This window comes from Paroedura picta, chromosome 2 (assembly GCF_049243985.1).
Source record: "Paroedura picta isolate Pp20150507F chromosome 2, Ppicta_v3.0, whole genome shotgun sequence".
In the NCBI taxonomy this organism is placed as follows: domain Eukaryota; kingdom Metazoa; phylum Chordata; class Lepidosauria; order Squamata; family Gekkonidae; genus Paroedura; species Paroedura picta.
Genome location: NC_135370.1, coordinates 102,293,184 through 102,437,362, shown reverse-complemented (window position 1 = coordinate 102,437,362; position 144,179 = coordinate 102,293,184). Strand labels below are relative to the sequence as shown.

Genomic DNA, 144,179 nt, shown 5'->3' with positions numbered 1-144,179 from the left:
TTCAGGTGTTTCCAATACTTGGCAACCCCATGGCACAGCCACCATGATTCTCAGTCCTGCACCTACTCATGCACACCTGAGCATGCCAGTCCCAAGCCCGGGAAAATGGGAAGGGTTAAGGAAAGAACTGACAATCTATGACGGAGAGGCTGATTCTGTGAAGGCAAAGGGGTGGCAGGTTACAGTAGATGAGCAATTGGGATGTGAGTGTCCTGCATAGTGCAGAGGGTTGGACTAGATGACCCAGGAGGTCCCTTCCAACTCTTTTATTCTATGATTCTATGATACCTTTTTAAAAAATTGCCAAGATTCGGGTCTATGAACAGGGATTAAGCCATGACCGATTCTTGCTATATTCCACTTAATGATACAGTGCTGTAAAATAGGCATAATCCATACATTACTGAAACCCATGGCCTCAAGAACATCTGGAGAAAAATCATACACAATTGCACAAACCCCAGAAGGAAACATACATATAAGTTGTGTGGAAATAAAAATAGGCTTCTTTTCCCACTAGCACGGGTATATTTGATAGATTTTTTTGTTTCAAATAATTATAAAGACCCCTTGTGTGATAGTTGGCTCATTATTTGTCACATGGGGTTCTGTGTTCCTAATGAACTGTTAAAAAGCCATTAATTAGTTATGCAAATGAGACAGAGGGAAAGCACTATAGAATTAATGGTACTCAGGAATTATTCAGCTCTGCTTTTTCTTAAATCCAAACTACAGTACATGGCAAAATTTCTAAAAGCACATATCATACAGACAAAAGTAGTTAATCCAGATTTTACCAAATGCCAGCAGTTTGCTTTGTTGCCAGAAACAAAAGTCTACTATAAAAAAACTAAAATGCACTTTCTGAGGAACTCTAGTCTTGTAGTAGAACACACAAGAACGGCAAATTCTGTAGTCTTGTACTCCCAAAGGTCAGTCTGTCCTTTCAGCCAAGACCAAGAGACAGAAGTGCACATTGCCCCCAAGTCTACTCAGCCTCTACAGGCCCTTCACAGCCTGGAACCCACATATCTGAAGCAGTGTCTCTCCCTGTATATTCCTATGCTCCAGCTATGGTTTTCAGGTTACCACCAGGCCCAACTGTCCATTATACAAATCTAGGTGATCATCTACCTTATCAGAGGTAGAGGGGACAAGAACAGCCTTGCGGCTACCTATGGTTGCCAGATCTGGGTTGGGGTATACTTGGAAACTTTGGGGGCAGAGCCAGGATTGGTGGGATTTGGGGGAAGGAGGGATCTCAGTGGACAATAATGCTATGGTGTCTATCCTCCAAAGTAGCCATTTTCTCTAGGGGAACTGATATCTTTAGTTTGGAAATGAGCTATAATTGCAGGAGATCCCCATGTCCTACATGACATCAGGTTGGTTCCCCTATCCTCAACAGTCAACCTGCAACAAGCCTCTTTCTTCCAGCCTTCCATTGAGCAATGTGCCCTCTTTCTTTCTTCTTCCCCCGCATAAGGCAGCTGGCCCATGGCCAGGGAGCAGTGGTCTTTTCAAGTGCCATTTTTACCTCTCAGTAGTCTGACATGTTGGGAGGTATAGTATGATGGCAAGCCAAAACCCTGGCCTCAGGGAAGGAAATGTGAGTGGGGGCAGCTTCCCTAGAAAGTGGGGGATTAGAAGGCCAGCCTCCCCACAAAGAAGGAGAGCAAGTAGCAGTTTACAGTGCAACAAAGTAATTCATTTAAGGTAATCAACCTCCTTGGGCCTGCTTTCTTTGCCTCTTTCAGAGAGCACTGTTGTTAAGGTGGCCTGGCTGGCAGGATGAGGTCAGTGCTTTTTTAGTGGTTGCTTCTACTTCATGGAATGAGTTCTCAAAGCAAGCGAGGGGGTACTGTTCTTGGAAATCTTAAGGAGTGATTGTAAAGCTCTTATTGGAGTGTAAGTTGCACACATTTTATTAGGTTAGGGGGACTGGGGTTTTAAATGATGAATTGTGAACTGCTTTCAGCCAAGAGAAAAGGAAGGATATAAATATTTAAATAAATAAACTATTAAGTTCCGCAACACTTAGTAGGCTGGAATTCACATTTATGGTACGGATTAAGCTGGTCTGAAGAAGAGGCTTGATGACAGAAATGTCCTACCATAAGCCTACCATTCAGTAACATATGGTTGCCAGGCGCATAACTGGAACCTGTGGGAGACTTCGGGGGCAGTGCATGGGGGCAGTGCATGTAATCTTTAGGGCCAGGGATTATAAACAAATTGGGTTTAACAGAGAGCAATGCTTTCTGGGTGACATAATGGAAGAGGAGGTCTCTCAGGAATGCAGGGCCCAGACTGTATAGGTCCTTAAAGGTCCCCATGTGGAACCGAGATGACTGAGAGGGGATCTGATCGCCATCTTCAAGTATTTGAAAGGCTGCCATATAGAGGATGGAGCAGAGTTGTTCTCTCTTGCCCTGGAGGGACAGACCAGAACCAATGGGATGAAATTAATTAAAAAGAAATTATGTCTAAACATCCAGAAGTTCCTGACAGTTAGAGCAGTTCCTCAGTGTAATAGGCTTCCTCGGAAGGTGGTGGGTTCTCCATCTTTGGAAATTTTTAAACAGAGACTTGATAGCCATCTGATGGAGAGGCTGATTCTGTGAAGGTTCAAGGGAGTGGCAGGTTGCAGTGGATGAGAAATAGTGTTGTGAGTGTCCTGCATTATGTAGTGGGTTGGACTAGATGACCCAGTAGGTACCTTCCAACTCTATTATTCTATGATTCGAAAAGAAGAAGAAGAAGAAGAAGAAGAAGAAGAAGAAGAAGAAGAAGAAGAAGAAGAAGAAGAAGAAGATTTGGTTCTTATATGTCGGACAATTCAGTCAGAACAGCTGTATCAGTGTTGTGGCGAGCCCAAGATCACCCAGCTGGTTGCATGTGGTGGAGCAGGGAATCAAATGCGGTTTGCCAAATTAGAAGATTTTGCTCTTAACCACTACACTATGCTGGCCCTTGTTTAAGTGCAAGAACACAGCACATTGTAACAGGGAGAACTACATGCAACCAGGCTACCAAAGGCCTCTTTGGATCACATGATAAAGATTCATTCTGCCCCTCACCATACTATCCAGACACAATCCATGCAAAATATCATGTAAACACAAGTCACATGGTAATCCTGAACTCAAGAAGAAGAAGAGCTTGTTTTTTTTACTTCCCAAAGGAGTTTCAAAGAGGCTTAGAAACACCTACCATTTCTCTCCCCAGAATAGACATCCTGTGAGGCAGGTAGGGCTCTAAGGGAACTGTGATTGACCCAAAGTCACCCAGCTGCCTGCATGTGGAGGAGTAGGGAATCAAACCTGTTCTCCAGAGTACAGGCTATGGCTCTTAATCACTACACAATGCAGACTTCAAGGCCTCTGACAATTTTGTCAACCTTATCCATTGCCTCTCCTTAACCTTGCCTGGCTACCTGTGTACCTATGATGTTGCTACTGATTGATGCTTTCATAGGAACATCTTTACCATAAGCCAATATATTAAAGGAAAAGGACCAAGTAGGTGACCCTGTCCGGGCCCGGACTCCAACCTGCCAGGTGGTGTCTGGGTTAGCGGGCCAATCCGGAAGCGCCTAGCAAAGCTGCAGGAGCCACCTGCACTACCCGCACATCATCGCAAGCCTTCAGTCAGGAGGCCACGCACCCGGGTAAGCTGCAGCCTTGCCAGGGGGGGGAGCCGGAAGGCTTCCCCGTGGCCCTCAGAGTACACCCAGGACCTCGCAGAAGTGCCTGGTGTACTCTGCAGGCCGTGGGGAAATGGCCAAGGTGGTGTGGCCCAGGAAGGCTTCCCCGTGCCCCACGGAGCACACCTGGTGCCTCATGGAGGCGCTGGTGAGGTCTGTGAGCCGTGGGGAAGCCACAGCCTCACAGGAGGGGCCTGGGGAGGGCTTGGACCACTGAGCATACCCCGCACCCCATGGAGGTGCCGTGTGTGCTCTGCAGGCCGCAGGGAGGCGGCTGCGGGGGGGGGGGGCTTTCAAAGCTTGTTCTTACGAATGGGCTTTGAAGCTAGTAGAATAATAGAGTTGGATCATCTAGTCCAACCCCCTGCACTATGCAGGACACTCACAACTCTATCGCTCATCCATTGTAACCTGCCACCCCCTTGAGCCTTCACAGAATCAGCCTATGCAGTTTCTGGGGAACCATCCATACATAGAACTAGGATTGGCTGGAAAATGATACCTTTGCTATAGACTCCGTGAGTAAAGATAGGAGGCTGATTATAGCCCTTTTTTATCATTATGCTTGGGGTTATCCTACTCTGTGTACTGGAACTATGTGCTACCTGTAATCCTTCCCACTAAATGCATTTGCCATTTTCTCTGAATCATGTACGTGACATGTACCAAAGCTGCAAATATGCACGGTAAATGGTAACAGCACCTATCAAGAGGATTGCACATATATTGATGTGTAGAGTTAGACACCCCACACATAAAGCCTGGCAAGAGCTCATCTTGCAGTGTTTTGGAGCTTCCGTAAGACTATATGATTGGTCTAGCATAAGGTAAATGTGAAGTCCCAGACTCCTAAATACACATATTAACAAATCTTCAGTAGGAGCTTGCTGAGGAAAAAAAAAATCCATGTTTGATGAGAAATAGATTATTTGTGGTTAAATATCTGCCCTTGCTTTTATGGGCAACTTTTTGGAGGTCTGTTTAAGTTTTAAACATAGTCCAGACCACCAAAACATATAATGGTCCTTCCAAATGGAATTGTTCAGCTATTTAATTAAACTACTTCAAGAGGGTGGTACCAGAAGTCCTAGGAATATGTATAGTTCTAACACTTCTATTACAGAGGATACCTGCTTTTCTGTACTTGTAGATTTGTATGCATTACTTAGAGCCGTTCCGCATTCGTCCAAAATAGCACAATGGTTACTAATTGAAATCGCTACAGTTTTGCCATTATGCACAACGTCGTTGACAATCTGCAACACTCCTGAAACCGATCCGCAAAAAGCGCTTCATTGTAGCGCTTTCAGGGAAATCCCAAAAAGTGGATTCACCCTCCGGAAAGCGCTACACTCCTGCAACCAATCTGCAACACTAGCGGGAAAGTTCTGTGCGTTACCATTGTTGCGGTTTCTGCAAAGTCCCTCCCCCTGGCTCTCTCCTCTGATCTTCCGGTGAAGCGATTGCCATTTTTTTTCTCTGAGCGAGCGGTGATCAATGCACCAGTGAGCCTTCGTTTACCCAGCGAGGCTTCCCTGGCTGCAGCCCCTCTGTTTAAAGTCACCAAGCACAAGCATCGCAGAGGCCCGTTTGCTGGTTTATTTTCCACACTGTTTTTGGCCGAAAATCACGCCCGTGAGGGGGGGGGATTTTTTTTTCACTCGGGGGGAGCGTGGCAACGATGAAACGGCAGCTCAAACATCACCTGCTAGCTGGATGGGTCTCTCCGTTACAACGAATTAACGCATATTCGTTGCAACGTGTGTGTGTTGTTTTTTTTTTAACTTCCTTAAAGGGAAAGGTGCTGTTTGGGAGCATGCTAACGGCCGCCCATTGGCTGCTTGACGGCCAGGGGCGGGACACAGCTCAGCAATAGCGCTTCCTTTCTAGCGATTTTTGCCGAGACCGGAACCCTGTGGGAAACAATAGAAACGCAACTGGATTCCACTACAAAGGCAGGTATGCGTTACGCCGAATTCCACTATTTACAATGGCGATTTTTCGTTCAGCAAACAATTTGCTACATGGATCCCGGTGCGGAATGGCCCTCAGTGATAAAAATAGCATAAGAATTCAATTATCTCTCCAACCAGAACTCAGTTGTTCTTTTAAAAATCAGTAATATTCAAGCAACCCCCACCCCCCAAATAATCTTGAACTACAATGGTGTTAAAAGACAACTGGATCAACTGAAATGCCTGCTAATAACCATCTGTTGAAACTGAGCACCACAGGAGATTTGGTAACTGTGAATCAATATAACTTTTATAAATGCAACTTTTATATACCTTCAAAAATCCCTTATTTTCAAGGGCAAATGACAAAATATAGGATGAAGGAACTGCTTAAGGGTTCTGTCACACAAATGTTAATATAATGCTCACATCAGCAGCACTGTGGGCTTTTTACTTTCAAGTGTGTATTCCTATGAGAATACCTATTTTTTCTCTCTCTCTTCTGCACTCAGACGAGAGTTCTATTGAGTTATTTTGCTGAGTCTTTATGCACTGTGGCATCTGAAAAGAAGCTCTCTTTCCTCTTAACCAGAATCCTTTAAAAAGAACTCAGAGGGGGGAAACAGCACTCTCACACATGCACGCTGTCTGGGGCTGGGACCATGGATCTGGATGGCCCCAGATTCTGCAGTGATCCCAGGGCTGGCCCAACTTCTAGATTCACCAGCACCTCGAGAGCCAGTGGCTTCGGTCAAGGCCAAATGGGACAGCACACTAATAACAGGTGGTGCTGACTGCAGCCTCAGGAGAGGGATTTGCCACAGCACTGGCCATGGCACTACAGCATAGTCCCTTACATCAAAAGGAATACCTGGAGACAGATGGGGCAGTAAAAAGAATGGGGGAACTGTAAGGTTGCTGAGTTGGGGAGGGGGGAATATTCCCAGAACTTGTGGGGAAATGCTTGCTAGCCCATTCTCTGTGTGCGCGTGCATACACAAACCACCGCTTCTGCACTATGATCTCTTTAATTTCAAAAAGAATTCTACCTGTACCATTACCTTTTCCTGTCAATAATTTCCTCCCAACGAACCTAGTTTAGTGATAAATTCATATTGTTACACTTTTTCTGCTTGTAACATACACACATGATGGGATAAAGTAAGCAATAGTGGAGCTTGTACACCAGTGAGGGGGGTTGAACCACCAATGTTCTGTAGAGATGGGTACCTGAAAGTAAATACAGATTGAAGAATCTCTATCCTATTTCAATAAACACACACAACATGAAACTGATCAATCAGACAAGACTAACCACAATGCACACAAAAAAGGCAATTTCGGCACAACACATCTGTTTTTTCCTATTGATATGCAGAATATATACTTCATGGTGCCTAAGAGAAAAAATGGAAGAAATAAAAAGGTGCAGAAGGTACACATAGCATTTAAAGTTAAGCCCTACCGATACGAATTAAGTTAAAATTGAAAGTAAGCTTGTATGAATAATTAGCCTTTACATTATCTTTATATTTATTATATGTATTTTTATCAATCAGCACCATCTTCTAAAGACCAAGGAAGATGACAATTTAGTTGAAATATGTTTGGTCTGCATGATTTTAAAAACTGTGTTGTATAAGACATTTTATACTTTAACATATATGTGTGTTTATTAAAACAATGTTTTACCACAATTATATATGTTCTTTCTCAACTTTTTTGGAGGGCGGTGGTTACTGCTACAATTGAAATTGCCAGGTTTTTGTTGTTGTTGTTCTTTTAATCATACTTTGATTAAAGTCTAGGATGACCATCTGATGCCAGGTAAAATTTCATTACGGACTAGACTGGGATTAGAGCAGGCATTCTTCTTAGTAGTTCTTGGCTTACCCAAAACTTCCAAAGTTGTGATCTCATGGCACATTTGTGCATTCAAACAAACCTCAACCCCCTTAAACATTCCTAATGTCACCCCATCAGTATTTGATCAGAATCATTAGACAAAGATATCTTTCTCTGTGTGTGTATGTCTGTGTTTGTGTGTGTTAAATGCTGTCAAGTCACTTCCAGCTTATGATGACCCTGTGAAGTAATAACCTTCAAACCATCCTTTTGTTAACCACATTTCTCCAGTCTCACCAACTGAGGCCACAGAAGAGCTAAATAAGCCTCCTTTTGGAAGAAGCAGAATCCTCATCTCCTGCTCTAATAATTACAAGATAAATTTGTTCACAGGAAAACAACATCCCACACTTTTAAATCCAAATCCAACTTTGCCTTTTCTTTGAAACAGGTCACTAGTAAATTTATTTGTGGCTACCTGATGCCCCCTTGTGGAAAAGAGAGGCAAGCATTGTGACTAGCTTGCCAGTCAGTTGGCCTCACAAATGCTATTGTCAGCCCCCAACAAATCCTCCTTATTACATCATGAATTTTGATAAGCCCATTAGCCAGCCAAGCAACCAGGAGGAGAATGCCTTTCTCACTTGATGACTACACAATGAGGAGTAATATATTTTAATTTAAACACCATAAACCTATTGAATGCTTAATTAACTTTAACCGTCTTTAGGGGAATGAAGCCAATTTGAGGGGGTCAAAAGGAGTTGTTTCAATATCAAACAGTTTTACATAGTCAATCCATTCATTCAGCCTACAGCTACTGATTAACACACAAAATTAACATGTTAGTAAAAATTCATATTCCAGCCCCTGGGGAAATTAAGATGCACATGCACAGAGCATGATTAGCACAACTATTGTTTCCCCCCAACAATATAATTTAATGGGGTTTTAGAATTACAGAAAGAGAACCTCAGTGCTGGTTTGAGTTGATTATTTGCTGCAAAGCTTTGAAATATATTTTTAAAGCAAGAGAAAACATTGCAAGCCAAGAGGAAAAAACAAGAAGTCCCAATTTTTAAGGGATTTGGGCTGAGTGAGAAAGCAAATAGTAGGACTCCCAGGCATCATGCATCATGGTCTCACAAGGCATGTAATATTCCCTCTCCTAGGACCAGTCTGGCTTTCTTCTTGCTCTTGGCAGCTTCCTCAGCTATCTTCCTCTTTATGACATCACAGAATTATTTTTCATTTGTATTGTAGGAGGCAACTCACATCCCATTAAAATCAGTGTAAAAACTCTTGTGTATTGTAATGGCTTAAAACTGTGCTCACAGAGAATTATCCATCTTAATGTGCAAAATGCTACCCCAATGGTGCTCCATCAACATTAACAGCAAGCAGACTGGGAAATGAAGCAAGCAGATAAAGAGGAGAAACTGAAGAGGGGCATTTATTGCAGATTTTTAGACTACAATCCAGCAAGGTGAACTAGGTGACAGGAGGCAAAAGTTGTCCCCATGTTCAAGAAAGGGGAAAAGGAGGACCCAGGTAACTAGACCCACCAGCTTGACATCTATAGCTGGCAAAATTTTAGAATGAATCGTCAACCAGTCAGTCTTTGAGCAGCTAGAGCAGATGGCTGTGATTACTGTCAGCACGGTTTTGTCAAGAACAAGTCATGTCAGACTAACCTGGGCAGAGTCTGCACTTACTTTGTTTATTCCATTGTCAATCCTGTTGAATTCAGATCACTTTGAACTTGGATCTTCCTCTCCCCCCCATTGAAACAGGAATGTGTTCTGCACGTGGTTAGGGTAGTTCAGAAGGGGGGGAGCCAAGGCTCTTTCTTTCTTTTCTTGAAGTGAGGGGAGAGGAGCCAAGCAGGGAGCCTCTTTCTTTTCTTGGAGGGGTGGGGGAGAAGATCGAAAAGGGTAGAGGAGGGAGAAAAAATCCAGGACTGACAGAAGTTGAGAGAAATTAGGGGCTTCTCCTTTAAGGCAAATTTGTCACATGACCACCTGTGGCCAATCACGGGTCCTCTACCATGGAGGAGAGCCCAGATTCAAAACAGCCTTTAAATATTGAGCATTAAAAGCACTCTAAGATATTGCACAATAAAGGTAGGGTCACTCTGGATCAATCCTTCTTGCTGCAGAAGGAAAATTTAAATTGCCCAAAATCCAAACGGAAATCGCATTCTGTGTAGAGGGCAAGGACTGAATCGATCTGGGGTTGGAATAAAAGCTCCATGCAGTTTACACCGTGATCTCTTTTTTGGGAAAGACCCTTGCAAGATCAGGGGAATGCCGTGGGTATAGTTTATCTTGTTTTCAGTAAAGCTTTTGATAAAGTTCCAAATGGTATTCTTGCTGACAAGTTGGTAAAATGCAATATAGATCCTATTATTGTTAGGTGGATCAATAACTGGTTGACAGATCACACCCAAAGGGTAATTGTTAATAGTTTGTCAACTTGTTGGAGCAGAGTAGCAAATAGAGTGCTTCAGGGATCTGTCCTGGACCCTGCATTGTTCAACATATTTATGAACTAGCAAAAAAGCCCATTGCAAAAAAATACATACATACATACACACACAATAGGCTCTAGCACCCCCCCCCCCCCCGTGATCTCCACAAACTCTAAAATTGTGTTGGTCAGTTTCTCAGAAAAAAAACAGACTATGAGAAGGACTACTGAAAGTTATTCATCTGCAAACAGAACCCAAATCTGAATATCTGCTAGATGAGAGTCTTGTGGATCTTTCATAAAACCATCTAAGACCTCACATCCTTTATACGCAAATGGTTGCAGCATAATTTCCACAGTAATAGTCTTGAGAAAAATGAGCACCTGGAATGAGGGCAGGATGCTTCATTTTTTTACGATGTAAAATGAACAAAGAATTTCCAGAGGGGAAAAAATATAACCAAACCCATAGAAACAGGTAAGCTCTCTTTTAGCATGTAGTGGGCAGCCTATGGGAGAACTACTCTGACTGTTAAACCAGCAGGGTGTAAACTAGACAATCATAGATGAGGATAAAGAGACTGCAGAGGAAGAAAGTGATTTCTTCCTATTGGCATTCACCACAGGAAGAAAAACAACAACCTTAATGTTAGTCTTCGGGGTGACCAAAGATGAACATGCTCTAGAAATATCAAACATCTCCTTCACTGTCTGAGTGTGACAAACCGCAACTAAAACTGTGAACACCAAAGAGTTGATCAATAGGCCACCCCCTTGGAATGCTCACTGTGGTCATCCAGTGGCTGAAGTAATAAACAGGCTGTGACTTTTTTGTTCCAAGTCCTGCTCGGCAGTTAAGTGTTTGCTCTCCAAACCTTGCAATCAAGTGTTTAGTCCTGAAACAAGAGAAGTAGTGAATGTGGTCACCTATGATGATAAGCCAAGCATAATAGTGATTATGTAGATTCTGAATAAATATTGACCATTGATGTGACTGGATGTGAACACAACAAGTGCCATTTCCCTGATTTAAATAATAACCCAGAAGCTTCTATCCATCTCACAAATGAAAACCTCTAACGACCTTTCACTTCCTGGCTACCTTTCGGCTCCTCCTCCATTGCTGCCTCCCCATTTTAAACAGTGAAGTTGGTCTGGATATAAAGTCAATGAGGCAAAGATATGTGGCTTGATGTATGAATATCCTCCATTGACACCATCTATTTCCATTTCCTTTTTGAGGTAAAATACCTAGTTCAAGCTAGAAAATCGAATGACACAAAATTTCCTCTTTTTCTGCTGATCTTTTAAGTGTATTGTTCACACATTTGTTCTGTGAGAAGGCATGAATTTACCAGAACCTCTGGGAATTTAACTGCAGTGTAGTTTAATTTGATTTGCTAGAGTTTTGTTACTATAATGAGTTAGAATATTTAAGAAATGCACTGTATAATAAACCATAGCATTGATCTTTGTGTTAAGTACTACAGTAAGTTCCATCTGTAGTTAAGTACTACTGTAAATTCCATCTTCTCACATATAAAGGAAATGTAGACAACAATAAGTGTTAGGGATCAAATCAAGACAGTCACCCATTTGTGTACATTAGAATTCAAATCAGCTATATCCCAAGCAATGTACTGAGTTTATGAAATGCACTGATCCTCTTGTTTTGAAGCACACAGCATACGTTATCAAACTGGACCCCAAAAGGGGGAAATCAGCTTTAAAAGAGTTCCAAAAAGGAATTACACAAGACCTTGTAAGTTTGCATATACTTGGGTGAATCTCGGTAGAGGTACTGCAAAATAAAATTATGAAGACAGCAAGTAAAAGCTTTATTGTATACAAAATAAAATTTAAGAGTAAAAATGTAAAGAACCTATACCAGGCATCTATACTAGGCATCTAAGAACTGTTTCACTGAGCAATTTTGCATGCGCACACCCATGCACACATGCCAACAAGAGGGTATAATAAAAGAAGGGAGGAAATTGGGATGTTTTAGGGAAGGGACATACAACCTTAAATCTGGAGCTTTAGGTCTGGAGAGGTCCAGGGATAGAGATGACTGGGGTCCAAAGAGCAGAGCATCAAGGAGGAAAAGGGGAGAAAGCCTGCTGGGGTTCTCAGAGGGGAATCAGAGTTCTGATAACCAGAAATCTGGAGGACCAGGGATCTGAGGACCAATTTGTTGGTGCCTGGGGTCTTTCTTTTATTGATAGGGGTGGGGTTTTGGCTATCCTGACTTTGGATTGGATCTAAATACTTCAGTATAGTCTAGGACATTTTAATCTAAACTAAGCTATGTTATCTCAATGTATCTTTGTGTGCTGGAGTCTTGGCTTTGGATTGGATCAAGGTAAAGTGAATCTCATTGGCTGGTTTAAAATTAACTGTTGTCAGATTTTGGCAAGAAAAACTGGGAAAATACCTTGATTAGGCTACCATGAGCCAAATATGCATATGCACAAAGAGTCTGGATGAGGTGACATTACATATTTTAATTTTGTTGAGGTGAGCCAGATCTGTATGGACACAAAGGTTTGGGTGAGGCAAGATAGTTCTTGAAAGAGGATGGAGGGTAAATTAAACTTGAATGCCCTTCTTGATTGAGTAGAAAAAAGGAAATGGGGTATTGGTAATGAAACAGCAACTGCCTTGGGCTGGGCAGACACCTCTTGGGTATGTCAGGATATTGGGTTCTGTTTCCAGTGTTGAAAACTCTTGGGGCCATTCCGCACCGGGATCAATGTTGCAAATTGTTTGTGGAATGAAAAATCACCATTTTAAATAGTGGAATTCGTCGTTATGCATACCTGCCTTTGTAGTGGACTCCAGTTGCGTTTCTATCGTTTCCCACAGGGTTCCGGGTCTCTGCAAAAATCGCTAGCCAGGAAGCACTATTGCTGAGCTGTGTCCCACCCCTGGCCATCAAGCAGCCAATGGGCGGCCGTTATCATGCTCCCAAACAGCACCTTTCCCTTTAAGGAAGGTTTTAAAAAAAAAAAACACACACACCCGTTGCAACGAATATGCATTGATTCGTTGCAACGGAGAGACCCATCCAGCTAGCAGGTGGTGTTTGAGCTGCCGTTTCATCGTTGCCATGCTCCCCCCGAGTGAACCCCCCCCCTCACGGGCGCGATTTTCGGCCGAAAACAGTGTGAAAAATAAAGGGAAAATAAACCAGCAAACAGGCCTTTGTGTTGCTTGTGCTTGGTGACTTTAAACAGAGGGACTGCAGCTGGGGAAGCCTCACTGGGTAAACGAAGGCCTGCCGGTGCGTTGATCCCCGCTCGCTCGGAGAAAAAAAATGGCGATCCCTTCGACAGAAGATCAGAGGATAGAGCTAGGGGGCGGGACTTTGCAGAAACCGCAACAATGGTAACACAGAGAACTTTCCCGCTAGTGTTGCAGATTGGTTGCAGGAGTGTAGCGCTTTCCGGAGGGTGAATCCACTTTTTGGGATTTCCCTGAAAGCGCTACAACGAAACGCTTTTTGCGGATCAGTTTCAGGATTGTTGCAGATTGTCAACGACGTTGTGCATAATGGCAAAACTGTAGCGATTTCAATTAGTAACCATTGTGCTATTTTGGACGAATGCAGAACAGCCCTTGATATTGAGAATTACATGCCACTGAGCTTTCCAGGCTAAACCTGTGGTTGCAAGAAGGATCTTTTGAGTCTTACTTTTGGGAGAGATACTTCCAGGGAAATAAAAAAACAGGTTCATGAATTTTATGTGATTTACTTAGCACAAGCACTTTCTCTTTAAATCACATTCAGAATTTCCAGGCCATACTCCAAGACACAAAGATAAAACGTAGCCTAGTTTAACCTAAAATATCCTAGCCGATACTGAAGCATTAATTTTACTTAAAACAGCATAAAGCAAAAGCAGCATGGAGCATGAAAAGCAAAATAAGAACATAGCAAGTGGCCCAAAGATAACTGGGTGGGAAAAAAAGGTTTTCCTCCAGATGCATACCTGAAAAACAGGAAACGAGAAGGTTTATTCAAGTGAGAAGTTATATCATCAACCATCTGGTTTCTTTTTTATGGAAAATAAACTTTATTTTATTTCCCCCTTCTGGGGAAAATCAGGGTTTTCCTTTAGAACTCTTTTCTAAAGTTTCAAATATATCTCAGCTGGCAAAGGTTTCTCTCTCTGGCCTGGTTCCTGATGCTCAGGAAAGCCAGCATCTGAATCCTGATAATCATTAGCCAGCTTGGTGCAGTGGTTAAGAGCAGCAGCTTTTAATCTGGTGAGCCAGGTTTGATTCCCCAGACAAAGCCAGCTGGGTGGCCTTGGGCTAGTCAAAGTCCTTTTAGAGCTTTTCTCACAGAGCAGTTTCTCTCAGAGGTCTCTCAGCCTCACCTACCTCACAGGGTGTCTGTTGTGGGGAGAGGAAGGGAAGGTGATTGTAAGCTGCTTTGAGACTCCTTCTGTTCTCACTTCCCATCCTGTCTGATTTCTGTTAAGAAAACTAAGTTGCAATTAAATTATTATGACAGCTTAGGTGGAGTTCCTATTCTTCCCACATTTCTCTGTCCATCTCATCAAGATGCTTGTTGAAATCTTTAAGGTGTATTAGAGATGTATGTAGATAAAACTACCATTCTAATTATTCCCAATCTCAAAAACCCCACTACTTCCCCTGTTTTGGCGGTGATTCGTCTTGATGGCATATCTCAAAGTGGTTTGCTTGCAAAAGCTCTAAACTTCTAACTTTGGTCTTGATCTTGGGTTGTAGCCAACATCTGTACTGGTTATGGCTGGATGAAACAGCAGAAAATTTCATTCCATTTCCCTTCCAAAAATGGCTTTTAGCAAGACAATGGCTTTTATCAAGACAATAACTTTAGATCTGTCTAGTTGGTTTTAGGCCTAACTTAGTCTAACAGACTGTAATTAAGCAGTTTCTAATTCCAGCACATCTCTTCTCTTTTTACCTGGGATTTTTCAGTACCATGGCTGAACCCAGATGCCTTTATGAGACTCCCCAAGTTGCAGATTATCAAACTTCACAGGCCCTCCTCACCTTTTTGCTGTCTCACGTTTGTCTGCCACCTTTTCATGCTTCTCACACTCCACATCTGCTCCTGGAAGTGGCGGAAGAGAGCAACACGCCTTATACGCACCGTGCTTCCGCCAGTCAATCAATTCAGGCAACCAATCCCTTTTCTCCATATTTTGATGCAGTTTTAAGGTCTCACAATGCTGCTAATTTATTTTTAATCTATACTTATCCATTGCAATGCCTATGTATAGAATCATAGCTGCATAGTGCCTTTTGAACGCCACCCCTTATGGGATCATGAGTCATTTGAAAATTAATATAGTTCTTGATTTTGGGGGAAGAAAACTTTCAAGAGGCATTGTGTTACAATACCAAAAAAAAAATATTTCTAACATCACCTACACATGTGTCCACCTATTCGTTGCTGCAGACATGTCATCATTTTTTCACTTGAAAATGGAGGATGTAGCGAGCTTTCAACTGGCCAGAAGCTGGATGTGTATGATGTTATGCTGAGCGGCTGGAATACAACGCCTACATTAGGTAAACATTTCACTGTATTTATGGTGTGCAGAAGTCCCCTGACTCTGCCTACAGATACTGAATTGATCTGTAATCTGATTCAGGCTGGGGTGTGGGTAGAATGCTCTGCTGTACTTATGGATGTGTGTCTGTCTGACACTATAGAATTAGTTTCCATCTAGATGTAGAACACAAAGACTGCAATTCTAAACCCACTAGTAAGGAAGCCTAAAGTTGCCAACTCTGAACTGGAAAATAACTTGAAATTTGGGTGCAGAGCCTGGGACAGTGGAGTTTGGGGAGGGAAGAGACCTCTTTGGGGTATAATACTATAGAATCTGCCCTTCAAAGGAACCATTTTCTCCAAAAGAACTAATATCTGTGATCTGCAGACCAATTGTAATACCAGGAGATCTATAGGTACTACCTGTAGCCATCAGAAAGGCCAAAGCTGGGAATGAGCTGAGGCTGTTCAGAGAAACCCACTATAACAACAACAAAAAAAAAGCTTTTTCAGATATGTGAGGAACAAATGTCAGATAAACAAGGCAATAGGTCCATTGTTGGGTGAAGATGGGGAGCCTCTGACAGAGGATAGAGAGAATGCAGAAAGGCTCACTACCTATTTTGTCTCTGTGTTTTCCCAGGAGACTATGGACACATCTAGGGATGGTAGTAGGCAAAGTATAGTGTCTGGAAGGCAGGTTGACATAGACAGAGAGGTTGTTGAGAGGCACCTGGCTGCACTGTATGTGTTCAAATCCCCTGAACCAGATGGTGTGCACCTAAAAGTATTCAAATAACTTTCTGGAGAGCTTGCAGAACCCTTGTCCATCATCTTTAGGACCTCTTGGAGGACTGGAAATGTGCCAGAAGACTGGAGGAGAGCAAATGTTATCCCAGTCTTTAAAGAAGGGAGGAGAGGTGACCTGGGAAACTACAGCTCAGTGATCTGACCTTAATTTCAGGGAAGATAATGAAGCAGATTTTAAAGGGGGCAATCTGCAAACATCTGAAGGACAATTTGTTGATCCAGGGAAGTCATAGAATCATAGAATCATAGAGTTGGAAGGGGCCATACAGGCCATCTAGTCCAACCCCCTGCTCAACGCAGGATTAGCCCAAAGCATCCTAAAGCATCCAAGAAAAGTGTGTATCCAACCTTTGCTTGAAGACTGCCAGTGAGGGGGAGCTCACCACCTCCTTAGGCAGCCTATTCCACTGCTGAACTACTCTGACTATGAAAAACTTTTTCCTGATATCTAGCCTATATCGTTGTACTTGAAGTTTAAACCCATTACTGCGTGTCCTCTCCTCTGCAGCCAGCAGAAACAGCATCCTGCCCTCCTCCAAGTGACAACCTTTCAAATACTTAAAGAGGGCTATCATGTCCCCTCTCAACCTCCTTTTCTCCAGGCTGAACATTCCCAAGTCCCTCAACCTATCTTCATAGGGCTTGGTACCTTGGCCCCAGATCATCTTCGTTGCTCTCCCCTGTACCCTTTCAATTTTATCTACGTCCTTCTTGAAGTGAGGCCTCCAGAACTGCACACAGTACTCCAGGTGGGGTCTGACCAGTGCCGTATACAATGGGACTATGACATCTTGTGATTTTGATGTGATGCCTCTGTTGATACAGCCCAAAATGGCATTTGCCTTTTTTACCGCTGCATCACACTGCCTGCTCATGTTTACTTTACAATCCACAAGTACCCCAAGGTCTCGTTCACACACAATGCTACCTAGAAGCGTATCCCCCATCCAGTAAGCATGCTTTTCATTTTTCTGACCCAGATGCAGAACTTTACACTTATCTTTATTAAATTGCATCTTGTTCTCATTTGCACATTTTTCCATTGTGTTCAGATCTCGTTGAACTCTGTCTCTATCTTCCGGAGTATTTGCCAGTCCTCCCAATTTGGTGTCATCTGCAAACTTGATGAGTAGTCCCTCCACCCCCTCATCTAGATCATTAATAAATATGTTAAAAAGTACCAGGCCGAGCACCGAGCCCTGAGGTACCCCGCTACTCACCTCTCTCCAGTCTGATGAAACACCATTGACAACAACTCTTTGAGTGCGGTTCTCTAACCAATTCCCTATCCACCTAACTATCTGAAAATCCAGATTGCAGTCCTTCAACTTATCCATCAGAACATCATGGGGAACCTTGTCAAAAGCTTTACTAAAATCCAAGTAAATGACATTAACCGAATTTCCACGATCCAACAAACCTGTTACTTGGTCAAAAAAGGAAACTAGGTTGGTCTGGCAGGACCTGTTGGAGACAAATCCATGCTGACTTCATTGGATCACCAAATTGTCCTCCAGATGTTTGCAGATCGCTCCCTTTAATATCTGCTCCATTATCTTCCCCACAACAGAGGTCAGACTCACTGGTCTGTAGTTTCCCGGGTCATCCTTCCTCCCTTTTTTGAAGAACGGAATAAAGTTTGCTCTTTTCCAGTCCTCCGGGACATCTCCAGTCCTTAAAGAGGTTCCAAAGATGATGGACAAGGGCTGTGCAAGTTCTCTGGAAAGTTCTTTGAGTACTCTCGGGTGCATTTCATCCGGACCAGGGGATTTGAACTCATCCAGTGCAGCTAAATGCCTTTCGACAACCTCTCTATCCATGTTAACCTGCCACCCAGACACTATCCTTTGGCTACAGCCATCTCTAGATGTGCCTAAACACTTTGACCTGTGGGAAAAAACAGATGTAAAATAGGCACTAAGCCTTTCTGCTTTCTCTGCATCTTTCGTTAGAGTTTGTCCATCCGCACCCAACAGTGGGCCTATTGCCTCCTTTACTTTACGTTTGCTCCTCACATAACTGAAAAATCTTTTCTTGTTACAATGGGCTTCCCTGGCCAATCTTAGCTCACTCTCAGCTTTGGCCTTTCTGATGATTGATCTACAGTGCCTAGTAACTTGTAGGTACTCTTCTTTAGAGCTCTGTCCTTCCCTCCATTTCCTGAACATTTTCTTTTTCTTTCTTAGTTCCTCTTGAAGTTCTCTGTCCATCCAAATAGGCTTCTTAGAGCTCCTGCAGTGTTTTCGTCTTTCTGGGATAGTCATTGATTGAGCATGCAATAGCTCTTGTTTGAGTAGCACCCACCCTTCACATGCTCCCTCGTCCATGGTATGACACTCATCATGTCTCTGAGTTTATTAAAGTTTGCCCTACAAAAATCCAACATCCGCGTCTGGCTACAAGCTTCCTTGGCTCCCCATCTCAAAAGGAATTCTATGAGGACATGGTCACTTCCCCCTAGGGTCCACACCTCCTTCACCTCATCCACCAACTCTTGCCTGTTGGTCAGTATTAAGTCGAGTATGGCTGAACCTCTTGTGGGTTCATCTACCATTTGATAAATGAAATTGTCAGCCAGGCAGGTCAGAAAGTTGCATGACTTGAGGACGCTTTGCAGAGTTTGTTTCCCAGCACACATCTGGGAAATTGAAGTCACCCATGATGACAAGGTCCTGCCGCTTGGATATTTTCTCAAGCTGTTCACAAAGTGCAGCATCCACATCCTCTCGTTGGTCAGGCGGTCGGTAGCAGACACCAACCACCACACTGTTTGTTTTCCCCTCGCTTATTTTCACCCAGATGCTTTCCACTGTAGATATACTCTCCTTCACTAGAATTTCCTGACAGGTAAGCCCTTTCCTCACATACAGTGCCACTCCTCCACCTCTTCGATCTATTCTGTTTTTTTCTGAACCGTTCATATCCATCCACTATTACATTCCAGTCATGAGAATCATTCCACCAAGTTTCTGTGATGCCTACTAGATCATACCTTTCCAACAGCATGAGAATTTCCAGCTCTTCCTTCTTATTCCCCATGCTTCGGGCGTTAGTATAAAGACATCTGAATCCTTTTACTTTTGGTTCCCTATGAGCTGGCCTTGCCGGTTGGGCTGCCTCCGATCGTTTTCCTTCCATACACTCCCTATGTTGATCATCTCCTTCCCCTAGTGGCTTTAGTTTAAAGCTCTCCTGATGAATCTCCCCAGGTTCCTGCCAAACACATTCTTCCCCAGTTTCGATAAGTGCAGTCCATCAGGTGCTAGTAGGCCTTCCTCAAGAAAGCCTATCCCATGGTCCCAGAAACCAAACCTCTCCTGCCGGCACCAACTACGCAGCCAGTGATTCACCTCCATTATCTTCCTCTCCTGATGCATTCCTCTTCCCTTGACAGGCAAGATTGAAGAGAATACCACTTGTGCCCCCATTTGCTTGAGCTTCCTCCCCAGATCTTGATAGTCTTTTTTAATAGGAGCGATGGTATTCAGGGACATGTCATTCGTTCCCTCATGGACCATCACAAATGGGTAGCAATCCGTAGATTTGAGGAGTTTGGGCAGCCTTTCTGAAACATCTTTAATTTTTGCCCTTGGCAAGCAACACACCTCTCAGGTTAGGGGGTCAGGCCCAGCCACATGGCGATCCATTCCTCTTAGCAGGGAGTCTCCAATTACCAGTACTCTCCTTTTTTTTTCTTCTTCTCAACTCCATTTCCTTCTGTCTCCGTGGCCTCTTCCCTTTGTCTTAGAGTTTGTTTTGGGACCTCTTCCCTTATTGACCCTTGTACCTCCTCTGCAAGGGCCTGAAATCTATTCTGGAGCTCCAAAGGCCCCGAGAACTGTCTCGCCCTTCACCGTTCAGTCTTTTTCCGAACTGCCTGCAGAGGCTCCCTATTGTGGTCAATCTCCTTATCCTCTTCAGGACTGGTTGTATTCTCTTTATTCCAAGTTGCAGAGCTCTGGACTATGAACTCCTCCCCTTTCTTACTTTGGGTCAGAGTAATAATTCTATTTTCTAGTCCCCTAATCTTTTCCTCCAAAAGTCTTACCAGCTTACACTTGGGGCAGCTGTAGTCCATCTTGTCTTCTGGGAGGAAGGCAATCATGTCACACTCACTGCAGATGATGGGATGAGTGTCCTGGAGGTCCATTGTAATGTCTAGGCAGTGGAAGTACTAGGGAAATATAATCTATTGATATAATTTACTGATTCTAATTGCTCGGCCAAGAACCCCAGGCCAAGAGCCACAGGCCAAGAGCCCTTTGTCTCTCGCCCTTCGGCTTGCGCCAAAGGCTCGCGCCTCTGGTGAGGAGCAGCCCTTTTTAATCCTCCCAACAATTACCCAGCAATCACCTCACCCAGGCAGAACAATAGCCTCACCTGGTCAGCAGCAACTCTTCCCAGTAGCTCTCTCCACGTGCTCTCAGTTGTCTGAGCTCAGTATAGTATAGTCCTGTCAGACCAACCTGGTTTCCTTCTTTGACTGAGTAACAGATTTATTAGATCATGGAAACTCAGTGGATTTTGTTTACCTAGATTACAGTAAGGCTTTTTACAAGAATCCCCATGATGTTCTGATGGGTAAACTGGAGGACTGTAGACTGGATTTTCAGATGGTTAGGTAGACAGGGAACTGGTTAGAAAACCACACCCAAAGAGTGGTTGTCAATGGTATTTTATCAGAGTGGAGGGAGGTGAGCAGCATAGTACCACAGAGCTGGGTATTAGGTACAGTACTTTTCAATGTTTTTATCAATGATCTGGATGAGTGAGGTAGGGGGACTCCTCATTAAATTTGCTGATGACATCCAATTGGGAGAAGTAGCAAACACCACAGAAGACTGAGAGTTCAATGAGATCTAAACACACTGGGGAAACAGGCAAATGAGAACAATATGCAATTCAATAAGAAGTGTAGAGTTTTACATCTGGGTCATTAAAATAAGAAGCATGCATATTGAATGGGAGCACACACACTGGGTAGCAGTGTGTGAATGTAATCTTGGGGTACTTGTGGACTGCAAGCTAAATATGAGCAGGCAGTTCGATGTCTGACAGTGAGATATCAGGAAAAAATTTTCACAGTCAGAGTAGTTCAGCAGTGGAATAGGCTGCCTAAGGAGGTGGTGAACTCCCCCTCACTGGCAGTCTTCAAGCAAAGGTTGGATACACACTTTTCTTGGATGCTTTAGGATGCTTTGGGCTGATCCTGCATTGAGCGGGGGGTTGGACTAGATGGCCTGTATGGCCCCTTCCAACTCTATGATTCTATGATTCTGTGTGAAGATAAAGAAGGCAAATGCAGTCTTTGGTCATATCAACAGAGGCATCACATCAAAATCACAAGATGTCATTGTCCCACTGTATATCACATTGGTCAGACTCCACCTACAGTATTGTGTGCAGTTCTGCAGGCTTCACTTCAAAAAGTATGTGGACATCCTTTTCGGCCCTATGAGGAAAGGTTGAGGGACTTGGAATGTTCAGCCTGGGGAAGAGGAGACCGAGAGGCCTTTCCAACTGGATGATTCTGTTATTCCACCTGGGTGTTGGCACCCCTAAAGTAAGCCTCATTGAGTTCTGAATCAAAAAAGTGCTTCGGATTGCACTTCAGATCTCTTCTCCTCTGTCCCATTATACTTCTCCACCTCTTTCTCTTTCCTTTCTAACATCCAGTCTATTGAAAAATTCTGAACAGCCTGAAAACTTGCATACCATGCTGTTACTTTGGTTGGTTGTAATCCTTATCTATTGTTGTTCCTCTATATATTTCTGAAAGAGCCTAGGGGGTGCGATGTGTCCGGCTGTCCAAGTTGGAATAGGGCCAATCAGTGTGCAGCCAGCTTTGCCCTGATTGGCCCTGCCCCTGCGGCTCCCGCCCTCCGGCCCTAGACTCTAGCCTCTTTGCTCTCAGACGCCCCAGTGTCTGGAGCCAGCAGCAGGTGAGAGGGCCCTGGGCAAAGGGTCATGATGGAGGGCTTGCTAATGAGGGCCTCTTGGCCTGCTAGGCTGGGCCTGCTGCTGACTGCCTGCTAAGCAGCTCTGTCTCGGCCCTGCTAATGAGCTGCCCAGCCCCTGCCACCCCACTTTATTTGGCTGCGAGCTACAGCCCAAAGCCACCTTAAGCTGCCTGGCCAGGGGCCAGGGGAGGTGACCCTTTCAGGGCCCGTTCTTAGGAATGGGCTATGAAGCTAGTAATATTAATAAAATGTATTGTGTGAATTTGACCTTGTTTTTGAATAATTTGTTTGCTGAATTTAATTTGTATGCTTTTTGAGGGCAGAGTCCTGACCTTATATTTTTCTGCTAGTATTTATGCTACAAAACACCATATATGTTTATGGTGCAATAGTAATAACAGTTTGACATCTGCCTACGAGATGGTAGTCTTTAAACAAATGTAAAAGCAAATGTAAAAGGGGAAAAAATGCTCCATCTGCAAAAGTTTTTGTTTGTTTCTTTGGTGAGAACATTGCATTCCTATGCAGCGTGTTCTAGTCTAAGTCCACTGAAATTAATAGGCTTAGACTGGAGTACCTCTTTATGCACTGTCAGAAAGAATTCCCTTTTCCCCATACTAACTTTGACTTGTCAAGCCAGTTGTGTGCTTATTTACTCGGCAGTAGAGTGAGTCAAGTAGGCTTCGTTCTCAAGCTTACATAGAATTGCAAGTTACAGCTTTTTATTAACAAAGCTAATTACTGGTATGCATATAAAAGATACTAAGGACAAAGTTGTGTTCAGTAACCTATTTGAGTAGCATGATGTAGTGGCTGGAGGTCTGGGTACAGACAGAAGTGGCTGGAAGCGATGGCAAGGCCACACCATTTTCCCCTTAAGAGAATCAAGCATAATAGCATGCAACCTACTGATCCAAAGTAAGAGACTCTTCCTAAGTTCACATACTTGTAATCTGTTACTGTCCTTGAGTGTTCTTAATATTGCGAGTGGTGAGGTCGGGGACAAAATCAGAGTGAGTTTTCTCTGGGTCTCTCCCCTTCTGCCCCACCATCTCCACTGGGCATCGACCAACACTGTGGGTTGGGGCTCTGGACTATCAAATATTCTCATTAAAGATCCCATTCAGATGCAAAGAACATTTTTATCCATTTAAAGCAGAGTGTACTAGACTTCTGTTGAAATTGGATCAAGACTTCCCCAGCAACAAAAGGTTTTCTGGGAAAAGGTGACTGCAGAAAAGAATGATTGTTTTGAAATCTGTGTTTCCACATAGAAGAAATTGTTATTATCCTGGTGAGAAAGGATGCCACCCTTCATATTTAACTCTTCTGCAAGTTTTTAATTCTTTGTCCTATTATTTTCATCAGGATGGGATTTGGCCATATCTAGGGAATTTGTCATTTAAAATATCAGCTGCCAAAACAAAGAAGATCAGCCGAGTAGAAGCACCTGGCTTCCTGGCACTTTCTTCCTGCAATTCTGGAGTGGTGCCTGGGTCAGCATTTTCCCCATATTTCCTTTTTTTCAGACTTGGAGATACCCATGCAAATGCATTCATATTTCACCCTGCAGCTCCCCATCTGAATCCTGGCATTGAAGAAAAGATTGTAAGGTTAGCCCTAACTGAAATTCAGTGTTCTTTCTTTCTGTCTCTTGCAGGCACACCCTCACACTATCTCTTTCATACGCATACAGTGTTAGCATCCATAAACATTTTGAAGAATTAAACAGCATCCATGGTGTGAGTGCCCTTACAGTTAAGTATAGTATATCACTGGCACCGTTCTAGATGGAAGGTAACCTTGCCATGGACATCATGCTCTTGTAACTTCCAGAGTAGATTACTGCAGCATGGGGCTCATCTTGACAGCTGTTGGGAAACATCACAATATGACACTAGGGCAGCCAACTCTGGGTTGGTACATTTTGGAGATTGTACGGTGCTGCCTAGGGAGAGTTGGGTTTCGGCACAGGAGGGACATCAGAATCATTTAATGCTAGTTCACTTTCAAAATTGCCATAATCTTAAAGAGAACTGATTTCATAACCAATCCTTTCCTGCAGGTTGGTAACTGTGCATCTCACCCAGCCCTTACCTGGAGACTGGTAACCATGGATGGCACCCAGATTACTAACAGAAATATGCCACTCTGATTACATAGTGTAAATGTGTCCTGATCACCAATATTTATTAATTTAGAAAATGTCTCTGCTGCAGAGTACCTGATCAAGACAGTTTACAGAAACAGAACAACAAAATAGAAACTTACCATAAAAAAACTAGTATTTAAAAAATAGCCATTCCATAAAAACAACATAAACAATTAGCAGCTTAAACAATCAGTAAACTGTGAGCCTAAAAAGCAGACTATAAAACTGATGGTAAAGGATTAATCCGTTAATGAAAAACCTGGGTTAACAAAGATTAGGGGGCTTTTTGCACGCCTTCAAAATAGCACAATGGTTGCCAATTGAAAACGCTACTGATTTGCTGTTTTGCACAACGTCGTCGACAATCTGCCACACACCTGAAACCAATCTGCAAAAAGCGCTTCCTTGTAGCGCTTTCAGGGAAATCCCCAAAAGTGGATTCACCCTCCGGAAAGCGATACACTCCTGCAACCAATCTGCAACACTAGCGAAAAAGACCTGTGCATTAACATTGTTGCAGTTTCTACAAAGTCCCTCCCCCTGGCTTTCTTCTCTGATCTTCCGGCGAAGCGATCGCCATTTTTTTTTCTCCGAGCGAGCGGGGATAAACGCACCAGCGAGCCTCTTTCTGTTTAGAGGCTTCCCTGGCTTCAGTCCCTCCTCTTTAGTCACTAAGCACAAACCACAGAAAAGCCCGTTTGCTGATGTATTTTCCCTTTAATTTTTACACATTCATTCAGCCGAAAATCGGGCCCATGAGAGGGGGGGGGGATTTTTTTTTTCACTCGGAGGAAGCGTGGCAACGATCAAACGATCAAACGACAGCTCAAACACATTAGGCAGCTGGATGGGTCTCTCCGTTGCAACGAATCTACACAGATTCGTTGCAATGGGTCTGTTTTTTTTAAAAAAAACTTTCTTAAAGGGAAAGGGGCTGTTTGGGAGCATGCTAACGGCTGCCCATTGGCTGCTTGACGGCCAGGGGCGGGACGAGCTTGGCAATAGCGCTTCCTTTCTAGCGATTTCTGCCGAGACCGAAGCCTGTGGGAAACGCTACAAAACGCAACTGGATTCTACTACAAAGGCAGGTATGCATAACGACGAATTCCACTATTTTAAATGGCGATTTTTCATTCAGTGACCAATTTGCTACAAAGATCCCGGTGCGTAAAGCCCCTAGGTCTGGTGTGTAAAAATGTTAGGTGTCAGGTGAACCTCAAAGGGAAAGGCATTTCCCTGGCAAGATTTCAAGGACCATCATATCCTGGCCTTAAATTTGAGATCTTCATAGAAAGCCCATCTCAAGGAGCCTTCGTTTAAAAAAATTAGGCCAGAAGATATTGGAGAGATGTCGGGAACCCGCTTGCTAACTGAAAAAACAGGGTGCCCCTTGAAGAAAACGTCACGCCAGGCCGGGTGGACGATACAACAGGAACAAGCTTTATTTCAGCAACGTGGAGTCCGCTGGTATGGAGTAAGAGCTTCCACCGAACTCCAGGTAGAAGCTCTCTTTTATACAAAACCCACCTCCTTTGGCTGTATTGCCCCACCCAGTACTTCCGGAGGGAACATGCTGATACAATCATGACTCATGCACATATGCGAGGTTTTCCGGGGTTCCCGATGGCCCATTTTCCTGGAACAAAGGGCCATCTCCGGGCCCTTGTCAAAAGGTGGAGGGGGACATTGAGGTTCTTTAGCGGCCATTGCCACCTCAACGATCGGGTGGGGCGCCCAGCTGCCGGCTTGCCTGTGATCACCATGCCCTACCTCCGTGATCGCGGGCGCCTCTGATGGCGGGGTTCGGTCTGGTTCCCAAGCCACCAAGGACCGAACCACGACATTCTGCCCCCCCAAAGGTCCATTCTCCAACCCCCCGGGACGGCCAGGATACCGCTTGTGGAAACGTTCAGTGAGTCGGGGCGCAAGGACGTCCGCTGCCCAGACCCATTCCCGGTCCCCCAAAGCGAAGTCCTTCCATTCCACGAGGTACTGCAACTTCCCCCTGTGGAGTCTAGAGTCCAGGATATCCGCCACCTCGTGGTGCTCCCCCCCCGGCAGGACCTCGGGCGCTGGCGGGGAAAACACGGGGTGCCAAACGTCACCGTCCGGAGTTTTTTTTAGAAGGCTCACGTGAAAGACGGGATGGATGTGCCGGAGGTTCTTGGGGAGCTTGAGCTTGACCGAAACTTCGTTGATCGGGGCCAAGACCTCGAAAGGCCCCAAAAACCGAGGGCCTAGCTTCTTGCTGGGCAAATTCAACCGGAGGTTCCGGGTGGAAAGGTAAACTCGATCCCCCGGTCGGATCTCCTCAGCTGGTCGTCTCTTCCGGTCGGCGTCCTCTTTCTGCGCTGCCTTGACTTTGTGGAGCTGCTCCTGCAGCGACTTCCAGCAGCTCCCGGCACGCTTCCCCCACTCGCGAAGGTCGGCCGATTCCCGGGCGGGGACCTCTCCAAGCTCCGGGAAGTGTCTCAGGTCTGTCCCGTAGACGACGGCAAAAGGCGACATCTCCGTGCTGCTGTGGTCTGCGTTGTTGTACGCGAACTCGGCCAGGGGGAGCAGGGGCACCCAGGTGTCTTGATGATAGGAACCGAAACACCGCAAGTACTGCTCCAGTACTTGATTAACCCGCTCGGTCTGCCCGTCCGTCTGGGGGTGGTAAGCGGAGCTCAGCCCTTGCTCGATGTCTAACAGGCGCAGGAAAGCTTGCCAAAACCGGGACACGAATTGTGAGCCCCGATCGGAAATCACCTTGTCCGGCAGCCCGTGCAGTCGGAACACGTGATCCAGGAACATCCGAGCCAACTGTGAAGCACTGGGGACACTGGCGCAAGGAATGAAGTGGGCCTGTTTGGAAAATAGATCTACCACCACCCAGATCACCGTTTTCCCCTTGCTGGGAGGCAAGTCTGTTATAAAGTCCATGGAGATCACTGACCACGGCCGGGTCGGGACCTCGAGCGGGTGCAGCAGCCCTTTCGGCTTGCCAACCCCCGGCTTGCAGGTCAGGCAGACAGGACAACCACTGACGTAAGCTTTTGTGTCCCGCCGCAGACTGGGCCACCAAAACCGCCGCCGGGCCAACTTCCAGGATTTTACGAAACCGAAGTGCCCGGCGGTCTTAGCATCGTGGCAGAGGCTGAGGGCTTCCCGTCGTAGCCCTTCCGGGATGTAGACAGCCTCCCCCCTCCGCCAGAGACCGGAGTCCAAAATCAAAGAGTCCCGGAGCTCAGCCAGCTCCTCGTCTGTCCCGTAGGCTGCCACTAGGCGGTCTCGGAGCGGGGCGGTCGCCGGGTCGGGCTCCCATTCCCCCCGGGCCCGACGCCTAGTGACGACCCCCCGTCCCAGCTGCTCCTCACCGAACACAGACCTGGTGCAGGGAGCGTGCCCCTCCCCATGATGCGGCAGCCGGGAGAGGGCGTCCGCGAGGAAATTCTCTTTGCCGGGGATGTGACCCAGCTTGAAATTGTACCGCGAAAAGAACTCCGCCCACCTCATCTGCTTGGCGTTCAGGGATCGCGGTTGCCGGAGCGCCTCCAGATTCTTGTGATCTGTCCAGACCTCGAACGGCTCCTCTGTTTCCTCCAGCCAATGCCGCCATTCGGTGAGGGCGAACTTAATCGCAAACGCCTCCTTCTCCCAGGTAGACCAGTTCCGCTCCGTTTCGGCGAATTTTCGTGAGAGGTAGGCCGCCGGCCTCAGCTGTCCCGCCTGGTCTCGCTGCAGGAGAACCGCCCCGGCTGCTGCGTCGCTGGCGTCGACTTGTACCACCATCGGCTGGGTTGGGTCGACGTGCAGTAGCGTGGGCTCAGACGCGAAAGCTTGCTTGAGGGCCAGGAACGCTGCCTCCGATTTCTCATTCCAGCCGAGCGCTGCGCTGGGCCGCGTGGCGCGAGGACCTCTCCCCTTGGTACCTAGCAAGTCCGTGAGGGGAGCCACTACGGAGGAGTATCTGGGGATGAAGCCTCTAAAAAAATTAGCAAACCCCAGGAAGCTTTGTAGCTGTTTCCGGGTGCGGGGCCTTTCCCAGTCCAGCACCGCCTGCACCTTCTCGGGGTCCATAGCTATGCCCTGGGCTGAGATGCGGTAGCCCAAATAGTCCAGGGAGGGACGGTGGAATTCGCACTTAGCCAGCTTCACGTATAGGTGGTTTGCCAGCAGGCGCTTTAACACCTCCCTCACCAGGGTCACGTGCTCTTGGGGATCTTGGCTGTATATCAGGACGTCATCCAAATAAACAACCACCCCCTGAAACAGAAGGTCCTGCAACACCTCATTAATTAGACTCATGAAAACCCCAGGTGCCCCGCTTAAACCGAACGGCATCACTTTAAATTCGAATTGTCCCAATTGACAGTTAAACGCCGTTTTCCACTCATCCCCCTCCCGGATGCGTACCCGGTAGTACGCCTCCCTTAGGTCCAGCTTAGTGAACAGAGTCCCTTTGCCCAGCCGGGCCAGCAAATCCGGGATCAGCGGGAGGGGGTAAGCGTTCCCCGCTGCGATGGCGTTGAGGCCCCGGTAGTCCTGGCACAGCCGTCGGGACCCATCCTTTTTCCGGACGAACAAGACTGGAGCTCCCATGGGACTGGAAGCAGGCCGGATGAAACCTCGGGCCAGATTTTTTTCCAAAAACTCCCGGAGGTCCTTGAGCTCACCCTCACTCATTTTGTAGATGCGCCCTTTGGGCAGTACCGCCCCCTCTGGGATGTTGATAGCGCAGTCCGTGCGGCGGTGTGGGGGTAGCTCGTCCGCTTCCCGCTCGCTGAAAACGGCTGCGAGGTCTCGGTACTCTGGCGGGACCTCGGGCTCTGGTTTCTCCTGCTGCGCCGCCGCCGCTCCCCTGGGACGCGCCGCCGTCCTCTTGTGGCTGGAATTCTCGCGGGGGACCCGATGCCGTGCACCCACTGTCAAGTCGAACTTCAGGGTCCCCGCCCGCCAGTCCACCACGGGGTTGTGTTCCTTCAGCCAATCCAGGCCCAACACCGCCCGATATCCCGCTACGGGGACCTGGATCAGCCACCGCAGCTCTTGGTGGTCCCCTATGTGGATGGCGATAGGACCCACCTCCTCCCCGAAAGGTCCCCCCTGAATCGGGCTGCCGTCCATCTGGACGAAAACCAGGGGAACCTTCCGAATGCGCTTCGGTAGCCCCAAAGCCCGGGCTATCTGGGGGTGGACCATGCTGTGGTCGCATCCAGAGTCCAAAAGAGCCTCCCCCACCCAACTTAGTCCGTTCTCCGGGTTCCGGAGCTCTAAAATTACCACGTTCGGAGGTCGCGCCTCATGCTGTAGGGGTTTTCCCTCGCACCGCGGGACCTGCTGCCCGGCGCCGTCTACAGCAGGTCCTGGCCGTTTCCCGTCGCCTGGACGCTTCCCGGTTCGTTGCGGAGGTCCTCCGCCCGGCGTGCCTGCTGGGGGCGTGTCGCACCTCCCCCCTGGGAGAGCCCGCGGTCCTCCCCCCCTTGCCGTTGGCACGCTGCTGCGAAATGTCCTGACCCCCCGCATTTCAGGCACAGTCCTTCCCGGCGTCTCCTTTCCCGCTCGGGGTTCGGGGGTCGTTTGGGGCGAGAGTTGTCGGGGCCCGGTCTCGGCGCCTCGGCTGACCCGCCTTTGGCCTCCCGGGGGGGTGCGGCGGCCCAACCCAGGCTGGCTTCCAGCTTGGCGACCACGAAACACCACCCCTCCAGTGTAGACAGATCTTCTTCCGTCCCCTTGATCACGGCCCATTCCCTGAGCTTCGGGTTAAGGCCCTCCCGGAAGTACTCGATTTGGGTCTCCTCGTTCCAGGAGAACACCTTGCCTGCTTCCCTCCGGAAAATGTCTATATAGTCCATAACCCCCCTAGTACCCTGTCGAAGTCCCTTGATCCGACTCTTTGCCTTGTCCTCAGCCTGGGGGTCCTGGAATCGTCGGCGGAGCGCGACCACGAAGTCCTGCAGGTCCTGAGTTGCCGGGTCGCCGCGCTCGGCCAACCCCAGGTACCACTGACCCGCCTTGCCCTGGAGACACGAGGCCACCCCCCAGACCAAGTCCTCGGAGTCCTCATACCGGTCTCCATATCTCCGGGCATGCGTCAGCGCGTGGAGGAGGAACTGCGGGAGGTCGTCCGGCGTCCCGTCGAAACGCGCCTTAAGCTCTGGGGGGGGAACGTTTTGGAGAGTAGTCCGACCCCCTCCGGATCCGGGATTCTCGGCGTCCGCCGTCTCGTCCTGCTCCGCTCCACCGGCTACCAACTTGCCCAACGACGCCGTGCCGCTCCCTGCCTTGCACGTCGCTCCTGCGTTGGTCCGGCTCTCGCCGCCCCGTCGGCTCACCTGCTCCCCCGAGATCCTCTGCTGTCTCGCCTCTCCGCTGGCCGTCTCGCCTACTCGGGACTGAAAACTGCTCCGGGTCGGGGTCCGGGGCCCGCTCACCAGTGCCGGGCTCGTCCTCGTCGCTGGAGGCGTCCTCACTCGACGCGATCCCCTCCGCCGTTGTATTACCAGTCCCTCCGGGCCCGGCCCGAGCTTGCTCACGGGCTTCAGCTGCCTGCAAGCGCCTGGCCAAGTCCGCCATGGCCCGCCGCAGGTCCTCTAGGGATTCCTCAGGTCTTACCGGGCGAAGCGCCTGCCTCAGCTGGGTGTCCCAGGTTGGGGCCAACCCCCCAGACCTCGGCGCGCTCCCCGCCGTGCTTGGGAACCCCATGGCCCGGCGCCTTCCCTTGGCCGCCGCTGCCGAGGGTCTCGGGGTCCCGGACAGCTGGTCCTGGCCCCCCGATTTTCGGAGGAAATCTCCCGGGGACATTAAACCCATGTTCCCGGGGTTCGTGGGGGTCGAGACCGCCTCGTTGCTTGAAAACGCCATCTCTGGATCCGTCCCGATAAGCGCTCGGATGCGATGCCGACCCTGGAGTTCGGGGGGAAGCTCTTACGATGTCGGGAACCCGCTTGCTAACTGAAAAAACAGGGTGCCCCTTGAAGAAAACGTCACGCCAGGCCGGGTGGACGATACAACAGGAACAAGCTTTATTTCAGCAACGTGGAGTCCGCTGGTATGGAGTAAGAGCTTCCACCGAACTCCAGGTGGAAGCTCTCTTTTATACAAAACCCACCTCCTTTGGCTGTATTGCCCCACCCAGTACTTCCGGAGGGAACATGCTGATACAATCATGACTCATGCACATATGCGAGGTTTTCCGGGGTTCCCGATGGCCCATTTTCCTGGAACAAAGGGCCATCTCCGGGCCCTTGTCAAAAGGTGGAGGGGGACATTGAGGTTCTTTAGCGGCCATTGCCACCTCAACGATCGGGTGGGGCGCCCAGCTGCCGGCTTGCCTGTGATCACCATGCCCTACCTCCGTGATCGCGGGCGCCTCTGATGGCGGGGTTCGGTCTGGTTCCCAAGCCACCAAGGACCGAACCACGACAAGAGAGGACTTTTTCATTGATCATGTCCCATTTATGGTATATCCTCTCTGGATAGATTTTGATTCACAGGAAATGCCTTGCTAGTTTTTTGTAAGCATCAGGCTGAGATTTTTCTGTTCTTCCAAATGCCTAAATTGTCTTGCTGTTTGTTTAACTGGATTTTTAGGTTTGTAAAGTCTTTTAATTGCTATGCAGATATAGAGATATATATTGGCTCTTAATTCTTTAAATTGATTGCAATTTTTTGTTTGCAACTACTGGAACATGGAAACACACACAGACATAACCCTTGCAGTCATATTCTCAACATGGAATGCCAACCTTATTTTTCAGCACCTGACATTTCAACAGAGACAGGAAAGGAGGGGGGCCTTTATTTTAATTGCTTCAGAAACTGTAGAAATGTCTTTGTTGAGCTTGTTAAAACAGCTAACTGATAACAGAACCACTGATAGATTATTGTTGTTGTATCTGACTATGTTATATGTTAGTTTGTTCCATGTATCCCTCATGATGTTGTATGTAAACTGCCCTAAACCATGTAGAAGGACAGTATAAAAGTCTAATAAATAAATATGTTTACACAAGATAGAGAAAACAGTATTTGTCGTAATATTGCTTCCTTGTTCAGATGGATAAAAAGGTGCAAAACCACACACACATATATATATATAAACATATATTTATAAACAAGTCATGCTCCATCCTCTCCAAACAGCTGGCAAATATCCATTCTCTCCACCTGACATGACATGACTGAAAATGCTTTGTTGAACTCAGATGACATAGTCAATGTGCCTTACACAGGACCTGTTTGTACTGATTGCTCTTATGCCCCCAATGTAACCAAAGGCAGGCACTTGATTTTAATAGAAGTATCACACCTCTGTTTCTTAAGTCCTGTTTGGTGGGTCCTCTATCTTGCTTCTAAAGTTATGAGTAATTCTGATAGAGTATCTGAGGCTAGAACTTTCCACACATTAACCTATATTCCATACCCCCTTAAGTGCAAGGTGCATCTTTGAGATCCTTAAGGTATCAGAAGCAACTGCTCTTGTGCTTCCATAGAGAAAAGCAGCTTCATGCAAGAGCATTTTCTCCTTCCCCCATGCCAACGTGTATGATTTATGCCACACTTTGAGTCATAGGAGCGCAAAATGTCAAGATAAATTGACTCTTGTCTAGGGACCTTGGGATGCACTAACTCTTAGGCAGACTTGATGTGTTTTTTTTAATGTTCGATAGGGGGGGGGGACCCTCTTCCATGGGAGAACTTCCATGCCAAGTTCTAGGAGTACCAGGGATTTATAATGGATTTTTGAACATTTCAACTGTAATCACTAGAGCTATAATTTTTTTAAAAGTGACAATGCTGAACAAATAGTATCACCTCTAAGGCATTGCTCACCTGTGAACACACCACTGACTGGTCTCAAAAGATAGCCCTTGAAATGGTTTTCTAACCTCATATTTAACCAGCCAGCCCACAGCCCAATTAAACAGAAGTGTGTGGATTTGCTAAATAAGGCCTTATTCAAAATTCACTGGTGGGGGTGGGGCCATCTGACCATTTAATGATACCACCTCAGTTTTCACAAGGGGAGGTGGGAGTGCAAAACTAATCTAACATCAAAGGATCACACCCCTTGTCAAAACTTCACACCTCACGAGAAGTCTTGAAAGTACTACTCTTCTTTAGTGACTAGTTTTTGACACCGAGCACAATTTTCACATAAGAAACATATGTAAAGAAAGTCTGTCAGTGCACCCAGGGAATACTTGAACTATCCTTCTGCATCTTTGACTTTTGTGGAATTGTATTAGAAATGAAGTCAAGAGCTTTTTCTCAACTCAGAAATGAGTTGGGCTGAATAAGGCATGTAACATTTCTAGAGGCTACTGTATTTCCCATGTGATGCATGCATGATTTTCTTTTTCAGGTAATTCACTCTAAGGATGTGGACAGGATTCTGGGAAGTTTGAGGCTTACTACCTGTTTTCTTGCTCCTTGCCCCCTCTAGCTGACCAGATCTGAGACACAGTTACTGCCTCCTTAAGACAAAGAGCAGTGAACTTACCTCAAAACATGTGGTGGACCACCCTCTTCTATAGAAATCTACTCCAGACCCAGGAGACTTATTAACTATCATCCAGTCTCCAGCATATGAATTCTTGAGCAAGGTGACTAAAGGAATAGTGGCTGAACAACAGCAATGATTCTTAGTTGAAGCAGGTTGATTTAGATATTTTTCAATCCAGTTGCGGGCTTGGTTATTGTCTTTGGTCACCCTAATAGATGACCACTCAACTCATTATCTGCCACAACTTCATTATCTGCCATATAGGATATAACTGCAGCCAAGCTCATAAAAATGCATTAGCAGTAAGATGGGACCTTCTAACTCAACTGCCAGATGACTAGAGTGGGTTGCAGAGAACCTTCAATCTTGTTCAACCAAAAATTTGATCCCAGGGCCAAGGGCTGACATTAACCTTTAAATATCTATATGTAAGGTTGCCAACCTGCAGGTGGGGGCTGGAGATCCCTTGCAAATACTAACTGATCTCCACACTTCATTGAAAGCTTATTTATTAACTAGTAAAAAGCCCTGTAAGAGCCTCTTGTGGCGCAGAGTGGTAAGGCAGCAGTCAAGCAGTCTGAAGCTCTGCCTATGAGGCTGGGAGTTTGATCCCAGCAGCCAGCTCAAGGTTGACTCAGCCTTCCATCCTTCTGAGGTCAGTAAAATGAGTACCCAGCTTGCTGGCGGGTAAACGGTAATGACTGGGGAAGGCACTGGCAAACCACCCCGTATTGAGTCTGCCATGAAAACGCTGGAGGGTGTCACCCCAAGGGTCAGACATGACCCGGTGCTTGCACAGGGGATACCTTTACCTTTAAAAAGCCCTGTGCAAATAGAAAAGCAGCGGGCGCTAGCGGGATGGCATTTGGGGGGGTGGGATTGATGGCAAGGGTGTAGAGGGTTCATGATCACCTTGATGGGGGCACCTTCCACAGTACCACATTCCCAGTGGTGCGGCTGGAGGGCTCGTGGTCTGGGTGGCGTGCTCAGCAGGTCATTCCTGTAGCCTCTGGCTCCTCGTATGGGCCGCAGCCATGTCTTTGGCAGAGGCAGATCCGACAGTCCCTACTGGTAGCCTCCTCCTGACTGCCACCTGCTGCCACCCACTGGTGCCTCCTGCTCCCAGCATCCACCTCCTCCTCCTCCCACGTGCCACCACCACCGTGTCATCCTGGTCACCTTCACCATGTTCTCCAGGTTGCAGCCTCCTCCTCCTCTGGAGCGCCGCTCTAACTGCCTCATCCTTGGCTTCCCCACTGCTTTCTGCAGGCCACGGCCACAGCCACCACCCCCTCCTGGGTGCCGCTGCAACCACATTGTCCTGGGCGCCTCTGGTGCCTTCTCCAGTTTGTGGCTGCCGCCTCCTCCTAGGCACTGTTGTGACCACCTCATCCTGGGTGGCCGCGCCACCTTCTCCAGGCTGCCCCCACCACGCCAGTGGAGCGCGGTCCAGGCACAAGCCACTGTAGCCAGGCTGGCAGAGAGGCGAGCGGCTGGTTAGTGAGGGAGGTGGGTGTAGGGGCTGAGCCCAGATTGGCCCAGATTCAAGTCCAGACTGTCTTAGTGGCCTGGACACATTCCATCCAAGGGAGCATTTCACAAATATATAGAGACACAAGGGAGGATAAGGATTATTTTAAACATTTATTCCACTTCCTGGAGAAAATGGCTGCTTTCGAAGGTGAACTGCATAGCATTATACTCTACTGAGGTACTTCCTTTCCCCAAAATCCACTCTCACTGACTCCACCTTCAAATCTCCAGATATTGGCAACACTACCTGTATGGCTTGGTGCCAGCATACCAAAAGGCCCAGCTGGTCCTATATGAATCTGACTGCTACTGCCATCTTCAGAGGGCTGCTTCAGGTGCCCCCATCACTAGATGTGAGACAGGTGACAGCCCACAAAAAGGCCATCTTGTCAGTGGGATCAAGCCTATGAAATTCTATCCTAGGAAGACTCTTCTGTCCCTCTCTAGCATTGCTTTCTGTCATCAGATGAAGAATTCTTCGTTCTTGACATTTCCTCACTGTCCCTCCTTCCTGTATATGTGCTTCTGTTTAACAGAAATGACTCAAACATGCTCTGACCGAGGTCTTTCAAATTCCTCTTGTCTATAAGCTGGTGAAAACAGCAACTATCTCTCTGGGTCACCTAAGATACAGATATTTAAATGTGCACAAAGTACATGGTAAGAAAAAGCCACAAATAAGTTATTTACTTCATTCTTTGACATATAGGGTAGAAGGAGGGAGTGAACTGCTGCTATGCTCATGAAAATGCATTAGCAGTAAGATGGGACCTTCTAACTCACCTGCCAGCAAGGAGTTAACCTTACATATTTAATATCCTACCTCATACAGGTATAATTGTGGAAAGGATCAAGCTTTTATGGTAACCTTAGTATGATGGTGCTACTTCTTCAGAACACAACAGTATAAAAGCCATGCAAATGGAGATGAATGGAGCATAAGCCACTGAGGTAATTAAAAATGTATTTTCCATCTCCTAGTAATTGAATTGTGTACAAGCTGCAAGTTAATGAGGTCATCTACCCTCGAGCACTGACAGGAAAGCAGGAATAATTATCTTTCAATTTTTTCTTATGTAGCAATTAATTTTAACCATTCGCCTACACCTCACACTCCCACTTCCCTCATTCCAGTCAGTCAAAGTCACAGCTAAGCGGAATTGACAAGCAATTGATATGGTGGAGGCACAAAGCCGCTGAGGCGGGTAAGGTAATCAAGGGGCTGCAGCTGTTAAGGGCTAAGCGCTTCCAGGTGAATGTCACCTGAGATTTTGCATTCTGCCACTCGAAGGACTTGGGACATACAGTGGTGGCTGACAGTACATCTGGTGCCAGGTGGGCAGGGAGGGATACTGCAAATTCAGGAAGGGAACAGAAGGATGGACAAGGATTGATGAATGGACAAGACTTAGAAACGAAATACCTTATTTTAGGCTTATATTCCACGTTCTACTATCCTGAGGTCCAACAAGTCAGGAATAATTACATATTCAGATATAAGACAATGACCACTAAACTGCAAACCCACAAGCATTAACCTCTGTATGCCAGAGGTTGACATATATGGTGGGTAGGTGCTAGTCATTCCCTTGTGGAAGGATCCCAGAACAGGGTTACTAATGTCCATGTGGTGGTCAGAGATTTCCCAGAATTACACCTAGTCTCCAGACAACAGAGAACAGTTCCTCTAAAGACAATAGCTGCTCTGGACTCCATGGCATCATACCTTGCTGAGATTCCTCCCTCTGCAGCCTCCACCCTTCAAATCGTCAGGAATTTCTACCCCACGATCATCATTCTCTCTCTCTCTCTCTCTCTCTCGTGTTGGTCTGGGTGTGTAGTAGAATATCAGAGCCAGGGGATTGCCATTGACTGATTATAATCACATTGGTCAATTATTCCTTCAAAGGATGCATTTTAACATGACCCTTACAGGTAGATTTGAGAAGAACTACCCCATCTTCTGAGCAGTCAGTATTACTCATGTCCTTTAATCACTCAAACCGTCTTATACGTTTCCTCAGGCTCGGCTGACTGGAAAGGAAGCAGTGCACTTGACTTGGGAACCTAATTTCAGTGCCATGATTTTTCAGCTGCCTTTTAATTTGCTTAGCTGTCTGCACCAGGTTAATGGACTGCATGCTGCACCTATTCTTCTCTGTAATGCTACACTGTGATGGATGACAGCCTGTATCTCCCATTTAATTCACAACTGGAAATGAGGGGAAATAACTTCATTTCAGTGCAACCTTTGCTTATATTGATAGGTCTTATGTGGCACATAGGGCAAAGTTGGGTGCTTTCCCCAAAAACCTCTCTTTTTTCTGTCATAAAAATACTCAAAGTTCTGTGACTTCTTGGCTGGTGATTTCTTTTATGGGGAGAGGCCACAAGAAACAGTATCCCTATTACATGTTCATACTACCTGGAAAAGTCCCTTCCACTGCCCCAATCCTTCAGTTCAGTCACACCATACAACTGTACTAGCATTCAAGTAGTGGGTCCTTTGTGAGCTTTTTGCAGCCCCAGTTATCTTGGTACCAGTCAGACTTAGCTATATAATGATATTTCTGAGGGCAAATAACATTAATTCAGAAGTGGGGCCGTGCTTTCTGGATAAGTATCAGTCCGGAATTAGCTTTGCTTTCATCCAGTGATGCTGTGATGTACCCAAATCTGACTTTGTGATGATCTCACTATTATTCTAAAAAAGGTGGCACTTGAAAAAAAGGAGCTAGTAACTAATCATGATTGCAAATACCAGCGGACAGAAAAAGGTAAACTTGTGGTGTGTGTGGGGGAGTCTTTTGGGAATTATTTGGCCTTTCTCAGAACTCCTTTGTACTGAAAAAGTTCACAGGGGACACTGAGCAGAGTCCTAATTCTGAGAAGTACAAGACATAAAACTCGGTTACAATGTGACACTATCCAGAGACAGTTGTTAACAAGAAGGCAGCTCTGACAAGCCCAAGTGGTAAGATCTCAAATATAGTTTAACAAAAGATAATCACATCCATTAGACCATTATTCATCACTACTAATTACCTCCTTTTAACATACCATGTCTTCATGGACATGTAGGAAAGACATATGTTGTACTACAAAGACAAAATCACTCAATGAGTAAGATAAATGTTGTCACTCAATCCTACACATATGCCTAGCCAGCTCACCCACTGTAATGGCAGATTAAACTTGGCAGATTTGATGAGGCATGCTCAACACCATGTATTTTCCGTTTTCCCCACCAGGGCTTTTCTTTATGCTAGGCCATGTTCTCCCCTTTATATCCACCTCAGAAACCTAATATGAAATAATATTGGTTTCTACATCCTTTGCAACTTCTCTCAGGTTAGTAAAAGTGTGAGAATGGGAGACTAAAGTGAGATTGTTTCCATCTTATACAGTCAGACATAACAAATTTAGAATGTCAGGAATAATATGTGTAGAGCTGGTAGTATTGACTGGTTCATAGTGTTGGGACTTTTGAACTTGGTTTGGTCCCGAGTCCCTCCAGAGAAATAGAGCTGCAGAGTAACAGAGCATTTTGAAAGCATGCAGAAAGTATCCACCTTTGTGGATGAGGCACAGATCCAGACTCATAGCACTTTGAGGTTTAAAAGACAGTAATCTTTACTGGGAAAGATTGTTTCCAAACAGATATCATTTTCATCTGCTTCAGTCTCCTTACTGAAGCAGAGCTTAAAGAGTAGCTATAAAAGCAGCATATTGCAAGCCTCTTGTGGCTAGGCTGCAGGCAGACTACATGCCACACATCAGCAGATGGAAGAGCTTAGCCTAATGAAGTCTGTTCCTTGCTTCAGAACATACAATGATCTTCCTGAAGAAGCAGAAAGTGGGCAGGAGTCCATCTTAAACAAAGGAATCCACAAAGCACATGGCTCAGAATTCCCTGCAACTTCTCTAATGACCACTCGATGCCACTAGAGTGTATACAGGTATACTACAGCTGCTTAAACAACAGGCCTTCAAGGCCAATTCCAACACATAGTCAGGACCATGTAAAGATTGTCTGACTTTCTAAGACAATAATTACAATATCACCAACATTTGAGCTGGTTCTTATTTGGTAAGTACCTCTAGTTTTTGAAGCGTAAGTTAATCGAAATGTTTGAGCTCCTGTAAAAATGATACGGTCTAAACGAAAAAATAAAATAAGAGACAAAAAATACTTCTCTGCCAACAACTGAATGAAATCAGGACACCAAAAGTAGAAAAGTGGAGTTGCCAAAGCCATAAAAGACTTTAAAGATAAACACGGGGTGTGAGCTGTATCTAGGAGCAGACAAAAAGCCAGTTAGGTGATTTAAGGAGGGTTATCATTTTGTCAAAACAATGGAGGATGAGAGTGGCTTTTTATGGCAGAAATACTGGATGAAGAGAGTAGAGGAACATCAGCACAAGCCAAAAGTATAGGAGCTTGCAGTATTCTAAGGGAGAGATGAGTGGAGCATCAACCAGAGTTCTCGCCCAGTCCTATGAAGTACAGTAACTGCTACAAAGTTGTCCATCCAATTTTAAAGCAGCCTCATGTCCAGTGATGCTACATTCGACTCTCAAGGCTGCAGAAGACTGGAGGTTGGCAAAGCTCGATAAGTCCCAACTTCTAGAAACAGAAACAGTTGCTAGAAGCTGTGCTTATGCCAGGCTCCTTCTCCATATGCACACACCCAAAGTACTTTTTTCTTCTGGAAAGCCTGAGCAGTAAAAAAAATAGATCTAATTTTCTGCTCGTTAATCATGATTTCACAAGTGGGATGAGGGGTGAAACTCCTGTGAGATTCTGTCAGGATATTGAGATTTTCCCAAAGGACTGGTAAGCAGCAAATGTTAATGCTAAATGAAAGAAAATAATATTAGCTGAAATAGAACTTACAAGCATTTTCAAAAGAGCACATCTGGAGCAATACTTTGATTTTTGATTTGCTGCATTGGGGAAGAAACCCTCAAGGTAATCTTTCCTTTTAAGAATGAATGAAAGGGTTTATTATTACGCAGTTATGTAAGGTATATAACATTTCCATCTGTATCTCAAAGAGGCATTTATATTTGCAGTTTAGTAATATGCAAATATATGTAGATGATATCATTTAAAAGGCCAGCAATTAAGCCACTAAATTCTTTGTAATCAGACAACAGCCCAAGGCTGTTACCACATGGGTATTTCCCCCATATGAAGTGCAGGGAGCTGGGGGGGGGGAATTTGGAGCTTTCCTGCGGGCCGCAAAGCCCTGTCACCGATGGCAGGGGAGGGGCTACTATACAAAACATCAGCCAGACTCAGGAGAATGTTAAGAAGACTCACATGTTGCTGCATAGAAGAACAATCAGAAGTGAATTATCAAAAGATGAAGGTAATGGCATTCGAAAACTGGCCAAAGTTGAGAGACGACTGAAGATGGCGCCGTACTAGTCGGGCTTGTGCCGGGCTCTTAAGCCATGCTGAGGGTCAGGAGCAAATGCACCTGGCAGACCTGAGCAGATACGCAAATCTTGCTCGCCGGTTGCCCCAGGAACCGGGAACGGCATCCTGAGGGTCCTACAGATCTGTGGAGACTGAGTTCTCCGGATCGCCGCGGCATGTGCTCAAGGTCATGATGGCGCCCTTGTCGTAAATAACTTTCTAAGCCTGAAATGACCAGCTGACCCTACATTCTTCCCAGATCATCTTTTGCCAGACTGACAGGAGCCAGAGTCTGCAACAGTAAAGACTGTGAGTTTTCTGGTTTTTCCTTTTTTTTTTCCCCACAAGCTCTTCCCCCCCCCCTCCTCAACCAATTTTCAAGTGAATCCTTTCGTTGAGTGGAAGGCACCCAGCTAAATACTCTCATTAATCAAACAAAGAGAGAGCTTAAAGAAAAGAGAGACTTTAAAGATTTGTTGGAGAGAGTTCAGTGGGGGACGCTGACTTGATACGGAGATCAACAAACTGATAATTTTGGATTGCTCGAGCTCCCGCGAGACCTCACGAGACTTTCTGTTTATAATCTGTGACTGCCTAGAACTATGGAAAAATTAACTAAGGCACAGCTTTTCCATTTGTTATGCGAAGGGAACTCAAAGATACTGAAAGCAGTCAACAAGGTGGAAAAGGAAATCCAAAAGACTAAGAAAGAGCTTTTAGACAGAACCGACGGTTTGAAAAAAAACAGCTGATGAAAACACAACTCAGCCAACAATACATCAAATGAGAATTCAATGTCCGGAAGTTAATCAACAGGAGGGGGGGAGAGCTAGGGACGTTAAAATCAAAAGCACCTTGGAAGAACTTGGGAAAACAGATTTAAAGAAGGAAAGCACCAAAAACCTGGAAGTCTATTTAGAGCAGGAAGTGATTTGGATCAACAAAATAAACAGAGTCTATTCAAAGGCGACAGCACGCAGGAAGCTATCAGGAGATATCTCTGTACAACTAGAGGAAGAGATCCGGATTGACAAAGTATACAGAGCCTACTTAAAGGTGACTGCAAGCAAGAATCAAGCAAGAGACTTCTTTGGCCCTGACAGAAAGGCAACCAGAAATACTCTATGCAGGAACCATCAGGTGACATTATGGAAAAGAACACAATTTCATTTTCTGCGACCACCTGAAGAATGTGATGAACAGTGGAGCACTCTCTTGGTTTCCTGTGGGAAAGACAGCAGCAGTAACTCTTAGGTCAGGGCCAATATATGAAGGGAACTGATTTTATATTACCTAAGACAATAATAGAATATACTCTTATAATAGATTATACTCTTATAATAGATTATACTCTCATATGTATCAACAATTACTCTGCTAAGAAAGATGGTAATAACTTTTAGATCAGGATCAATATGTGATGGGAACTGAATATGTATGCTAATATGTATGCTAAAAGAGGATGGCAAACTATACTTCATATGTATTAACAAGACAGCAGTAGTAACTCTTAGGTCAGGGCCAATATATGAAGGGGACTGACTTTATATCACCTAAGATAATAATAGAATATATTCTTATAACAGATTATACTCTCATATGTATTAACAATTATTTCACTAAGAAAGATGGTAAAAACTTCTAGATTAGGATTAATATGTGATGGGAACTGAATATGTATGTTAAAAGAGGATGGCAAACCATATCAGCTGGTTGCTTTTTCTCTTTTACTTTTCTGTAAATGCTTTATATAATAATAAATAATAAAATTATTAAAAAAGAAAAAGAAAACTGGCCAAAGTTAAGAGCCTAGAAATTGAACAATCACAAAATTGAACAGTTCAGTGTTCAAATACCTGGGGGTAGTTATACAGTCCTTGGGAGGTAGGAATGTCCATCTCCAGTATGCTGGAGCATGGCCAGAGATCAGCAAATAATATCCTTAAACTTTTTCAAACTAAGGGTAGATGTCTGCCTTTTGATATGAATTGACATTAGTCTGGTTCACTTTTGGTTCAAGTGTACACATTCAGCTTGTCCCAGAAAGTTCCCCAGTGCCTAAGAAATCTAGATATTTCCTCGCAGCACCACTTTCTTATCCACACATTGAGACCCCTAATCTGTGCCTGTCTAGCTTTTTACATAATGTATTTTTTCCAATTGTAATGCTGCCATTGTCCTGTATCTCACGGTCTACCCATGTCAGATGTGGGACGTAGCACTTTGTGTATAAAATTACTGATATTAGAACATAAGTCCAGATTATTGAAACACATGGAATCTGCTCCTTGGTTTTACACTGTATTCAAATAACCATCAATGGTCTGATCTGCCATTCTTTGTATTTAAACATTTCAGATCATTACCTTACCAGAACACCAATCTTAGTTTACTTTTACAGAAACAGGAAGCATACTTTATATCCCTGTTGGATACTCTTTTTCCCCATGGGCACAATGTGCCAGATGAAATGAGAGCATTTGCTTAGGGTCCTTGTTTTCTTCACTCTATACCTGTTGGATATTTTTTTATTAGTGGCTCCTTTAAATAACAGTAGGAGTTTTAGCCATCATTTCCCTTTACATTTTTGGATCTTCATGGGAGAGGCTGAGTATATTTGCTATTTAGCTATCTCTCTGGTGCAATCCATTAAGAATCTTTGTGGCTTGAGAAACACGACGTTTGTCATCCTAACTGATAGCTGGTGAAGAATACCCTATATATGTAGTCTAATTGATTTACAATTTTACTTTGCATTCCAACTTCTCTTTTTTCTGCCCTATAGACTTAGTTGAAGTGCATCCTTGCAGCACAGACACCAAAGCCTTTGGTTCTTTATATTCAAATAAAGACCTTATTCAAGTATAGGCTAATAAACAACAAATTATAAATTGCCATTACATTATTATTTTTCTTATACTATGGTGGTCCACATTGTCTTCGTTGATCATAACTGGGCTTTATGTTTTGTTTTTTTTTGTAGTTATTTGCTCCTCTGTATATTCCTCTGCAGAAGCAGATGCGAACAGGCTGAGCTCCTGGGTCCTGCTGGGAGTTACGTATGCACTTTGTAATTGTCTGTGAAGAGACTTTTTGTAAATTGTACTTGGTGACTTTCATATGATCCTTTGATAAAATTGTATGTATACTTTTTCAATTTGTATAGTTTTGTGTATTTGAGGTTCTTTGTGTTTTACACTTTATTCCCTATGCATAGAACCAGCAGCACTTCTGAGAAGACTTTTGAGGTCCTGACTTTTAATTTTCTGCCTAGTAAAATTTTTCTAAACTCTTCTCCCAACATCATACAGCTATATTTCCCAATGTCATTGGTGCCAACATGACTGCACCATGACTGCTGATTCCTCCCCTGCACTATCATCCTATCAAGATAGCATGTGATGTCTGCAAGCTTTGCACCAGGCAGGCAAGTCACTATGAGCTCAAAACACCTGTCACAGGTCCCACTGTCTGAAGTCTGAATGATTGAATTAACCACTACCAGAAGCCCATCTCCATCCAGTTCTTTTGGGTAATCCTTGGTATATCAGTCTGTCACTCAAGGAAGAGATCTCTTCTAAGAGATCACATCTGGCCAGGATGCCCTCTGACCAGGAGACTCTCATGCTCCACAAGAACGGAAGAGCTCTCCGCACAGAAATATTCTGGCAAGTTACTGAGTAGTCTCTTTCTCAAACTTATCTTTCTACCTCAGCTTCTCTAGGACTGCAACTCATGGGAATAAAACCAGCTCCCCGAAAACCATGAACTCCATGCAGTGAGCACACCTATTTATTTCCACCCAGTTTGTTGTTGTTATCATTTATTTCTTTATACTGGTTACTAAGGACAAAGCTCGTTGCATTGAGGAATACAACAGGCAACTAGATTGGGGTGGTGGTGGTGGTGGAAGAACTCTGCAGATGGCCTCTCCCTAGGACCTGGAAAGGCTTCAGGCTGCAGGCTCCCGGGAAGGGAACTCAACTTCAGGGGCAGCTCTCATGCAGCAGGGATCTGCAACCTCTGAGGGAAGTGGAAGGAGGATGGGGTGGTCAGGGGTGAGGGATGAAAGGCAACTGGCTGGCTGCTGGACAGACAGGCAAACCAGTTGGAGGAGGAGACACTCAGAGGCAGGACAGCTGCCCTGAGTGGATGTTAAACACTGAATGGCACTTAAGACATGAGACCAGCTCCTCCTTCTAGGCCTTACTGGAAATATTAAGTAGAACAGATTATACTAATTCTCTTTTTATCTATGGGCAAATCACTGGAAGACTTCTGTTTTACCAAAGGTTTTCTGGCAAATGTTCTTTATTAGTTCAATGGAAAAGGGAAAATCATTTACTTTATCAGGCAGGCAAGTATAGCACTGATAACTATATATTCACCTCTCTTAGCAGGGGAAAAAAGATATCCTGAACTTTTAATTAGTCCCAGTTAGTGGGTCAATTACAATCTAACTGAATACATATTAATCTCAGTTAGCAGGCAAATATAATTCATTAGCATATAATATCAAGCAAAATTGCTGTCTTCCTGTTCCTATCTTTTTGCCCCTAGTAGAAGTTCCTGTCCTCCCTAAAAGAGATCTCTCTCACCTGTCTTCTCTGCAGTTGGAAAGCTTCTGCTTCTTGGAAGTATTCCCAAGTGAGCTGGTTTAGTTTCTGTGTTTTTCCTGACCCCTCCCTGACTGTTCTCTGACTGAGCTAGCACCTTGGGAAGCAGGCTTTATACTGGCACCCTGCCATGCCCCTGATTCTCATTGTCCACTCTTCATCTAGATACTTATCAGGCTGTATAATCTTGGTCCTATCATATCCATCCAGATTAGGTTCCAATACTTAACATATTTGGTCCTTGCCCCTCTGGGGGTTGAGTTTTAAGATTGGGTGTGATTTTTAGCATTTAAATGAAGCTAGGTTAACTAAGGTTCCTGACCAAGGGTTAGCTTTTGGTATTCTGCCATACATCAAAGCAGCGATGTCAAGGCAAGCTGTGTCTTATCATGGCAGAGTACCCAGACTTCACCTAAAAGACACCTGCAAGGACCTTGGCTCTATGCTAAAGTCAACCTGAAATGATCTTCATTTCTCTAATGAAGCAAAACGTCACTTTACAGAGAGAGACCCAGGGGTCACTCCTTAATGTCATACTATTGTATTACAAGGAATTTAGGAAACGCATTTCTCACTTAGCATAATACATAGCATTGTAATTCAGAGATAGAATGGAAAGAAAGATAAGTGTGTCACTGACTCCTTGGAATCACAGTTTCTCTTCCATATATATGCATTTAACCTACTGGTTCTGTCACCTTTTGCTTCTCATCTATCTTTAGCAATTTTAAGAGTTTCTCTAGTCGTCCATCAAGGCTTTTCATTTCTTTTGGCTACAGGAATAGTCTTTGTGCATTCTTCCATGATAATATCTCTAGTTTCAAGCTATAGTTCTTCTGGTTCATGTTCACTTAAGCTTAGTAATGCAAATCTGTTCTTTCCATGTTCTGTAAACTCTTCTGGAATGTTGTTTAGATTGTATTTTGGCACTTTGGATGTTTTGATGTTTTTCTTCAGCTTTATTCTAATTTTCAATATTAACAATTTCTGGTCTGTGCCATAAGTAGCTCCTGGTCTTGTTTTATCAGAGAGAATATGGCAGTCTTCAAGCAAAGGTTGGATACACACTTTTCTTGGATGCTTTAGGATGCTTTGGGCTGATCCTGCTTTGAGCAGGGGGTTGGACTAGATGGCCTGTATGGCCCCTTCCAACTCTATGATTCTGTGATTCTGTGAATATAATTTTTCCATCTTTTACTTCCAGCTTTGTAATATATTTGATTTTTATACTGACCATCCAGTGCTATCCATGTATACAATTGTCTTTTTGGTTGCCTGAATTATTTCTTCACAATGAACAAATTATTGTCCTCACAAAATGCTTTTGAGTTACTCTCTTGCTTTATTTTATGCTCCTAGACCTAATCCTCCAGTAATATATGGTTCTGCTTATTTTCTTATTTCGTGTTCTAGTCACCTATGATCATCAGCACATCGTATTTAGGTGTGTAATCAATTCTGGATACTGAGGAGCTTTCCACATGCTATAAATTTAGCATGATACTTACCCACCAACGACACAATATTCCAGGCACTCTGCATGATATCGCCAACCTCCATGTCCAGCCACCAAACTTCATGATAAATCTGCCATTTTAAAGCACAAATTGGTGAATCCCAAAAAGTGTATTCATCAACCTAAAAAGCACTTTCCCCCAACAGACAATGAGCACACTACACACCAAAGAAATATATGGAGGCGAAGAAGTGCTATCTCTGCCTCCAATGTCCCACCCTCACAACCACCTCCCGCTCCCTTCTCCCGGGGACGGATTTTTTTTTAAGCTAACTGCCTGGAGCAACAAATAAATGTACAAATGTGCAGGCAAAACCACAAATGATTTTCCTCCAAAGTTGATACTCAAATCATGCCTCTCTGAAGTCCTACCTGCCCAAAATCAGGAATTAGATTAATTTTTTTAAGATTCAAAACTTGTGATTCCATAAAGGGTAGTGTTATAAAAAGCACTATGCATCTATGATTAGATGCATAAGTGTTTAAATGGAGAATTATTCATTTTTAAAAAATTAGCGAGCATCGCAGGATCTTTAAAAAAGGGAGAAAGGGGATTGGCTGCCTGGCTTGATTGACTGACAGAAGAGAGTCATGTATAAACCACCTCACTCGCCTCTGCCATTTCCGGCAGCTCTTGTGGAGGGTAAGAAGTGCAAAAAGGCAGCAGACTACAATGAGGTTGCAAGAAGGAGAGGAATGGCAGGAGGCATGATAATATTTAGTGCTATGCCATTCAGCTGGCATAACACTATTTTTTGTGATGTGCGGAAATACCCTTACATAAAAGCTTTAATTTTTTTATTTGGAGTATAATACTCGTAAAGGGTATATTGCGTCCAGTTGAATTGTAGGAGAACTGTAGTATATTTGCTGTATTGTTCAGGACCTTTTGAATGCTTCTCTTCCTCCCCACACTTCTTGTTGTACTTCAGTGATAACATTGAAGAAACATTACTGCTCCAGCATCACTGTATCTGCTCAAGTAATCCAGTGGAATTGAGGAGTTAGGTCACTATTTTTCTAAGTTTTCAAGTTCTGGTGATATGCACATGCAAATTAAAGCTTACCCTGAATAAACCTTTGTTGCTCTTAGTTTCTTGGTTTCTTAGGAAGATGTGGCTGAGAACTTGGTGATCTGTTGCGATTTCTTTGCTAAAGTTTATTCCTTTCTATACAGTTGAAGTTTTGGCTGGACCCATGCCTAATGCTCTTAAAGTTTTGATGGCTACTTTTCAGGTTATGCAAACAGAAATTGTAGTCATGATCCTTAGAGAGATAAGACCAACAGCTACATGCTTGACTATTACCCTTCGTGGATGCTTTAAGCAACCAGAAAAGTACTAGTTAAATACTGAGAGAGGTTATAAATCCCTTTTACAGGTATTTAAATAAATGACCATTCCTAAGGACACTTTCTCTTAATTTTTTTGCTTTTAACAACTTTAGCTTGGCACCAAGCTAACCAAGTGTGTAGCATCCTTTTAAACACAGGCTTTCTGGGATGGTATCCAGACTTCTTTGTTTTGTTTCTGGCCTGTTTTGGCACGGAAATAGCTTTGTTCATTGTAGTGGATCACGGTGGATGACCTCCAGAAGGAAATGTGTTAGACTTGTGGATTCCAGCAAGCCTGATGTATGTAACAAATCTACGATACCAGAGACTAACAGAATGAGAATTCAAGATTCTGGCCCAATAGAGAAATCTTTCTGTTCAGTTGAAAAATGGCCACATAATTTTCTAACAATTTTGAGTCTTTGTCTCCTTGTCTCTATTTGTAGTGATGTTGGGCAGTGATCCCAGAATATTGTTGGCATGAAAGAAGGTCAGAGTAGCTGAGAATATTTCAGGCAAATACAACAGACGTAGGAGAGGGAGACAAAGCATGGATGACATACATGATTATTGTGATAATGATTTTTATGAGAAAATGAAGAGTGGAGTGTTTAATTTTTGGAATTGTGCTTTTCTTTGGAGAATTTTAATTTTTTTTTTAGACTTCATCTTGGTTGAGGATTCTGTGATGAGAAATTGAAGGAATGAGCCAGGGACCATTGGATAATGTAATTTCAGTGTGTTTTTGCAGCTGGATTTTCCTGTGTGGAACAGGGAAATCTGCTTCTGAAGTGTATTGAAAGTACATTATCCAACATGTACAGAATGAGCCATTGTAGCTATAAAATCTTAGAATCATAGAATCATAGAATCATAGAGATGGAAGGGGCCATACAGGCCATCTAGTCCAACCCCCTGCTCGATGCAGGATTAGCCCTAAGCATCCTAAAGCATCCAAGAAAAGTGTGTATCCAACCTTTGCTTGAAGACTTCCAGTGAGGGGGAGCTCACCACCTCCTTAAGCAGCCTATTCCACTGCTGAACTACTCTGACTGTGAAAAACTTTTTCCTGATATCTAGCCTATATCGTTGTACTTGAAGTTTAAACCCATTACTGCGTGTCCTCTCCTCTGCAGCCAACAGAAACAGCATCCTGCCCTCCTCCAAGTGACAACCCTTCAAATACTTAAAGAGGGCTATCATGTCCCCTCTCAACCTCCTTTTCTCCAGGCTGAACATTCCCAAGTCCCTCAACCTATCTTCATAGGGCTTGGTCCCTTGGCCCCAGATCATCCTCGTCGCTCTCCTCTGTACCCTTTCAATTTTATCTACGTCCTTCTTGAAGTGAGGCCTCCAGAACTGCACACAGTACTCCAAGTGTGGTCTGACCAGTGCCGTATACAATGGGACTATGACATCTTGTAATTTTGATGTGATGCCTCTGTTGATACAGCCCAAAATGGCATTTGCCTTTTTTACCGCTGCATCACACTGCCTGCTCATGTTTAGTTTACAATCCACAAGTACCCCAAGGTCTCGTTCACACACAGTGTTACCTAGAAGCGTATCCCCCATCCAGTAGGCATGCTTTTCATTTTTCTGACCCAGATGCAGAACTTTACACTTATCTTTATTAAATTGCATCTTGTTCTCATTTGCCCATTTTTCCATTGTGTTCAGATCTCGTTGAACTCTGTCTCTATCTTCCGGAGTATTTGCCAGTCCTCCCAATTTGGTGTCATCTGCAAACTTGATGAGTAGTCCCTCCACCCCCTCATCTAGATCATTAATAAATATGTTAAAAAGTACCGGGCCGAGCACCGAGCCCTGAGGTACCCCGCTACTCACTTCTCTCCAGTCTGATGAAACACCATTGACAACAACTCTTTGAGTGAGGTTCTCTAACCAATTCCCTATCCACCTGACTATCTGAAAATCCAGATTGCAGTCCTTCAATTTATCCATCAGAACATCATGGGGAACCTTGTCAAAAGCTTTACTAAAATCCAAGTAAATGACATCAACTGAATTTCCCCCATCCAGCAAACCTGTTACTTGGTCAAAAAAGGAAACCAGGTTGGTCTGGCAGGACCTGTTGGAGACAAATCCATGCTGACTTCCTTGGATCACCAAATTGTCCTCCAGATGTTTGCAGATCGCTCCCTTTAATATCTGCTCCATTATCTTCCCCACAACAGAGGTCAGACTCACTGGTCTGTAGTTTCCCGGGTCATCCTTCCTCCCTTTTTTGAAGATCGGAATAACATTTGCTCTCTTCCAGTCCTCCGGGACATCTCCAGTCCTTAAAGAGGTTCCGAAGATGATGGACAAGGGCTGTGCAAGTTCTCTGGAAAGTTCTTTGAGTACTCTCGGATGCATTTCATCCGGACCAGGGGATTTGAACTCATCCAGTGCAGCTAAATGCCTCTCGACAACCTCTCTGTCCATGTTAACCTGCCACCCAGACACTGTCCTTTGGCTATGGCCATCTCTAGATGTGCCTAAACACTTTGACCTTTGGGAAAAAACAGATGTAAAATAGGCACTAAGACTTTCTGCTTTCTCTGCATCTTCCGTTAGAGTTTGTCCATCCGCACCCAACAGTGGGCCTATTGCCTCCTTTACTTTACATTTGCTCCTCACATAACTGAAAAATCTTTTCTTGTTACAATGGGCTTCCCTGGCCAATCTTAGCTCACTCTCAGCCTTGGCCTTTCTGATGATTGATCTACAGTGCCTAGTAACCTCTAGGTACTCTTCTTTAGAGCTCTGTCCTTCCCTCCATTTCCTGAACATTTCCCTTTTCTTTCTTAGTTCCTCTTGAAGTTCTCTGTTCATCCAAATAGGCTTCTTAGAGCTCCTGCAGTGTTTTCGTCTTTCTGGGATAGTCATTGATTGAGCATGCAATAGTTCCTGTTTGAGTAGCGCCCACCCTTCACATGCTCCCTTCCCTTCCAGCATTCTCGTCCATGGTATGACACTCATCATGTCTCTGAGTTTATTAAAGTTTGCCCTACGAAAATCCAACATCCGCGTCTGACTACAAGCTTCCTTGGCTCCCCATCTCAAAAGGAATTCTATGAGGACATGGTCACTTCCCCCTAGGGTCCCCACCTCCTTCACCTCATCCACCAACTCTTGCCTGTTGGTCAGTATCTTCATTGTGGCCTAGCTAAAATAAAAGTAGTTAAATAATATATGAATTTCATTTGGTTGCCTTCACTTGGAATTCTGCATTTAACTAAGGTTAAAAGATCCCTTATAATTCAAAGTTAGCCTGGGAGCTAACTGTTTAACAAATGGACATGGGCAATCCCAATTAATTCTTAAGGTCATTACAGTGACCACAGTATTTGGTATCCTTCTGGGCCACCTACTTCAGATCTGGGCCACCTACTTCAGACATGAACAAGAGACACCATTCTCTGCTGATTCTTAACATGTTAATAATCTGTCTCTCTTGTTTTTTTCAGTAAGCACCTTTGATTGTTTTGTAACCTAAACGTGAGACAGAAAAATATGAGGCTAATATGAGTCATTTAGGAAATGGAAGGAAGGCCTTATTACCAAGGGTGATTATAAACAAATGACCAATAATTGTAGGGGGAGTGTTAGAAAAGCTAAAGCTCAATATGAGCTTAGGCTAGCAAGAAATGCTAAGCATAACAAAATAAAGGCTTCTTTAGTTATATTTCAAGCAAGAAAAAGAATAGGGACACCATAGGACCCCTGCGAGGACAAGAAAGTGAAATTATAACAGATGATGAAGAGAGGGCTGAACTGCTTAACTCCTATTTCTCCTCAGTCTTCTCTTGTGAGTAAAATAGTGATCAATGTGGCAAAAACGTAACACAACACGGGGGAAGGGAATGGTGGCCTAGGATCACTGTTGGACCAGTCCACAAACACCTAGTTTCTTTAAATGAAACAAAGTCTTCTGGGCCAGATGAACTGCATCCAAGGGTACTAAAAGAACTTGCAGATGTCATCTCTGAACCTCTGTCCATTATTTTTAACACTTCTTGGAGAACAGATGATGTGCCAGATGATTGGAGGTGGGCAAATGTTGTCCCCATCTTCAAGAAAGGGGAAAAGGATGATCCGGGTAATTATCAACCCGTCAGCTTGACATTTGTAGCTGGCAAAATTTTGGAACAAATAATCAAACACTCGGTCCTTCAGCAGCTGGAACTGAGAGCTGTGATTTCTAAAACTCAGCACGGGTTTCGCAAGAACAAGTCATGTCAGACCAACCTTATCACTTTTTTTGAGAAAGTGACTACCTCGCTGGATCAGGGGAATGCTGTGGACATAGTTTATCTGGATTTTAGTAAAGCTTTTGATAAGGTTCCACATGATATTCTTGTTCACAAGTTGGTAAAATGCGGTATGGATCCTAATTCTGTTAGGTAGATCAAGAACTGGTTGACAAATCATTCCCAGAGGGTACTTGTTAATGGTTCAGCATCTTCTTGGAAAAGAGTGACAAGTGGAGTACCCCAAGGATATGTCCTGGAGCCTGTGTTGTTCAACATATTTATAAATGAATTGGATGAGGGATTAGAGGGGATACTTATTAAATTTACAGATGATACTAAACTGGGAGGGGTAGCAAACACAACTGAAGACAGCAACAGAATACAGGATGATCTTGATAGGCTCGAGAAGTGGACTAAACTGAATAAAATGAAGTTCAATAGGGACAAATGTAAAGTTCTGCATTTATGTAGGAAAAAACAAATATACCAATATAAGATGGGGGGGGACTTGTCTTGGCAGTAGCATATGCAAAAAGGATCTAGGAGTCTTAGTAGACCATACATTGAACATGAGTCAGCAGTGTGACTCAGTGGCTAAAAAGGCAAATGGGATTTTGGGCTGTATCAAACAGAGTATCGTATCCAGATCACGGGAGGTGATGGTACCACTTTACTCTGCTCTGGTTCGGCCTCACTTGGAGTACTGTGTTCAGTTTTGGGCACCCCAGTTGAAGAGGGATGTTGACAAACTGGAACGCATCCTGAGGAGGGCAACAAAGATGGTGAGGGGTTTGGAGACCAAGACATCTGAAGAAAGGTTGGGGGAGCTTGGTCTGTTTAGTCTAGAGAGGAAACGACTGAGAGGGGACCTGATAACCATCTTCGAGTATTTAAAAGGCTGCCATGTAGAGGATGGAGCAGAATTGTTCTCCCTTGCCCCAGAGGGACAGACCAGAATGAATAGGATGAAATTAATTCAAAAGAAATTCCATCTAAACATCCAGAAGAAGTTCCTGACAGAGCGGTTTCTCAGTGGAATAGGCTTCCTCAGGAGGTGGTGGGTCCTCCATCTTTGGACATTTTTAAACAGAGGCTAGATAGCCATCTGACAGAGAGGCTGAGGGGCAAAGGGGTGGCAGGTTACGGTAGATGAGCGATTGGGATGTGAGTGTCCTACATAGTGCAGGAGGTTGGACTAGATGACCCATGAGGTCCCTTCCAACTCTATTATTCTATGATTCTATAATACATGTACATTCCAGGAAATGGCTGTTTTCCATCATGTTCCTCTTCCATTATACCTACTATTATTGAGGTATGTTTTGCCATCATGGTGTGCAGTTTCCCCCTTTATCCTGAAAGTGGGAGCCAGTGATGGGCAATAAGAACATCCAGTCATAGCAAATACAAACTAGATATTCCAGAGGGAAAACAAAAAGTTAGAAACCCAGCTGCCATTTTGGGTGCTGCACACATGATTAGCATCACAGCTACTTTGACCTTGAGCTGATGGACCTTTGCAAAAGAGCTTTGCTGTTGACTTTTAGACTTCTATCACTAGTAGCAGGGAAATAAATTAGGTGGGTTCCTGGGCTATCAATTTTATTTTTTAAGAATGGTAACATTTGCATTAGAATTCATAAGTTGTTCCATAAACCAGAAAATGATTGCCAGTTCGTGTGTATCTCACAGGCAACAAGAATTAATACTGAATGGGCAATTAGCAGCTTTAATGCTTCTAAAACAGTCATGCAAATAAATGTTGGTGGTGAATTATCTGGAACTGGGAGTTTTATTTCCAAAATGTGAACTGTACTACATTAAGAAACAATTCATTGTACATATTCAAAAACTCAGATACCCAGCTGTTTGTCAGTCATCCATTTAAATTTGTCCTTCCTTGCATGCCTGTAACACACTGCAACAAAGTTGCACAGGTGCACTGAGCCTACCACTATGCTCCAAAAATACAAGAGGACAAATAATATGCTTCATTTGAAAGCAGAAGGTTCTAGAGAGAATTAAACATATCATTATGGTACCATCAGGCAGAATGGCTCAGTTCATGGTCCAGACTAATGAATTGTTGAGCCATTTGTGCATTCTGTTTGCATCTTAAACATACCAAAAGGACCCCCAACCTTGGAAGCAAAGCTTAGAAGCCAAATATGTACATACAATTGAATTTTCAATGCAGCGCCCTTCAACTATGTTTACTACTGCTACTTGTGCATCCAACAAATGACAACTATGTTTGAAGAAATATTACATTATATTAAGCATCTCAGCCTCAGAAAATACAGGTCAAATGCAGAACCATGGATTCCTCAATATAAACTCAGAAGAAAAAAAGAAATCACAAGGCAATGTTGTATAGCAGTCCACGCTGTGTTATTAATGAAAGTCAAAATAAAGAGTCAATCAGAACGGGATCCTAGGTTAAATAACCTGCTTTCTGTCTGTCTTTGTCAGTGGTTGCTCTACTATGTAAATAAACACATTGAATGTATACCCACATAAACATTCAAAAAACAATAATTCAATTTTTTCAAAGCTACAATAAAATGTACCTTCCAATATAGTTCTGTTATAATAGTAGTAATACGTATCGCATTGGCTAGTACTCATCACAGTCTGAGGACTTCACAAAGTACCCATGATGGCTACTTTCAATTAGCATTTATACAGAAGCTGGCAGTTACAGATACAGCCAATTAGTTAAAGGGACCAGATCCATTAAACCAAATAACCAAAACTGTTTTTTACCCAAAACTATTGTAATCAGTGTTAACATTTAGACCCCATAGCATCACAGTATTCAGATGATGAATGAAAAAACTTCTCCGTTGTTGAAGGCGGATGTGAATGTTGTCCTTGGTATATAGTGAAGGTTGAAGCTGTTCCAGTCCTAAGAATGTAAATTCTTCCAAGCTATGATTGTGTTCCAGCCTGTGTTGGAGGACAGGAGCGTCTTTAATCTTGTTTCTCAGGTGACTCCTGTGTTCTGATATTCAAACTTTGAGAGGTCTAGTGGACATTCCCACATAACAAAGTTTATGTTTGCCTACGATCATCTTTATTTTGACTTTCATGAATAATACAGAGAGGACTACTACACAACATTGCCCTGTGATTTCTTTTTTTTCTTCAGAAAACACTGGCACGGCAGTCTCCATTAGTTTGGCCATGCTTGTATCGCCTCACAGCCCAAGCTTGGTACAGTTGTTCCTTGAACACCAAATAGTACAATGTTAGTGTCAGATACAGATTTGTGTTGTGGGCTGTGCCTCTGGCGTTCTTCTCACCAGTGGTAAAGGTACCATTACAACCTAGGTGGCTTTCGCTACACTAAGCACTAAGCACTCTCTAACTTGGGGGTAGGCAGAGCCATTTCCAGCCTGCTGTTTCCCTTCTAAGTCAAAGGGCTTAAGAGGCAAACCTCCAGGAGCCCCACAAGCTGTGCTCAGAAATAGCACCATGTCATGTGGAAGCTGTCAAATAAAACAGGGCATGGTGTAAAGAAGAGTTGGTTCTTATATACCACTTTTCTATACCCAAAGGAGAATCAACTCGGCTTACATTCGCCTTCCCTTTCCTCTCCCCACAGTAGATACCCTGTGAGATAGGTGAGACTGAGAGAGCCCTCATATTACTGCTCAGTCAGGACACCTGGTTGCATGGGGAGGAGCGCAGAATCAAGCATGGCATGCCAGATTAGAAGTCCGTGCTCCTAACCACTACAAGCTGGCTCTCCCATAACACTGAAACTTATTGGGAACCCTCACCCAAATGCTTTTTTTAAAGCTGTGCTTTAAGGCTGATGCAAGGAGGTGGGGGAAAATGTGAGAAGCCTATGAGCACTTTTGAAAAAGGGTCAAACAGAAATTTAAATAATACTAATAATAGTCATAATTGTATCAATAGACATGGGGTGAAAATATTAATGATACATGTTTTAATACAAACACTTGATTTGCTGGTAATACAATTCCCTCCTCCCAAAAAACAAACATTCCAAGCTCTTGTTATCGACTGGGTTGTACAAGGAACCTGAAGCAACAGAGCAAAGGGATGGGCTGTGTCTCTCCCTGCCTGCCCCATCACCCCAGCAATTGTTTGACAGGTCTATAAAGCTAATGCTGAGAATTGCTCAGTTCTTGTAGAAAAAATGTCATGGGGCACAGGTGAGCCCACAATGGTGAAGAGAAGTTGGATGGCATTGCCCCTCATCTGCTGTCAGAGATCCTGGTGATGCAAGAAGTTCTGCTGGTGCTTGAGGTCAGCAGGAACAAGAACATTTGATTCAAAACTTCTCATATCTTGTGGCATACAGTTCACAAGATTTGTGCAACTCCCAGCATGAAATGTTTAGAAGTTTCTGGATGCTGGGGGAAGGGGTAGATAGGAAAGACCCACTTTCTACTTATACATCTACAGAAAAACACTTGGATCTGCACTGCTTGAACTTTGATTCTTAGAATTGTAGAGTTGGAAGGGATCTCCAGGGTCATCTAGTCCAATCCTCTGCACAATTATGAGCCTAATTTACTAAAATGCGTATTCTTATTACTGTATGGCAATTTACCCCATGTAAATACATTTTTACTGATAATGTTGGCCACTGAATGATGACCACATGCTTTTCACTCTCAGAATCACTCTAGGTAACGTTTTGAGACTCAACACTAGGGGTATTTGGTTACCCATCAGTTCAGTTCTTATACTGTCCAGTGGGAACGGTCATGCGGATGGAACATTCAATAGCTCTTTGCTTGAAATGTAGGTCTCTTTATTGACCTGGCATTGATCAAGAACATTGACTTCAATGACTGTGCAAGGACACAAGCGGCAGCACAGAAACAAATGGAACTTATACCCCAAGGTAGAGCCAAACCACAACCCTGGAGCAAAAGTAGTTTCCGCTCCTGGGTAAAGCTGCTCATGAGCGGCATTTGAATTGATCCTTGAACAGCAACACTGAAGTACTTTGACAAGGAGGTTCAACTGACAAGCAAGCAAGGAATCCGATAAAGGTGAGTTTGACAGGTTATTTGTTTTAGAAGTTCTAGCATTCCTGTTTCAAGACCTGGGGCAGCCAGATTTCACTGCAATACCTGTCACCACACCACCAAGGAAGCTAGCATCCTGGGTATATCAAAGCAGATACTGGCTGGCATAAATGCATATTGTTCTGCTTACAGATGGCTTCCTACTATTCCATTCATTCCACTCTGTATTATATTATACTGTAGCATGTTCTAGGCAAATTTTTCTGGGTGGCAAGACTACCCCATGGGCAAATACCTCTTAAATAAAGCCAAGATGTATTCAGAAGAACATCAAAAATATGTGAAAGACCATTTAATGAATTATTTCTCTTGTTGAGACAAATAGGATTTAAGATTCCTTTCTTAAAGGCTATAACAACATCATAGTCACCTACATCATTTAAAAAGCAAGAAACTGTTCTTGCCTGCATGACAGATTTCCATGAACTTAATTATGAACAAGCCATTGTGCAAGAAGGATTAATTTAAAGGTAAAATGGTATCAGTATTTTTAAGGTATGAAAACTAACAAGGGATATTTACGTGATGACTAGAAGTCTAAATACATTTTAATCTGAAGAATTAAAGGTGTGTTTTTCCTCTTGAAGAAATATAATCCTTATGGTATTTGCAGGATCTGAATCGCTGCAGATTCATATAAATTATCAAGGTTAAAGTTTAAACACCACAATATTATATACCACTCCAGAAATATCTGCATAAGAGAACTGGCTGGCCACTTCATGATCTCTGTCTCAATCAGCGGATAGGACACCAGCATTATCTCTTTGGCACAACCAGCCTCATGGCCTGTTTTCCTAAGTATCAGCATGCAGGGTGAAATTGGTTGCTTTCAATAAAAATGCAAAAAGGGAAATGAGAACAAATCTTTCTTGGGTGTTTTCTCCCCTCCCTTCTTCACTTTTATGTGGCAGAGACCAACCAGCAATAATCAACCAGGGCCATTTAGTTATAGTCTCGTCTTGCTGTGACTAATTGGATGATTGGTTGTATAGCTTCTTTATGGTTGTTCATTATATCACCCTTACATAAAGTAATTTAATTTCAGTGGGATAATTAGGGCATTTCTAATCTAACTGATAGTCTGAATGAAATTAGATTCTCAGAGGGAGATTTGTATATCAGGAGACTGGTGACCTTTGGCCCCAATTTTCACACAATGTATTAAACTGACAGTATGAATCTCCAACCCTGCTGTACTGTATCTTTGCTACTTGCACTGATCCATGTGCTGTTGGTAGAAACTTTAAATGAGGTCCCATTTCCCTAGAGATACTTGATTGGGAAAAAGAAATTATGCATTTTCAGAGGAACAGAAGAATGTTCCAGGAAAGGTGGGATTCCAATCTGACCCCATAACCTGTCCCAGTTCTTTGGTTCTGAAGTACTGTTTCTGAGCATATGAGGAATGCCCCTTTGGCCATAGCTACTTAACATTCATAGGCAGGACTGGGTAGCAGGGACTCTGGATCACACAATATGGCCACAAGATGTACTGTAGCTCTGGCTTTAGATAACATTCTGCACCATAAGGGTTTTGTTGTTTTTTACATATTCCAGGTATATAGTCCTGTTAGTACATAGCAATGAAATAAAACAGAAATTCAGGGGCACTTTAGAGACTAAACAAATTTATTCCAGCATAATATGCATGCATCTGATGAAGTGAACTGTGATTCATGAAAGTTCATGCTGGAATCAATTCTCAAATAAATAATGTTCATACTTAAGAAAAACTTAATGGTTAAACCTACATTTTCCTTAAATATGAACATTCTAACCACTATTATATGTATACAATATGCAGTGCACATGAAGCTATGTTATTAGTGGAATTTGCATCTCCGAATTTTCATGGAGAGAGAAAGGCTCTACTGCCACCATCTATGACTGGAATAGCATAGCAGCTACCTGGTCTTGGATTTCTCCCATGGTAATTGCCATTGCTAACATAATACCTACTCCTGTTTAAGACAAATGCTTTGACTGAGGAACACAGGGTCTCTGCTTTATGCACCATACCTTATTCCTGCTCTTTAACCTTTACCTTATATAAGTCCTTGCCAGGTGTTTTCTTTGTTCTTTTACCTTGATAGGTCTGTAGAAATCTTATGCCTGACATGGAGTACTGTAGCCAAGAGAGAGACGGAAGACATCCTCAGGATGCCCTGAACACCTAGGGCAGAAGGCAACCCACCCCCCAAATCAGCTGGCAGTGTGTGCTGGAGTAGAGCTATTTGACCCGTGCTGGATTGGGGAGTTGGGAGGGAGTAGAATGGGGTTATGCTGCCAGGGGATTTTATAATTTGTAATTTTTTTACTGATGTTTATTGGGGTTTTATTGTAAACCACCATGAGCCAGTTTGGCCTGGGAGTGGCAGTCAATAAATCAAATAAATAAATAAATAAATAAATAAATAAATAAATAAATAAATAAATAAATAAATAAATAAATAAATAAAATTTTAAAGATCCTTAATTTTCAGCCTATTGCTTTTGCTTTTAAATATCACTTTTATATGCAAAGGTATAAGATAAAACGTGCAGTATTTTTAACAACTGATTACTGATTTTACCATTTTCCAGTTTTATCATAGAGTTTCTGTGTATTCCTAGAAAGGTATGATGTCATTTCCAGGTTTCCCCCAGACATCACGTCAAAGGTATCACCCATGCCCTGGCTCCCTATTTCTTGCCAGGTGCCAGCTGGGAACCCTCCCAGCACATTAGTAAGCAGTGTCCCCAAGGTACAGCCGTTTATCATCCATAGTCTTCTTTCTGTAAAACAAAAACAATTGGGGAATAAAGCCACCCTAGAAATCTACTGATTTCACCATGGGGATTGTTTAACTCAGCCAAAGTAATTTATTGGGGTAAAAAAATTCCACAATGGGAAATTGAGCCAGTCAGGGAAGCACTGAAACGAGAGGTTATAGATGTCAACTATAATTCTCTGTGGAGGTAGCAGAGAAGTTTCATAAATAAACATATTGATTAATTAATCAATTAATCAATTAATTAATCAATTAATTAATTAATATGTTTATTTATGAAACTTCTCTGCTACCTCCACAGATAATTATTTAATTAATTAATTAAATGACCTGTGATGTACAGCTGGAAGAGAGCCCTTTTTATTATTTGATTTTATTAGAGCTGCCAGGTGTCCTCTTTACTCCAATAAGAGGAAAATTGGGGCGGGGGGGAGATGGTACCCAACAGTGATGTCAGGAAAATCTAGGAATTCCCTATGCTGAATTGTAAAATCATATAAATCAGGTGAGTTTCTAGAGTAACAAAGGGTTGTAACAGCAACATAAAAGTGATGAACTTCCCTTGTATTTCAACACACAGCTTTTGCTGTTCCTATAAGGGAACTGCTGGGCCCATTACAAACTAATGACTTCTCTGGTTGATCAGGCCAGTGAACCATAAATGAAAGACTCTCCTAAATAGACCTTGACAAGTCTGCAAAGGAGTCATCACCATCATTTAGTTTACTGGCTTATTAAAAACACACATCTGCAGTAAACATGTAACAGGAATGAACACTTTGGCGAATGAACACCAGCAATGACCCTTGATCGACTGGATGTGGCCCAAATCCTGCAGAAGGAAAATACTGTCAAAGCTTTTTTCCCTAAGTGGTCTGTTTTTATTTTTTTTTAAACAGCATCTGCTAAACCTCCTCCCTCTGCTTGCCTGGCCCCAATCCTAACTGGAGCCGAGTATGCCTATGATTTACCTTTTAAAGCTGACTGTAGAAGCATGGTCTTTATCATGCCTTTTTGCACTTGTCCCCACTATGTTTCTGGTGATTTGTATGCAAGCAAAGTTGACAGAACCACTGAATGGATTATAGCAATTAAATTACTCGTGTAAAACCAGTGATTTAATCAAACGTATAGGTGTTCTTGAGAAACAATTGCAAAGACTCTTAACATAAGCTAAACAGGAGTGGAAGAAACTGCTCTCTTCAGTGAAGGTTGCCTTGGCAATGAAAATACAATGGGAAATACATAGAGAAAAACTAATTTCCCATTATAATATGAAAACTATAAAAATTCAATGATTGTTAAAAGAAAGACACAATCTGAATGCTCGAGGAAGGGTCCAACTTATGTATATAGATTAATAATATTCACTTTCTTTTTCTGAAAACGAAAAGGCTACCACTAAACCACAACGACCCAATTGCCATTCAGGAAGTTTTGAAAAGGGGCTACAGATTTAGGCCTCCCATCAGTGGCAGCAATCATGCCCTTCCACTGCTTCTGGTTTCATCCCCTCCCCCTCTGTGTTAAATAAAAAGGCACAATAATGGCGAGAAGTGGATACTGTCCTCCCCCTTGTCCGTCATTGTGGTGGCAGGCATCCTGGCTGGCTGGGCAGGGGTGCAAAGTGCCCCTCCCCAGGCGGCAGCGCCATGGCCTGGCGCCTCCAGGAGGCCGGCGATGGTGGGTGGCTGGCCGCAGTAGCTGTGGCCAGGGCCACAATCGCAGCCTGGGGGTAAGGCTGGTTGGGTGGCCAGAAAGTCTTCGATGCAGCGGCCCTGCTCCTTTCCTGGCATCCCCTTCCCCGGGCAACGTCCCTGCTTCACTGCGAACCATCTGTGCAGGCAGTCTAGGGCGGGCCATGTGGCCAACGGGGAGGCGCCCTGCACGCGCCTGCCCATTGGTCACTTGGCCCCCGAGTGGCACTTGGAGGGGCCAATCAGGAACCGCTTCATGGCTCCTGATTGGCCCCTCTGAGTTTTTATCACGGACAGGCCCCCGCCCTTTCTCCGCCCACACAGCCCTTAGGGCTTTATTTTTACCGCTCTTCAGAGCGGTTTACAGATAGTCTACCTTAACTAGTACAATCAAGAAAATGGGACATTTAATGAACAACGTATTAGGATTTTAGAAGTATGGAACCAACTGGAGCATAGGTTAAGTAGTAGCATAACACATAAAAAAAATTACATAGTACAAAAATTACATAATAAGATCCTATTTATGATAAACCATATACAGCAGTATAGATTGCAGTCCCTAATAATTTATGCAACAAGTTTGAGAACCATTTTGTACCTTTTACCCGCACAGAAAAATCTTCTTCTTGCATAATTCAGTTTTACATAGCTTGAGGAAAGCCTGCAGAGTGAGGGCTTTCCTAATCTCCTTGGGCATGCTATTCCAAAGAAATGGGCCAACAAAGAAAGCATACAAATAGACAGTGTTGATATTGCCCATTTGCAGGTTGTTACCTGCAGAAGCCCCTACTGTTATGAGCATAATTGTCATGTTGTAGTATAAGAAGTCAAGTGGTCCTGCAAATAAGAGAGGCCAATGTGATAGCCAATACCTTAAACTGAGCCTGGTAAGAAGTGATCAGCTAATAGAGTGTTTGCAGAATGGGAGTAATATCCATGCTCTATCTAGTTCCCAATAATTGCCATACCATGACATTCTGGACAGCTGGAGTTTCTGAGTTGGTTTTGAGGGGATACTGGTATACAGTGCATTATAATGTGGATTCAGGTTTTCAGGTCAACCTTGTCAATGTAAGGGGCTATCTTATGGACCAAGCAACTTGTTGTTGTTGTTAGGTGCGAAATCGTGTCTGACCCATCGCAACCCCATGGACAATGATCCTCCAGGCCTTCCTGTCCCCTACCATTCCCCGGAGTCCATTTAAGTTTGCACTTACTGCCTCAGTGACTCCATCCAGCCACTTCATTCTCTGTCACCCCCTTCTTCTTTTGCCCTCGATCGCTCCCAGCATTAGGCTCTCCTCCAGGGAGTCCTTCCTTCTCATGAGGTGGCCAAAGTATTTGAGTTTCATCTTCAGGATCTGGCCTTCTAAGGAGCAGTCAGGGCTGATCTCCTCTAGGACTGACCGGTTTGTTCGCCTTGCAGTCCAAGGGACTCGCAAGAGTCTTCTTCAGCACCAGAGTTCAAAAGCCTCAATTCTTTGACGCTCAGCCTTCCTTTTGGTCCAACTTTCGCAGCCATACATTGCAACTGCGAATACCATAGCTTTGACTAAACGCACTTTTGTTGGCAGGGTGATGTCTCTGCTTTTTAGGATGCTGTCTAGATTTGCCATAGCTTTCCTCCCCAGGAGCAAGCGTCTTCTAATTTCTTTGCTGCAGTCCCCATCTGCAGTGATCTTGGAGCCCAGGAAAATAAAATCTGTCACTATCTCCATTTCTTCCCCATCTATTTGCCAGGAACCAAGCAACTATGATTCTATTTTTCTAACTGAATTAACTAGCTTTTCCAGTAATAAAGCTGGATCTAATACAATTGCAAGCCTTTTAACTGAAAGAAGTGCTGCGTAATAAGCCACTAAAGGAAGGCTCTTGAAATCAGTTCCCCGTGTGCCTAAATTAAAACTCTCTGAATATTAGTCTGTTAATAATGTTAAATAGAAAGTCAAATATGGCTTCCAGAGAAAGTCAATAACTCAGCTCAATGGACATCAGGTCACTCATCTTTGATCAAGAGAAAAGCCTTAATCCAGTGCAAAGCCCAAGCAATCTGTAGATTTTGTATTCTTGGTGAAAAATGAAATTGACTCAATGAGCCACCTACAATCTCTCAGTTCTAGCAATGATAAACAACTATATAGTTACACACGAGGTTCCTACACAGTAGTTTAATGCTTACAGAAGCATTTTAAAAGATAATGCTTGAAAGCCAATCATATCATATAAAGCTAAGAAAACAACCCTCCAAAAAGCTGAGCTGATAAATGGCCAGTGGGAAAAAATATTTAGCATAACATTCCTGTAAAATTAGAAAACAAACCTGATATTTATAACTTCATTCATATAACATAACATTCATTTATGTTTATACACTGTTCTTTTTTTTAGGCCCAAGGAACTGAACATGATTTCAAAATAAACAATAATACAAATAAAACATGCTAAAGTCATATGATTTGATATTGTTTTATTTGTATTATATTCCACATAGGGTTGGCAGGCAACTCCTGGTAGCAATTAGGGGGTGAGGACACCATTCCAATGAAAACTGGAATGGATGTCATGAGAGTCTCTTAAGATTTGGCAAACACTTTATGGTAAAACCCATTCATATTTGGAAGATATGGTAACCTTAATTCTACATGTGAAATAGTTTGACTTTAATTTTTGTAAATTTCCTCTACTCTCATATCTGACTCTCTTTATATTCAGGCTTGATTTTTTAGAGTTAATTTTCATTTTGCTCCTCATGGAACACAAATGGCATTGAAGAAAGGTGGAAATAAATAGAGTTGGATATAATGAGGAAAACCCATAGAAAGGCACAACAAATACCATGTTTACTAATTAAATATGGAAATGAGTATAGCACTTGTATTATTCCAAAGACTTCTATCAAACTTCTACCTCTAGATTTACTGATTAATGCCACTTTTAAAAACATTCTTCACTAGCAAATATTTAATCAATTCTGCAGGGCCTGTAAGACAGAGCTATTCATCCAGGCCTATGGTTGGGAATATAACACCTAATATACATAATGGCTGGCTTGAAACACCGCTGAAACACCAAAGAATAGCTTTACCCATCCAAGGAATGAAAGCCCTCCTTAGTCCCAAATTAAGATGGCGGACATACTAGAGGAGTGGCAAGATGTTTTAACAGTTTTAATATTGTTGTAATATCCCTTAAAACAGTGGTCTGCAACCTTTTTTAGGCTGCGGACCGGTGAGGGGAGGGCAATCCGAGCGCCGTGCATGCACGGCAGCCCATGCACGAATGCACATGCACGGCAGGCACATGCATGGCAAACACGCATGCGTGGCAATTTCACACGTTCACAAATGCACATGCGCGGACCTGCCACGCACGCGCGTGTGTGCTGGCGGTTGCACTTCCCTCTCCCCCCTCCCGCAAAAAGAAGCTTGCTGGGCCGCAAGCTAATTGGCCGCTTTGGCAGCCGACTTGCTTGCGGCCTGGGAAGTTTCTCACTGCGGGGGTGGGGGGGCGGGGAGAGGGAGCCAAGGCCCAGTGATTGGGGATCACTGCCTTAAAAGACATATTAAGGGAAAGGATCATACTAGGGAATGCTGTCCTGTGGCAATAATTTAATCACATTTGCTCCTGCAGAGCTGACTGTACTTAACTATAGAGCCCCTTGATACATACAATTCTGTTCTGCTTCTGAAAGACAGATGAAGGTGTATATGCTCACACTGATACCTAATTTGCAATCCAAAAAGCAAACAAGATGGAGAAAGCTCTGCATCCAGCTGCATTACTGTCCTGCTTTCTATCAGGGAGGTTCAAAGCCAACCAGGCCTTGTAGTGATTTTTTTTCTTTTTTAATCTAGATAAACAGGCCAAAGATATCTGACAGCTGTTTCATGCTCTTCATCATCATCTGAAACAATCAATACGCATTAGAGAGTACTTTTCCCTTTACAAAGGTGATAATTAGATAACAAGCTGAGATTAAAGTAATTACAGTTAGACAGCTGGCAAGGCAGCACAGTCATGTTGAAATACTGTTGATGCTTCAGCATCTGGTTCTAACAACAGCACCAGCTAAAAGATTTTACATTAATTACATCACATAATTTAATATAAACATATTTAATTACAATTGATGGGTGATAAACTGTTCAAGAATGACTTAACCCCTTACAGATGTCAAAATGATGGGAGCGTCGCACAGCTCTTCCCACTTGAGGTGCAAAGATGGGGTAAGCAGGGCTTGAAGCGTCTCACTCCTGTGAAGCACTCATGGCAGCAGCATACCAGACGTTTGTCCCCAAGCACATTGCAAGCGACTGCTGACATGACTCAAGCATATGTTGAAATAAGTATCACACAAATGGCCATAACGTGGCTGTAGATGGATGAGTTTGTTCTCTTAGTGCCCTCCCCTAACACTTCCTAGAATCAGTAAACTCGTCTCATAAGTCCCTGTTATATTCTCTCATATAATATGTTTTCACGTTTAAGGCAGACAAAGATGGTCCCCTTAAGCACTCAATATAAATATCATAATAAACAATCCCTTTATTGGAAGGATTTCTCAAGCTAATAAAACACAAGCAGAAACAAGTCATTGAGATAATCTTTGTGAGCAAAATTAGCTGCAGAGACAGCTGTTCAGTAAGATTCATAATAACGAGTGAAATAGATCTATGCAACTTCTTCGCATAGCCTGTCTCCCCAATATTTGCAAGGATGGGAACAGGAAAAATAAGAGTGCAACAAAAACACAAACTCTTCACAAACCAATTCCCTCCTATTAATCAAGATTTTTTTTCAAAAAACCTGTAAAAAGAAACTCATAAATTAATTTGCCCCTGCAAGGATTTTAACACACCACTTGTCAGCTCTGGTGAGAAGGAACCAAAGCTTTTAAGGTTTCTGAAAAGGCTACCTTAAATGCTTGTTAGGAGCCATTCCGTTAAATGACTCATAATGGACTTCCCTTAGGCTCTTTGGCTTATTTTGCGAGGCTCATTCATGTGGCTAAGTTACTGGATAACCACAGTGTTGGGAAAATATACAGAAGTAGGGCCATAATGATGGTTGCAGGTGAATCAGGGGACCAGTCCTCTATTGCCAGCCCGATGCATCTTTCTTTCCTTCTGCTTCCTCAGCTTGTCACCTTTATGGATGCACATTTTGGTTCTAATGTCTCATCTCCACTCTTTCTTCAGGCCTTTTTCTCAGCTCTTCCCTTTTGACCAATTCAGCTCTCTCCTTTCCCCACAGCCTTGTTAGCAAAATCCACATAACTCCATCCTGCACTCTTTTTCTTTGAGGAAGAGAATTATCTATTCTGGCTGTTGGTGTCACAGATTCCAAATGTGCAAAGAAAGCATAGGACACGGTCTACTGGCTGACAAGTCCTGATCAGTCTACTGGCTGACAACGTCACGACCACCCTGCATTGAAAGCTGAGATATGGCATTTGGGGTCTCTGTTATATTCATATTACCAGGTGACAGGTCCCCAAGATGGTACATCTCTGCCTCCATCAATAAAGCAAGAAAGAATAAGGTGGACAGACTCATGAAGCGTATGATAGAATCATAGAATAACAGAGTTGGAAAGGATCTCCTGGGTCATCTAGTCCAACCCCCACACACAATGCAGGATACTCACAACCCTATCGCTCATCCACTGTAACCTGCCACCCCCTTGAACCTTCACAGAATTGACCTCACCAACTCCTGAGGAAGCCTGTTCCATTAAGAAACCGCTCTGTCAGAAACTTCTTCTGGATGTTTAGATGGAATTTCTTTTGAATTAATTTCATCCCATTGGTTCTGGTCCGTCCCTCTGGAGCAAGAGAGAACAATTCTGCTCCACCCTCCATATGGCAGCCTTTTAAATACTTGAAGATGGTTATCAGATCCCCTCTCAGTCACCTCCTCTCCAGGCTAAACAGACCAAGCTCCCCCAGCCTTTCCTCATATGTCTTGGTTTCCAAACCCTTCACCATCTTTGTCACCCTCCTCTGGATACACTCCAGCTTGTGTACATCCCTCTTCAACTGTGGTGTCCAAAACTGAACACTGGACTCCAAGTGAGGTCGAACCAGAGCAGAGTAAAATGGTACCATCACCTCCCATGATACTCCCTTTGATACAGCCCAAAATCCCCTTTGCCTTTTTAGTCACCAAGTCACACTGCTGACTCATGTTCAATGTATGGTCTACTAAGACTCCTAGATCCTTTTCGCACATGCTACTGCCAAGACAAGTCTGGGACATTATTATTTTGCTATGGTTACCATGAATATTTCCAAACAAAAACTGATCAGTCATATGTTCTATGGAATTTTGTGTAAGAAGTATAGAAATCCAAATAAATAAATAAATAAATAGGTCCCAGATATATTTGAGTGAAATGCAGTAAATGCATATTTCTACCTGTTTAGTGTTGTAGTATTCGGAAGTGCTAAAAGTGTTTTTTCTGAAAGATGTCTATTTTCCTGTATATATGACAGCAACTTAACAGTAGCCAATATTTTACCAGATTTAATGCCATCTGGATAAAATATTGCATTAAGTTTTTTTAGGTCTTGAGGCACATCATATTTATTTGAAACAAATTTGACTGCCATTTATAAGAGCCGGAGTGGTGTGGAGAACCAGGTGTGATTCCCCACTCTTCCATATGCAGACAGCTGAGTGGCCGTGGGCCCATTATAGTTCTCTTAGAGCTCTCTCAGCCTCTCTTACCTCACAGGGTGTCTGTTGTAAGGAGAGGAAGGGGAAACTATTATAAGCCACTCAGAGACTGGGCAGTGAAAAGCTGTGTACAAAACCCAGCTCTTCTTCATCTCTTTTTCCAAAACAGACTCAAGATCTGAGGGACCCCACCAGGTAAGACATCTATTGTACCAGGATTGAATTGATGCCACCCCTGGTCCCCTGAGACACCAGGAAGGTATTGCTGGAAAACTGGGGGAGGAGGTTGGAGCTTTACTTTTCACTCCTGGGTTCTGTTTTATAATGGAGGGGGGTGGGTGGGAATGATTTTAACTTTTATGTGGGGTTTTATCTCTTTTTAACCCATCACGAGACAGCTTGCCGATAGTTTGCCGATAGTGGCGGGACATAAATCCAACAAATAAATAAATGAATGAAAACAACAGTGAGTCTTCTGGTGGGCACAAAAACGTTATAGTCATATTTGTAAATCATGGTTCACTCTTACTTGTGATATTTCCAGGTATTTTCTATATACTGATACATATGTTATTATATAAGCTACACAAGGACAGAAAATGCCATTTAAAAATTAAATGTTATAATATTGTTTTATGTAATTAATTTATTACCTACATTGGATCTAAAGAGCTTCTGAAAACATTCATGCTTTTCAATATATTCAAGGAACTAGAGCAGGAAAAGAAAAGAGGAAAAAGATCTAGTGAAACTGTGTTTATATTTTCCTGGATCCAAACTAGGATCAGGGATAGGGATAATTTAAAGAACGAAATTACCTTTCAACAACCATGAAGTATACAATCATACCAACAAAAAACCAAAATTAAACAACAAAAAATGAAATCTTTGACTGTAAGATTAAAAGAAATATAATCATACAGTCAAGATTAAGATTAAACTTGCAATAATTATTCCATTTTAATTCTTACAAATGTACATTACCTTAAATACCAAATGGCCATGATCTTTATCTAACCTGAGTGCAGAACACTTTATCTTGTTCTGCACTTAAAATAGACATCATAAAAGATATGGGCTCCAGGTGGGATGTTTCATAAGAAAAGTTAATAATGGGAAATTAGTGCATGCGAGCCAGGCCTAAAGCAATTTGTGTCCATCATTTGTTCAGATATGATATGTACCTGCTACAGTCCACCCATGTGGACATATTCATGCTATTAAAAAAAGGAAAGAAACTGCATGAGATTGAAGTATAGTAGGCAGTTTTTGACAGATTCATGGTCAAATGGTAGGGGAGTTGTTAAGCAAAGAGCACTGCATCGGTAGACCCATGCCCATATAGCTTGTCTTGTTTGCACAATTTGACTTTTTGATGGATATGTCTCCTCCCTTCACTCCCCCTCAAAGAAGATCTGCGGGATATGTTGGTATGGTAGGGAGGCAAATCTCCAAGTTTTATTCTTTCCAGTCTTTTGGAAAACTGTATAAAAGGCCACTTTTTTGAAGACAGCTCTACAATGAAAACCAATAGTATCAGAACCTTTGAAAATTGATTTCAACTTCATTTTTTCCTTAATTTAATTGAGTGTTTTTGTGAAACATACAAGACGACCAAAATATTCAAATGTACACTACATTAATTATGACATCAAGCACAAAATAATATACTGACATTTTTCTGATGAAACATTGCTTGTAATAAATAACATATACTCAGTGCTAGAAACAACAGCAGCATTCTGTATGTGGAAGCAAAGACATTAGATGAGTTTCATGCCTTAGATGATAATCTAGGACAGGGGTAGTCAAACTGCAGCCCTCCAGATGTCCATGGACTACAATTCCCAGGAGTTTGGTGGCAGGGGCTCCTGGGAATTGTAGTCTACGGACATCTGGAGGGCCGCAGTTTGACTACCCCTGATCTAGGAGATCTATGACAGGATCTTCCCAGTGTTTTTTAAGCTAGATTGCAATGACACAGACATTTTTTTTATCATTATCATCATCACAACCTTCATCATCAGTCTTATAAGAATGGAAAGGTTATCTGGGTATTAGTTACTTAATATATTTATTTATATAACACTAACAAGTATGCATGGTGCTTTACAGAATTTCATAACCCCCAAAGAACTGCTACCAACAATGAGTCTACAATGGTAATGCCATGTAAGCTATTACACGTAATGTACCTTAGTTAGATTTGGGGATAGAATTAAAGGGTTACTTTCATATACGCCTTTTACTAGTCTTTCTCTACCACTGATAACCTGAAAAATTGGCAGTTAACATGCCAAGATGATTTATTCATTAATTTTTACATTTATAACCAGCCTCTCATGAGCATATCTTCTCAGGGCAGTGTCATACATGTATTGTTATGTTCTCTGCTACCCTACCTACCTAAACTACAAAGTAAATAATTCTTAGTTGATTAGAACTGTTCAAGAATTCACATGTAACTACTGCAATACATCTTCTCTATGGTGAACCAATTGTCTACTCTACACTGCCCCTTAGTTTTCCTAAACTATGGTCTATAGTTGGGTTTTAAAAGTTTAAAAATAGCTGCATGTTTAATTTTGTGATTTAGAAACCTATTTAAGAATCAATAATAACTTTCAAATAAAGGTAACAGTTTTTACAGATTAAATAACATGTACAGTAAAAATAAGATTATGACTAATGCACTACCTGGCACTACATAGCAGTACACAAAACAATAGATATTAAAGTATTCTTAGAAAAAATGATTGGCATAAAATAGACTGGACAAATAGTTTCCTGTGCCAATACAAACTTTGGACATTTGTTTCCAGAACAGCAATTCCCAAGGACAGATGCAATCTTTTTTCAAACTGAGAAGTAGATTGTAATATCATGTGGAGATCTTCAATCAAAGAAAAGGAAAGAAAAATTATGTTGGTTATGCTCAAAATATGGAGCATACTTAAAGTGTTTTTTCCCCTTCTATTATGGCTCCCTCAAGACTATGGAGCCAAAAGCCTCACTAAACTCAATAGAATCCAGGATCTGACAGCTTTGAGTACTTTTCTGCTTATCCAATCAGACTTTTAATGTCTAATGAAATCTGTCAATCAATATTTTATTCACGGTCATTCAGACCAAAACCTCTAATGAAATCTGACTTTAATGTCTAATGAAATCTGCACTTACTTTGTTTACTCCATTGTCAATCCTGTTGAATTCAGATTGATTTGAACTCGGGTCTTCCTCTACCTCCCCCTCCCCATTGAAATAGGCAAGTGTTCTGCACATAGTTAGGGTAGTTCAGAAGGGGGGGAGCCAAGCCTCTTTCTTTCTTTTCTTGAAGTGGGGGGAGAGGAGCCAAGCAGGGAGCCCCTTTCTTTACTTGGAGGGGGGTGGAGAGAGGATCAAAGAAGGCAGAGAAGGGAGAAAAAACCCAAGACCGACAGAAGTTGAGAGAAATTAAGGGCTTCTCCTTTAAGGCAAGCTTGTCATATGGCCACGTTTGGCCAATCAGGCTGTCTCTACCATGGAGGAGAGCCCAGATTCAAAACAGCCTGCTTTCCCAATCCAAATCTTGAAATATTGAGCATTAAAAGCACTCTAAGACATCGCACAATAAAGGTAGGGTCACTCCGGATCAATCCTTCTTGCTGCAGAAGGAAAATTTAAATTGCCTCAAATCAAAACGGAAATCGCATTCTGTGTAGACAGCAGGGACTAAATTGACCTGGGATTGGAATAAAAGCTCCATGCAGTTTACACCAAGGATTTGTCCTGTGAACAGAAATGCATCATCCCTTTTATAGAGGCTATTTCTAAAACCAATAGATACATTAATACACCATACTGGTTTACACATCCACACCACAGGTTTAAAACTGTATTTCTGACAAGAAAACATTGAGAGCCAGCATGAGAGTGGTGGGTTCTAATCTGTAGGATGGAAATGACCTAGGAAAATGCAGTTCAGTTTGTGGTTTGTGATAAACCCCATTCACAAATCATGGGCCATCATGAGGCAGTAGAATGCCTCCCAGCATGCTAGACACACCAAACTCAACAGTCATTTTGACAGGTACAGGTTCAGTAATGTATAAAATGGATCCTGTGCAAGCTACATGCCTTCAAACTTGGAAGGCATGTAGAGGAACATCCGTGGGAGGTCCCATGCAAGTTTGGGCTCTAATTTGCACAGGATCTGTTCTATACACTGTGGATCTCCTGAACCTGTGCCTGTCAAAATAACTGAGGTTCAAGAGTTTATATAATGGATCCTGCACAAGCAAGAGTCATCAAAGTTGCAGGAGATTGGTACTGATGCTCCTCTACATGCACTACAAGTTATAGCTTAGAAGCTCTGACTGAGCAGAGACAGTCTGTCAAAAAATGTCTCCTTTCATGAACCAAAACAAATCTCCAAGAACAGCTTGAAAGTTCATGCTAGGTCAGTGGTGCCCAACCTCTTTATCACCAGGGACCAGTCAACGCTTGACAATTTTACTGAGGCCCGGGGGGGGGCAGTCTTTTGCTGAGGGACACTGCCACTGCCTGAGTCCCTGCTCCACTTGATTTCCCACCGGTGCCCCTGACTTCCCGCTGCCCGCAGCAGCTGTGCAGTGCCACGCCGAGGGGGAGCCCCAGCCATGGCGGCCGCTGGAGAGCACCAAAAGTGAGCTGGTGGCAGAGTGGCAGGGCAGCCCCAGAGGCAGCAGCTGGGGAGGAGGAGGAGCCGCGGCCCGGTACCAACTGATCCACGGACCGGTCCCGGTCCCTGGACCAGGGGTTGGGGACCACTGTGCTAGGTGACCTGCCACAAACTAGATTTTGAGAACCATGAACTGGCCAAAATTGCAAAGAATTAGATGTACCTGCATACATAGTGGGTAGTCAGCCACTGAGCCATAACAGCTACATTGGTTTTTCATATCCCACTTTTTACTACCCAAAGGAGTCTGAAAGTGGCTTACAATTGCCTTCCCTTCCTCTCCCCACTCCCCACAACAGAAACCCCATGAGGTAGGTAAGACTGAGAGAGCTCTGAGAACTGCCCTGTAAGAATTGCTCTAAGAGAAATGGGACTAGCCCAAGGTCACCCAGCCAGCTTCATTTGGAGGAGTGGAAAATCAAATCTGTCTCTCCAGATTAGAAGCCACCATTCTTAACCACTACACCATGCCGGCACTCACTGGCATCACTGTCATTTAAATTCATCCTTTAACTGCTTGAGAAAATGTTGGATAAAAAGGATTTGGGAAATAGCTCAAATTGTGCAGGTCCACTTTTCAGATGCAAGTTTGCATAAAAGATTCCACTAAAGGTTGTACAAATGCTTCACCTTCTGGTGACTTGATTCCCAGGAGGTACCAAATTCATGTCAGTAGATCACATAGACAACACATTTTAATACAAATTAATTGTGTAGGAGCCCCCAGGGTTTTCGATCAGCCCCCCCCCTCTTATGGCCTTATACTACAGTGCTAGACTGTGGTAAGGCCTTAATTCATCTTTCAGCCGGCTTCATTCCATGCTTCAGTTAGTATTCATCTACGCTGAGTATTGCCCGGAATAGGGGAGATGGATATATTAGGTTGCCACCATTCGTTATTCGTTATTGTTACCTGCTATTTGCTAATTGTGTTGTTATATGTTATATATTATTTTATTGTTTTAACTGTTATGGGGATCTTAAATTGTATGGATTTGTTATTTGTTAACCGCCACAAGCCATCCATGAGAGCGGTGGCATAAAAATAAATAAACAAACAAACAAACAAACAAACAAATAAATAAATAAATAATCTATGATATGTCTTTGGACATATATTATGTTAAAGTAGGAAAATTAAATACCTTGAAACACTCACTAAATTTATGTTGGAAATTGTAAAAGGATATTTTACCGATTTCCTTAAATACCATTCAGATGCAAAAGTTATAACACATTCATTCATTCAATTTATATGCCACCCCCTCGGTATACCAGGTCAAGGCAGTGTACATCAGTAAAATAATACACAATTAAAATTACATTAAACAATTTAAAACCATCTTTAAAACCATCTTTAACTAATAGCAACATCAATTTTAATTACAGCAAGTATTTCTAGTGTCATCCCTTTGAATACATCTGCTGACACATTAAGTTGTAGACATGGGAGTGTTTTTAAAGGGGGGGGCATTAGATGTTATCAGATCACTGGTCCCAACCAAAAGCTGGGCAGAAGAGCTCCATCTTGCAAGGCCTGCAGAACTATACCAGTTATGTCAGGACTTGGATCACCTCCAGGAGTTCATTTCACCAAGTGGGGCCAAGATTGAAAACATCTTGGTCCTAGTTGTGGCCAGACATACTTCCTTGGGCCAGGGACTACCAACCGGTTGGTGTTTGTAGAGTGAAGTACTCTACCAGGGACACGTGATGTACTTTCCGAACATGACCTAGTTTACTGTGTCATTTGTGTTACAAAAGCCATTATCAGCTGATCATTTTAAAATCATCTCAACTGATCTTAGAAATATAGCTAACAAAATAAATTGCAGATGTTTGTAATTTACCAAATTAATTCCAGATGTTCTTGGCTATTCCACCTTTACAGGTATTAATCCTTTTGAATTCCTATAACCCCAGTTAGATTGGTGCAGTTCCATGTGTAAGCCTCTTCTGTTGCTGTTGTGGTATAGTGGTTAGCATTTTAGACTAGGATCAGGGAGACCAGGTTTGAATCCACACTCTCCTGCGGAAGCTTGCTGGGTGCCCTTAGGCCAATCACATATTCAGCCTAGTTTACCCCACAGGGTTGTTGCGAAGATAAAAATGGAGGAAAGAATAATGTTGTAAGCCACTCTGAGTCCCTATTAAGGAGCAAGTGGACTATAACAGAAGTAAAGAAAGAAAGAAAAGAATAATTATTATACATTTTCAACTGCCATTGTGTGAGGCATTGGTCTCTTTAATATACAATAGCACTGGAATGGCGTTACCCTACTCAGGTCTATTCAATGGAACTTACTCCCAGGAAAGTGTTCTGAAGACTGTACTGAAAGACAATCTTATTGCTGTTTTAAAATGTATCTACTTTCCTATTAAATATTAGAGCATGCCAAACCAAATGGTAACCTTACAAAATGTGTAAAAAAATATGTAATTGTTTGAGAGGGCATTCTCATGAACCATTTTTTTCTCTTTTTGGCAAATAAATAAAATGGTCAGATGTGCAATTATAGCTGATCCCCGCTAATTCTGTAACTGATATGAAACAAGACGCAAATCTACTCCCTCCCCCAACCATTGCACAAATTTGTGAAGTTAAAATAGCCTTCACAGACACATTAGTACAACTGCAAAAAATACATGCAAAGCAATGTAAGCACATGGCACTTTTAATTTTTCAGTGGCCTGGAGGGCACTGTTATCTGGTCTTTTCTGGGAAATCACTCATCATGTAGTTATCAGGCAAAGAGAGAGCCACAACCCCCTTTTCTGGGAGCAATCCAGTGCAGTATGGATATTAATTAAATTTATTAAACAAATAACATAGCGACTCAGGGAAGCAGGGGTCCATCTGCCAGCACTACAGATTGATCTCTGCAGAGACACAAACTGAATGGTAGTTAAAGCTAAGTTGCAGAGCTCAGCAGATGGGCTCCCGTCTCTAGCGAGGGAGATTTGGTGGCGGTCCAACAGCTTTTCTCCCCCTCCAGCTTTTTGTTCCTTGCAACTGTGATTGAAGAAGCACTTCTCTGTCTTTTCTCAGCCTCCTCTGCTCTCTGCCTCCCCCCCCCCCTCACCACCCCTTTGCTGTTGTTGTTTATGTGAGCAATGATTAAGTCTGAGTGAATTGTTCGAGAGACAAGTCCCGGCTGATCTCATTCTGTGTCGGCAATGTAAACTTGAAGCAAAAAAATAATTAGGAAAATGTAATCCCATTGACTTTACACTCTACTTGTGTGCCCTGCCACTTCTCAGAGTACAGATCTGGGGAGGGGAGGGAGGTCATAAGGCAATACTCTTTCAGGCACTGTACGGTGTTTAGTTACCCAAAAGGAAGACTAATTCCACCCCATGTGTTGTCAAGAATAAGAGCTTGTGGGGGGAAGGAAGGGGAGGGGTCATCTTATATTTGCATACGACAAAGAATGTTCAGCAGTACACTTATTGGTGTTTATCTTAGTGAGGAGTCATCTTAAATTTAGGTTCATCTTCCTTTCCATTAAACGTGGGTAATAAGTGTTGTTAGACTGCATATATTTTTCTGTCCAAGGTATGGCTGTACAACCTTTTGCTAACTGGCTGTAAATTAAGATCTTTCTTGCTGCAGTTTAAATAATTAGTTTTGCTTTTTGCCATTTTTCATTGAGATCCTCAGAAAATGTGGGGTATGTGGCCCTGTATCACTTTGCCCATGGCTGATGCAGCAATAAAGAAGGGATGGGAAAGTACCTGACAGAGAAGGTGCCAACTATCACAAGGGGATGCCTTTATTTGGGGCTGTTTATTTTGGCCTCTTGAGCCTCTTGTGGCGCAGAGTCGTAAGGCAGCAGTCATGCAGTCTGAAAGCACTGCCCATGAGGCTGGGAGTTCGATCCCAGCAGCCAGCTCAAGGTTGACTCAGCCTTCCATCCTTCCGAGGTCGGTAAAATGAGTACCCAGCTTGCTGGGGGGTAAACGGTAATGACTGGGGAAGGCACTGGCAAACCACCCCGTATTGAGTCTGCCATGAAAACGCTAGAGGGCGTCACCCCAAGGGTCAGACATGACCCGGCGCTTGCACAGGGGATACCTTTACCTTTACCTTATTTTGGCCACCATATTGATGTTACTGGCCTCCCACACACACATCTGTAGTTTAGATTAGAAGGAATCAGCAGCACAAGACCCATATATGTCCTTCTGTGGCAGCTCATTCCAGGCATACTGAATTTGTACACTCAGTTTCTGAAAAACTTCTGCCTAGGGTTATCTAAGGGGGATGATTAATTTAATAAATCATCATAAACTGTATAATTGGTCTGCCTGTTACTTCTTTGCAGTTCCATAAGGGCCATGAAGAGATCGCAGCAACCCCCAGGGATATGCATTGAGCTCATAAGGTCTGAGCTCTGGAACCACTAGCTTCATTCTACAATCAATTATCCTGAGATGAAAGACAACACCTAAATTCACTTCAACTTTGTTTGTTTACACATTCAAGGGGTGATTCACAGTTAAAGTGCTTTGAAAATGTCAATAACACTTGACAAAATCAAGGATTGTTAATGTACGTCTCTTATCTTCAGATGAGGGCACATGACCCTGTCACCCAATGGCAGCCACATTTTTTCCCAGTAATTTCATGTTGATTTTCAGCTGCACCAGCCCATGATAAAGTAGTTACATGACCATCAGCCATATGAGAATTTCAGCCTGTATCAACTTTTAGCACACAGCTATAGCTTCCTAATCATTTTCAGTGGCATGACAAAATTGAATTCAGGCTCAGGACAACTTGTCCAACACTGCTTTGCCATAGACTGACATAGCTGGAAAAAATGGCAAACCACAAGCTGAGAGAACAATACAATCATTTGTAAAAGCAATCTCTAAGAGAAGGATTGCAGTTTCATAGAAAGCACAATTTAAAAAAATCAGCCTGATTGTTTGATTGAAACTTGTGGACTAGGACAGTGGTCCCCAACCTGCGGGCCGCGGCCCGGTGCCAGGCCGAGAAGGCCATGGCGCCGGGCCGCGGCTCCCTCTCCCCGCCCCCCCTGCAGTAAAAAACTTCCCAGGCCGCAAGCTTGCGGCCCGGGAAGCTTCTTACTGCGGGAGGGCGGGGAGAGGGAATCAGGGCCGGGCCGCGCATCGCGCATGCGCGGCCCGTGTAGGCGTGGCCCGTGGGCGCGGCCCACAGGCCGCGGGTGTGGCCCGCTGCGCGGCCGTGGTCTGCGCAGGCGCGGCCCGATGCCCTGCCGGTCCCCAGCCTCAGAAAGGCTGGGGACCACTGGACTAGGATATAAAACCTAGGTGTCCAAATCCACACTTCAGTGGGACTATGGTCCACCTACCATACACCATTCATTTCAGTGAGGGGAGCAGCCCTGATCTGTAAAAGAATGCTTCCTCAGCTAGAATGGGAAAGGCCTTGTGGGCAGTCATCAGATGTTCTGAGCCAATTAGATATTCTGGATCGGGGTTATGGAACAGTACCAAAAAGTGCAAAGCCTTGGGAAAGCTTTCATAGTTGCTGCAGCTTGTTGCAGAATCATAGTTCTCTAGCATGTCTCCTCAGCATATTTCTGTTAGGATAAATGGGCCTCTCCTTCAAACCTGGAGTTGGTGTTGTCCATGGGCAAGGCTAAAAGCCATTGGTCACATCGTTTGTGAGGTGGCCCTAGGCAAGTTACTCAAGCTCAACCTTCCCCTATCTGAGACAAGGGGATAGTTACTGGCCTACCTTACTAGAACATTGACAAATTACAACCAGATTATGTATGTAAAGCACTGAGAACAATTTAATTGTTAATTGTAGCTATTTACAACATAGGCAGATAGGAGAGTCTGGATTAATCCAGAGTAACACTTACTACTATAACAGTAAATAGGTCACAAAGATACCAAGAATCAATATAGCCAATCTAATCTTTAAAAAAATTCAGATGTCATCATTAGAGACCTCTCTTCTCCATCAGTCAGGGTTGCTAAACTCCAAGTTACCTTAAGAGATCAGTTTCCCTTGCAAAAATTGCTACTTTGGAGGGCAGACTTTATGACCTTATACCCTACATGCTACTCAGACTGCAATCCCCAAATCTCCAGGAATTTTCCACTTGATAATCTACTAAGGGGCAAGCTGCTACCCAGTCTAGAAAGGCCAATGAGTCTCAAAGAATCAGGTAGAGAAGATGTAGTCTAGCTTGTTGGGGTGGCTTTTTTTGTACCAGAATGGCTCCCACTATAAAGGGGTAACATAAGAAGCATAAATTGATCTGACAGCAGATAGACACTTTTTGAAGAATAAGGTGATAGAGAGGGCCATTCCGCACCGGGATCTATGTAGCAAATTGGTTGCGGAACGAAAAAACGCCATTTTAAAACGTCGTTATGCATACCTGCCTTTGTAGTGGAATCCAGTTGCATTTCTATCGTTTCCCACAGGTTTCCGGTCTCGGCAAAAATCGCTAGCCAGGAAGCGATATTGCCGAGCTTTGTCCCACCCTTGGCCGTCAATCAAACGAGCAGCCAATGGGCGGCCATTATCATGCTCCTGAAAAGCCCCTTTCCCTTTAAGGAAGGTTTTAAAAAAACACACACACGTTGCAATGAATCTGCGTTGATTCGTTGCAACGGAGAGACCCATCTAGCCAGCAGATGGTGTTTGAGCTGCCGTTTCATCATTGCCACGCTCCCTCCAAGTGAAAAAAAAATAACCCCCCCCCCACACGGGCGCAATTTTCGGCCGAAAATAGAGTGAAAAATAAAGGGAAAATAAACCAGCAAACAGGGCTGTGTGTTGCTTGGTGCTTGGTGACTTTAAACAGCTCTGGGGAGGGACTGCAGCCGGGGAAACCTCGCTGGGTAAACGAAGGCTCGCCAGTGCATTGATCTCCACTCGCTCCGAGAAAAAAAAATGGCGATCGCTTCGCCGGAAGATCAGAGGAGAGAGCCAGGGGGAGGGACTTTGCAGAAACTGCAACAATGGTAATGCACAGAACTTTCCCGCTAGTGTTGCAGATTGGTTGCAAGAGTGTAGCGCTTTCCGGAGGGTGAATCCACTTTTTGGGATTTCCCTGAAAGCGCTGCAACGAAGCGCTTTTTGCGGATCGGTTTCAGGAGTGTTGCAGATTGTCAACGACGTTGTGCATAACAGCAAATCAGTAGTGATTTCAATTCGCAATCATTGTGCAATTTTGAACGAGTGCGGAATGGCCCAGACGTTTGAAACTCTACCACTTAGGAATGTTGTGAAAAAAAATGTTTTGCTATGTTAAAAGAAAAGGAAATCTCTATTCCTCATATAATTGACAAAACAAGAAAAAAAGCCTAGGTTAAAAGATTTCTTCTCCCCGACATAATATCTGGGACTAAGGAGAAAGAACCTATGTGTTTCTACCCAAGTTGTAACCAAGAGTTCCTCTTGAGAATATAGCCATTTTATTCAAACAAAAGCTTTCTAGATTTGTCCTACATACATTTAAATCTCATTCCAAGAAAGACGTCTGGTTTGATCCTCTGTCCAAAGCATCCTTCCTTTTGGGTTCTGCTCTGCTTTAGTTTCATGGAACTGTGCTAGCATTTAAATGACAGTCTGAATTCCTGCTAGATTTCCTCCAAGAGAAGAGAAAATGGCTGAATGCTGCGTGTGTCACTGTGGTTGAGCTTTCAGTTTTAGATCATGCTGACATTAATAACATGAATGTTTCAGTTACTATGGTAAATTGTCAGAATTAGTTGTTTTTTCATTAGCGTCCTGCCAAGAATTATTCTGAATTCTAACTCAAAGACCCATCACTGTGCCACAGCTCCTCACAGTATTGAAAACCAGTCCTGCTTAATGGATAGAAGAGAGTTTTGCTGAAAAATGTTTGTTTACCAGGATGCAGTAGGTGAACTACCAATTTATTTGTCTAATGTGTATTAGGAGCTGAGAAATCTCAAGAGAGAAGCAGGCTGCATTTGAATTCACAGGCTATTTACCACAGATCTCTTCACCATCTTCTTATACCTGGAATAATTTTGTTATCTGATTTAAACAGCAATGTAGTCACTCTGGCATCTCAATTTAAGGGGAGATTGGATGATATTCCTGAAGCCAATTACAAGTGTTTTATTTTTCCCCTTGAACCAGATTTCGTGCTCCCCCCTTACATTAAATGTAAATTGGAAAATTACATTGAGATATCAAGAGTATGTATTACGCTTAAAGCATTAAAACTTCATTAACATGTACAAAGTGGGGAAACTGTATAAGTCTGAACAACAAGCCAGTTGAAGGAGACTTTTCCAGCTTGAAGTTAATCTATATACTAATAGGGGAAGATATATATGGAGCATTTTTTCGAGAGCAATTAAATTTACCCCCCTGTCTAAAAACTGTTTCACTCATGATATTCACTCTAGGAATATACTCTGGTAGTGTGCTTGTGTGGAGGTTATACCAGTGTCAGTTCTGTCCCAGACCCTTTGTTCAAACCATCCTCCCACCTATTCCTTTTCAAGTGTATACACAGACATTTGCATGATCTCCGCAGATGATAGCATGCATGCTTGAGTGAAGGACAATTGATAACTCACAGCTGATGTGAACTGAACTCATGGGCAAGCATGTGGTAGGCAATATGTAACTTCTAATTATGTTAGATCTGTGGATTACTCACGTATTTGCAACTAATAACTCAATACAGCAGTTATCAAGAAATGAACACATGCTTCTGTGAACCAGAGGGCGAGGATTACCAACTTCCAGGTGGGGTTTTGATATCTTCCAAAATGTCAACTGATTTCCAGACTATGGAGATCATTTCCCCCAGAAAGCCATCTAGGTGCAGTGGTTGAGTGGCAGCCTCTAATCTGGAGAAATGGGTTTGATTCCCCACTCTTCCACAGGCAGCCAGCTGGGTGACTGTAAAATATGTGGGTGGGTTCAAGAACCATGTGACACTGGAATCATTGCAGCTCTTTAATCATGAGATCCCGGTTATCTTTTGGCTTCCTACTTTATGATGATAAGCACTTCATTTTTTGGCATTGCTTCTAGAAGGTGTTGTAGGGCTTCATAGAACTGGTCAACTTCATCCTCTTCAGCAGCAGTGGTTGGGGCATAGACCTGGATCACTGTGATGTTGAAAGGTTTGCCTTGGATTCGAACTGAAATCATTCTGTCATTTTGGGGATTGTATCCCAAGACTGCTTTTCCTACTCTCTTATTGATTATGAAGGCTACTCCATTTCTTCTGCGAGATTCTTGTCCGCAGTAGTATACCTGATGGTCATCCGAATTAAATTCACCCATTCCTGTCCATTTGAGTTCACTGATTCCTAAAATGTTGATGTTCAGTCTTGTCATCTCTTGTTTAACCACGTCCAGCGTGCCTTGATTCATGGATCTGACGTTCCAGGTTCCTATGGAATAAAAATATTTACAGCATCGGACTGTCTTTTCGCTACCAGTTACTTCCACAACTGAACGTCCTTTTGGCTTTGGCCTAGTTGCTTCATTCATTCTGGTGCTACTCGTACTAGCCATCTGCTCATCCCCAGTAGCATATTGGACATCTTCCGACCTGAGGGGCTCATCTTCCGGAGTCATATCGTTTTGCCTTTTGAACCTGTCCATTGGTTTTTCATGGCAAAATACTGGAGTGGTTTGCCATTTCCTTCTCCAGTGGATCACCTTTTGTCAGAGCTCTCTGCTATGATCTGTCCATCTTGGGTGGCCCTGCATGGCTTAGTTCATAGCTTCACTGAGCTATGCAAGCCCCCTTGCCACAGCAAGGCAGCGATCCTTGAAGGGGGTATAAGTATACTAGATTTAAAACCCATTGTAGCTGATACAACAGGCACTAGCAGGGGGAGGGAGTAAAATAGCAAAGAGAGAGGGAGGTAGAAAGGAAGTGAGTGGTTAAGATAGTGAGTTTGGCATTGCAAAGAGTAAGGGGAAGGGTTGTTTAGTCTGTAAGGGCATGAGGTTGAATATGTGTATTTGGGGGGGGGGGTTGGTGGTGTGGTGACAAATGAGGGTGTGGGTGTGGAGAGATGGGTGTCAAGAACCTGTGGTTTGGAATGTTGGTTGAGTGTGGGAGAGGACTGACCTTTGGGAATTGTGGCATAGTGGTTACAGCTGAGCTTTTAAGAGCCATGTCTTCAGATATGTGAAGGGAAAATCAGACTGGAGACTCTTCTTAGGGGGAGATTACATGGCAACCAATTTCTCCCAGTTCTGTGGCCCTGCTCCTTCTGTCTCCATTTTTTTTACTGTTGATAAAATGTTATGTGCCCACATGCTTCTTTCACTGTTACCCCTTAGAAGAAGAAGAGCTGGATTTTTGTACCCTGCTGTTTACTACCAAAAGGAGTCTCAAAGCGGTTTACAAACACCTTTTCCCTTCATCTTCCCATAATAGACATCCTGTGAGGGATGTGGGGCTGTGAGAGGTCTGAGAGAACTGGGAATGGTCCACAGTCACCCAGCTTGCCTCAGATGCATCAAAGCACTTTAAAATTGCCTTCCCTTCCTCTCCCCATAACAGACACCCTGTGAGAGAAATGGGGCTGAGAGCTTTGAGAGAACTGGGAATGGCCCACAATTTGTTTCTTTCTTTGATCAGGTGTAGTTTGTTTTCAATACCTATGGTGAGAATTTCTGTCTGTAGGAAGGGAGAAGATTTGGTTGTAGCATAGCATAGAACTTGTCTGTATACAATGCATTGTTTGACATGTTTAGGATGGTAGCTGGAGGTTTGTTGGTTAGTAGGTTTCTAATATAAGGTGGTGTCTGTGTGTCCATTGTGTATTTTACAGTAGTGTACAGAAAATATATTTATTGTATAGACTGGTTCATTGCCAGGTTGATGATGGGATGAAATTCATTGAAAACCTGGTAAAATATGTCCCGGACTTCTTTACCATGTGTCCAGAAAATAAAAATATCATCAATATATCACAGGTATAAGAGATGTATGAGTGGGTGGGAGAAAAATAGGATAACAATAGGTTCTGATAGTTCTTCCTTTAGTACCCCATTCATCATGATGGATAACATCAGGGTGGATAATATCAAATATTAAAACAATCAATGCAATAAATTACACATATAATGTATAGTATAAATTAAACATTAATCAAATTATAATTAGATTTAAGTTTTAGAATCATTTAAAAGCTGCTGCCTCTTTACACTGTAAAAACTTACTGAGGAGGTCCAGTCAGTGCTTAGAGGGTTTGGTTGGTTGGTTGGATGGATTTTCAGACAGGGAGGCCAGCATCTTCCTGATGTTATTTCTTGGCCTCAACCATAGGCCTGGCGGAATAGCAGGCCATTTGCCATTCATGAAAAAAAAATAGCCATTATGCTTTGCTATGTGAGCAATCACTGACCCACATAGAATCTCCTTCTCAACATTATGATCCTTCTGGAATGGCTTTTGGTGAAATTTGCCAACTGATGGACCAGGACTTCATAGTATCAAGTTCACTAGCAGTACCTAATATAGACATCAACAGATGGTTTGGGATGAATTTGTTAACCTACTGGATCTCTCAGTCCTTTTCCTGGCAACATATTTAATGTATTTAATCACCAGAAGGTGTGATGAAGCTGATGAATGTCTCCATAGCCCAGACGTGTTTGAAAAATAAAATCAGAAAGGGCTGGTTTGGTTTCTGATCTTAATCTTAATGTGTGAGGTTATATTGTGTATGCAGCAAGAATGCCAAAGCCTAAAACAATAACAAGCTCCATTGTGTTCATAGTACGCCTCTTAGCCAACATCACTGTAAATGCACCAAGGTTAGAATATAATTCCAGCATGAGAATTCAATGCCAGGGTGGCGGGGGGTGAGGGAGGATTATCAAAGAGGTTCATTTTCTTCCAAATAGGGTCCATTAGATACACACAATGTTTCAGAGCATATATAACTATTCCCCAGGAGCTACAGATCATGTTGTTTTGAGCATTTGTGGGGCCTTGATTTGGCTCTGGACCAGGAACAGAAGGAGGAGGGGCACCTGGCTTCTCTCCAGCACCATTTTTGTAAGCTGGAACAGCCCCAAGGGGAATTATGTGTCCATTTTGGAGCTATGTTTCAATAGGATACTTCACAAACCATTCCAAAGTGGAGCAAATAACTCCTTCACCCCACAGTCTTTTAAAAGTCTTGCATAGTTCAGCGTAGAGAGACACACACAGCAGGGTCTGCCTGCTTTTCTTGGTTTGTGTTAGAATCTAAGCTGCTTTCTAAGCTGCTGTCTCCTCATATACCCAGGCTTCCCAAATATCCCAGGCGTGCTGGTTCCGCTGATGATGAAGAGCAGCAGCAAAGGGGCTTCCATATGGCAGGTTTCCCATTGTTTCCCTGCTCCTTTGGTTGCCGGTCCTCAGGTGGGACCTGAGGACCTGAGGACCTGAGGATCCCCTGAAATTATTGCTCATCTCCAGGCTAAAGAGATCAGTTCCCCTGGAGAAAATTGAAGGGTGGGCTCCATTGCATGATAATGATAATGTTAGCCATTCAGTCAAATCCAACTCTTGGACCATTTATGCACTAGGAACTTCACTGCCCCAGCTCCCATGCAGTAGCACAAATTGGGGGCGGATGAGATGCACCGGGCCAAATGATCCCCCATGTGGGTGCAGGAAGTGGTGGGGAAACCTGCCACAACTAAAACTCCAGCCTGCAGCCTGGCATGAAACCTCCAGTGCGTAAACGGTCTTGGTGATGCTATGTCTCAACTGCTGCCACAATTTCTGATCTTACACCACTTCTAATAGTTGTGTAATGTTCTGTCCAGTGTCCATTTTGATTGTATCTAACCATTGCATATCTTGTTGGCCTGTTTTCCTTTGTCCACTGACTAATCCTAGCATAACTGCTTTTTCCTTTGAGTTGGATCGCATGATATGGCCAAAGTAAGTGAGCCGGAGTTTCGTGATTTTGCTACCAGTGATAGTTCTGTAGTATTTCCTTGTTTGTGACTTTTGCTGTCCACAGAACCCAAAGAGGCCTTCTCCAACACCAGAGTTCAAATGAATCAATTCTACTCTTATCCAGTTTTTTCATCATCCAACTTTCACAGCCTTAAGTGGCTATTGGAAATATGATAGAACTAATCTACATTTGGTAGTCAGGTTTATGTCTTTGCTTGTCCATGTTTGGCTCAAGCTTGTAACTGCTGAGCGACCCAGAGCAATCCAATGTTCTATTTCCATACTGCAATCACCAGTTTCATCCATTTTGTGATCCAAGAAAAATGAATTCTTGAACACATTTGATCTTTTCACAATCTAATGTTATTGTGACAGGTCTTCCCCCCAATACCGCCCACTCCAGGCTCCACCCCCAAAGTATCCAGGTAGTTCCCAATCCAGAGCTGCCAGCCCTGTGTGCCACTCCCACAGCAGAACCCACCATCCCTCCACTGGACCACCAGGACTTCCACATTTTTAAAGATCACCACCAACTTGTTATTATATTGATACATTTTACTAATGTGTATATCAGGTTCTCTGAATTCCCTCCCAGATTTCCGTCCCCTTTTCCCATAAACATTCTGATAATGTTACTTTTCATTGCTCCCATGGCTTTTAATGATGTCATCACTTTTTCTGCTGGGATTGTATGATGTTGTTTTAGTGAGTTTCTGTGGTACAAACCTCTGAGAAATTTGTTTGAAAAGACAAGCTATAAGAATAACGAATGAACTCAAGTTGCCAACTCTGGCTAGGACATTTCTGGAATGGATCCTGGAGAGAGCAAAAGTTTAAGGGAGAGGAGAATCCTCAACAGGGTATAGCCATAGAGTTGTTGTGAACTCTTTGCCCAAAACACTTCACAGGAGTAGCAGCTGTTTTGTTAGAGAGTGAAAGGGGAGTTTTTGCCTTTTGAGGATAATGAGAATTTACAGAGAATCCCCCAAGGTTTTGTTATCTTCTAATTTGTTAGTGGGCAGCTGGAAAGAAGAAGCAGCCTAACTGGTAATAGTTAACCAAGGTTTCATTCTGCCTGTAGGGACATGGCACTATGTGTGCTATGCTAAGGGTCCCACTGAAAGAAAAGGACTCCAAAATCTGGGAAATAAAAGTTTGTCTGAAATAAACATAAATATTCTGTACGGTGCATCAGAGTACAGTGCTGACTTAAACATGGCTTAATTTTCTACAAATGATGTTCATTAACCCTGCTTACATGTTACACTTGACACATATGCTTTCACTTCACATATGAAACTGGGGTCCAGTACCTGGAGAAATGTGTAGTTTCAATCACACATTCAGTTGTATGTGCATTGAATGGCACCTGAGAATTATTCAATGCACATGCAAGGTGCACACATTCATGGACTGCACATGCATTAATTATAATGTGTGAACATGGGCTTTTGTAATAAGGGATTGTTTAAAATCCATATGCTTCTGTATTTTGATCCCAAACTCTGCATATATGTCAGGATATTCCAGGCAAGATCAATTCTGGCTAGTATTTGGATTGGAGAGCTCCAAGGAACACTAGGGGTCATAATGGCAAACCACCTTTGAACATCTCTTGCCTGGCTGCCAGACAATCCTAGGATCTCCTGGCTACACACGTGCCATACAATAAATAAATAAATAAATAATATATGTAATAATGAGGGAAAGTGCTTCTGAGTATATGCACAGTGCATTCCCATCATCATCAGAGTAAATTTATTTTATATATTGTATTATGAGAACAGACACAATTTGACATACTTCTTGTTTCAATAGAAAATAACTACTTACAAAGACTACCTGGAAAATCCAGGTAAATTTAGACAGGTGCAATCAAACAGCAAAAGATTAACCTTATTCCAGTTTGGGTTTTTTCTCCTGAGTCCTTCAGATGAAAATTAGTAATTGATTGCTCATGAAAGAGGCATGTATCTTTCTGATACCCACAGTACTTTAGAGGTGCTATGAAGTATACAGGGGGAATGAACTCACAGAGCTTCTGAGGTTAAGCAGCAGACAATTCAGGTCAGGTAATGTGGCTTTTCAGCATGGTTGAGACTCAGGACTTCTCATTAAAGAAATCATCCATTACTTTCTCTAAGGGTCAGGGGAATGATTTGACATACATGCACTTCACTGAGAATTCTCACAGCTAAAATGTATAATCAATTTTAATGGAGAAATCCTAAGGAAAAAACATTGTGACCCCTAATTAGGGCCCTGATGGAACTACCTAAATTCCATAAAGTCTGCAAGATGGCACTCTTCCTCCAGACTTATGGTTGAGGCCAGAGCAAGCTAACATAGCCCTGCACCAATGATCCCAGGCCTTCAACGTGTTGGCTTCAGGTGGGACGTAGCCAAGAGTTGGCCATCTGGGTGGTGTACTGTCTTCCCAATGCACTGCCAGATACCCTGTCAGGCCTGTCAGATGGTGGCTGCCTGGGTGTTACAGTACCCTAGACCAGTGGTCTCCAGCCTTTTTATCACCAGGGACTGGTCAACGATTGACAATTTTACTGAGGCCCGGGGGGGTAGTCTTTTGCCGAGGGAAGTCACCACTGCCCAAGCCTCTGCTCCACTTGCTTTCCCGCTGGCACCCCTGAATTCCCGCTGGCCACTGGGGGTTGCTGCCAGCAGTAGCTGCGCAGTGCCACGCTGAGGGGGAGCCCCAGCCATGGCGGCTGCCGGAGAGCATCAAAGGTGAGCTGGCGGCAGAGTGGCAGGGCAGCCCCCAAGGCAGCTGCCGGGGAGGAGGACGAGGAGGGGCCACGGCCTGATATTGACTGATCCATGGATCGGGACCGGTCTCCGGACTGGGGGATGGGGACCACTGCCCTAGACTGTTGATCCTGGAGAACTTCAATGTCCACGTAGAATTACCATCCTCTGGACATGGCCCAGACCTGGTGTCATTCATGGCAGTGCTGGGACTCTTACAATTTGTTGTCAGTCCCAACCATCAAGCAGGTCATACCCTGGATCTGTTCTTTGGTGTAGGGTTGAGAGATTCTCATCCATTATCTTGATATCATTGTAAGCAACCAACCATCCTTCATGGGAAAAAGTTTGTTTAAAGTCTCTTTAAACCAATAAATACAATGGCCATATAAGAGCCAACTTGGTGTAGTGGTTAAGAACTAATCTGGAGAACTGTTTGATTCCCACTCTTCCACATATAGCGAGATGGATGACCTTGGTCCAGTTACAATTCTCTTAAGGCTGTTTTTGCAGGGCAGTTCTGTTGCAGCTCTCTCAGTCCCACCTGCCTTATCGGGTGTCTGTTGAGGGGAGAGGAAGGGAAAACCATTGTACGCAACTTTGAAACTTCACTGGATAGTGAAAAGTGGGGTACAAAAAAAACCCAGCTCTTCTTTTCCTCCTCCTCCTCCTTTTAAAGACACTTATCATACTGGGCCTGGGCAGCTTGACCCAGTTCCTTCTAGGTGCTGGTAAAGTGAATCCATTCTATCTCACACATATATTTAGGACCTAGCAGGGAATTCCAGAATCTGAGAGCAGGTATCAAGAATGCCCCCCACACACACCAGCCTCCACGTGGGACCTGGGTATCCCTAGAATTATAGCTCATCTCCAGGTGACAGAGATCAGTTCCCTTGGCTGCTTTGGTGACTGAGCTCCATAGCATTGTACTCCATTGAGGTCCCTCCCCCCAATCCTGCTTATTCCCTAAAGTCTCCAAATATTTCCCAATACAGAATTGGGAACAACTTTGGCTGGCCGTAGAAATGTTCTCTGCAGTAAGCTGCACCAGCCTTAAAGGTAGGAAATTTAAGACTGCACTTTTCATTATTATAGTTCACATGTTCATTTCTTAAGCAATTATTCTCTTAATTGCCCCCTCCCCGTGCTGATCTCCACATTGAGGTTTGGACATCTATGCATATTCCCCTTCAATTAAAAAACCAAACAACAAAAAAATCCCTGTGTAGGCTACTTCCCGTATTAAACGGTTATCTATCCCCCCCCCCACTCTACATGATTAAACAGCTGGTTTCACCACAGAGGTGATTTCTTGTCAGGGGTGGATGAAGTGATCCTTTTATATCAATTAGTAATTACTGTAAAGTGCTTTGGGGTGAAAGGTACTATATAAATGCCACAAAGGATTAAGATTTCCAGGGATGAATAAGCAGCAGGGACACACAAACTCATAAGTGGCATAGATCCTATTTTTATGCAAATTGCCCTGATGATAAAGAATGAGGAAAGGGTCAGGGAAATAGAGAAATATCTGACTTGGAAGTAGAATGATCTCAAAACAGAATTTTTCTTTCCCATTTCATAAAGATGTTGCCGTGTCTTTAAGCCTCTAGCTCCCTCAGCTGAGCAATAGCTAGTTCAACATTATTAAGAACCTTGTTTACAAATTATATTCCCAATTCTCTGACCCTGTCTAATTTTTCCACACTAGTGTATTACAGTATACCCAGGCTTATTCATATTCCAGGTCAAAATCATCAAAGTACTATTTTTTATATGAGATTATTCAGTTAACATTTCTTTTAATGTTTTCTTTTATATCATCTTATTCAATTAACGTTTGTCTGAATCTGGTATTTGAATGTTTCCAGAATTTGAGGGTGGCACATTTTATTTTGTGCAAAACTGCAAGAGATAAATGGAAATAAAGGAGGAGAGCCTCTTGTGGCGCAGAGTGGTAAGGCAGCAGAAATGCTGTCTGAAGCTGGCTGCCCATGAGGTTGGGAATTCGATCCCAGCTGCCGGCTCAAAATTGACTCAGCCTTTCATCCTTCCTAGGTCGGTAAAATGAGTACCCAGCTTGCTGGGGGGGGTAAATGGTAATGACTGGGGAAGGCACTGGCAAGGCCACGCTGTATTGAGTCTGCCATGAAGACGCTAGAGGGCGTCACCCCAAGGGTCAGACATGACCCGGTTCTTGCACAGGGGAAACCTTTACCTTTACCTTAAAACTGGTGTTTCTGTTGTAATGGGAGATTATAATGAGGAGCCACAGGTAAAAACAGCCCATCAAACACATGCACCAAGAACTTTTTCATTGAGATAGCATACTCATTTGGAACATGGTTAGAAGCTTTATGTGAAGAGATCTCAATTCTGTCTCAGCTTTCACACTCTGATTTAATTCTGCACAATTACAGTGATAAGCAGTCTTGGCTGTAGAAGGCATGTGTACACATGGAACAGTTTCACATAGCTGATCATTAAGGACCTTGATAGGGCAATCCTAAACAGAGTTACTCCCTTCTAAATTTGTTGAAGTCAATGATCTTAGAAAGGTGTCATTCTGCCTTGGACTTATCATGACATCAGATCATAAGTCTTTGGTGTAATGTCAAATTTGGCCATGATAATGGAGGTGAGCAATATTTTAAAGAGTTTGAAGTTAAATAATAGAGGCTTAATTCCCCTTGGTAGATGTCTACAGACATGTAAGAAGAATGTCTACAGACATATAAGAAGACCTTTCCCACAAAGCCATAATATTTCTCTCATCTTTTTTTATACTTCCCCAAAACTCAGCCTTCCTCATTATCTGTCCTAAGGCTGAATATTAGTCTGTGTATATTACAGACCACCGCACCATTGCACTCATTTCTCATGCTAGCAAAGTTATGCTTAAAATTTTACAAGCTAGGCTCCAGCAATATGTGGACCCAGAACTTCCAGAAGTACAGGCAGGATTTCAAAGAGGCAGAGGAACTAGAGATCAAATTGCCAACATATGCTGGCTCATGGAGAAAGCAAGGGAGTTCCAGAAGAACATCTACTTCTGCTTCATTGACTATGCTAAAGCCTTTGATTGTGTGGAGCATAACAAATTGTGGCAAGTTCTTAAAGAGATGGGAATACCAGAGCATCTTATTTGTCTCTTGAGAAACCTATATACAGGTCAAGAAGCAACAGTGAGAACTGAACATGGAATCACTGATTAGTTCAAAATTGAGAAAGGAGTTTGGCAAGGCTGTATACTGTCGCCTTGCCTATTTAACTTGTATGCAGAGCACATCATGAGAAAGGCGGGATTAGAGGAGTCACAAATTGGGATCAAGATTGCAGGGAGAAATATTAACAACCTCAGACATGCAGCTGATACCACTCTAATGGCAGAAAGTGAAGAAGAACTAAAGAGCCTGTTGATGCGAGTGAAGGAGGAGAGTGCAAAAGTTGGCTTGAAACTCAACATCAAGAAAACAAAGATCATGGCATCCGGCCCTCTCAATTCCTGGCAAATAGATGGGGAAGAAATGGAGATAGTGACAGATTTTATTTTCCTGGGCTCCAAGATCACTGCAGATGGGGACTGCAGCAACGAAATTAAAAGACGCTTGCTCCTGGGCAAGGCGAACAAACCGGTCAGTCCTAGAGGAGATCAGCCCTGACTGTTCTTTAGAAGGCCAGATCCTGAAGATGAAACTCAAATACTTTGGCCACCTCATGAGAAGGAAGGACTCTCTGGAGAAGAGCCTAATGATGGGAGCGATCGAGGGCAAAAGAAGGGGTTGCGATGGGTCGGACACGACTTTGCACCTAACAACAACATTACAGACCAGTAGGGGCTCTGCTGGGAAGGGAAACAAGATCCATGCTCTGTTACCAAAAGGCCATGACTTTGGGAATTATGGATTATATGAGTTTGAAGAGCTGGAACCTCAACCCTCTTGCTGAGAAGTCCAAGGAAGAATGGCTTGAAAGACACTATATGCCACCATCAAGCTGCACAGGAGACAAGCAACCGCTGAGATCTTGTGCTACACTGGGATCCTTCAGCATCCCACGTAGAATTCTCTCCATTGTATCAAATATCCAAACAAATTGTGACCCAAACAAATTTCATTCCAAGTAAATCCAGTATGAAACAGACTAGATTACCTGATGTTCAGGGTCCCAGTCTTGCAGTGCAGTTCATCCTAATGTGCTAAACTAGTGAAAAAAGCCAAATTCTATGTTAAGGATTATTAAGAATGGGATTGAGAATAAAACAGCCAATATTGTAATGTCCCCCTATAGATCGATGGCGTGGCCTCATTTGGAATATCGTATACAGTTCTGGTTAGCATATCTCCAAAAGGGCATTTTAGAGCTGGGAAAAGTGCAAAAGATATCAACCAAGATGGTTAGGGGGCTGAAGCACCTGCCCTACGTGGAAAAGCTGAAGTGTCTGGGATTTTTCTAAAAGAGACGATGAAGGCGTCTATGGTTTTATGTAGTGTTATTGATTGGATCTGTATAATTGTTTTAACCAAGAAGCATTAAAAGCTATCTCAGTTGCTGAGATACAAATACACATTTAAACTTAACCGTTTCTGATTGCATGGGTGCACCAAAGAGGAGGGTGGAGTGGTCTGACTTAGTCTGAAAAATGGTCAACCAAGCATTGGCAACCTAGAAGCTGAGAGGGGGATCAGAGGTGAAAGACAGGTCCAAACGAGATGTGGCAGCTTACCTGGGTCAGGCTCATGGATGATGCCATTTTAAAGCCCAATGAGGCAATTTAAAATGCCAGAAGGGCCTGATCCTGATTAGGCCCACAACCTGATGAGATGACACACTTTCTCCACCTCCCTCACACATACACCTTTCCAAATGCTGAAATAGCTATGGGCGAGTGCTGCTCTTTTGTCACTGGGATAAGAGCACTGAAGCCCATCAGGCCCTCATGGCATTTTTAAATTGCCTCATTATAAGGCTTTAAAGTGGCAGTGGCATCTACAGGTTGGACCCATGGACATTGTTACATCTAGTACAGCTCACAGTTACTGAAAACTTTGGGTGGGGTCCTGGCACTGTCTATGGTTCTTCTAATTCTTACTTTTCCTTTCTTCTGCAGAGGTAGACTGGGCTAACTAAGTGGTGAGCTTAAACCATGAAGACTTAAGTTCAGAGCATGCTTTACTAGTGCCCCTGGGCTATGCCTGTACTTCAGGTCCGAAGAAGAAAGAAGAAAGAAGAAAGAAGAAAGAAGAAAGAAGAAAGAAGAAAGAAGAAAGAAGAAGCTTTTCTCTACCCGAAGGAGTCAGAACAGCTTTATCAGTGCCATGGCGAGCCCAAGATCACCCAGCTGGTTGCATGTGGGAGAGCGTGGAATCAAGCCCGGCTCGCCAGATTAGAAGTCTGCACTCCTAACCACAACACCAAGCTGGCTTTCCCATATGTGCAATGGGAATAAGAAAAATCCACTTCAAATTAATAAGGAAGGGGAAAAAACATGTTTGTGTACAATCAGTCTTGGAGAGAAGGAGAGAAAATAAATAATCACACATTGCTTTGCACTATATGAACTGCATTTCATGTACAATAGGGCATTGTTAGATGCTACATTTAATGTGAGCTGTGGCTCCCTTTTAAATAGTGAGGCATTCCAAGATGACTCCCAAGCTCTGTGCAGCGGCAAGAGGTAACCAGCAGTGAGACCAACAACCTTCATGACCATTTTCCCCCAAAGGAAAAGGGCATAGTGTGCAACTCTAGCAGTGCAGTTGCTACACTAATACATAATAGTCAAATATAGGTTGAGGTGAGGTGGGGTTAAGCACGTCAATTCTGGCAACACAGGAGGAGAAGGGGAGGTCTTGTAACATCATATCCTGTGATATGGTGGTGGGAGTGGCCGGGTCATATCCAGTGGGAGTGTCTGCAGGACATCACTCCCAGGGGGTATAGTAGAAGAAGAGTTGTTTTTTATACCTTGGTTTTCATTACCCAAGGAGTCTTAAAGTGGCTTACAATTGCCTTCCCTTCCTCTCCCCAAAACAGACACCCTGTGGGGTAGGTGGGGCTGGGAGAGCTCTGAGAGGACTGCTCTGTGAGAACAGATCTATCAGGACTGTCACCTAGCTGGCTGCATACTGAGGAATGGGAAATCAAACCCAGATCTCCAGATGAGAAGCTGCCACTCTTAACTGCTAAACCAAGTTGCCCATCTGTTCCTCAAAGCCTGAAAAATATTTCAAGGTTTCCTCCACAGTCAAAAGATTGAAAAAGTCTGGTGCAAAGTCATCCCTCAGGTTGAGGGCAAGCAAAGAGCCCGAACCTGTTAACTCAGTAGTGCCTATCTGGAGTCAATGAATGTCCAAAGATGGCAGCTGGCCTCCCTCAGCTTCAGGAACTGCACCTCAGGGGAAATCAATCAATGAGGGCTGCAAGCGTGGGATTGCTGAGAAAGAGAAGGGGTCAAAATCAACCCATATAAGGCAAGTCCCACAACAGATCGAGGAAGCAATGGATCCTACTCTAGAACTGTAAGAACAGGTATGGGGGGGGGGGAGGCAATAGAGGAACCAGATGGTGCAACCTCCTCTCCTCATTCTGAGGTCTGGGAAAGTTCAGAGTCACACAACAGCAGGACAGACTTCAGGGTATCACAGTACACAGAGGTATTTCAAGTTGGAAAGCTGCACTTGGAGGGGGAAATGTTCAGTCCCTCTTCTACTACTTTTCAATAGAACTGTTTTAATTCGCTGATTTTACTCTATTTAAGCTTATTAGATTAGCTTATTTTACCCTATTATATTTCTACCCTGCTTGGCTGTATTTGTTTTTATTGTTTTATACCAATAAAGGTTCATTATTATTATAGAAGAACAAAAATCCAGCAGGTGGAGGAAAGAATATATTGATCCATAAATATAAATCCCAACACGTTACAGATTGTTATCTCTTCATGAATGCTCAGTTATAGTCTATATATCCCACCATGTTTATTTGAAAATATTTCTTCCACTTGCAATAAATAAAAAGAGAGACAGCTTGGTGTAGTGGTTAGGAGCTGTGGCTTCAAATCTGGTGAGCTGGGTTTGATTCCCCACTCCTCCTCCACATGCAGCCAGCTGGGTGACCCTGGCATAATCACAGACCTTCCAGAGATGTTCTCACCAAGCAGTCCTGTCAGAGCTCTCTCAGCCCCGCCTACCTCACAGGGTGTCTGTTTTGGGGAGAGGAAGGGAAGGCAATTGTAAGCTGCTTTGAGACTCCTTCAGATAGAAAAAAGCGGCACATAAAAACCAATTCTTCTTATTATTCTCAATATTGTTTCCCCATCTAAAAAGTAACAGAAGATGATAGAGTTTCCCTCTTCTACCCCATACCTTCTCCACCTCGTGCTAAATTTGCACAAGGAACAGCATAATTTAAAATAAACTTTAAAACATTGTAATGTGTAGCTGGAACAAAAAGTTACTATCCTGATAACATCTCCATTTTTCTATTGTTCCCTCATAAATTTTTTATATTTCTAAACTCATCAATTTATCTCCCATACATACCAGATTTTCACCTTTTCTTTTCTCTTGTTGCTCTTCCTATTGTATAGGTTTTTTCTACTGAGCCAGTGCATCTATACAGCAGTACCGCTGAATTTTGTCACTGGGCAGACTCACAGTCATCCTTGGCTCACAACTATATGGAGAAAGCACTTCTTGAGCTTGAAAGGTGCGCAAAGCATACCATGACAAGATTTCTAGGGCAGGCAGGCAGGCAGGCAGGCAGGCAGACAGGCCCTCCCCCCCCCCCCCTGACTGGCCTCAGAAGTACGGAGGCAGCAGCGGCAGGTGGCAGGTGGGCCCTCCCCCCCGAATGTCCTCAGAGCGGCGGCCGCCCAAGCAAGTGGCAGCAGAGCTGGCCTGGAAGCACCACCCCGGAGCCCAGGCGCCTGCATGGAAGCCTCCTTAGCCTGGGCTGCCTGCTGGACGTGCGGCCAAAAAATAAATATATAAATAAAAATTTTACAAATTGGAGAACACCACGGGACAATTAGAAAATGCCGCAGGACATGGGGAAAATGCCCAAAATGCGGGACTGCCCCGCCAAAGGCCACCTTAGCAAAGCAAAAATGCAGCAGTCCTGCCATAAAATGATCAGGAAAGCTTTCCCAACAGGAAAGCTGTGATTGCAGGTGTAGCAGCATGTTACTAAGGCACCAAGATATTTCAAGTTCAGGGTAAAGCAGTCTGCTTTAAAAGGGATGTATACATTGTTAGTGGAATAGTTGCTCTTCTTTCCAGGGGCTTTTCTGCACACAATAAATATAGTGAAATGCTTACCTTGTGAAGATGCTGTATTCCAGCCACTCCACATAATGTCACCAACCTCCCACGTCTGGCCAGCAAACTGCTTGCTACGTCCGCCATTTTAAAGTACTAGTTGGGGAATCGCATAAAGTGGATTCCCCAAACTAAAAGTTCTTTCCCCCAGCGGACAATCAGCACACTACACCCTACCAAAAGCCTTGATTCCCTTTCTCAAGGCTGCTCCTAAAACTCAGGGGACCCTTCATGACACTAACTACTGTGGCAGGGAGATGCAGCTGGGAGGGCTTGGTGGAAGCCCCCCCCCCTACTGTGTTAAGAAAAAGAGGATGTAAAGGGCTTTTAAAAAATTTAAATGTTGTTTCATTTCCATTTTTACCAAATATAACAGCATCATGATTAAAGAGAAATGGTTTTACATAAGAAAGACCAAATTATTTTTTTTACTGGAATGAAGGGGAGGAAGTCCTAGATAAATCCAAACCCATCTTCATTACATTTTCACAAACATATTTTCATTCTGTATCTTCTTTCACTCAAATTGCAAATATTTAAAATTTGATAAAGCATTAAAAATTCAATCATAAAGCTCCACCAAGTGGAAATTCCTAAAATTGCACCCTGAAAGTGTTGCTGATGTCCCAGTGAATTTAAATAAAAGGCAGAGACACATCTGTAACAGACAACAAATCTTGGCTTTCCTTCCAACCTTCCCAGCAAACTTCACTTGGAGACACGGTGAAAATAAGGTCACTAATCTGGAAAATATAAAAGATTCAAAAGGTACACAATATAAATGATTGAAAAGTAAAAATATCTAAAAGATATATAAAAGATCAAAATGCACTTCCCTAAAAGACTCTCTTCCCAGCCCCCCAAGATAAAAGCTGGGCTGTTTTTAAAGGAGCCTTTTGCTCTTCTTGACATTAACAGGAATGTATGTGGAGACCCTAATTTACTGCCTGGATGACATTATTGTTCTGGCTTTCTGGAAATTGTCACATGCAACCATTTAATTTCATTTCCTAACAGGCAAATTTGGTTATACATTAAGAAGCATTACTTTTCTAGGTGGTACCAGAAAAAATATAGTCTGCTAAATGGTTTGTTCTTTCTCCCTCATAAAATATTCATAGTGTGTTTAGTTTAGCAACCTGATAAAAACTGTTAAAAGCATAGCTGAGCTCCCTCATCAGGTAATGCCATTTTTAATGAAACCATGTTGTTGTTGTTGTTAGGTGCGAAGTCATGTCCGACCCATCGCGACCCCATGGACAATGATCCTCCAGGCCTTCCTGTCCTCTACCATTCCCCTATCCTGCACCTACTGGTTCAGTGACTCCATCCAGCCACCTCATTCTCTGTCGTCCCCCTCTTCTTTTGCCCTCAATCACTCCCAGCATTAGGCTCTCCTCCAGGGAGTCCTTCCTTTTCATGAGGTGGCCAAAGTATTTGAGTTTCATCTTCAGGATCTGGCCTTCTAAGGAGCAGTCAGGGCTGATCTCCTCTAGGACTGACCGGTTTGTTAGCCTTGCAGTCCAAGGGACTCGCAAGAGTCTTATCCAGCGCCAGAGTTCAAAAGCCTCAATTCTTTGACACTCGGCCTTCCTTATGATCCAGCTTTCGCAGCCATACATTGCAATTGGGAAGACCATAGCCTTGACTAAACGCACTTTTGTTGGCAGGATGCTGTCTAGATTTGCCATAGCTTTCCTCCCCAGGAGCAAGCGTCTTTTAATTTCTTTGCTGCAGTCCCCATCTACAATGATCTTGGAGCCCAGGAAAATAAAGTCTGTCACTATCTCCATTTCTTCCCCATCTATTTGCCAGGAATTGAGAGGGCCGGATGCCATGATCTTTGTTTTCTTGATGTTGAGTTTCAAGCCAACTTTTGCACTCTCCTCCTTCACTTGCATCAACAGGCTCTTTAGTTCCTCTTCACTTTCTGCCATTAGAGTGGTATCATCTGCATATCTAAGGTTGTTAATATTTCCCCCTGCAATCTTGATCCCAATTTGTGACTCCTCTAATCCCGCCGTTTTCATGATGTGCTCCGAATACAAGTTAAATAGGCAAGGCGACAGTATGCAGCCTTGCCAAACTCCTTTCTCAATTTTGAACCAATCAGTGATTCCATGTTCAATTCTCACTGTTGCTTCTTGACCTGTATATAGGTTTCTCAAGAGACAAATAAGATGCTCTGGTATTCCCATCTCTTTAAGAACTTGCCACAATTTGTTATGCTCCACACAATCAAAGGCTTTAGCATAGTCAATGAAGCAGAAGTAGATGTTCTTCTGGAAGTCCCTAGCTTTCTCCATGATCCAGCGTATGTTGGCAATTTGATCTCTAGTTCCTCTGCCTCTTTGAAATCCTGCCTGTACTTTTGGAAGTTCTTGGTCCACATATTGCTGGAGCCTAGCTTGTAGGAACTTGAACATAACTTTGCTAGCATGAGAAATGAGTGCAATGGTGTGGCAGTTTGAACATTCTTTGGCATTGCCCTTTTTTGGGATTGGAATGTAAACTGACCTTTTCCAATCCTGTGGCCATTGTTGAGTTTTCCAAATTTGCTAGCATATTGAGTGTAGCATTTTTACTGCATCGTCCTTTAAGATTTTGAATAGTTCAACTGGAATGCTGTCACCACCACTAGCTTTATTGTTGCTCAGACTTCCTAAGGCCCATTTGACTTCACATTCCAGGATGTCTGGCTCCAGGTCAGTAACTACCCCATTGTGGTCATCAGGGATGTTAACCTCGCTCTTGTATAGATCTTCTGTATAATTTTGCCACCTTTGTTTAATCTCTTCTGCTTCTGTGAGGTCCCTACCATTTTGGTCCCTTATCAAGCCCACTTTTGCATGAAACGTTCTCTTCATATCTCCAATTTTCTTGAAAAGATCTCTGGTCCTCCCGATTCTATTGTTTTCTTCTATTTGTTTGCACTGTTCATTTAAGAAGGCATTCTTATCTCTTCTAGCTTTTCTCTGGAATTCTGCACTCAATTGGGTGTATCTTTCTCTTTCTCCCTTGCCTTTCACTTCCCTTCTCTCCTTATCTATTTGTAAAGCTTCCTCAGACAGCCATTTTGATTTCTTGCATTTCTTTTTCTTTGGGATGGTTTTAGTTGCTACCTCTTGTACAATGTTGTGAACCTCCGTCCATAGTTCTTCAGGCACTCTGTCTATCAGATCTAATTCCTTAAATCTATTTGTCACCTCTACTGTATATTCGTCGGGGATATGATTTAGTTCATACCTGAGTGGCCTAGTGCTTTTCCCTACTTTCTTCTATTTAAGCCTAAATTTTGCAACAAGAAGCTGATGATCTGAACCACAATCAGCTCCTGGTCTTGTTTTTATTGACTGTATAGAACTTCTCCATCTTTGGCTGCAGAGGACATAGTCAATCTGATTTCTGTGTTGACTGTCTGGTGATGTCCATGTGTAGAGTCGTCTCTTGGGTTGTTGGAAAAGAGTGTTTGCTATAACCATTGTATTCTCTTGACAAAATTCTACCAGCCTGTGCCCTGCTTCATTTTGTACTCCAAGGCCAAACTTGCCTGTTATCCCGGTTATCTTTTGGCTTCCTACCTTAGCATTCCAATCCCCCATGATGATAAGCACATCATTTTTTGGCGTTGCTTCTAGAAGGTGTTGTAGGGCTTCATAGAACTCATCAATTTCATCCTCTTCAGCCGCAGTGGTTGGGGCATAGACCTGGATCACTGTGATGTTGAATGGTTTGCCTTGGATTCGAACTGAGATCATTCTGTCATTTTGGGGATTGTATCCCAAGACTGCTTTTCCTACTCTCTTATTGATTATGAAGGCTACTCCATTTCTTCTGCGAGATTCTTGTCCACAGTAGACAGTAGTATACCTGATGGAATGAAACCATAGCTATCATAAATAAAACATATGGTGTATGAAGCATTCGTTCTTTACCTTTCTTGTCAAATGAAGGTGTGCAGCTAGTGAAAACTGGTGGGGGAGGGGTTGTATCTATTTTAACATACCCCACTTTGCTCTGTCCTGAGGTTTCTCAGACAAATGTTTCTGGGGAGGATTTGGGGCGACCACCCATCAAGAGGTAGAGCAGGGTGTCATCAGCATACTGATGACAGCCCAGTCCAAAACTCTGAACCAGCTATCCCAGAGAACACATAAATATATTAAACAGTGTGGGGTGAGTATCATCCCCTGTGGAACCCCATAGAGGAGCTGGTAACTGCGCTATTGTATATCCCCCACTGAGTCCCTCTGTGTCCAGTTCCAGAGAAAGGAGATCAGCCATTAATGGGCTGTACCTCTGATTCCAGTTCTGGCAATGTGGTTCAACAGCAAATTGTGGTCGACAATGTCAAATGCAGCCAACAGATCTAACAACTAGAGCAGTGGTCCCCAACCTTTATTAGGCTGGGGACCGGCAGGGTATTGGGTCGCGCCCGCAGGGACCGCACCCACGCGGGCCACGCCCATGCTTCGGGCCGCGCCCGCGAGCCGCGCCCGGGCCGCACCCGCGGATCGGGCCGCGCCCGCGAGCCGCACCCGCGAGCCGCACCCGGCCGCGCCGCGCCCGCGGGCCCCGCCCGCGGGCCGCGCCCGCGGATCGGGCCGAGCGGGCGCGGCCTGCACGGGCGTGGCCCGGCCCTGATTCCCTCTCCCCGCCCTCCCGCAGTAAGTAGCTTCCCGGGCCGCAAACTTGCGGCCTGGGAAGTTTTTTACTGGGGGGGGGCGGGGAGAGGGAGCCGCGGCCCGGCGCCATGGCCTTTACGGCCCGGCGCCGGGCCGCGGCCCGCAGGTTGGGGACCACTGAACTAGAGGAGTGCCAACCCGCCTCTATTCAGCTGGCTCTGGAGAAACTTTAAGGAAATAACGGTAATGTTTCTTAAGGGGAATCTCTCTTCAGTCTTTGGAATGAAATACCCATCAGAGTTTGGGTATCTCCGGCTAGTAAGAGAGGACAGGCAAACATTTTAGACATAATTTTGAATTCTAAATATAAAAAGAGGCAGGCAGGCAGCAAAGAATTTTAATCTGGATTTAAATGCAACACAGGTAGCCCACCATTTGGTGCATCCTACATCTCTGTTAAAGTGCATATATACAAAGTGATTATGCATGTACTTCCATGCGATCTTCACCAGAGCCTCCGGGGAGGGCGGTATATAAGTATGATAAATAATAATAAAATAAATAGAGTGCCAATGTTATCTTCGAAATGGTTGAGAACCTAATTTACATTTTACAGTGGGCAAGTGCTAAGTGACTCAGGTTATGTTTTGTCTACTAGTACTTCTCTAGCATGAGTTTAAGAAGTATGCAGTGGATGATCCAGCAAGGGATCACATAAACAATTTTAATGCTCAAGTTCATGCACCTATCTTCCTTTGTACCAATTCCAAATATTTGCTAGAAAAGGGAAAATATCCATTCTCAGCATCAGGATGTGTGTTTTGGGCCAGTCAGTTGCCATCTCCTCTGAGGAGGAAGAAATGGAAGAATTGGGTCCTTCATCAGTCAAACACCTGCCTGTGGCTTAGCTGAGAAGCTGACTTAGCAAGAACCAGCTTTGTATGGTGGTTAGGACTATAGACTTCTAATCTGGCCAGGTTCAATTCTGCCCTCCCCCACATGCAGCCAGCTGTGTGACCTTGGGCTTGCCACAACACTGATAAAACTGTTCTGACCGAGCAGTGATATCAGGGCTCTCTCAGCCTCACCCACCTCACAGGGTGGCTGTTGTGGGGAGATGAAACGGAAGGAGATTGTAAACTGCTTTGAGACTCCCTTGGATAGAGAAAAGCAGCATATAAGAACCAACTCTTCTTCTGATGCATCAGGAAGGGAAAATGCTCTTTCCAGCTCCAGCCAATCTGTTCATTTTGGCAGAAGAAGAAAAAAATGGCACAAAGATGAGAGTGTCAATCACTACAGGTTTTTCCTGAACCAGCAGAGTCCAGAAGAAGGAGGGAGCACTCAATAGTTCTAGAGAGACAAAGGAAGACTTATATGATTGCCAGCAGTGATCAGTGTTAATTCCTGGAGCAGAGTCTTTGCAGGAGCAGGAATGACAAGCTAATAGGGAAGCAAAGGACTTGCACCTGTAGGATGATGAACTCAGAAGTAAGGAGCAACACCTGGGCTTTAGCTAATTGAGGCAGAAAAAAAGCAATAGGTCTGGAAATGCAGGATATGATACACATCTTTGTGAGCTGACCTGGTGCCTTTGTATTTTATTGTTGTTGACCATTGCTTGCAGCTAGAGCCCCAGACCTTGCACCCACACACAAGTTTTAAGCCTTGGAAGCTCTTTGCATCTGGCCCCTGGGCCAAACCTTTGGCTACCTAATTTCGGAATTGTTTGGGGAATCTTGTCTCTTGCCTCATTGATTAAAATTGTATTTGGGTACTGTGGGTACCGTGGGTAGAGTAGTAGTACCATGCTTGGTCCATGTGACAGCATGTCATGTGTGGCATGCTATGTGCCACACATATATGCACTATCAAATATAATAATAATAACTTTATTTTTGTAACCTGTCCTTCCCTACAGGAAAATAAAAAATAAAACAGTCAATAGATTATAGACAATGAAACATTATTGACATAATTAATTGGGTTTTAAAATTATTTGAGTAGATTAAAATTGTTTAAAAGTCTGGAGGGCCCTGATCTCCTGAGGCAGAACATTCCCCCAGGGCCAAATCTGAAAAATCCCTGGCCCTAGTTGGGGCCAATTTGACTTCTTTGGAGTTGGGGACCCTGATCTAGTACAGCTGATGTATGCAGACAACCCCTTCCTGTGAACAAGAAAAGAAACCACTGTACGTGCCTCCCACTGCCCCATGACAGCATTTCTGCTTGGGCTTATTTAGAGTCCAACTCACAGGGAAATGTTTCCAAGGTGAAAAGCTAGCTCACCTGGCATATACGTACTGATTACTTCTTTTGCAGTTTGCACATCAGTCCAAAGCATGTTGCACTGTCTTATGGGTATTTACCAAAGCTGCTTCTACACCAGGGTAATATTGCCATGGTAGTCTGTTGGTGGTATGATTTTGTGTGAAACTACCTTTGAAGAAGAAGAGTTGGTTCTTATATGCCGCTTTTCTCTACCCGAAGGAGTCTCAATGCAGCTTACAGTCACCTTCCCTTTCCTCTCCCCACAACAGACACCCTGTGAGGTAGGTGAGGCTGAGAGCCTTGATATCACTGCTCAATCAGAACAACTTTATCTGTGCTGTGCTGAGCCCAAGGTCAACCAGCAGGCTGCATGTGGGGGAGCAGGGAATCAAACCTGGTTTGCCAGATTAGAAGTCCACACTCCTAACCGTATTTGCAAAGGTGATTCCAGAAAGTCCAAGGGAATCAATTTTGTCTCCATTATTAGTGGTGGCTTTCCATTCACACCTAATGTGCACTGAAGACAGCTCCTATCTCCCAACCTGTATTCTTATGTGACTTCCAGGATTCTCAAACCACTCCCTGTGAATGTTTTTTTTTTTTTTTATTTGAGGGGCATGGGTGACACAGCACCGCATAGAAATAATGTATTATCTTTGAATTTTTAAAATGAAACCTCCACTTACTTGCAAACACTTCCAACTATCTCCTCCTCGTATCTAAAAGGCAGTCTAAACTTTCTATGCCCCACATAGGACCTTGCACTCTGTGACAGCAAACAGGCTTGAGATCCCCAGGTCATGCAAAGTCGCCTGGCCCCAGCTTGGTGGAATGAATTCCTGAACAAGCTGAGGGCCCTGCAGGAGTTTGTAAAGTTCCTGTGGGGCCTGTAAGATGGAGGTCTTCTACCAGGTTGGAAGCCAGGTGGAATCAGGAGATCTTCCCCTCCTCTGGTGTGCCATTGACCATGTCCAGAAAAATGGTCAAGGGGCTCAGACTGTGGGGTTGGCGGGACTGATGGGAGTTGGGCAGGCAGGATGAGGATTTTATTGTTTTATTTTGTAAATTTTATTTGTTTTGAGCCACCTTGAGTTATGCTAATTTTTATCCTTCATCAACAAATGAAAAGAGCAACTTACAAGTAACTGACTAGCTCTTCACCTAAGTCTTTCAGCTGTGATATTTCCCCTTTAGACACAAATAACTGCTTTTGCACATAGCCCAAGGATATTTTCTCCAGGTTTAAAATTTGTATGTGCGTGGAAAGATTGGGCTGTTAATGGTCTGTGCACAAACATTGGGCAATAGCATGTGAAAACATGAAAAAACACACCTGTCAAGTGGCTGAAATGTGGGAAATCGCTGGTGTGGAAGTAGCCCAAGGAGCTAATTCTCTTGAGTTCAATAAAATGTTCTCCTAAATATAAAATGATATAATCACATTCTGATGACATATATTAGCATATGAACATAACCAGAATTTTCAAAATCCTCATTAGGGCTTTTCCAAAATATATCTTTATTCTGACAATTTTTCTGCACTGGGTCTTAACTTTTTCCTGGAGGTTGATGTCATTTTCTTTGGATTAGTTTTTGACCTTCACATAACATGCAATTAATAAAGAATTAACAGTGCAACCTTTACCCTTTCACCTAACAAACCCTCAGCCCCCCCCAAACACCAATGTGTCCACCACAAAATAATCTGTCAATGACAAAATGCTTTGCCCTGTATAATTGATGCCAATTTGAAACACAATACTGCTTAGTTTCCTTCCACCGTCACTTTCACATGAAAAATCTGTAATCTAAAACTGACTAAACCTGGAAAAGACTTCATGGGAATCCTCTAGAGTAAATTGAACAGACAGTGTACACGTGACTATTGTACTGTGACATTTGAAAAAAAATATTCTTATTAAAATGTAATAGCTGTTTAATGTCATTTGAGACGTTTTTACATAGCACTTTGTTGTTGATTTCTAAAGGAACACATTTGAGCCTGGAAGATATAACAGATAAATGTAAAAGATTTATTATGGTTCAGAATATAACCATAGTATTTGAAACTTGATTATACACGGCAATGTTAAAAATTATTTTCTTCTTCTGCAGTGCTGTAATCTAATTTTCAGTACAAGATGTACATTTTGTTCATCTTACACTGTTATTTCTATGTCCAAAAGAATTGATCAGAATCTGTGTCCAAAAGAATTGACCAGGAGTTGCAGAAACTTTCTGCACTGTACACTGTCCAAATGTGTTGCCAATAAATTAATACAAGTTTTGTGGCCTGTTTTATGCATCTGCCAACCCACTGGTGAGCTGAGGTGTTGCAGGCACCATGGTGATGAACTAAGGAAATGCTAAGGTCTGTTGCTTTACATCATCAATCTGAGACCTGAAGGGAACTTTCCCCAAGGTTGTCTCCAAGTACATTCCTGAAGAGTAGTGATTGGTGACCAGAACGGCTGAGAAAGAGGACATTTACCATTTAACTATCTGTGCACCAGTTTCCCAGGAGGAAAGTGGGGGAGGAAGGATCACTCCCAATGGAAACAGAAACGGGGGGGGGGCACAACAAGAATCAAGAGTAATAAAAATGAGCATTGCAAGTTGTAAATTATAAATGCAATTTACATGCAAACTGCAGTTGCATCTTCAGCCATTTACAATCTCATTAGGCATAAATATGTCCAACAGGAATTAACTTTAACAAATCTATTTGTGCTGGGCAAAAGCAACCATGAGTAGTTTCAGGAATATACCTTCAAAGAATTGGAAAAGAGTAAGAGTCCAGTAGCATCTTAAACCCAAACAGAATTTGTGGTAAAGTATGAGCTTTCACTTCTTCAGATACAGCATGTACACCTACAGAGCAAAACCCTAATTTGTTCAACATGGCCATGCTGGCTACAATACATTATTTTGTTGTTGTTGTTTCTTAATGGTTTCCATATTCCAAAGTGTTAAAAACTACTCCCCAAGTTCTATGCGTAACATCTAGATATAACTAATGTAATACGCTGGATGTTAGGCTAAAGACCATGGAAGTCCTGTGTGATAATGCTGGTGGGCTTTATTTTATGTACTGTTTTAATGTATTGATTTTATTGTATATTTATTATATATTTTAGATTGGTGTAAGCCAGTACCTCTGGGAGTGGTGGCATAACAATCAAAAGAAATAAAAATGAAGCTCTGGTTCAGCTGTACTCTGGTCTGCTTTGGCCTCACTTAGTGTACTGTGTTCAGTTTTGGGCACCCCAGTTGAAGAGGGATGTAGACAAACTGGAACATGTCCAGAGGAGGGCGACAAAGATGGTGAGGGGTCTGGAGACCAAGACTTATGAAGAAAGGTTGGGGGAGCTTGGTCTGTTTAGCCTAGAGAGGAGACGACTGAGAGGGGATCTGATAACTGTAAGTATTTAAAAGGATGCCATATAGAGGATGGAGCAGAATTGTTCTCTCGTGCCCCAGAGAGACAGACCAGAACTAATGGGATGAAATTAATTCAAAAGAAATTCCGTCTAAACATCAGGAAGAAGTTCCTGACAGTTAGAGCAGTTTCTCAGTGGAACAGGCTTCCTCGGCAGGTGGTAGGTTCTCTGTCTTTAAAAATTTTTAAACAGAGGCTAGATAGCCATCTGACAGAGAGGCTGATTCTGTGAAGGCTCAAGGGGGTGGCAGGTTACAGTGGATGAGCAATAGGGTTGTGAGTGTCCTGCATAGTGCAGGGGGTTGGACTAGATGACCCAGGAGATCCCTTCCAACTCTATTATTCTATGAGTTCTTGAGCCACAGCCTGACTATTGTGGTTAAACAGATGAAAGTGAACAAATTGAAACTGAACCCAGACAAGACATAAGTGAAATCTGAGGTCTTAAACAACATCCTGCCTCCCACTTTTGATGGAGTTCAGCTGATTTTGCTGACTCAGTTCAGAACATTGAGGACATACTGAACCCAGCATCACTGCTGGAGAAGCAAGTTAATGCAGCCACAAAAATGTTTAAACGAAGGTTGTGAGACAAAATATTACGGCCTCTGGGAACAAAACAGCTTAGCAGCTTACATAGTTATTAGTGAGGGGGTATGGCAAACTTTGTGAGGAAATAAATCCCACAAAATGGAAGCCATCGCTAGATAACCCTTTCTTTGCATTCCAACCAAGCTGGCTGCAATCATACAGAATAGGGCACAAGATGACATTCTTAAGTCACAGGCAAATGCCCTCACCATAATCACGTCTGTAAGGACCCCGGCCCACATGTGCCATCTACATGTTGAAGACCTCTCTAGAAATTTTGTCATGATAAAATGGAAAGTCTTTTAAAAGGAGCAACCATTGACAGAAGTAGGACGAAATATGAGAACACAATCACTAGAAAAGTCTCTCTACCTCATACATTTTAAAAAAAAAACAGAAAGCTATGGTGAACTCTGGAAATTTTAGTACATAAAATAAACATCATTAAATTTGTTAAAGCTTTTAATTCCAAATGAATATTAAATCAATTACCCAAGCATGGATGTGATTTACATAATTGAAAAGGAACAACTCCATATATATTGACATTACTAAGTGAGAAAAGCTACAGGTTTGACAACATAATTTCTTTAAAAGCACAGAAAATGGAAATAACTTGTTTTGCAGGTGTTACCAGGTGGTGAAATGAGGCCTGCTCTTGGCATCTGCCACAACCACCTGCAGTGTAGACGCAGATTCACATTCTTATGTATTCAGCCTGAAGCCCCCCTCCTCCTCCCTTTTCCCAGGTAGTTCAAAACAGAAGCAACCCAAACAAGACTGGTTTCATAAAATCATAGAGTTGGAAGGGGCCACATAGGCCATCTAGTCTAACCCCCTGCTTAATGCAGGATCAGCCTAAAGTACCCATGATAAGTATCTGTCCAGCTGCTGCTTGAAGACTGTCAGTGCGGGGGAGCTCAGCACCTACTTAGGCAGTTGATTCTACTGCTGAACTACTCTGAAAAAATTCCCGTTTTCTAACCAGTATAATTCTACACATAGTTTAAGCCCAGTCCTATTCTGTGCTGCCAATAGGAACCACTCCCAGCCCGCCTTTAAATAACAGCCTTTCAAATACTTAGAGAGCAATCATGACCCCTCTCAACCTCCTCTTCTCCAGGCGGGACATGTCCCAGTCCCTCAGTTTTTTCTCATAGGACTTGGGCCCCAGGCCCCGCATCATTGTCATTTGTTGTTACACCAGACAAGGGCAAACTCAAGGTCCAAACCAGCAAAGTTGTGGCCTGAAGCAGGTAGGAGAAGCAGCCAACCTCTCTCTCATCTGTGGCATACACCAGTGGTCCCCAACCTGCGGGCTGCGGCCCGGTGCCGGGCCGCGAAGGCCATGGCGCCGGGCCGCGGCTCCCTCTCCTCGCCCCCCCGGCAGTAAAAAACTTCCCAGGCCGCAAGCTTGCAGCCCAGGAAGCTTCTTACTGCGGGAGGGCGGGGAGAGGGAATCAGGGCCAGTCCGCGCCCATGCCGGCGCGGCCCGCGAGTGCGGCCGTGGCCCGATGCATGGGCGTGGCCCGAGGGGCGCGGCCGGTGCGTGGGCGCGGCTGATGCGTGGGTGCAGGCCGATGCGTGGCCGTGGCCCACGGGCGCGGGCCGATGCGTGGCCGTGGCCCGCAGGCGTAGGCCGATGCGTGGCCGTGGCCCGCGTGGGCGTGGGCCGCAGGACACGGCCCGATGCCCTGCCGGTCCCCAACCAAAGAAAGGTTGGGGACCACTGGCATATACAACTGCTTTTAAGGCAAGTGGGATGCTATGTTCTGCCTCTGGTCTGCAGGATGCTTTCATCATAGGGACCAGGTGGGGATCATTGAGCATCAAGGATCCAGAGGTTAAAGAAATACAGATGTGCAGCCTAATAGTTCAGTTTCTTCACACAAAATTAAAAATGCTCAATTATATGCAAAATTCATGTATTTATTACAAAATAATTTAAAATAATGTTAGGCCCAAATATTAGCCTCACAGAGTAAAATTATTCAAAAGTATCAAATAAACACCATATCCAAGCCTGATCAAGTGCATGTAGTTCAGCTTTTCAGTGGGGTCACAACCCTGTTTCACAAACTCAAAAGTGAAGTTGCATTAGTGAGCTTTCCATGCTTCTCTCTGTCAGAATCTAAGCCAAGCTTTTGGAATGTCTCAAGTTTGTTTATGTCAGGTTTTAGTAAAGTCCATGTTTCTGATCCATATAGGAGGATTGGCAGGATTAGTATCCAGTAGAGATGAACTTTGGTCTTGAGAGAGGTGTTCATTTTCTTCCAGAGGCACCATTTGTGTGTGGCAAATGCTGACTTGCTTGGCCAGTCCTATTGTGGGCTTCAGTGGTAGATGACACTTTCTTTTCTTGGACCAATGTCCCTAAGTATTTAAATTATTTGACATACTCAATTTAGGCTCCATTGAGGTATACATTTGTCAGTGACCCATCTGTGGTTATGGTTTTGGTTTTTTCCACATTTATTTTCAAGCCGTAAGATTGGGCGATGCAGGCAATGTCATAGAGGATGTTAGTAGCCTCTGCATCTGTATCGGCAACTATGGCACTATCATCTGCAAACATTAGATCTGTCAGGAGTTGTTTTGGCCACATTGAACTCCACATCTATTCTTCAATACTTTTCTCATAATGGCATCTGTTGTATGGTGGGTTCGATAGGGAACAAGCGAGGCGCAGTCGTGCATTACAGCTCTTTATTATTTCTTATAGTGATTCCAGGTTGAAAGTAACCACGCTGACTGGGGACTTGTCTGGACTAGCCAAGTCCCCATGGGCAGAGGTGGACACGCCCTTAGCTGAGCCTTGATTGGATCAGCGGAGCCTGATTGATTTAAACTCATTGGACCCCGTGGTTGGGACCCTGGCAGTTCATTGGCTGTCCTTCAGGGCTGCTTGGATCCTGCTCCGGACCCCAAGCACAGCCCTCTGCTGCCTCGCATATACCATGATGTTAAAAATTAGGGGAGAGGCCACATCTCCTTGGTGCACTCCAGTATGGATGGTGAACTCCTCTGATAGCTCATTTCAAATTTGCACTTGGCTTGTTGAACCATCATATGCTGTTTGGAAGACTGTATTTGTGGGGGGGAGGGGCATATTTTCAGTTTCTAGTACCTTCCATAGAGAAGGCCTGGAGGTGAGGGCCCCCAGGTAGGTATCTATACAGCTATTCTTCCCAACCATTTTCTGCACAAACATGCCACTTGTTTTAGGTGGTTCTCAATAGTAAAAAAAAAGTTGAGAAAGGTTGCTCTAAGCAAACATAACAAATAAGAGGAAGATGATATATTTTCATGCGGTGAACAATTCTCCTTTCCTGCCAGGCAGCCTTATAACATATCTAGGCTTTATGTTTCAGCTGGCTTAATATTCATTCTTCCTCCTTAGGAAAATCTAGGAAATGAAACTCTATGAGGAGTTAGGGATATCTTACCGCAGTTGTTTAAATGTTGTGTGGTTCCAGGACTCTTTTTAGGGACCTATTATGCATGGCGGCTACTATGCCGGGTGGCCGCCATGCTGTTCCCCATGTACGCACAGGGGCAGGACTACCCGGCATACGTCGACGCCCAGACATCGCGCACACACACCCACTGGGGCCGGGAAGCCCGGGATGCTGCCTGGCTGTGGCAGCACCTGTGGGTGAGTGGGGAGGGGCTAGGGCCCCACTGCACGCTATGGTGGGGGCAGGGGGACACCCCTGTGGCTCCGCAGAGCTTGCAGGGACAAGCAGTGTCCCTACAGGGACACAGGAGGTCGGGGCCAGGAGAGCCAAAAAACCCGATGCTGTCAATTATGCACAGCGCAGCCCGCCCCAGCTGCTGCCAGCTCCTGCGGTGTCCCAGGGACCACGGAGGAACACATTCTGATAATGCAGGCCTTCTGTGGCCCTCGGCCAGGCCAGGCCCGCGCTGGCTGCAGGGGCATGCATAATTGGGGATTTTGAAGAAGAAGAAGAAGAAGAAGAAGAAGAAGAAGAAGAAGAAGAAGAAGAAGAAGAAGAAGAAGAAGAAGAGTTGGTTCTTATATGCCGCTTTTCTCTACCCGAAGAATGCTCAAAGCAGCTTACAGTCACCTTCCTTTTCCTTTCCCCGCAACAGACACCCTGTGAGGTGGGTGAGGCTGAGAGAGACCTGATATCACTGCTCGGTCAGAAGAGCTTTATCAGTGCCATGGTGAGCCCAAGGTCACCCAGCTGGCTGCATGTGGGGGAGTGCAGAATCGAACCCGGCTCGCCAGATTAGAAGTCCACACTCCTAACCACTACACCAAACTGGGTCTCTCCCCAATGCCCTGCTGCCGCCAGCGCAGGCATTCTGGCCCATGCATAATGGGCCAGGGAGAGCTTTTCCACTTGCCTGACTTATTCCTGATTTTCTTGGGAATTGATTCACAAGCACTGGAATCAGTTTGGGCCTCGTTCTTCAGCACATCTACTCTTCCTCTGTATTTTCACAGTTATGAAGTTAGTTCATTTTCTTCCACATGTGCCTTAAATAATGAGGATTCTCAAGGGAGGGTGCTATTACCAGTGGCATCACAGCATCCTCCCTTTTTATTTTTGTGCACACTTAAATGATATATCAATACCATTGCTGCATTTTAAGGGCATGTATATATCAATATATAGATATATACTGCTGTGGCAATTAGTCAAGCACAACAAAATTTAAGTCGTGCATAATGCTAGATTTAATCAATTGTTTTTACAAATGACTGGCCAAACAGGTTCTCTGATTTCTCAGTTTTCCTTTTAAAGAAAATAAACCTCTAGCTTCTGCCCTTGTGGAAATGTATCTTCTATATTTCCAGGAAGCAGTTACGGCTTTACTTTTTAAAAAATGAAAGCTGGGAATTCAGCAAACCTGTTTGACCTAAGTCAGCTGGAGGTACGTGGGAGTGTACAGACCAAAGAAGACTGGCAGAAATATTATGCTTAAGGAAAAGGTAACTCAAACTCAGCTTCCAGAAAAAGACTGGGGTAAAAGTTCACTCAAAAGAAACAGGAGGGGAAAGGAGGGAGGGGGAGTTAAATCACAAAAATGTGTGCAGAACCAAAACAGTATGGAACCAGAACCAATGGAAAAACCCATACAGAAAAGCCCCTGGTGTGACTGGGCCAGAATGAGCTCTAATTATGCATGTGGCCAATCCTAAATGGCTACATGGTGACTTAAGGAAACCAAGTGAAAGTGATGCAATGTTGTCCGCCTTCTTTTGAAATGGATGAACGTCTCTGAAAATAAGTGTGTTTTGGAGGGCTGAAGTTTCCCCTGAATTGTCTGTCCTCTTTCAACTCAGTCTAGACTCTCTCAGGATACTTTGGCCTATTCCTAAAGCGAGTCAGAAGTTTATGGCTCTCAGCAGACAGCAACTTTTACATCTGAAAGGTACATTTTACTGCTTTTGAGTTTTACGAGCAGTGTTTTCCTGGTCACATATATCGGACTGGAACAGAACATTGTTGTAAGGGAAGAAAGCAATGAGGAACATAATCCATGAAGGACTGAACTATTGCTTGCTTGTAGCTAAACAGAGTCGGAATGTCATCCTGTAGCAAACATTTCACAAACTGTTCAAGCAGCTCCTGGGCACTAATGGTATAAATAGCATTTAACCTTCTTCAGACTTCGTGCTTATTATTGAAAAGAAGACGACAGAAGTCTCGTCCTCAATTGTTCTCACAAATGAACACAAGAGGGCAAACTTCTCTGCAATTTCATTCAGTAGGTTGCTTACAAGCCCAATATATTGTCATGATCCAAACAAGATGGGCAAGACAGGGGGAGGGGGATGTAGGGGACTAGTTTAGAAAGCTTTGTGACTACTGCTGACATACTGGACATATAAAATACCCAAAGCGTGGCAGTCACACAGGAATTAAAATAGAGGGTCACTCTTGGAGGAGAAACTGCCTGTAATAGCACCCTCTCATTTCTTGCATTTAGAAAACTGTACTATTTTGAGGCTTCTAAAGTCAAGAAAACAACCACAATTCTGAAAATGTAAGCAGGAACTTTTGAAGCAGAATAGTTAGCACAAGCTTACCTACATCTACAGAAGGGTGCTGAGGATATGGGGGCATTATAGCATTACACACACCCTGAAAAGCCAGAAGTGATGTCAGATGATTCTAGGAATTGCTCTATGGTAAAGCCATGGAGTTTTTGACAGTTCCTAGAGCTGCCCAGTGTCACTGAAGATGGGTGAGGTAATTTGAACCTATTTATTTATTTATATCCCACCTTTCTTCCCAGTTCAAATGCAAAGTGGCTTTCAGCACATTGTTCTCTCTTTCTCCATTTTATCACAACCACAGCCCCATGAGATAAGCCAGGTGAAGAGTCTGTGACAGGTCTGAGGACACCCAGCTAGTTTCCATTGGCAGCTGCTCTTAAATTAAACAAGACTGGCATACAGCACTGAGGGGTCTATGAGCAGGGAGGAAACTAGGATTCCCACCAGGCTGTGTGAGGATATGTGAGGACTGTAGGGTGCTGTAAGGTTTGAACAAGTAAAACACACTCTTGTGAACAGGCTTGAGCTGTTTGCAAACAGCTGGATGGCCAGATGGGAGGAAAGGCTCCTTGTTCACAGGTGGTGAGCAGAATGTGAGCTGAACCAGTTGGTGCTCAGGCATCTCTGCTCTGGAAAGCATTCAGCCTCACTCCTTTGAAATGGCCTCCCAGCACAAGTAAGGAGGGCACCTTCCCATGCAGCATTTAGGAAGGCAGGTCAGTCAATCAGTTTCCAGACAGAATTTAGTGGTGGGTGAACTTGGTAGCAGGTCTGACTGTGAGTTGGCTGGTGCTGTCTGTCTTGCCTCAAAGAGGAGGACGGGGTTGAAGTTTTCAAATAAACAAGGAAATTTGTGTTAATGCATGCCAGCTTGGTGTAGGAGTTAGGAGTGCCAGCTTCTAATTTGGTAAACTGGATTTGATTCTCTGCTCCACCATATGCAGCCAGCTGCGTGACCTTGGGCTCGCCACAGCACTGATTAAACTGTTCTAACCAAGCAGTGATATCAGGGCTCTCTCAGCCTCACCCACCCCACAGGGTGTCTGTTTTGAGGAGAGGGAAGGGAAGGTGACTGTAAGCTGCTTTGAGCCTCCTTTGAGCAGCATATAGGTACCAACTCTTCTTCTTCTGAAGCACTTTGAGTTGAAGAAGATAAGGTGGAGTAATCACTTGAGGTGGTAGAATACAAATTTCAGAAATAAAATATTAAATAATAATAAATAAATGTTTTAATCAAATGTTGAACCACCCCAGTCCTGCTTGCAGAGAGGGGTGGTATAGAAAGCTAAAATAAACAAATAAATAATAAATAAACAAGTAAATACAAACCCTTTTAATTGATCTGCTATCCTTCTAGAAGGGATGGTGGTGGAATGAATCAGGCCCTCATCTGACCATGATACAGTTTTTCTAGCTCTTTAACCAAATCACCCAAATTCTTTTTATTCTAGAATGAGCATAATGGATCTCACTTATGCTCTTCCTGATTTGATTGGCCCAATGCAATTATGAACCTCTGTATATTACTATTTCCACTCCCCTTCTCAAATTCATTTTTGCTTCTTAGCTAAACAGAAAAGCTTTGATTTTTGTGATTGTCCAGCATATTTCTAACTTCAAATACTCTAGCATTTGTTTACTCTCAAGTGACCAGCATGCATGTTTTATGGTGCCATAATACAAAGCTAGCGGTCCCTGTGAAATCTGTGTCAGGGCAAGTGAACTTGCAGGCATCCTGGCTTCATATATAAATCTCTTTGGAAATATGGAAAAGAAAACACAAAGAAAGAAAAAAAACTGAGAATTACATCTAAGGAGGACACAAATATTCCTTTAAGACATTCAAGTGCTGATAAGGGTCAAACAAGAGGAAATCCGCTCCTAGGGATATACCACAAAAGCATGTTTTCAGTGCTGCAAATGGCAAGTGTCAGAGGAATAATTTAGTAGCACATGACTTATTTTGAATGTGGGTGCCCCATGAAGCGTTCTATGCTATGGCTTCCTGATCACAGGATTACTTACTCCCAACTAGCATGTTATGCATAGATTTACATCTCAGTCATTACAAAGAAACTCTGTACAAAGTTTTAGAATGACTGTGCTTGTTTTCCTGAGAGGTTAGTTTTCAATTATTCCTCAGGCAGATACTCCCCAAGAGATCTCTCAGCACACTGTGCTCGGCACAGCATGTTCTCCACAGTTGGGCAGTGAGGAGGAAACTTCGTCTCCAGCTCAACAAAAACCTCTTCAGTGAGTTTCCATCACTAGTCTTATGAAGTGGTTTCCACCATGTGCTAAACCAATGAAGGGCTACATGGCAAAAGATAATTTAACAAAGTCACAGGAATAGACAGCTTTAAAAGGGGATTAGAGAGATTTATAGAGGATAGGTCTATTAGACCATTTACGCACTGGAGGTTTCATGCTGGGCTACAGGCTGGAGTTTTAGTCATGGCAGGTTGCCCCACCTCTTCCTGCACCAGCACGGGGAAGCATTTGGCTTCTGTGTGGGAGCTGGGGCAGTGAAGTTCTCAGTGCGTAAATGGTACTAGGAGGAAGAAGAAGAAGAAGAAGAAGAAGAAGAAGAAGAAGAGTTGGTTCTTATATGCCACTTTTCTCTACCCGAAGGAGGCTCAAAGCGGCTTCCCTAACCCCTCCCCACAACACACTCCCTGTGAGCCTTCACAGAATCAGCCTCTGTCAGATGGCTATCCAGCCTCTGTTTAAAAATTTCCAAAAATTTTGAAAGACAGAGAACCTACTACCTCCCGAGGAAGCCTGTTCCACTGAGAAACCACTCTAACTGTCAGGAACTTCTTCCTGATGTTTAGACGGAATTTCTTTTGAATTAATTTCATCCCATTGGTTCTGGTCCATCCCTCTGGGGCAAGAGAGAACAACTCTGCTCCATCCTCCATATGGCACCCTTTTAAATACTTGAAGATGGTTATCAGATCTCCTTCCAGTCGTCTCCTCTCTAGGCTAAACAGACCAAGCTCCCCCAACCTTTCTTGGTCTCCAAACCCCTCATCATCTTTGTTGCCCTCCTCTGCACATGCTCCAGAGAAGAACGTGAACTCTTGGCACCAAACTTGCAATGGGAGTTTTCTCTCCCCCTGCCCCAGCTCTGTTCGTTTTGTGACCAAAACAGGAAGGAAGAAGGCAGCTTCTATATCTCCCCTCTGTTATGTTTACCAACCTTCCCCTGGAGCTACTGTTGGCTTCACTGTTGAAAAAAATGATACTTACAAGGTTGGAGCCAAGTTTCACAGTGGACCAGCCAGCAGTTGTATGGGGAAGCCAGTGCTGTGTGGGACAGGCAGAGGCCCAAAGAGAGAACAACAATATAGGAATGTATCATCACCAAGAATCTATTTTTAAATTATTAGTAGCAACACAAACTGTTATGAAGCCAGCTTACTCAACCCATTGGTCCTCATTTTAAGCCTGTCTGAGGAACTTGGGGAAGGAATTGATTGTCTGGCTTGATTCTCCAGTGCCTCAGGTCAGGAGTCCTAGTTTTAAGTCCTGATACAGACTTTTAGGTGGAAAGGTTGGGAAGAGCTAGGTATACATCTGACACAGCCCTGAAGTCAATTGGCGAGCACCTAGAACAATGGCCTCATGCAATATCTTTCATTAATATCTAAGGATTCTTTTCATTTAGACAAGTGCCCAGTCAGCTTTATTCAGTCCAGTTGCAGCTGCACTTTGAAGTTCTCCATTTGCTTCAATGGGACGGTTTGTACTTACCTGTTCTTTTTTTATTTTATTTTTTTGGCATGGCAGTATCTCAGTAGAGTAGCTAGGAACCCTTTCTGAGTGAAGCCCAGTTCCTCCCTTTCAACTATACCTACTGCCTCCAAACATGTGGAAAGCAACAGACAGATGGTCTGTCCTTCAACAAACCCAGTAGAAATGATAGGATGACCTATATAGAACAAGGTGAACCCATGTCACACCTTAATATTATTGCACAAAATCTTGGTGGGGTGTTTCCAGCAGGTGACATGGGTTCACCTTCTTCTCTAGATTCAAGGGATTGAGTAGTGATCCTATCATGTTTACTGGGTTTGTTGAAGAATAGACCATCTGTTTGTTGTTTTCTACATGTTTGGTTTGAGGCCTATCAAATTCATCCTGCTTTTTTGGTAATAACGTGCTTCAACCTTGCTGTAAGAGTGGGGTACATTTTTCCACCTCATAGAAGTTACCATAGCACAAGAAACTGGGTGCTTTCATAAGAAGCAAAGATCACATTAGCTTACGTTAGTTATTGGCCCGGTCCTCTGAAATGGTATACATTATATTCCACTTGTTTGTTTTTGTCTGTCAATGTGGTTTATTATCAAGGAAGTGTAGCACAGGCTGCCTCTTCCCAGCCATCAAAGCTGCTTCATTAAAGTTAATAGTGTTTGACTTCCAGACGAGGATCTTTTACTAAAGTAATACAAAAGAGTGTCAGTTTTAGTAAAGGCACCAAACAGATGCCATTAATTCGTGCTGTCTTTTAAAAGGAATTATTTATATTTGTCTTTCATCTACTCGTCTTAGCTGCAGCTGAGTAATGGTTGAAAGCATGAAAAGTATCATCATAGGCTGGCAAACAGCCCAAGAAGCGGCTACAAACATATCCTTTAGTTGAAGGTTGTGGGCTGGTTCAAAGATACCTGCAAGGCAAGTAGGGTTGTAAACTTCCCAAGAAAGAATAAGCTTCATTCTTTTGAATAGCAGCTTAATAGGCCAAGTGATGTTATTATTTACTTCTAAGACAGTGGTTCTCAACCTTCTAATGCCACAACCCTTTAATACAGTTCCTCATGTTGTGGTGACCCCCAACCATAAAATTATGCAAGTGTTCTTTCACAGACATGCAACCGAAACTGACCAATGGCGTGAAGATCCATGGTTCATGATTGTGTATAAATTGTTTTCCCCCAGGGTTTCTCAGTTCAGTTCTGCCTCTTGTCCCACCATGCCAATCTCACTCTTTTCCGCTGCTCCAGACAGACGAACTCTCTGTCTCGATCTACCCAGCAAGGCTGTTGTGTAGATGGTGCCCCACCAGCCAAGCTGTTTGCCCTCCATGACCCCTGTGAAAGGGTTGTTCGACCCCCAAAGGTGTCCCGACCCCCAGGTTGAGAACCACTGCTCTAAGACATGGAAAGCTTCTGCAGCCTATTTCCACACATTAAAGGAACCAGACAGTTTCCTCAGGGCTGTTGGCAACCCCAAGTCAAGAAGACAGTTCAAAGAAACTTTAGTTCATGAGCCAATTCATGCCCACCCCTAATCAACACCTTAGTGTTGACTAGTGTCAACTGAAATACGAACAAACTACATGCAACTGTTTTTGCTTGAATCCATTCCATGTTACCTTTGTATTACTCATTCCTCTTCCTACTTCCCCCCTCCCCCCACTTTCTTTGTCTCATTCCTTCATAGGGTTGGGTCACATAAAGGGCAAATACAAGACACTCATGGAGTCAAACCATCTGGAAGAAAAAGCCATACTGAGGGTCAGGGAATCATAAAATCATAGAATCATTGGAAGTTGGAAGGGGCCATACAGGCCATCTAGTCCAACCCCCTGCTCAATGCAGGATCAGCCCAAAGCATCCTAAAGCATCCAAGAAAAGTGTGTATCCAACCTTTGCTTGAAGACTGCCATGTTCTCTCTGATAGAACAAGACCAGGAGCTACTTATGGCACAGACCAGGAATTGTTAATATTGAAAATTAGAATAAAGCTGAAGAAAAATATCATCCAAAGTGCCAAAATACAATCTAAACAACATTCCAGAAGAGTTTACAGTGAACAATTCCACTCAGCAAAAATGGCTGCTGGCAAGAGGGGAACAGGGCAAAATCACCCTTCTCTCTCGCTTGCCAGTGAAGAGAAGAAGAAGAAGAAGAAGAAGAAGAAGAAGAAGAAGAAGAAGAAGAAGAAGAAGAAGAAATTGGTTCTTATATACCGCTTTTCCCTACCCGAAGGAGGCTCAAAGCAGCTTACAGTCACCTTCCCATTCCTCTCCCCACAACAGACACCCTGTGGGGTGGGTGAGGCTGAGAGAGCGCTGATATCACTGCTTGGTCAGAACAGTTTTATCAGTGCCGTGGCGAGCCCAAGGTCACCCAGCTGGCTGCATGTGGGGGAGTGCAGAATCGAACCTGGCATGCCAGATTAGAAGTCCGCACTCCTAACCACTCCACCAAACTGGCTCTCTCGATCGACTTTTTGCACTGATGGAAAAAGGAGAACAGGCAGATATTTGTCCTTGATTGCCAGTATCACTTTGGGGAGTGTTTTAGGGCAGGGGTAGTCAACCTGTGGTCCTCCAGATGTCCATGGACTACAATTCCCATGAGCTCCTGCCAGAGTTTGCCAGCGTTTTAGGGATCTGCTCTTGGAAGAGGAATGCTGGAATGACCCGTCTCCGCAGGTCCTTCGGATCCAACCGTTATCCTTCCTCAGGGAAGTGGAGGCAGTGCAATTGTTATGATGCACTGTTTGATGCCCTGTTTACTTATATTTTATAATATAATTACTTATATTTTATAATATAAATCATAATATATATGATGCCCTGTTTACTTATATTTTATAAGGCACCATATACACTGAATATGTCACTGCACTGTAACAGTAGTAGTAATAATGCAGATTTCACTAGGATTCACAAGTAAAGATGGTTATTTGGAAGTGTAGCCTAGTGCACATTTCTTCTAGGAAAAGATTTGCTGAACTTCTTTGCACTTTTTTGGTCAATAATCTGAACACCGCCCGTGGCGCCACGGGCGCCACGGACTAAATAAAAGAGTAAGGCGTTCTGGGGCGGGATGTGTCCGGGATGAGGAAGGGTCCGGATTGGACCCTTCCTCATGACAGACAATCGGAGGGAACAATCGGCAGGCGCGAAGCGCCTGCCGATTGGTCCCTCCGATTCCCAGCCCCAGCAACTGCGAGCCGCGAGCAGCGCGGCTCGCAGTTGCTCCTGGCCTGACGCCCGAGGGAACCCACGCAGGCCGCAGCCCCCGTGCACCACCCCCTCGCCCCCAACTTACAATGGTCTCCGCCATGTCCTCGCAGCTGCTCCCGGCTCGCTTCCTGCCCCGGCTTCTGCAGCGCCGCCTCTCGCGTTATCGTGCAGCCAACAAGGTTCCAGGAAGAAACAGTCCACCAGCGGCCCTGCCAGCAAGCGACCCGATGTGCGGGCGCGGCTCGCGGGCGCGGCCCGGGCGCGGCTCCCGGGCGCGGCTCCCGGGCGCGGCTCCCGGGCGCGGCTCCCGGGCGCGGCTCGCGGGCGCGGCTCCCGGGCGAGGCTCGCGGGCGCGGCTTCCGGCCGCGGCCCGGGCGCGGCTCGCGGGCGCGGCCCGGGCGCGGCCCGTGCCGGTCCCCAGCCTCAGAAAGGTTGGGGACCACTGCATTACAGAGTGCACAGATTTCAGAGTGCACAATGATTTCAGTTGTTAGCCAGGGCTGCCTACTTAGGCAGAGAGCCGCCGCCCGACAAGGTCAGTTTCTAGCGCCCGCTGTATTCGGCATACAGCGGGCTTAATTACTAGTTAGTCATATTATTACTAGAGTGAATTTTTGCAATTATGTTTCTTTTTTCTTTAAATATAGCATCTCCATTATTTCAGTCTTTTACCTCTACATTATTCCTTATCTTTATTTTCCATTAGGGATTTGAAAAACATTCTATAAATCCAGCCAGCTGGAAACAAAAGGATTTTTTTTTTCATTTAGAATCACTACAACCAATCTGGCTTTAAATTTAATCGGCTGCCATTAGGAGCACAGATGTCATAGATACTTAATAATGGAACTGAATAGAATTCCTACCAAAATATGTATGTAGAAAGAAAAATGTTGAAAACTGCTGAAGTTGAAATAGCCCAAGCTGCCTTGAAGGGGGGGTGGGGTGAAGCTATCCTTCATTTTTATTAATGTAATTAACAGCCCCGATTTAAGGATTCATGGGGCTCGCAGCACCAGAGCCAGTTTAAGGAATCATGGAGCCTTAGCAAAATAGAACTGGCACTGTTACTTCTGCTGCACAAGTAACAGCAGGACATCCTTCCACAGAATAGTTGGAACTTTGGAAGCAACTGATAGCTTCATTTTGCTGAAAAACTTTGTCAAACCTTGGCTGGATGTGCAAGTGCAATGTCCCTATACCTAAGGGGACCTTTACTCTTATGTAGCTTGTGGTCCATGTGCGTGCTCAGTGAGTGATGCTCATGCTCAATTAACTAACAAAATATGAGTATTGACCTATTTTCATTCTAGCGATCCACAAACCACATAAATATGAAAAAACCCTAACAATCACAGTGTGATTGTAACTGTACAATACTGCAGGGTCCCTGGAACTGCAATGGTCCATAGCATGTGCTACATGTGCTACTAGGATAAATCACTTTGGGTCACTAAACCTCTTTTAATGCATTGATTTAAATATAGCGCATACTGATCCGATTAATGGTAATAATGTATATTGACAGAGAACAAAGGTTTCCGAGAGTCTGCTCAGATATTTATCAGCCCTCTGAAAATGAAAAAAGCCAATTTGAATATATTTTCTATATGTATATGAATTCTTGATTGCATTCACACAGTATATTAGTTACAAGCATGGGATCTCTTTCCCTTTCCAGAAAGCTTCCATAACCTCTTTCCTTTTCCTGTGTCCATCCCACCCACCAGCCAGCCTACTTTTATCTTCCTCATACCTTCAACTTTCCCATCTTCCCTCTCCAGCAACCCCTACACAGGAAAACTATGGGCCAGTTTCACAGTCTGGGCCACTGGGTTGGGCCCAGTAATGCAGCGGGGCAACCTTCAAGGACCTGCAGGCATTTAATTTTCCCTTGTATAGCCTTCCTCACACTATTTCCTCTTTCTCTCCTCCTAGCAGTCCCCATATCCTCAGCTTTCCCTGTCTCCTTCACGCCTTTCCACCCTCAACCAATCTACCTTTTATCTGCACCCTATCTTCAACTATATCATTTCATTCTGTCATTCTCCATAATGATAAGCCAAAGCTGCTGACATCATTTTCCTGTCCTCCATTTTACTCTTCTCATAGGCCACAACACCCCTGAAAAGGGCCCTGTCTTCCCTAGTCTTTTCAATATCTGCAGTCCCTCAGTAAACCAAGGTCTCTCTTAGACCTGAGAGAGGGTGACTAAGTGCAATCATGTCGATTTCCCAGGTCATTGCCCCATTCCAGGGGTCAGTTATGACACTAACAGAAGCACCAACCATATCAGCAAGAAAATCCATCAATGGTGTCTGAAAACCCATTGGATCCACCAGGATACAGAGGCAGATTCTCCCACCCCTGCGGAGTCTTGGTACCCCCATAAATCTAAACCCCAGTAAGTAACAATCTGTCCATGAGAAGGGGACCATTTTCTGTCCCCCATCTTCAGATTATCTTATGGTTAAATTAACTAGCTTGGTAAAAAGAAGAGCTTTGGAAGAGTTTCAAGAACAAAACATGACTTATATTAGATTAGGTGATTTAAGGTAGACTGGGCGATATCTCGTCCTGTTTTCGGTAAGTCGTATTCTTGTTGTCTTTTTTCTTGTTCCTATTTCTAGTTATTTAAATTAAAATATTTTAAAAATAAGAAAAGAATACTTAAAAGGAATTAGGTTTTGTCATTCACTGCATTCACTGTATTCAATCAATTATAGTGCAATCAAAGTTTTAAACTCATTGATTTTAATGGATTTAGAAAGGTATGAATCTGTTTAACATTGTACTGTTAACAAAGCAAAGGAAACTTTGTTCTGTTATTACTGGTGCCAGTGGGTACTGTCTATCTTAAACATATTTTAGATTTGCAGAGAATAGTCACAGACTGGGCCTCTTGCATCTCATGGCCTTTGATCCCACTGTTTTTAATGTTCTTTCTCTGTACCTTTGTATGTACATATATCTGCCAACAGAGAGCAAACTTCATACATCTAATTCTAACTAATTAGGCTGTGGTCTATAAAAACTTACATCACAATATATCAGTCATTAAGCTGCCACAATACTCCTTTCTGCTGTAATTGGCTTACAAGGACATAACTCTGTTTATGATTGCACCGTATGGGTAACTCTCTGAAATTTTTCATGAAAGGAATACTTTCTTTTGCCATGATGTCAGGAGAGTGTAGTCCCATTGTTACCCCTGCATAATCAAAACTGGAAAACAGGCAGACATCTCAAAGTACTAAAGGCCCTCCAAAATAATGGTATTGCTGTTTCACCAGTGGAGATCTATGGATTAAACTGCAGTCTCTATAGAAGTGGGTAACTATGGAATATGGAATGATTTTCATTCTTCCCCTTCCTCTAAAAAAAGTTTTCAGCACAGCTGTCCTAGAGGAGACAAAGGATTTAAGACCTTTGATACCAAATACTGTTCAAAGTTCTGAGTAAAATCTTGAGTAGCTCCAGGGCTTTTCACTCACACAGGCAGGCAAGCTCATTTTATCCAGTTCAGATAAACCTTACATTTCTGCTTAGATGCACTCCAGAGGGATTCCCTCCCCCTATTTTGAATTATTCTGTGTTTGGTGTCCAACATAAACAAAACATTTCATGAAGAACTTCTAACCCTTGAAAAGTCTAACAAATATAGACGATCTGTCCAAAGTGTGAGGGTCAGAGTATCCTCCTGCCAGATGGACACAGATCGAGTGAACTTTCTTAGGAATCTCCACCTCAAAATCTCCATCTGGATGACAATTGCTTGGGCTTTGAGTACCTGAATAGCACTCTGACAGGTAGCAAAAGACTGGACTTGGGCCTGAAATGACACATTCCTGCTAAGCTAGAAGCATCACAGCCTTTAAAATAGAACAATCACCTTTACACTTCCTCCAATTTCTCTTGCTCATGTAGCAATTGTTACACTCCTCACCCCCAGACCTAATTATAAGAGCAAGTTTACATTTCAAGGAAATAAGCAGTGGCAAAGCATGGCCAACTGACATCTTCATTAGCCTGGGGTAGGGGGTTCATCAGACAAGTAGACAGAGCTTGAGACAGGTAAGCTAAGTTGCCAGCCAATCCATATGCTTCCCAGACAGGAGTGGTGAATGGGAGATAATGAGTCTTTGCCACAGTCTCGTCTCAGACTGACAGTATTTTAGTCCTTTCAAAGGACATTTTGATAGGAAAAGTGTTTATAATACATACTGAGAGGCAGGGTGGTATAGTGGTAGTTGGGCTTTGAACTGGAAGACCCAGGTTCAAATGCCTACTTTGCCTGGAAGCTAAGCAGGGGACACTGGACTAGTCACTCACCCTCTGCCTAAACTACCTCACAGGCTGATTATAAGGATAAAATGGAGATGTAGAGACTATTGTAAGATGTTTTGGGTCCTTGTATAATTTGGGACACAGTTGAAGCAAGAATTAACCAGTCTTCTCCTTCAATGGTTTCAATATCTGGTGCAGGTTGCATTGTGCCACCAAATACAAATCATTCACTTTATCTCATCAAAGCCATATGAACTCCATTCAATGTAGCCCTGCCTCTTCATATACTCAGCCTTGTCCTGGATTCCATTTCTTGTTCCTTACTGTAAGAGAGCAAGAGAAAGTTCAAAATACTCAAGTACAATATAGCTTTCTGCCATCAGAGAGAGATCCACTTGGGCTCTGATCACACAATATGTTCAGATAAAAGAAAAGATAATGTTTTTGTTCCACAATTCTACAGGACTGCAGAAAAATCTCAGAAAGTGATATTGGATGGAGAATCCCACTGACTGATAACCACAGCTTTCTGTTTTTAAACCATGACGGTGGTTGCATAGGCTTTCTAGTGGCTCAGAGCTGGGTTTCAGTGACCTTAAAAGATCACTGTTTCATGTCATGCCAGAACAAGTACAATACAGACTGACCAGTTCAAGTTTTCTGGCACAAACTTGGGATTGCTTTTGCATATAAATACCAATATTTTAATTCAGGGTAAAAGAGCACATAGGATGTTATGCCAAAAAGCTGCTGTTTCTACTAGGCTGGTGTCTTCTCTTCAACAGAACACTTCACTAGTTAGTGATAGATTTTAAAAATCTACTTTGTATGCTAGATTCCCACCCACCCCGGGACCCAAAGTAGCTGACATTATTTTATTATAGAACTACCCCTTTCAGCCCAACTGTCTTGGGATGGTGTATAACCAGATTTAAAACCTGCATTAATTAAAAAACAATAAACACAAGTATGTATGTATGTATGTATGTATTTATTTGTATTTATATACCGCCTCCTTTATTCTCAGATCATTCACATTACTTGCCCCATTACTCTCCCATATTGCTTTCCACATCCAGGATGTTAAGAGGGAGAGTGTTTTGAGGTGGGAGGGCGGGTTATTAGATTTTTTTGGTAACCTGACCTCAATCAAATATCTGGTGGAAGAGCTCCATTTTGTAGGCCCTTCAGAACTGAATGTGTTCCAACGGAGCCTACATCGCTTCCAGGAGATCATTTCACCAGGTGGGGGCCAGTACTGCAAAGTCCCTGGCACTAGTTGAGGCCAGGCAAACCTCCCTTGGACCAGGAACCACCAGCCAATTGGAACTGGCAGAGCATAATGCTCTTCAGGGGACATGTTCAGACAGGCAGTCCCTCAGGTATCCTGGGCCTAGACTGTGAATGGCCTCCCCTCTATTTAATCTCAACAATCCTGTAAAGTAGGTTATTCTCAGAGTATGTGACTGGTCAAAAGTCACTTGGACAGTTTCCATGGCAGAGTATAAATTTGAAGTTGGTTCTCCCAGAGCCAGATGCTGTGAGCGTTCAAACAACAGTGAATGGGAATTTCTCATAAAACAGATCTATTCTTTAACTGAAATATAATTAGTTTGAAAGAAAACACACTTGAACTCACAATGTTTTGTCAGTTGCTGAATGTTTCATGGCCATGGGATGTCATCAAGATTTTAAGGCAGGGATTTATTTCCTTTTATGTTGGATATGTAGCACACCATTTCGTAGGTATGTATCAGGGTGCTTTTCATTCTGATTTTGCTTGATTGGCTTATCAGCATTTTGCTTTGCTAGCGGTGAAATTGTAGTATACACAGAAGGATGACATTTCGGCAAGTTATTATGAGATCCTCTATGTTGCAGTCATGGAAAGGAAGAATTCCAAAGGTAATCCATTGCAGTACATAACTGGAGAGAAACAACTTCACAGCAACTGCCAAGAGGGATATGGCTAAGGATCAAAAATGTTTTACAAAACAGAAACATTATGATAAGAATAGAAGGATGTTCATTTTCAAGCAGGAGTTAAGATATGAATTAAAGTTCATTCTCAGAATAGTGCAAGTTTTTTTTTTAAGGCTTAAAGCCCTTCCCCCCCTCAATCCAAAAACACATGACCAGAAGAGGAATGCATCTAGGTGCTGTTGGATAGCACGGCATACCTAGCCAGTACCTTGTAGCAAGCAGTGAACAAATGAAGCTTCCTTATAGCAAATCTAATCCTAGAGCCCTTCTTCTCAGTTGGCCTGACTGAAGGCTTACAAAGTTCCCACCCCCATGCGGGCAATCCTAACTATATGGTGCCAGCCATCAGCTGTCTAGCCTGGGACAGCTTAAGACATGCTGAAGCCTTGAGGTATTTATTATTTTTATTCTTTATTTATTAATTTAATTTTTATGTTGCCTCTCCTACCACGACTAGCTTGTGGTGGCTTATAACAATTTCTCAAATTTAAGAAGCCCGATAGCATTAACCCTTACCCTCAAAAATGATTTTTTAAAAATTTGTAGGTCCTTCATATAATAATGTTCTAACCTGTGTATTAATCAGCTTATGCATAAAGCCATCTTAGGGTATCATTGAGAGATAGCATTTTGATTGTTATTTGAGATGCTTTCTGGAAGACATGAACTCAGCCTGCATTTAGTATATCACTAAGCTTCCTCTCAGACTCTGTGCAGTTATGCATGGATGAACTCACATGTGGAATGAAGGAGCACAGTTAAAAGAAAGGTGCAAGCAGGCACCATTTTGCAAAAAAAAAAATTAGAACAGGGAAGGGAGCATAGCATCATGGGAAGCTGCCTCCTTCTGACCCCATTGTGGAAAACATATGGTGAATTACAACCTGGAAAAAGAGGAAAGGAAAGCCCAAAAGCAGAAAGCATAATCATTTCAAATCCAAAGCTAGCCTAAACTGAGACATATTTCCTAATGCAAAAAATTTGTTCAGTTTTGCTTGCTTTGCATACTGGAACCCCCTCCATTAAGTGCCTCCTTTTAGTTATGCTTTAGTTATGCTTTAAGTTTAGACTGGGAGGCACTGCGGAGATATATTTAATAATACAGATTCAGCTTACATAGGAAATCTAAGACCCCACATTAACTACATAATGATATGAACTTACAAAGAACAGTAAAATATAGTCTTCATTTGTTATACTTAAACCCACTCCATTTAGCGTCTCCTTTTAGTTAAGCTTTAAGTTTAGGCTGGGAGGCACTGCGGAGATATATTTAATAATACAGATTCAGCTTACTTAGAAGATCTTAGACCCCACGTTAACTACTTGACACAGTCTAAGAGCCATCCTGACAGATATTTCCAAATTTAAATTAAATGCTTAACATTGAACATTTCTTGTAAAACAATATGAACTTTGGCCCTATAAAAATACACTCATAGAATCATAGAATCATAGAGCTGGAAGGAGCCATACAGGCTATCTAGTCCAACCCCCTGCTCAACGCAGGATCAGCCCTAACCATCCTAAAGCATCCAAGAAAAGTGTGTATCCAACCTTTGCTTGAAGACTGCCAGTGAGGGGGAGCTCACCACCTCCTTAGGCAGCCTATTCCACTGCTGAACTACTCTGACTGTGAAAAATTTTTTCCTGATATCTAGCCTATATCGTTGTACCTGCCTGGCTGACAATTTCATTTATCAAATGGTAGATGAACCCACAAGAGGTTCAGCCATACTGGACTTAATACTGACCAACAGGCAAGAGTTGGTGGATGAGGTGAAGGAGGTGGGGACCCTAGGGGGAAGTGACCATGTCCTCATAGAATTCCTTTTGAGATGGGGAGCCAAGGAAGCTTGTAGCCAGACGCGGATGTTGGATTTTCGTAGGGCAAACATTAATAAACTCAGAGACATGATGAGTGTCATACCATGGACGAGAATGCTGGAAGGGAAGGGAGCATGTGAAGGGTGGGCGCTACTCAAACAAGAGCTATTGCATTCTCAATCAATGACTATCCCAGAAAGACGAAAACACTGCAGGAGCTCTAAGAAGCCTATTTGGATGAACAGAGAACTTCAAGAGGAACTAAGAAAGAAAAGGAAAATGTTCAGGAAATGGAGGGAAGGACAGAGCTCTAAAGAAGAGTACCTACAGGTTACTAGGCACTGTAGATCAATCATCAGAAAGGCCAAAGCTGAGAGTGAGCTAAGATTGGCCAGGGAAGCCCTTTGTAACAAGAAAAGATTTTTCAATTATGTGAGGAGCAAACGTAAAGTAAAGGAGGCAATAGGCCCACTGTTGGGTTCGGACAAACTCTAACGGAAGATGCAGAGAAAGCAGAAAGGCTTAGTGCCTATTTTACATCTGTTTTTTCCCACAGGTCAAAGGGTTTAGGCACATCTAGAGATGGCAGTAGCCAAAGGATAGTGTCTGGGTGGCAGGTTAACATGGACAGAAAGGTTGTCGAGAGGCATTTAGCTGCACTGGATGAGTTCAAATCCCCTGGGCCGGATGAAATGCACCCGAGAGTGCTCAAAGAACTTTCCAGAGAACTTGCACAGCCCTTGTCCATCATCTTCAGGACCTCCTTAAGGACTGGAGATGTACCGGAGGACTGGAAGAGAGCAAACGTTATTCTGATCTTCAAAAACGGGAGGAAGGATGACCCGGGAAACTACAGACCAGTGAGTCTGACCTCTGTTGTGGGTAAGATAATCGAGCAGATATTAAAGGGAGTGATCTGCAAACATCTGGAGGACAATTTGGTGATCCAAGGAAGTCAGCATGGATTTGTCTCCAACAGGTCTTGCCAGACCAACCTGTTTTCCTTTTTTGACCAAGTAACAGGTTTGCTGGATCGTGGAAATTCAGTTGATGTCATTTACTTGGATTTTAGTAAAGCTTTTGACAAGGTTCTCCATGATGTTCTGATGGATAAGTTGAAGGACTGCAATCTGGATTTTCAGATAATCAGGTGGATAGGGCATTGGTTAGAGAACCGCACTCAAAGAGTTGTTGTCAATGGTGTTTCATCAGACTGGAGAGAGGTGAGTAGCGGGGTACCTCAGGGCTCGGTGCTCGGCCTGGTACTTTTTAACGTATTTATTAATGATCTAGATGAGGGGGTGGTGGGAATACTCATCAAGTTTGCAGATGACACCAAATTTGGAGGACTGGCAAATACTCTGGAAGATAGAGACAGAGTTCAACGAGATCTGAACACAATGCAGCCCTGGCCGCAGCCTGGTAGAATATGCTGCCAGAGGAGCCCCGGGCCATGAAAAAACTTTGAAAGTACTACAGGGCCTGTAAAACAGCACAATTCCACCAGGCAAACAGTTGAGGCCAGGGCAAACAAAATAATTGGACCTCCCCTCTCCAGAATGCATGCCCTCCGGAGTCTACTGGCATAGATGGCCTAAAGACATAAGAATGAAAACAAGAACTAAGATGTGAGATAATTGGACTCTAAGGTTTACAGCTTTACAGTTTTTATTGTTTTACTGTTTTATCAGAGTTTATATTTATGGAGAATTTTAAAACGTTGTACCACCCTGAGCCTGTTAGGCAGGGGTGCTTTATAAATCTAATAAATGATAATAGTAATGTCAGGTTGTCAGGTGCTTCGCGAATGGCAACCTCTGATCAGGTAGGGCAGGGGCAACAGGGCCAGCCAGCACAGCAAGCACCACCACCACCTCAGTCTCATCAGTTGAAAAGGCATGCCAAGCTGCAGCTGATTCCCTCATTCGACTTTGAAACATTCTTCTCTCCTTGCCCTTGATTCAAACAATAACTTGTTAAACAGAACTAGAATTGAAGCAGCAAATAGGTGACATGCCAGTAGGTGGCACTCAAAAGTTCCTTTTGCCCCATTGGTTTACTTAGTTATGTATAGCAAGTACATTTTATTGTTCAGAAATAGAGAGTGTGGAAGTTATATCTTTTCTTGAAACAGCTTGTGTTCACACAATGGAACAAACTGTTCTGTTCGAGACTTTTACACAAACCTCTTATTGGGATCAGCCAATATACTCTAATCAAATGAATGACACTCTCCCACGGATAACCCCATGCTGACAATTTTCACTGAGCATTCTGATGTTTCCTTTTCTGAACTACACTCAAAGTATTACATGGTTTCAGCAGGTCTTATACTTCCATGCTTGGATAATTATAACTCTGGCAGAATGTATAGTAGGAAAGAACGCAATGAACATTATGAGAGACTGACGACATGTATTAATATAGAGAATAAAGGTCTGATCCTTGGGGTCCTGCCTTCTAGTGTTTTTTTGGCAGACTCAATACGGGGTGGTTTGCCAGTGCCTTCCCCAGTTGTTACCATTTTACCCCCCAGCAAGGTGGGTACTCATTTTACCAACCTCGGAAGGATGGAAGGCTGAGTCAACCTTAAGCTGGCTGCTGGGATCGAACTCCCAGCCTCATGGTCAGAGCTTCAGACAGCATGTCGGCTGCCTTGCCACCCTGCGCCAGAAGAGGCTCTTAATATAGAGATTAGGGTTAGCGACATTCTGCCATGTAAACAGATTACTGATCTAAAACTGAATTGTATAGAGAGAGAAATTTTATTAATATAAACACTGTTTTCTTGTGTCTTACAAGCTGTTAGGGCATGTGTTAAAATTCTACATTTATCTGTATTTCTACATTCTGTGAGAAAATGCAGCAAATTACAATTGATGGCCATAAGTAAATCTATATTCAGTATAATTATGCTACAGAAGTTCACTCAATGGAATGGGAATTGTGCCATCTGAGCTCTTTCAGGAGAAAAGTTATATTAATTTATTACTGATTTTTGTGTTAGTAAGTGGCTTCCATATCCACCCACCCCTCAACACCAGAAATTTTAACAAACTATTGGCCAGACAACTGGCTTTTCAGCATCTCACTTTCTCAGGTCACCCATAAGCACCTCAAGATTTATGTGAAGAAGAAATACTGTTGCTATTTTAGGTGGCGGTGTTTTCTTAAGCGGTGCATCTCAGATCAAGATTTATTCTAGTGGGGCATACCAAGGGCCTCTGCTTTGAGAGGGCTTGGTATGAACTGGGTCATAAAGCAATTAAAAGTCGTAAAGCAGATGTATCGTGTCTCAGTTCAATCTCTTTGGTTTTTGTCAAGAGGTGAAATCATTGCATGGTACTTGCTGGTGCATTTTTTCATTCCAGAAGAGGAAATGATGTAAACAGAAAAAAAGCTCTCTCAGATGTTATAATACAGAACTGATTCCTCTGTGTATGTTTGTGTGTGTGTGTGTGAATAGATTTCATATTAATCTTTCCACTGCATGCATAATTACAGCCTGATGTAATGGGGGAGGAATCCTTGAGTACTGGTATTCCTTGAACTATACAGTTGTTGTGGAAAGAACAAGGGGATTCACTTGTGCTGCCATGCTATTAAACAGGTATTAATTAGAAGAATCATGTTCTATTGTCTAAAACTACAAATGTACTATAGTCTATGTTAAAAGTCAAATTTTTGTATTTACAAAAATGCTAGCCTACGCATCAGGTTTCAGAGTATATCACCTATGTCCATCTGTGATTATCTGTATTTATTGGAATTTTATGCCATTAAAGGTAATCTGTATCTATATTAGACAGGTATACAAATTCCCCCAATTGCTTTTCATTCGTCCTTCCCGTTCCCTTCTTCTGTCACTAGCACCATCAGAAAATGATCTGTCACTGGCACCATCAGAAAATGAATAAGCAAAGAAGTGTCTACATCACAGAGGTGTCCCTAACCTATTTTGCCCTTTCTTTGTGTCCCCAATATTTTTTCCTAAACCATTGAGTATTCAGTGCTGATTCTGATTTTTTATTTCAAATTAAAAGTAAATTTAATGAGTGCATCCTTCTCATCTTTGCTTTTCCCCAAGTAGGTTTTCATAGGCTACGCAATATTAATGTAGAATGATCACTCTACACTGAAATATCTGTCTGAAAATGCATGCATTAAACTATGTATTATGCTGATAAAAAGGAGGCGTCTTGCAGTTTTGTAAACATTACCAATTTTGACATAATGAGGTCATTCTCCTCTTGGAGTTCTCCTATGAAATATTCTAAGTAGACCTGTTAAGCTTCTTTCTTTCTTTGGAGTTTAAAGGTCAAGCTAAATGAGATGTTAAAGATCCCTGACTACATCTGCCATCTCTTCAGACTTCTACACCATGGAGGGCACACATCCGGCCAGCACTCCAACAACTCCTCTGACTCCCAGTTCAATCCAGATCAGGCTTAAGGTTTTGGTAATCACCTTCAAGACCGAACATAGTCTGGGCCCAGTGAACATGAAAGACCACCTCCCGGCCTATACCCCCAAAAGAGCCCTATGCTTTGCCACCACCAACTGGCTAAGGATCCCTGGCCCCAAACAAGAGCTTTCTCTGTCCTGGCCCCCACCTGGTGGAACAAGCTCCATGAAGAGATCAAGGCCCTTCCTTAACTCCCACCATTCCGTAGGGCTTGTAAAAGGGAGCTCCTCCACCAGGCATTTGGTTGAGGCAGCCTGAACAAACAACATCTGCTGGCACCCCAGACCAACCAACCAACATCCACTGGTCCCCCAGACACCCCCACAATGATCTGAAGCCAAACCAACCTCCCTTTGGGTTTATGTTAGAAGTTATAAATATTAGTGTTGTGTTATAAACTGTTGTAAACCTGCTGTTAACTCTGTTATGATTATTGTTGTTATTGTACCATGATTCAATATATACGCTCCACGTTTTATGTAAACCACACTGAGCCTCATGGGAGAGCAGTATAGAAATTTAAAAAATAAATAAATACCATAGTGTGCCCTATTTGAATAGGTACTGTTGTCCTTGGCAAAGGATGGTTTGACTGTCTCCCTCAAGCCCTTACCATTAACAGCAGGCCCAATGGGGCCGGTCTATAAATATGACAAATAAAATAAAATAACGTAAATCAGCCATTCACTCCATCTTTTATGAGTATTGAATGGATACAGGAATTATTTCTAATGGAAAAATCATTTAAATTTACTTTTCTCTTTCTTGAGACAGATTTTTCAAAACACAAAAGAACTCTATTTTTTTAAAGGAGTTGCTTCTAAATAATAACTTTTTTTTTACAGAATTGACATGCTGAAATATTTTTGTTCAGGCCTAAAGAAAATCAGACAATAAATAAATTAGGAAGATGTCAAAACTAGGATTTAGTTGTACATTAGCTGACCAAGCTGGAAGGAAAAACTTCTAACACAGGATCAAAAAAAAGAAGTTTGTAATGTTATCTCAGTTTCCAAGCAAGTATAAAGTTGAGACAGTTTAGAAGCAGGAAAGAGACTAGAAATAGATTACGAAGACCAAACTATGCTGATACTAACAGCAATGAAAATATTTTTCATGCCAGAAAAGGGGAGGAAGGGATTGGTGTATGACCTGGAAGTTTGAGAACTTAAAAAGCATTGGTTCAGCATTTAAGTTTGTTCATCTTCAGCATAAACTCTATACAGTCCAATTTACTTGCCATGCATTTGGACACAGATGTTGACTGGTTCAGTGATAATGACCTAGTACTCCAGTGATTTAATGAACCTTGTTTCTTTGTAGCAACTCAGTTCAGTAAAGGTTTAATCCCTTAATGGTAACTCATGTCTTTACAACACATCACAAAGGATTCAACAATACTGCAATTTGTGCATGGTAGATTTATATACATGTAGTCTACCCTTCTTACCTTATCAAACAGCTAATTACCACAAATTATTGTGCAGTTTCAAAGAGAAAAACATAAAAGAATAATAAATTTGTCCCTTTCCAGACAGCTGATAAATCTGGCTAAAGGTAGATTTCATATAGGAATGCCAGTCCTCAGGTGGGATCTGGGGATCCCCTGGAATTATGACTCATCATAAAGAGATCAGTTCTCCTGAAGAAATGGCTGCATTGGAAGGTGGACTCCATAGCACTATACTCCACTGAGATCCCTCCCCACCCTAATCCCTCCTACTCCAGGCTCTAGTGACATAGTCCCCAGGTATTTCCCAACCTAGAGCTAGCAACCCTAATTTCATAACTGGACTCAACAATGAAGACCTGGAAAGGCTCTCTGTCAGTGACATTATTCTTGATTAAAATAGCTGAACTAAAGTGATATTGATTCCTAATGTAAAACAAAATACAAGTCAATTGTAGCACTGAGAATACATTAAACTTTGCAGTTATTTTCCTAGGACTATTAGAAAACATGGATTAAAATTTCTAAATTAGCAAACTCACTTAAATTCACTTAAATTTATGTATCACATTAATATCAAACCGTTCTTCTGTAATGGCTCTCAAAACAGCAAACATGGGCAGTCTTTTTTTGCATTGACCAGATCCAGCCCTGCTTAGCTTCAGAAAGTTTCTGTATCATGTGTCTTCAGACACTTTTGCAATCCATATTTTTCATTCCATTTTCAATATGGTCTTCTCAGTGAATCCACAATTAGGTTTTACAACTATATTTATTACAGACTTTTCTCAGAGTTGATTGAAGTATTGTGTAATACAAGTTCTTAATGCAAGAACTCAATGGAACAATAATTTCTCTTTTATTGTAATTGTTTTAACTATGGCTGATTAACAAAAGAAGCTAAGGAGGATTCCTTAGTCTAATCTAAAGATCTACTTTGTGTCTTTTTAATGATACAAGCAAAATACTGGCAAGAGTCCCTTTTAAATTCTGTTTATTCCCCATGTGTACAAATAAAGAGAGTTTCACTTTTGGTGTAGTGATTAGAGTGTCAGACTAGCATCTGGGAGGTGTACTTGGGAATCCCCACTTTGACATGGAAGCTCATTGGCTGACCTTGGGCCAATCACTCACTCTCAACTTAACCTGACTCATATTTAAGAGGATAACATGTACAAATTTGCAGAAGTTCTGTCAACAGATGCAGGATTCCTGTTTTTTTCAAAGGTTCTCCACTATGTGAACAGAGTCAATGTATGCATGGTTTGTACAAGTGTATGTTCTGCATTCATATGGACCTGAATGTGTGTTGGCAAGAGATGGAGTTAGCACATATGAGCCTATACTCTCTATTTTGTGAATGTGGCCTCTCAGTTTTCCTATCAGCAGAGTGATTCATATGCAACTTGATGACAGCAATGTCCACTGCCCAGTGATGACTTGCATCCCAGAATACAATTTTGATGTTAACTCTCATCTTTAGATCCAACACTAGTTTGTGCAAACAGGTCACAGATTTAGTTCTGTCCTTGAAGATTTAGTAATTCAGTGATAAGAGATTGAAGAACAAACACATGTGAGTAAAATGCCCCACTATCAGGTCCCACATTCTGCACTGTGAGGAAAGTTCTGACTGACCTTGCTCATAGTAGTATTAGAATTAACACTGATGCTAGAGATCAAGCTTGAAGTTCAATTCATCTGCCAAAAGTTAGCCCTGGGAACCTGACAATTCACTGGAAACTGGCCATATGGGTTCTCGGTCTCTTCCCCACATTAGCATCCAATGACCAAGATCAGAAACAAATAGTCATCTCACCACATACTCCATGCTAAGCCAATCCATGTGACATATCCTTAAACTCTTGGATTCTACAAGAAGTTAGCCAGCTCCCTTTTAAATAGGGATTTATAACTAATTAAAATTATTTGTTTAGTAATCTGAGTTGTGCAAAATGTACAAGATGAATCTGAAACAGATTTCAAATGTTGAATGAATACAGAGAGAACTCAAAGTTTTAATACAACTTTAATCGGGTGCAGCAGAGTAGCAGCAAATACAGTGTACACAAACAGGTGATAAAAGCTGATAAGAGAGATGACAAAAATTACAAAAATAAAAAACACTGTTATAATGATTTATGGAGCAGCTAAAGCAGAGCTAAATAAATGATAACAAGGACTGATAAAAAGAAACGGAGCATCAGCCATATAAACACTTGGGGAAACTTCAATGCTTCTGTGTGTTACTATGACACTGGTTTGTTTCTGCCAGCATTGACCTTCGGCACCAGAAGAAGTATATTAACCATCTCAGTGTTGTTTTATTCCTCAAGAGAAAGTTGTACAGGGCTCATGCTGATGAATGGCTTTTGCCAAAAGTCAAGTTATCCTTGACTAGATGCAGATGGCCCAGTAAAAAATGAACACTGCCAGCAGACGTCGTCTTTATCAGTTGTAAAAGTTCAGCAGGGACTAGACTTCCTCATCGCTGGCCAGAAAATCCCCCCAGCCTTCTTTTTCAGCACCAGATCACATATTGTCCTGGCAAATTCTTGTAATGTGCTGCAGTTTAGATAAATATACTTCTACAAATGGTTTCTGGCTGATGGTACATAATATACACGCGCATGTTGAGTTCTGCCTGGGACAGACATCAGGAATGTATAGAGCTTAGAAATATTAGGATGTTATTACAATGTTTGTCCTGCCTGTTTGACCTGCCATGTCACAGACCACAGTTCATATTCTCCAGACAGTCTTCACAGAAGAGAAGCTGGCAACAGCTTGAGATCAAGTCTTAAATTCAAAAGTATGAAAAATTAACTCATGTACTGTTTTTTTCTGAGAGCAGGGGACCAAAAACAATCACTTGCTATCTGTCCTGAGGTGGCACTCAGGGTTCACAATGGCAACATCTTCCATTTCAGTCAGTCCAAAACTATTACAATTGAACCAGCTCTTTGGTTTGTGGAATTGCTGGTTCATACTTTGGAAGTCATACAAGGGAGTGCAAGTAGACTGCTTGCAGAAATCTGTATGTTCCCTTGACTGACAGCCCCATCTGATGCACATTTGCCCAAGAGGTTATTGTTCAGTGGAACATTCCTTGAGGTACCGATGACTGACCTTCTTTTCATTCCCAAGTCATTTTTTCCCAGTTATAATGACTCTGAACCTATATTTTCTAGCTTAGTGTTGTCTTCATGGTTCTTTCTATCACTGAAATACAAATGAACAATGAAATACTGAGTGGGGAGGGTAGCACTTGGGGAGCCAACTAGATGCCTGTGTAAACCAGAGTTACACCAGCACAGTGCCCAGGCACTATGACACTAGTTCCAGCTTCTTCAGCAGCCCTGCTGTGGCCACCAGCCAACAGACCTCTGGCATAAGCCCTTGCAGTGGTCATAGAAGGGGTGTGCTGGGGGTGTCACCAGAGTTAGCTTCTTAAGCCATCTCAGGTTGGGAACACCCCCAAAAAACTCGTGGGACTTTTTGCCATCAAAAACTACAGCATTGCCCCATGCAATGAGAAAAAGCCAAATGCCACTCTACTGCTGCAACTCTACCCACAAGCCCCAATGGAGCACAGGATATTACATCCATAACCAATCACTCTCTTCTCAGAAGCAGCCAAATCCCTCCCAAACAGCTAAGCACATCCCTTTCCCCACTACTACATAACCCCCAATCCAGATGCCCTTTGGTTTAGTAGGTAGGGGGCACATAACAGGATTTTGTCATAGAGTGCATGGCATTGTACCTCCGTGGCAAGAGAGGCACAGAGAGGGCATGCAGTAGCATGTGCAATGAGCACTAACATCCAAAGGGGACCCCAAAGTGTGGCTTATCTGTCTCATTTCAGAACAGGTAGCCCACTTCCAGAGGCTCAGCTCAATGGGGTAGCTACACAATGACAGGGAAACTGAGGCTGGAATCCAGCTGCTCTAGCCCAGGAGTCTGCCTCCCCTGTTCCCCTTGCATAAGCCCAAGCACTCACGACTGTAGCATCGATGGCTCCCCCAACCAGACTCAGCAGTGTGTGTTCACAACAGCAGCCTGAGCCAGGCCTTGCTGACACCACGCCCTATGTCATATACTGGGGAATACTCCCAGGATAGGTGCCAGTGAATGGGGGCTAGGAAGAGAGGGACACTTGCTGCCCTGCATTGGGTTGTTAGCACACTCCCTTACCAGGCTGCTCCTCCCTTCAGCTGGGGGACATTGGACTGTGATCATCTGTGCTCTGTTTACCAGCTGGCCAAGCACCTATGGGATCTTTTGCCTTGCAGAACTGGAGCTCGGTGCAGCACCAGCAGTGGCAGTTGCAGAGCACCTCTCATGGGATCAGTAAGTGTCATTTGGATGCCTACTGAATTCATGGGGGGGGGGGTTGGAGTTCCTAGAAAATTGCCTCCTGCAAGGGAGTGTAACAGCAGACTATGGCAGTGTGATGCAGGTATGACTGTGACCTACATGGTGTCTGTGCTGTTAGCCACTGCTGCCTTTTCAAGATTCTAGAAAGATATCCCTTGCCCCTTCACTGCTCCAGTCACCAGATTTAAGTATCCAAAGATATGGACGATTGTTCTAATAGAATAGTCACCACTCCAAGATGACTTACTTGTGAGGGGTGGTATGAAAACTACATAAATAAATACAAACTAACTGCTTCATCATTATTTTTAATAACATGCTTTTCAATTGTGTACATTCGCAAATTAAGCTTTGAAATATCAAGTGTTGTATAATCAAAAGATTATGAGTTTGTTTGCATGGTACAATCCTACCTATATTTTTATCTCATTAATTGTAAATTGTCACAGGTAAAAGTTTCTATCTATGCAATAGATACTGAAACAGTGACTTTGCCTTCATTTTTTCTGTCCCATATACTGGGACTTCTTCTTCTACATGGATAAAGTGATCTAACAAAGAGGACCAAATGCATTTCAACCCCTCTTGGGGTCTTTCTCGGTGGTCTGGTATTAAAATGCACTGATACAATGTTGCATTAGGGACTGTAGTAGAAGGACTGTGGGACTGTGGTAAAAGGAATTCAAGGAAGAGGCTTCTGGTAGGATAAAATGCTTCAAGATATCTATATAGGAGCTGTCCCATACAAAATATTTATTTTCCAAAGTTCCACCCTTATAATTGCCCTCTCTTAGCCTAAGAGCATTCTCATGTGTCTTGTATGATATAGTACATGTTGTATTTTAATATCAGACGGCTGAGGTGTTACACCTTCATGCACAGAAGCCCATGACTGGACTCTGAGCAGGTGGCACACACAGAAACTAGCAGCATCTCTTATCCCCAAATGTCTTCCCCCAGTCCTTCCTGATAAAACAAAGACAGGGCCATTAGCGACACATTACACCTAGCCAAGGTATTGTTCTACTTGATGAAATTACTCCACACCTCCCACTCTAGTGACCTCACAGTTCAAACCCACCTATCAGGTACTCATATTATCAGAGACCAATCAACAATCATGGACCTCCTAGTGCAGTGGTCCCCAACCTTTTTATCACCGGGGACCACTCAACGCCGGGGACGACTCACCGGGGACCACTCAACACCTTTTACTGAGGCCCGGTGGGGGGGGGGGTAGTTTACTCCTCTACTCTCAACCACTGCCCTAACGCTCTCTGATTGCTATGGTAATGTTTAAACATCCCTTCAAAATAAGATACAGACACACCACAACAATGAACATAAGGAACATTTTATTTTCATGGAAATTTTAACTCATGACAATGACAAATCAATGGGAACCCTGAGCTTGTTTCTCTGCAACGAGATAGTCCCATCTGGGAGTGATGGGAGACAATGACACCCGAAGTGTGTTGTAAAGGGCCAGGGGGGATGAAGTAAAGGGCCGGGGGGGGGGGGAAAGGCGTCTTTCGGGGCCCACCTCCAATTAGTCAAAGGACCACATGTGGTCTGCGGCCCACAGGTTGGGGATCGCTATCCTAGTGGGCAGTCTCTGGGGTAGGCCCAGGATTTTCAAACACTATATCAAGCCTTGAGCACACCCTGTGTGTGTGTGTGTGTGTGCGCGCGCGCGTGTGTGCTGCTATTCCCTACACACCCGGCATCCTGTCCACCCCTGGATTTGTGTGTGTTGTTGTCCACACCCGGCATCCTGTCCACCCCATGATGTCGTGAACCCTGTATCTTAGTTGCTTGGATCCAAAAAAGGTGCAGTATCTTGAACTTGTCCCCCTGTAGAATTTAGTGTATGTATGTTTTTGCTTCTGTGAGTGTTTTGAGTGTATCCCAATATTTCCCCCAAATAAATCCCCTGAGTGTAAGCTTTTGTCTTCTTCATTTAAGAAGGGTTTCTTCCAGGGAAAGGTAGTAAAGATCCTGCGTTACCCAGCCTCTTGCTATATTCATAATTCCCCAGCAATTTGGGTAACAGAGGAAGACCCCAAGAGAGGTTGGAACACATTTGGTCGTTTGTATTAGGTCACTTTATTCATGTGTCAATATGTACTGGATCTGTGCAATAGTATATAATTAATATTGATATTTTAAAAAATTTTAATCTGCACATGTAATAAACGTCAGGAAAACAGAACATGAGGAAAGAGTTGGAACTCTGTTTTCCTCAGTACCAAGGCCCCTTCCTAAGGCTCCCAGACCACCAGTGCTTAAACAGGATGACAGAAGATCTGTAATGTGTACTTCGGCACTCCGTTAAACTTTCTCATCCATCCTGAAGATGGTGCCAGATACAGGCTACAACTGTGAAGGCCAGAGTTAAGAACTGCCTGTTAATTCATCACTAGACTTCTTGAGCACCTGTGGGTATTCAGACTGAGACATTCTGCAACTGACTTGGTGATTTTGAAAAGCAGTCACATTTTCTTTCTCCTATTACTAGATAAACTCTTCTGTTTCAGCTTTGGCTGGGCTACTTATATCATGGTATAATACTTTCTGTTTAAGTAAAAAATACCTTTGGGAGTGAGCCATCTGGTGGTTAAAAATTATTATTGTGTGAAAGTACTTCTAAGCAACCCATACTGAAAGTCTGGACAACCTTTGAGAGGATATATCATTTGACTGTTAGAATAATAATTTTCTGCTTTGCTGATCATAAAGAAGTAAAACATCCTTTGAAAGCTCACTAAATAAATACACTGTTTTGCTAGTTGACAACAAATGCAGACCTGTCTTCTGAATCCACAGTATTGAGCTAAACAAGGCAGATTTTATCATAAGCAGTGTTGTCATGCCTGTGTCCAGAGATGATTACATATACAAGCTTTTAATGCTCTCTAAGATATTATTTTCCTCTTCTCCTTTCTCTTTCTGCATGTCCTTGAGTGGCAGCTCTGATCTTTCCAGCAAGATCTGTTATCAGCCCCTGTAGTCTAAAGTATGTTCATCCATGGTTGTTCAGATACTTTCAGTGGCTGTCTTATTCCCCTGGAAAACCCTCCAAGAAGGTGGAGGGGGGGGGGCTCCTGCTCTCCTGACCTTTAGTCACACTGCATAAAAGACAGCAACTGAGGCTGCCAACTCCAAGTTGGAAATTCCTGGCAATTTGGTGGCGGGGTCTGGGGAAAGCAGAGCTTGGGGAAGGGCGGGAAGTCAGTGAGGCATAATGCCATAGTCCATCATCCAAAGCAGTTATTTTCTCCAGGGAATTGATTGGGGTTGGCAGGTTTCCACTGGCCCCCAGCAACAGGTGGAGGGGTAGGACTGCTAGAAAATTCCTGAAGCCTTGTGAATGGAGCCTGGGAAGGACAGGGCCCTCTGTGGGGTACAATGCCATAAAGTCTACCCTGTAAAGCATCCATTTTTCTCCAGAGGAACTGATCTCTCCAGTCTGAACAGGAGCAGCAATTTGGGGGCATCCCCAAGTCCCAACTAGAGGCTGGCGTCCCTAGAACTGATGGCTGTCTGCATAGGTGGGAAGGGGGAGGATACTCAGGCTGATTAACTTAGAAGTTACACTGCTTCAAAAGCTCCCCATTACCTTGGAATCTTTGGTCCTGCAGACCTCCACATGGCAACGCAGCAGGTGTAGGGATCGAGCAATCAATGATGTCCTTTTGTAATACATGGAAAGCTTCATGGAAGAGCACGTATTCTGTATGCATAAGGCAGAAGGTACATCATCTGATATCTCCAGTTAAGAATCACTCCCAAAAGTCTCTACTTAGAAGTAAGTGCCATTTTACTCACTGGAGCTGACTTCCAGAAAAGGATTGCAGTCCTGGCATGGCTGAGAAAACTGCTGCCCCCACTACATACAGCAGACAGTAGCATAAGCAAGCCTCATAAAGCAGCTATATATATCATATATATATATATATATATATATATATATATAATATCTTGTTGCACCACTGCCCAAACACGCCTAGAAGTGCATTTTTAGGATGGAAGAGTAGGATATCATCATTATATGTTCTCTCTAGTCATGAAAACAATACTGATAAATGTATCCCTACTTTGTTTTTATTTGTGAAAATGCAGAACTCACAGATTCAGCCTGTTAAGGGTTTTGAAAAAAATGCTGACTAAATATTCATATTTTCCCAGAATAGTTGTCTCAGAAACCACAGACCATTTGACTGAGTGAAGATATTTTCTCAGAACTTCATGTCAACATATCTTTGTTTGCATGGGAAAGGGAGAATAAGAAGAGCTACTATCTAT

The 144,179-nt window shown here is 43.3% G+C and overlaps 1 long non-coding RNA gene across 2 annotated transcripts; it reads right to left on the bottom strand.

Annotated features, from left to right (window-relative positions):
* Positions 1-88,256: 88,256 nt before the first annotated feature.
* LOC143828760 (uncharacterized) lies at positions 88,257-143,795 on the bottom strand. Of its 2 annotated transcripts, XR_013227857.1 has the most exons (7): positions 143,703-143,795; positions 143,494-143,607; positions 105,773-105,856; positions 101,125-101,413; positions 98,149-98,286; positions 93,375-93,425; positions 88,257-89,779 (listed from the first exon to the last, which is right to left on the bottom strand). It is a non-coding gene; the product is annotated as an uncharacterized LOC143828760 (long non-coding RNA). The 2 variants fall into 2 exon arrangements; XR_013227856.1 differs by lacking the exons at positions 88,257-89,779; positions 93,375-93,425 and having other exon boundaries at positions 97,422-98,286.
* Between the last annotated feature and the right edge of the window lie 384 nt (positions 143,796-144,179).